The following is a 134,980-nucleotide window of genomic DNA, read 5'->3' on the forward strand; positions in this document are numbered from 1 at the left end:
GTAATGTCTTTCCTTTACACATTCATCAATAAGAGATGAGAACCACAATGCCAAAAGTCCAGATCAATAAGTAGATCTTGTTGGAGGTATCAAAGCATACATTTTAGATGGTCGAAGGATGCCACACCTTCCTTCCTTTTCTTCTTTCTCTTAAACTCTCCTGTTGCCCACGTGAGCCTCTTCCCCGTCTACCACATTAGAGAGAGAGAGAGAGAGAGAGAGAGAGAGAGAGAGAGAGACCAAGCCATTAATGGAGTTTGTGAAGAAGAACAGCAATGTCAACATGCATGTTTTTGTGCTTCAGTGATGCCAAGATAACATAGTATAAAAAAGGATATTTTCAAAAGCATACATGAACGTTTTCTTGGTTCATTAAAAAAATGTTGGGGTTTACATCCATTGAAGTCTCTATTAAATATATGTTGCAATGAACAAAAGTTAGGTGTACTTCTTTATTATTGCTAAAACTTTGTGTATTTTTGGAAAAAATTTTTTTTTTAAAGGGAAATCTCTAAGTCTTATGTTTTTAGCTCAACTTGTGTTAATAATAAGCAAATTTAAATTAACGAAAATGTATTTTTAATTAATGAAGAATAAGGTTGTGTTTGGGAGCAAGACGTTAGGTTTGCAGGTGTGGATTCCACATATGAAGTGGAAAACATGGATTTGGCACTTCTCATAGCATTTGTTTGGGATGGTTTAATCATTGTGTTCCAATTTTCATTGAAAGATGTTTGGGAAAAGAGACAGTCAATCAATGCACCTTTAAAACTGAACTAGGCGGTAGTTGGAAGCACCATGGGAATGGATGTTGGAGGGTGATGCATTTGCAATTTGCCACCTGGTAGTTGATTTAGGGCAAGTTTGGAAGCGAGAAAAACTCTCACAAGAAAAGAAAGTTTTGTGTATGAGAAAATTTGATTTGATAAGTTTTCCAAAAGATTTTTTTTTTGTTATTTGTGTAGCATAAGAAAAACGGGCTGAAAACAAAAAAGAAATTTTTTGGCTTGTTTGTTTGTGCAACAAAAAAATTTCTCATGCTACACAAAAAACTGGTTATTCCACAGTTGGAGCTTAGTAACAACTGAACAAAACAGTTGGTCGACTTGAACTTCAGACACCTTAACAAAGAATTCTTCCTCACTGATGCCAAAGACCGAAAGTAACCGATCACTATTTATCTAGACTGATTCATTTATCTAGAAAAGGTAACAACTTACAAGACTTTACTTGGAAAAGTTGCATTACAATTTTCACATTTTATCATACTTTTTAGGATATATTTATCATAATTCAAAAAACAAGAATCATCATAGTTTCGTTATCAAGGAAAAAATATCCCAATTTTATCTTTTGGGATAAATAGAACAAACATAAAAAAATGCAACAAGAAAACAAGCACAATATCCTTCTTTTTTTTAAGGTAATAGGGTGCATCCATAAAACATGTCAGATGAACCTTCATAAACTCTCATGCTAAAGGGACAACAGTTTGGTTTGAAAAATTACCAATAATTACAATAATACAAGATCAATGAGACAACTAAGAAAATCTCATGTTCAACATAAACACAAAAAACCAAAAGCCAAACAAAATAAACAAAAAAATTTACAAAATCTCAAAAAGAGAAGATCTGAATTTGTACGAACTACAATGCAAAAACCATATATTATACACCAAAACAAACACACACAAAAACAACCAAAATCCCAAAACCTAAGAAGAATACAAAATGTAGTTAAATCAAGCAAACTCCCATCACCAGAAGAAAGAATCAGGGGGCCCCCCACCAATCAGACTCACCGGAGAACCATCTGCTGCATCGATGCTCGAAAATCATTGTAGGGGTCCGACGAGTAGGTTAGGACAACAACGCCACCATCGATGCCGTCATAGAGGAGAGAGTTGGAGCGGCCAGGGGAGAAGAAAAAACACCGGGAGTAGAGGGCGCTGGCGAGGTAGAGGGGCGTGATAGGAAAGCCCCCCTGAGGAGTCTTTCCTATCAAAATGTGTACCTTTTTCAAAATGTTTCTCAAAGAAACAATTTTCTCGTTTAGAAAGGTCGTAAACCGTACGGATTTCTGATCTCGGTTCACTTTTCTTAGATGTTTTTTGCTTCCAAACATGACCTTTAGGATCTGGACGTGGCATTTCCTATGCCAACACCCTTAAATACCATTTCTCCATGCTCCCAAACAAACTCTGAAGGTATGGATTCCACACTTCCATTCTGATGGTGCTCTCACGGTAGGCTCCCAAACATAGCATAAATTTAGTTGTGCTTTTAACAGTATAAAAAAGTTAGGTTATATTTTATTATTGCTAAAACTTTTGGCATGCATGTGGAAATTTTGCAATATAAAACACTCAATGAAGTAGATAATTGGCAAATAAAGGTAACACTAGAAACGACATGACATGTATATTTCTAGACACAGCCAAACTAATGTTGTGTTTTGGTTGCTACTTGCTGATCTTTTTCATGAAGGAAAATAAAGTTCATTATAAAAGAAAAAAAAACTAATTGCTGATTTATCTTTCTAATTAGGATGCATGCTTGAGGAGAAGTATTGGTGCTTAAGAACTGTGGCCATGTTTTTTAGGAATACAAAACATATTCTCGAGCAAAGTTTATGAGAAATCAAGGCTGTGTTTGGAAAGTGATCACTGAAGGTCACCAGAGTGGTAAGTCTGGAATCCCGACTAAGGGCGAAGCTAGGAATCTAAACAAGGGTGGGCACAAACATACAGTAAAGGGCTGCACAGTGAACAAGCTTCTTGCTCCCTCTGCAGAATACATGCACAAGACAACTGCCAGGCTGAGAGCAAAGAGTACCTTAGCAAGCTTCTTTTTCATGAGGAGACCGGGTGAGAAAGATAAGAGTGTGGAAATATAGGGTACCCTACAACCCTTTTATAGTTAAGTTCTTGCATGTTAATCCAAAGGTTTGTTAGGACATGCATCTCAACAATTGCCTTCTTTACCTAATAAATAAAGAAATTTTACATGAGAAAGTGTGGAAATGATTCTCTATAACAAATAAATGAATAATAAAAATAGCCAGCAAGAAGCACTCCAAAATTGCCGAAAGAGGCATTTTACTCTTACCATTGCAGCCAGCAAGAAGCACTCCTAAATTGCCAAAAGAGACATTTTACTCTTTACCATTGCAGGGGAATGATGTGATAGTGGTTCCAGTCCGGATCAGGTGCAATCACATAGCACAAAATTTGCGCATTAAGCACCTGATTGCCCTCCATCAGGCCTTGGGCCCTACAACTGACAGGCACTGTCCCCAAGATGAAGGGTGATCAGGTGCTTAATGCATAAATATTTGTTTAGGTTTCAGTAGGATGCAAATGATGGTATCTGCTTCTGATGTAATAGTACTACTTTGGGATACAAATGAATAGTAATATGTTTGCACTGGGCACAACTTGGCCGTTAAATACTTATATTACCAATCCCCTGATCCACAACCCTACGTTCAATCCACTAGCAAAATAAGAGTTTTTCTAGATCAAATTTGGATAAGGACTTAAAGTCCAACAATCCAGATTTGGCTCTGCCCATCGTTGAGAGTTCAGATTCACAAAGGGTCTTACATCATTTTTTGCCATTATCGTAGAAAAAATGGTGCAAGTAGCATCTTCTAATTGGTATTGGAAATATGAACACATATTATATGAGGCAGGTCGAAATACAAAAATGATATTGAAATTAAGCATATTTTTAGGCTATTTCTTTGGATGAGAGGGCTGATGAAAATTCTGCAGTGCCCAAATCCGAGTACTGCTCACCTTGGCCTGAACTCCTCTGTTGTTGTTTTTTAACGGTCAGTGAGGGCATTGGTGTTTTTCAATTTTTTTTTTCTTCAATACATTTATTAAGTTAGATTCTGCGGGTGATTTTTCCGTGTAAATATAAAAAGCAGGATAGCTCCGTCGTAGCGGAAAAGAAAGAAAGAAGGGTGGGAGAGTTCCAAAGAATACAGGGTTTATTCCGTCATAACGTGTTTTGATGCTTGAAATTTGGGAGCCCCTACTCAAACACAGTAGTCCCTCCTTTAGGCGCACGCACGCGAGCGAAAGCGTTTTACCCAAAACACCACAGAACCTTCGTCTCCCCCCCCCTCCACATAAAACAACAACCGAAGAGAAAGAAAAAGAAGTCGGAAGAGGGAAAAGGAGGAAGGGGAGATCTAGGGCTGGCGATGGATCTGGATCTCTGGGTTCACAAGGTGAAGGAGGGTCAGCACCTCATGGAGGATGAGCTCCAGCTCCTCTGCGAATACGTACGTCTCTTTTTTCGTTTCTCCTCCTGCATTATTTTAGGGCATGCAATATTTTTTCGCGTTTTGGTTCCGTGGAGTACTGGGAAACGCGCCTCTTTTTTGACCTAATCTGAGTCTGGATTCCCTTTTTTGATGAACAAGCCCATGGTAGGATTCGAATATGGTATCATTCGGTTAAGGCACTGCAGCTCTATCGATTGACTGGAAATTTCTTCTCCTTGGATGGCTGCTGCTGATGTAATTTTTTTTTCTGGCTTTTTGTTGTCTTCAGATATGCTCAGCATGATAATACGCTGATTACTATGTTATGATGCTTAGTTTTTGTATTTAAGTTCGCTGCGCTGTTTTTGGTGGGTAAAAATGGGTTCTGCTTTATAGTTTTTTCGGACGATCACCTTTTTTTTTCTTTTTCCCCTTCTTTTGGAGGTTATGGGAAGTTTCGCTTTCGTGTTTCATGGAGGGGCTGTTGGTTTTGTGTGTTAGCTGTCAAGAATTCCTTCTTGCAGTGAACTGTTTTATCTTTCTAGGGGACCTGGGAAATTTATTTTGGGTTGCGCCTCAGGTGAGGGGGGAATGGTTTTTTTACTTTTTTATGTATTATCTGTTTGCGGTCGAGGCCTTTTCAGTGGCATGGTTGTGGTTGCTTTTTGCGTGCATAGTAGTATTGTTTCCTTATTTTATCCTAAGTTGCATAACATTTTTTTTTTCGAAATTGCATATGAATAGGGGACAGGTTCTTCTTCTTTCGTCTTTGGTATCACAGAAGTGATACTTTGGCTGTTTTCTTCAAGTACCATGTGCGAGTGAGATGTTTGATATCATTTGATTTGAGCAATTATGTCTGCAGAATGGAAAATTGTAGTTTTCAATGCTAGTTTTAAAGCCCCTGTAGATGATTATCCGTTTATGCAGTTTCTGTTTTCTGCTGTAAATAGATGATTGGTTAGTGCTGAATTTGAAGGTTACTAGAGCATTTCCTACTTGTTTAAATTAATGTAACCTCCTTCTCGAGGGACTCTTTCCAACAAGGTCTTTGAGAAGCTGAAATGGGACAGTGAATGACTTGCGTGGATAGTTCCATCAACTTAGTAGTAGTTTCTAATTCATTGAAATGAGAATAACAAAGAATTTGCTGGATTTTTCTATGAACAAAAATATAGTTCGCCCTAAAAAAAAGTCAAAACAAGACATGAACGTTCATTGTGATGAATATGAGCTTTTTCTGCAGCAACTTCCTTGTTTGCTACATTGCTGCATACAAAACAGCCACATTGTTTTCAAGTCAATTTATCTATCTGTACTTTAGTACTGTTAACAGATGATCATGCTATATATTTTGTGTGGGTATGTGTCTGTGCATGTGCACGTGTGATGATTATGTGATGCATTGCATGCACGCATGTATAGGAGCAAAACAGCATCCATGACAGATGGAATAACAAATAAAATATGAAAAAGCCCATGCTATTTTTGAAGATAGTTGCTAGTTATTGCAATTGCTCACATATTTGCTCTGTGGTATATGTTCTTGTGCTGCTCATTATTTTATTACTAGGGGTTGGATATACTTAGAAATTAAATAACTGAGATTTTATTTTATTTTATCTTGCTTCTTTTTGGTTTGCGCTTCGTCAACATAGGCAAGTGATAATTATTGGAGAAGGGTTCGTTATGTGGTGGACATTGACGAGGAATGGTAAATATTGAAGGGCTTGGGCATACATGGGCATGAGTAGTAGGGTCTTGCTGAATTAATTTGCATCATACCAATGTTATGCAACACCGAATTTTGTAGGGCCTGTGGCCATGGGATATGATGTCCTGGGCTTGGTGATAAATTCTAATAAATATGGTTTGGATGAAGAAGGGAATTTCCATAGTTTCCTTTGCACCATTGACTGGGAATGGATATGCCAATCATTCCCATGCTTATGTATTTTTAAATTTTGATGACTTCAGATGGGTTGCATTTGTTTTCTTCCGCCAGAATTTTGGATGCTTATTGCAATTTTTACTAATGTATTGGAAATGATTTTTTTTGTTGCATACGTGAATCAGTTATTTTCTTTATGAGACACCTATATTATCTTTTCATTTTTTTAATCTTTTTTTTGGGTACTTTACTGTCCAGGTGAAGGAGATTCTGATCGAGGAATCAAATGTGCAGCCTGTTAATAGTCCAGTAACCGTCTGTGGTGACATCCATGGGCAGTTTCATGATCTTATGAAGCTTTTTCAAACAGGAGGCCATGTACCAGAGACCAATTATATCTTTATGGTAAAAGTCATAATGTACTAGTTTTTGTCTAACAATCTAAGAGACAAAATCTTGTTTTTCTAGCACTGTAACCTCCATCCCTCCTATGCATCTTCCATTCAAATAATAATGTCAGGGGCTTTACAAAATAAACAGGGGGATTTTGTTGATCGTGGGTACAACAGTCTTGAGGTCTTCACTATTCTTTTGCTTCTTAAAGCAAGGTATGCTCCATACTTTGGATTGGTAATTACTTGAATTTCTTGACTGTCTTTCTTTTGATTACTTCATTGTTTTATTATGTGAAGCTTAAGAGATTTGAAGGACATTAGATTTGAACAAGCCTGTACTTCCAGTTTTCTGTCTTATTTTTATCAGTTAAAGTGCTTTAAAACTTTGCTCATGTCAGGATGATGTTATGAATGCTGACGTGCATCTCTTCATAGTATTTTATCAATTACTATTATGTGCTTTCAATTGTCTATCAGTTTGATATTCGTTTTCTTCCGGCTATAGGAGTCATGGTATTATCATGTGTTTTTTAATATGTTTAGTTTAGTTGGTAGACTCATTATCTTGGTAGGAAAAAAGATATTATCAAACTCTTTACACTGCTATATTTTGATCTTTTGGGCTACCCATAACATTTGAGGATGTGTTTACCAGCTTGAGCTGCTTGCATTGTTTCCAGGTCACTCACTTTTGCCATAGTTTTATATTGGATGTGTACAAGTTCTTCATTCTGATTCTGTTAGTTGTTGACTGATTCTGTAAAATTTGTCACTTTTCAATCTCAATTTCGTTACTTTCAACCAATTTTTTATTCAAGCATTTGATATTAGATAGTTAAACATTACATCATACTTATGTTTTGTATAAGCACATTTTAGCATTCCATTTTAGCTGCTTAAGAAAAATATTTGGTCATTTGTCATTAAATAATAATTTCATACATAAACTTGTTTAATAGAATATAAAATTTTAAATTTAATCAGGTTGATCAGTTTTTAATTGCATCAATGTTGATTACAAAGCAGTCTGCAGTTTGATCTGATCAATTATGGTTTTGTGAAATGTACTACTTTATCCGGCAAATGGATGCAAAAAAAATGTATTGGTTTTCTAGTTTTAAATATCCTATGCACTTCAGATTTAATGGCAGATGTTATAATTATAATCTTGTTTTGTGAGGTTTTTCACCTCTCACCTGAAAGAGAAGCCAAAATTTCATACTCTTCAACTCAATCAGTTACTATTATCAAGTTCATGAGACCTGTATAATTTGACCAAATTTGATGCAAGCTGTGTCATGAGATGGAAGACGAAGCTTTATGACAGCACATGCGTTCACCACATGTAGACATTTATCAATTTTGGGATGAAGTGCTTTTGACATATTGGACAAAAGTGTTTCTTCCTATTAGCTCTATGATACTGGAGAATATTAACAGAAGATTGGACTGAGTGTCGTCCATTAGAGCTGATAAAATTCAACACTCAGAACCAGCACCAGTCCAGTGGTTACTTGCTTTTGGGAGATCCACTAAGTTGTCCAAACTAGGCCTCCAAAAAAAGGAAAAGCTCTGCTGAATCTGAATTTTGTTTTGCTAGAATATAACCATTTGGATAGAAACTTTGCGAAGTTTATTACATCCTATGTTACCTTGAGACATCAAGGGCCTGGTGTGTTGGCATTGGACACAGTGGCTATTGATAACCTATGTCACATGGACACTTCACTTAGCATGTGTATCCCGTACTGACACGGCCTGACACTCGAACACTTCAACAACTTAGTCAAACCAGTTTCATGCACAGTCAACATTGTGCCATTTACTTTCTCTATTTTCTTTTATAATCTTATTTACTTATTTCATATTTACTTGAGTTATTTTTCTTTCAAAATTTGTCATCAGTTACATTACATTTCAATTTCAGCTTAGTTTCATTTTTTGATGTTCCTAATTGTAGTGATTTAAAATTGTTGTTTTATACACCCACACACATATTTACATCTATGCATGTGTACGACCGTGTCCCCATGTCCTAATTTTTTGAAAATTATTGTATCAGAGCGTATTCGCATCATGTCTTGCACCCGCATCTGCATCCATGTGACATAGTTGATAGCAACCACGAAGGGTCTACAAATGTCATTTACCATTTTTCTAACACAAACAGTTGGATACCATGGATGCTCCATGTCTTCGACACTTTGATTTGAAGTGTAACCCGATGACTTGATAATACTTTATTATATTGTCGAACCTGTTGTGTTTTTGTTTTCGTGTGTTCGAATGGGTTGGAGAAAAGTAGTGGTTGAGGGAGTTGTTAACATCATGGTTTTTATAGACATCGACAAATTCACCACAAATTTGTACCACTAATAATTCAAACATGGCATGGTGATGTCCTGGCCACTTCAATCTTTTTGTGAAAACCCACATTAAAAGAGATTTATGTTCCCAAAGTAAAACTATTAAACGTATTATTATTGTTATTATTGCTTTTATTATTCTTATTAATTTGATAATGGCAATGTTGTGAAAAGCATTGAGGCGTAGCGAAGTGCTCCACCAAAAGTTGAGGTGAGGCGTAAAGCGCAAGCCTCAATTTTTTTTGAAAACTTAAAAAAAAATTTAAAAAATATCTAAAAATATAAATAAATAAAAAATGCTTTATTGATGAAGCAAAAACCAATAAGAAATAGAAAATCTCAAATAAATACCAAAAAATATGAGCTTAACATGTAAAAGTAACATTGATGCAACAACTTGATCTATGTAAGTATCTAAGAAACAAAATACAAACATTCAATAAAAAATTAAGTAACAAAATCTCTAATAATCAAATTTCTCAACATCATATCATCATCAGAAAATACATATTAGCTTTAACGACCAAATGCTAATGTATTTATCCAAAACTCTCCAAAATGAGAGTGGTACAACATTCACAAGTGCAAATAAAGAACCTATGATATGAATTTGGGCCTAGGCTTTTCTTGTGTCTCGTCATCATCAATATCCAAGCCTTCAATGTCATCATCTAAGAAATCCATATAAATAGGTTGTCCTTCATCCTCTTTCTCTGCCTCTTCATCATCTGCACATTCTTTCTTCATATCCTCAGTCACTTCTTTTGCTTTTCTTTTTCTTTCAATAAAAAATCATATATTAAATACTTATTGTATATGATTTAAAAAATATTTATATTCATAGTAAGGTAAATGGAATATAACTTTACTTAGAGCTCTTGAAGACCTATCTTGCCTATAACCACTTTGTGAATCATGATGTTTAGTGACTTTTCAATAGGCACATACTCAATGGTGTTTATGTCGGAATTCGGGTCCAACCATGAATCTTCTAACCAATTGGGATCATTAGGCAACATTGAATCTTCCTTCTCCACAATCCACTCATCATTTGAGTTTATGTGATCTGGACATATAGGGTCTTTGGTAGTCTTCCTCGTATTTCTCTCCCTTAACTTCATATTGTACTTGACAAAAACCAATTTATTCATCTTCTCTTGTTCAAGTCTATTCTTCCGTTTTGTATGCACCTATAATTCCAAATAATTGATATCAATTATAAAATAATTAAACTCATACAAATGTATTTCAAAAACAAAATACAAAGACACAGACCAATGATAAGGTACTCCAATTCCTCCGATGTACTACACGTTAAACTTAAAACTCGAATTGCAAAATTCATCAATTCAGGATTTTCGTGCCCAAATGAACTCCACCGATCAACTGGATTCGAATAAAACAATAAAAAAACGATAAAAACATTAAGAATGTTACAATTAACAAAAAAATAAAACATAAATATAATATTAACAAATAACAACATAAGTGCAAACTTACCAGGACTTTTTATTTTCCTTGTTGTAACGACTCCCTCTCCACCAAACAACCTCTTTGCCTTTTTAAATGCATCGATTTGTGTTGTAATTTTCAATTGAACATTTGCATCAGAAGCCAAATTTTCAACACAATCATAAAAAACACTCGTAACTTTTTCATTCGGGTTAAAGTTGTCAACATAATGAAATTAATGATTTAAATAATAGGCAGTTGCTGCATGCAAAGGCTTATGGAGTTGCAAGTCTAATCGTATGTCAATGATGTCCTAAATATGTTTATATTTTCTTTCAACATTATCAAGATTCCAAGCAATTTTCTCTTTTGCCCTATCCATTGTCTCGTACAAAAATTTCATAGCAGACTCATCCACATCTACTAATCGCAACACTTTCACGAGAAGCAACATAACTTTAATTGCATATGATATGACATTTCAAAACTTATGATCGTTCAAAACGATATAAGCAATGTTTTTAGCATCAATTTTTTTTATAATAATTAGATTTAAAATTTGAAAACAAAAATATCGACTTCAATTCTTTCTTGTAACATCGAATGCTATGAAGCGTGAGATATGATGTGGCAAACCGGGTGACAGCTAAACGTAAAAGTTTTCTTTGTGAACTTTCTTATCAAATTTAATATCCATGCATGACTATAGATATATCTTATAAATTTTTTTGTCTTTACTACTGTATCTTTAAAAATTGATATATTTTTAATATCTTCTAACATCAGATCCAAGCAATGCGCTGATGGTGTCCCAAAACAATATTTTTTCTGTTGTTAACATATTCTCAACTGTCACATAATTTAGTGCATTATCAGTAATGAATTGCACAAACTTCTTTAACAACTTACACAAATTTGCAACAGTTTTTTTTATGTCGTTGATGTCAACAGACTTAAAAAATATTGTCCCTGATGGGTTGTTTACATGAAAATTAATTAAGTTTCTTCTCTTTTCATTTATCCAACCATCCATCATAATGGTGCAACCAACTTCTGGCTATTCCTTTTTGAACTCTCTTAAAATTTTGTAAGTACAGTCTACCTCATCATTCAAAATCCATGTTCTGATCTTGTAATAAGAAGGTGATTTGAACTCTCGCTCATAATTTGCAATAGCTTCTACCATTGGATCAAAATATGAAATGTTTGTAAAGATTAAATGATGGGGCATTAGAATAAAAAAAGCTCACAATGGCATGACATACATTTTTTCCCTCATCTCTTTTGAATTCTGTGTTTATTGTGGTTTGTCGTGCTTCTTTGTTCACAAATTGGTCCATGGGACCAGTTGAGCTTGTTTTTGCAACACTACTTGATCCATTGACAATCACATTATCCCTTGCTGATGATACAAAATAAACACTCCTCTCAACTTTGTTCGTCTTATTTCCTTTCCTTCTGATCTTTTAGATGATTCTGAAAAAACCTTTTCACATCAAGTAAAATCACTTGGCACAAGCTTACACCATGTTTTGTACCAGTTAAGTGATGTTTCATATTGTAAAAGTCTCAAATAGTCTCTTTATGACAATAATTGCAAATTACATGTCCTATGAGTTTGATATCTTTAGTGAGATTTGAAACTTTAGTTCAATGATTCCATTATACATCTCTTCTCATTGTTCAATTGCAAAAATGCATATAAGAAAAAATATATATTAACACAAGAATTTATAAAAATTCAAAGAGTTAAAAAAGCGAGTCAATGCTTTATATAATCCAATGAATTCATATTCATGTTCAATAAGAATCAACATATATTACACAAGAATTCCAATTAAACATCCACCAAAAATTCCATGTTGAAACAAATTATATAACTGAGAAAATAATTATATAATTAAGAAACTAATTGTACAATTGAGAAACTAATTATATAACTTAGAAACAAATTATATAACTGTGAAAAAAAGTATACAAAATAATAGGATTGACAACAAAATATAACGTCCTAACGTATATGTATATTTGTTTTCTACACAAATACACTCAAATTTATATAATTAATTAAATATATAACATATATATAACCTATGTCACATGGGTGCGGGTGCGGGGATGCGGCACTTCCAAAAAACCTGGGTGCGGGGGTGCGGCAAAAATATATATATATATATATATATATATATATATTCTAAAAATTGGACATAAATGACCTTGGGTGCTTTGACTGCACCCAGGGCCAGGTTGACCGCATCGGGTGCGGCACCTAGTTGGAGAATCCCTGTGACATATATTAAAAAAAAAATTCTTGGCAATTTTTTTTAAGTTCGAAAAATTGGACCAAAATTACCTTGGGTGCATTGACCGCACCCAGGGTTGGGTTGACCACACACGTGTCGCATCACGTCGACGCGGGTGCGGCACCCTGCTAGCCGAATCCCTGTGACATAGTATATAACTGAGAAACTGATTATATAAGAAACTGATTATATAACTAAGAAACTAATTATATAATTGAGAAACTAATTATATAACTTATAAACACATTATATAGTTGTGAAAAAAACTACACATAACAGGATTGACAATAAAATATAACGTCCTACCATGTATGTATATCTGTTTTCATACAAATACACACAAATTTATATAATTAGTTAAATATATAACATATTTATAACAAAAAAACTGATTATATAACTGAAAAACTGATTATATGATAGAGAAACTAATTATATGACTTAGAAGCAAATTATATAGTTGTGAAAAAAGCTACACATCATAACATGATTGACAACAAAATATAACGTCTTAACGTGTATGCATATCTGTTTTCCACACAAATATATACATATTTATATAATTAATTAAATATATAACATATATTACTGAGAAATTGATCATATGATTGAGAAACTAATTATATGACTTAGAAACAAATTATATAGATGTGAAAAAAACTACATAGCATAATAGGATTAAAAGAAAAAAATGAATTATATAATATATATGTAATATACACCTGTCCAAACACAATATATATATATATATATATATATATATATGTAAAACTGAAAATAGAAAAAAGAAAAAAGGAAGGAAAACAAAGAAGAAAAACAAAGGGAGTGGTGGGAGAGAGCTCAGAAGAGGAGAAAAAATAACCGAAAAAAAAGAAAAGGGAAAGAGAAAGATGCGTACTTCGGGTTGGCGGGGTCCTTCTCGCAGTGAGAGAGGGAGAGACGAGAGAGGCGATGACTCAACTCTGGTCCTCCTTTTCCCTTTCGGCAGAGAGAGAGAGAGAGAGAGAGAGAGAGAGAGAGAGAGAGAGAGAGAGAGAGAGAGAGAGAGAGAGAAGCCCCATTTGACCCATTAATTAAAGGAGCACACCTCGCCATGAGGCGTACGCCTCAAGGTGTATGAGGCGCATGCCTCAGGAGATATACGCTTTTTGGCTGCGCCTCAAGGCACAAGGGCCCTCGCCTTGAGGCATGTTTTTAACACTGGATAATGGGGAGAAACACCACATTTTGGTTTGGATGTCCCATTATAGGTTGAGAGGTGCCACGGGATTGTGGTTTTGTTTTGGCGAGTGTAGAACTTCAAGAGTACTCTCCCCCTCCCACTGGAGTTAGTTTCCCATTGGCTTTAGCCTGGTGGCAAGGGACACATGCCTGGATATCGAACTCTCAATATTCTTCAACTTGAACACCTTAAGCCAACACACCTAGCAGGTGTGTAGAGCCCTTGTGGCGAGTAAGTGTATTATTTATTCCATAAATTTATTAGAGTGCCCATGGTGGTGCTTATTAATGAATGAAACCACTGTGTTATTTCTGAATTTGTTAGGATATGTTTGTGGTGAACTTGTATGTCCACAAAAGGCCATGGAACTTGAAAGTTCCCTCTCTCATGCCCTTCTTTTTTTCTTCATATTGTGGCTTTTATAATGCTCTATATGTGCTTAGAGGCCCTTGACACTTCAAAGTAGGAACATAAACAGGTCGGATTCTGTTCATATGTAATCATTATTGAATCCCACCTGATCTAATATTGCCTAATCGAGTTCAAATTTGGATGAAGAAAAGCTAATGTCGAATCTGGATCCTAGTGCTTAAGTGTCTTGGTATGTCTTTTATATGCAATTGTATTTAAACATTTGATAACATGTGTTCTTATACATCATTCACTTTTTCTGAAGGATCAATTATTAGTATATTATGGATGTTATTGTTGTAGCATAATCTATGTAAAAAGAAACTTGATTTATTGTTGGTTCACTGTCGTCAACAAAAATATGTTTGTGGCATCATAGATTAAGGCAGTATTTTTTATCAGTAAATAAATAAGTTATATAAAAGCAGATGCACTTAAACGACCCTAACTGACCCTCATAAAAATAGTGGATTTTTTTTTAAAACAATTGCAGAAACACTCCCAAGGATCTGGGGCACATCACAAATTTAATATTACGAAACCACAAACCATACCGTGCATTGAATCAATCGAAGAATAAATCAAACTTTATTAGTTTATCAAAAAGTTAAATATCCAAGACATAAAAATCATCTATATCAATTCAAGTGATCCTATCAGAACCCAAACACCATACACCGGTCACAAGTTTCGCACTCTCCAGCCAACTAGTCTAAGGCATCATTGAGCATCTGTGTCTCTAAAACAATTTTAAGAAAATGGGTAAGAATCAAAGTCCTTATACGAATTCCTTTAAAAATTCAAACATTAAAGGAAATAACATAAACAAATTCATGCATAAATTTTAGAGGAATATCACAAATAATATCTTACCACAATCAACTTACCATTCAAGCATTCAACCACTTATCATGTAAAATCAAATATCGTGCAAAACCAAATATGCATAAATGCATGAACTAATACTGAACAGTAAAAGTTGTATGATTCAATACACATGCATGAATAATTTATTAAGTTATTTATTAGTTTCTTTTGCATGCATGTTTCTATTAAATGCACACAAGTTTAATTTTCATTTTTTCTTAAACCTTTGGATACTCGAAACAGGCACAAATTTCCGAAGTTCAAATTAGGTTCTCTGTTATAGCTTAATACATAATTTATATTTTATTTACTGGATTCCACACTTATTCCTTAGGAATCAACACCATCTTATCAGAACATTAGAAATCAACATCTAATGTCGTGACATCAAACCTCTAATGATACCACTTTCTTGTTATACCAATAGCTACAATCGAGTCAACAACACCACCCTTAGACAAAGTGACTGAATCTCTCTAAAACCATTGCCGATAAGTGAAGCATTATTTCGTGTTCAAGGGTACAATCACACACAGAGTTTTAGTATCTTCACGGTCCCCATGACCGTCATCCAAGATTCTCACACTGTGAAAGGGACATCAATGAAAAGATTAATTACACAGTTTGCTCTTAAGTTTTTTACACAAGAACCGTTTTGCAAATCAATATGCAAAGTCAACAAATTTTGGGCCCTGACCCTCACAATTTGACAATGTAATTAAATTTGGAAAACCAATAATTTTCAGAAATAAATTTCGCAATGTATAAATAAAATCAACCACAGTTGGTGCAACACATGCTCTTGGCCTACACGTCCCGCAGTGGTTCACATCTTACCACCAATATATCTCAAATAAGATTCACACAGTTTCCAAATAAGTTCACAATGCACATTCAAAATACAAAAAATTAATGCACATCTAGCCAAGTACATACGCATGCAAATAGATGTTTGCAGACCATACTATTCATGATCAATTCAATGTATATAATCAACCAAACATGCATATATCATAGTCATGCAAACAAATTATTTTCAGATTCATGCGTATGATATGCACAATTACAAACTAATCAGTTTAGGATCAAATTTATGTATCAACTCATAAAATACATATTTTAATCATAAATATGTACATGACCATCTTCATGTACTCAAATTTGCTATGCAGGAAATTTTCAAGAGCCAATCAGGTTTATGTACATACTCAAATCATGTACACCAATCGGCAAAACAAAACATATCGTTGTGCTGGTCCGATTCATAGATAAGCATAACACCAATTAGACTGTTCATGTACATGGATCGATCACTCAGAAAATTAACTTATTATGACTGGTCATAAATTATCAAGCCAATAGTTGGGTTGTTCAATGTGCATGTCATATACATGGGCCAGCCAAGCTGAAATATACGTGTTAACAACATGTTGGCTGATCCATGTATATGATCACATTCATGTACATTGGTCGGCTATACCTGAAATAAATCTGTATTAAACATGCTGGATGATTTATGTACATGGGTCAACCAGATATAAAATAATTAGGTAATCAACATGTTGGTTGATCCATGTACATGATTATAATCATGTATATGGGTTGGCCAGACCTGAAATAATCAGGTAATCAGCATGCTGGTTGATCCATGTACATGATCATAATCATGTACATGTGTCGACCAGACCATAAATAACCATCTGATCCATGTACATGAATAAAACCATGTACATGAGTTGGCCAGACCTATACACACATGGACAACATGCTCGCTGAAATCATGAACATGGGTCGGCCAAACAAAAAAGAATCATATTATCAGCATGCTGAAAATACCATAATTTGAAACTGAATATTCATAAGCATATTTCACAAACAATAACATGGGAAAAATAAAAAACACTTATGAATATGAAATCGATAATTTGAAAACGCATACAATTTTTTTTAAATAATTGCGGAAACATTTTCAGAGACACGGGGCCTTTACAGTTTCACTCACATTGAATAACCCAACCAACCACAAGGGATCTTACATTTATCATCTATACCAAACCAAACCAAACCAAACTTTTATTGAATAATTAATGATAGTTCTCGAGACAATTGCATAAGAAAATTCAGAGTGCATAAACAATTGAATGTAAAGTAAAAGTAAAGAAAAAACTGAGCCATGTTGTTCCTCTATGAACTGTCCAGTAAAAGTGTGACACTCGTAGCGCTATCAGAAGCTAGTCGCTTCACTGATCTTCTGCGGCTGCGAAAACCATAAAAAGTGGGTCTCAGAAATCTAAAGAATTTTGCGTACGAATCTCTCTAATGAAATAAATGAGCATAAACAATACATATAAGATTTCATGCAATAATTCAGAGGAATGCAATTATGACAATTACATAATTCAAGTAAGCATTCATGCAACATGGAGCATTTATTAAGCATGAAAGAACATTTAAGCAATATCAAAGATCACAATTTAACTAAGTAAGACATTTAACATGCTTTAGGGAACAAATTATACATTCACCAATATTTAACAGTTAAGGGAATAAGTAAATCTACATGATCTAATGCATAGCAGAAATATGCATGATTTATGTGCAATGCATGAACACTTTATTATCTTTTCTTAAAGTTTTCATTTTTCATATACATCCTTATTAAATGCATACAATTTAAGTTCCTTTTTTAATTACCGTTGCCCGCGGATACACCAAACGGGTAAAATCTTCGAGGCCAAGGTAGGTTTTCAGGGTAGCTTAGCACACAATTTGTATTTTATTACTGAGTTTTAAACTTAGCCCTCGATCGAAACAACCTTCGGAATATTAGACCACCCATCTAATGTCGGGGACACCAGAGACCACCTATCCACAAGTGTCACTTTTCTTGGTATACCAAAACAACAGTTGTGTCTAATACACCACCTCCATGCAAAGTGACGGATTCTCCCTAAAACCGTGGACAGGAGAAGAACCTTAATATCGAGTTCATGGGCAACAACAACACACACGGAGTTTTTGTATCCTCACGGTTTCCCCAAAACTGCAGCTCCAAGAGTCCGGTACTCTCGCCGAGACATCTTAAAAAGTGTATTACACAATTCTTTTATTTTTATTAGATTATTATTATCCCATTTCTTTAATATGCAAATTCAGCATGCAACAAAGGCAACAACTCACATCTACTCCTGCGAGGGCCATCACGTGACTCCCACCCGTGAAAACACGTAAAACAGTGCAATGCATTGCAAAAAATATTAATGTGATTTTTGCGATGCATTTAGAATAAATAAAAGAACAAACTACAGCTCGAGGCCCACCGGCCCATAATGATCCATTTCGATCATCGATGCACCATAAGCAAAAACCATAACCACATGCCACATATGAAATAAGGTCACATGTTTTTCAAATGTACATTCATATATACTAATTTAACCAATTAAAATGTGCATGGAATATAACATCCATATGCATGTATATGCTATCCCATGTGTATATTAAGTGTGGTCATTTATGCATATGCTTTTATGCAATTCATACACTTATGACAAGTGCACGTGATGCAATCTCCCACATGTGAACAATCATGCAACTGCCTACACGCAAACCCACATAAATTTCACGTGTGCAGGTGCATTGCAAACAACTAGAACTAACATAATACTAAAACATTGTCATGTCAAGCTAGACATATGAACAAGGCAGTCCTATTTTCGGCATGTGTTCCACTGAAAATGCATACACTTAGTAACTCCCAAACACTTCAACAACCTTCAGTATTTGCCTAGCATTTTCAATTATGGAACGGAGCTTTAATTCCGATAACAGGAAGCTGCCAATGCTTCCTGGTGCTGTGACCTTTTTCTCACTCAGTTTGGCAACCACAGTTGGGTCAAAACCAGCAAACACTTCCCAAAATATATGCCTTTTTCAAAGGATAGCTGGCCATGTAAGTTCAGCCAGTGCTCCTAACAGGGATAGCAATTCAAGTAACTTCTTATCATCATGGACCGACACTCCCCATTCTTCATCATGAAAGATAACATAACATGGTTCTGAGTATTCAGAACAAGCAGACATCATGATCAGTAACTGAAACCAATTTACAAGGTGCACTCTTCACACACACACACACACACACACACACACCACACACACTTTGCTGCACCTCTCTCTCTCATGACAAAGGAACATGAAACTTTTTAAATATCAAAATACCTTAGTGTAGCAGTAAACTGTACCATAGGTTAACCTGTTTGCGATGCTTATAAAAAGTTGCAATTTGTAAATGTTCTTTTCATAATTTAGCAAATTGAGAGCCAAAATAGCATGGGAAAAGTACAACAATGTATAGGCATCAATTACAAGTAGGCTTCTTCAATGTAATGTCGTATTCAGCTAGCGCTACTCTTAATATGCTACGGCATATTGAACAACATATTAAACAGCATATTGCAATATCAACCATGCATAGGCCAATGAATATGCACAGGACCTAATCATGCATTTCCATCAGATAATCAAAAACTATCATTAGACAAAAAAACAGGAACTCAAACATTGCAATATGTTCTATTTGGATTTATCCGAACCCTATGAAGAGACAGAGGTTGGTTAATTGATTTGATTGAGTCCGGTTATACTCTCATAAAGGGTGTAAATTTGCCCAATTGCGCAAGGTGAAGTGTACAATTACATGTGCACAAACAGGCATACATATCAACAACTCTTTTGCATGAAATTTCCAGAAATATACAGCAGGCAACCCATTCATCGTCATTCATCTACCGGAACTAATCAGACAGGCTGCGTATCAAAGAACATATACAGATACTAAAAAATCGAAGTTCTGAACATTCTAATTCGATTACGCATAACATAGGTGTTCCCACACCTCCCCCCACCCGCCTTTTTTTTTTTCAATCGATCCTTGGCAGTTGGAATCCCCAAATCGAGCGATTTGAGGTTTCCGCCAGCCCTCACAGCCTCTCCTTAAATAAAAATCGAAAGCCCCCTTTTAGCCGAAATCGAAAACCCTCTTCAATGCAGAAATCCGACCCCCCCCCCCCCTTCTGCTACTGTCACGAGAACCCTGTTATGTTTTCTAGAGTAGACCTAGAGATCTACCCCTTTTCCAATGGATTTCCATCTAAAACATACATGGAAATCCCACCTATACGCGATTTCTCATTTGAAATCAAGAGAGGAGACTCGTACCTCAAATTGACGCTTGGGGGTTGTTGTCATTGCGGGAAGGGGATTTGCCGGCCACCGATCTTTTGTCGTGAAGGGGCGATCAAGAGGGAGAGCGAGAAAACGAGGGAGAAAGAGAGAGGCCGGCGTGGGAGGGAGTGTAAGGAAACAACTTTGAATATATTAGGTTCAATAATGAACCAATACACATGCACATGAAGTGCGAATATACCCACTAAAGGGGAAAACACAAGCACATAATGTGCTAACACATAAACCCACAAAGGGGCAAAAATGCCTATAAGGCATAAGTTGATATTATTGAAAAGAGGAAGGGTGTAACACCCATTACATGGAGCAAAGGCTCCTTCAAAGGAGTAGTAAATACAAAGGGGAGAGCCCCTATTTATACACTCTCAAAGGGACCACCTTGGGGGCTCCCAAAGGAGACGTTGGAGAGCCCCCAACGGTCACATTTGTGACCGTTGGGGGCTCCCAACGTCTCTATTGGGAGGCCCCCAATATGGTACGAAAAACAGAAAATAAAAAACAGAAAATAAAAGAAATATTACAATGTATATTCCAATTGGAATATGCGTAAAATGACAAATTACAATAATACCCTTTAGGGTATTTTAGGAAGAGAAAATATATATATTTATATATATACAAATAGAGATACGTATACATATATATGTATACGTATCTTTATATATATATATATATAAATATATATGTACATTTAAGGATTATATTTCAACATACATATATGTGTACGAGTACACATATTTTAACATGGAGAGAGAGAGAGGTGTCGTCGCCCAGAGGTCACCGGTGCGATCGTCGGCCTCCCTGGTACGCCTGTGGCTGCGATTGCTTGAGGTCGGGGTCGCCGACAGAGACAGGAGCGGGATGGGCAGAGAGGAGGAGCTTTGTGCGTCGCATGAGAGGCAGAGAGAGGGGAAGGAGAATGAGAAAGGGAGAAAGGGGTTCGGGAGAGCCCCCCTAAATAGCATGGTGGCCCCCAAAAAGGAAGGAGGGGATGGGTTCCCCCCCCCCCCCCTTTCACTCTGGTGGCCTCGCACTCCCCCTGATAGCGTTAGGGTTTTGAACCCTAACGCCTTCCCTCATCCTCCCATTATCGGGTTCAGCCCTGTAGCGACTGAACCTTATAACCCCCTTTTTTTTGTTCGTTTCACAGGGCACGGGCCGGATCTAAGATCTGGGATCCAGGCGCGGTCTAGATCCGCAACATCTTTGCGAAATGGATCCGCAGGTCGGATCCAAATGGATCCAACTGTGGGTCCTCATGCAGTTTCATTTATTTTATAGAAAATTTTCTTTTCTTATATATATACATATAATCTTATATGTATATGTATATATAGTTCCATTGTAGATCTTGGATCCTAAACACGGATCTCAGGCCCAAATCAAACAAATTACGCATTATAAAAAAATCAAATAATTATCGAAAAATAAGGTTATTACATCCCTACCCCCTTAAAAAAATTTTGTCCTTGAAATTAGAACGTACCGAATAAGTGAGTAGCCCCAATCATCAAATATCAAACGCTAATGATCGGTAACTAAGACGATACCTTCGATCAGATTAGTCTGATCTCCCTGTGTGGTAGTCGTAACAGCATAGACTCTCCCGTTGGTCATTCGCTGACCCTGCTGCTTTTGATGCCTCCACTGTTGTTGTTGTGGTTGTTGTTGCTGTTGTTCTCTCTGAACCGCTGACTTGTTCGGACAGTAAGGAGCAATGTGTCCGGGTTGCTGGCATTGGAAAAAAAAACCTTGAACATCGAGCAAAAACCTGGACGATGGCTTTTGTTGCACCTACAACACATTGATTGAGCCTTCCCTTGCTGAGGTCCCTTCTGGGTCTGCTGCCTCTTGCCTCCCTGCTCCTTTCCACCTGCGGGTGGGTTCTTCCTCGCACCACTAGCCGAACTACCTCCATTGTTGCCTTTCTTCTGCGAGTCGCCCCTGAACCTCTCCCATTCCTCGTTCAGGACTGTCGCAGTCTCAATCGCCTCCGCCAATGTAGTGGGTCGACCTCCCAACACCCGTACTTGGAGTCCGTCCTTCAGCCCGCGTACATACTTCATCGCCCTCTCCTTCTCATTCTTGAAGAGGTTCAGACAGTACCTCTCGAGACTCCGGAATCTAGTGGTGTAGTCCACTAGACTCATGTTACCCTCAGTCAAGTCGAGGAACCTCTGCTTCATCTGCTCATCGGCGTAAGAGGGAAAATAAGCGTCCAAAAACTCCTCCATGAACACCTCTCAGGGAATCACGTCCATGTCGGCGAACTTCACTCTTCGTAGGGTGTCCCACCACTTCTTGGCATCGCCCTTCAGACGGTATATGCCAAAAGCGGTCTTTCTATCCTTGAGGACTGGTAGGACGTCAATCGTACACTCAGTCTCCTCGACCCAGCTCTCGGCTGCCTCTGGGTTGACCTTTCCTGAAAAAGTTGGCGGATCCAACTTCAGGAACCTCTCGAAGGAAACATCGTTTGTGTTTGAAACAACCTCAACAGGAGGGTCACGCGCAGTTGCCTACGCAGCCTGTGCCGTCTGCATGGCCTGTGCTGTTTGCGTCGCTTGTGCCATCATGGTCTCGGTCAAGGTGTGAATAACTTTCATCATGAAATCCCTCTACTCCTGCCAGTTCGCGGGAGCACCAGTGGAGGACGAAGCACCTCTGCGTGAATACGACATCTACAATGCACATATTTTTCGCACAAAATTAGACCCTTACCGATTTTATCCCCTTGGGGTTGATCCCGAAAAAAATCTTTTATACAATTACATCAAGATTCTTAATGCACACTATAAGAGAATTAATCATGAGAACAAACATGCCTATGATATTCAATGCTTAATTAAAAGTATTAAATAGCCTTACCAGTGAAGGAGATTGCTATGGAGTACGAGGCACGACTTGCTGACACTTCAGGACAAAGCTCACTTACCAAAACTAAAACTTAATGCAAAAAAAGATGATAAAAATGTAAGATTTTGTAGTGGCTCTGATATCAAACGAGTTTCAAAAGAATAAGATTTTCTCTGAATACAAACATAGATCCAACATAAGATATTGATCGGAATCTAAATATAATCTAATTAAGAAAATCCAAATCCATTTCAAATGTATATTCGAACTTAATGGATTCATATCCAGGGATATGATTCCAATCCCAACATATATTTGAGCCTTAATGGATCCATATCTAGAAATAAAGTGTCACATTTGGATAGACATCTAGCCAAACTCTAATCCTTTTGCACTCGTAGGTAGAGGGCCAAGTCATGGCATTTATCTTCTTGGAAGGTGCCATGGCATAGTGAAGCCATGAAGAAACAGTGCTTGTTCAAAAGACTTATCTATGCACATCTTTTGAGTTTTCTCTTCCTTGGGAAGGTGTCCAACTTGACCTGGAGTGGGTAACATTGACCTGATAGGTATGTACCAGCAGGTTGTGTTTTACCTCTATTGGATAGAAATAAAGGGCATAAATATGAGTACTTTTCGAAATGGTGGGGACCACTTGCTTAGGAAAAAAAATAAGAGGGATTTTGAGGACTTGGAAAGAGTTACAGTAAGATTCATTAGGGCATAGCAAAAGGGATCCTGTTTAGTGAAAGAGAGAAATGGGGGAATTTGGACTTGGAATGGATTGGGGATGAGGAGAATTTGGACAACTATGAGACCCTTGCACTGGAATTCTCTTTATTGTTTGTCATAGTGCGGTATTTTACTTTCTTCCCTTTCTTTTCTTTGCTCCATAGTATGGTGACTTCTTGTTGCCTTGCTTTTCTCTATTAAAGCTTACTTTCCTTTCAGAAAAGGAAAATTCTCTTGCCGTTGAAGTTATAAATGAAGCAGAATTTAAGTGTTTTTCGAGGAAAACATCAAAACTATCAATTTATGAGAAATTTCCATTTTGGTCATGCCATCATGGACATTGTGGAATGCTCCCTCCCTTCTCTCTCTCTCCCTCTCCTTCTTTCTTCCTCTTAAACCTAGATTCATGGTTGGGTAGCTTAGACTTTATAATTTGAAGTGATGAGATTTTTGATCTACATGGTTTGTTTAGTAGGAAATGAGCTTTTAATCATGTGATTTGTGACATATCAAAAAAATCTTTTTAAGGGTTTCAAAAATCAACCGCCCAAAATTTACCAAAACTTCATGACTCAAAAATCATGTTCATACGCCAGAAAAACATGACCCATGGTTTTATCCTTGACAAACAAACCATGTTGAACTTATCTATGTGGTCAGATCAAGTTGATGCAGCTGGTACCTACACTTTCCAGCTCAACAGTTCCATGCCTTTGTTAGTACCAAATATTAACCCTGTATAATATGCTCAATTGCATGCTTCTAATACTGTTGCTTCTTTTAAAATACCATACACTTTGCCTTGTTGATTGGCTGAAATTGTCATCAGATATCCTGCAAACATTACCCTTTTACGTGGGAATCACGAAAGCAGGCAACTGACTCAGGTATTATCAATATCACCATGGTACCTCCTAGTTCTGATCTTATTAGATTGTAGCTTATAATATTTATGGTTTAAAGAGCATATTCTTTATGTTAATGCTGTTTGCTATGAGGTTACTGCCCCTCGTTTTCTGTTCTCTTTCTTAGGCATGCATGTTTCTCATATTGTTTCCTTTGTCTTTTGCATCTTAAATCGTCTTTGTTCGTGCAAATTACATGTTTGGTGAAACTAATATGTTACAATGTTAGGACAAAGTATAAATGTGTTTAAGGCAGGGAATCCTGCTTTTACGCATAATTGATGAAGATGCTTCCTTGAAATGCCTCTTTTCCTTCTAGACCAATTTAGAATCCTTGTGTATGAAAATTCTTGCCTTGAATGATAATGCATTAAGTTCTCCTCAGTTGTAAATGTCACAAAAAGCTTGATTTCACCAAGTTTGTCAAAGATTCTCTTTTTTTACAATAGAAGCAAGATGCATGGAAATCAACTGTATGCAACTAGAATAAAGTACTGCAGTAACTTTTTGAAGGCATTTCAACTGAGCATGGCCGTCATACATTATAATGAATAAAAGATTAAGGGACTAGTGGCATCACAGACTAAGGGCAGGATGGAAGCTGCATCTTCTTGAAGAAACAAAAATGCGCAGCAGAAGAGGTTGTCTCTGATGATTCTTACTCTTTTTGTGATTAGGCTTCTTAATTCTATGGTACTGTAATAAGTAGTCTAGACATTGGAATAGATAGAAAAGCAAGGGGAGGTCTTGTGAAATATTTTTGATGAGAAAAGGTGAATAAGGCGTTTGGAGGAAATTCACTACCACATTACAACATTAGGCCCCATTTTCACATTTACTTTGGCACTATAGATTTGAGTAATGCATGGAAATAATGAGATAAATGAAAGTCTTTCATTGTTTGTGTCACACTTGATGGTGGCTGAATATGTAACTTTATGGTCACTTGTATGGTCTGACAAATGCTCATCTGGATAAGCTTGTGATCTAAGTTGAGGTTGATTCCTCAACTATTTTTAATTATAAAAACTCGAATAAAATGTTTATGACAGAACTCTCTCCTTTGATAAAGACGGTTGTATTGAATGCTCCAAGCCTCCAAATAAGGACCAAAATAATAGTACACTAAAAAATTCTTCATAAATCGATGATAAACCCAAAGAGAAAGTTTTTGGTGCACTGATGTTTGGAAAACTGCGTGTGTTTGTTTCTTAAGCTTTGATTGAATTGGTTCTAGCATTCTACAGTGGTATAGAAGTTGTACCTGGGGGTCCTTTATTTGATAAAATGTACCAAAGCTTGTCCACATGCTCTTAATATGCTGCAAATTTACATCTACTAGTTTTTCCTAATATGTTTTCTCTTGTGTCATGTCATTAGGTCTATGGTTTTTATGATGAGTGCCAGAGGAAATATGGCAATGCAAATGCATGGCGGTATTGCACAGATGTCTTTGATTACCTGACCTTATCAGCAATTATTGATGGAACTGTAATTCCTTTCACCCATGCATATCTTAGCAGTTCAGGAAGTTAGCTTCTTTGAAGATAGCAGCTTTGTTTGAGCTCGCTTGTTATTCATTTATAATTTTTTTACCATTTTAGGTTCTTTGTGTGCATGGCGGTCTCTCTCCAGACATTCGAACAATAGATCAGGTTATTCTTTGTTCCATCTTTCATAGTCCAAGTAAATTGATGACTTGTTTTAGTGGTGTAGTGCCATCACATTGGGATGATTAATGTGTTACTGAGATTATGTTATAACTGATCTACTTGAAATTCCCTTGCTTTTTAGCATCTAAAGTCTAAACAGATTTTACATATGTGCTAGTGTAAAATCAGTGTTGAAAAAATCAGCACATGTTTGTATTAGACTTAGTTGTCAAAAGCAGTGCCCAGGCAGGTGGACTGAGCGCAGGGCTACCATTTAGGCTTATGGGTGTAGGCGGTAAGGCCTTGTTTTCCTGCTTAGGCTTCCCCTAGGCTGTCCCCGCCTAAGCCATGGGGACATGGTTGTCATTATCTTTTTTCCTTTTATTTTTTTTCTTCCTCCTGCCCCAAACTCTTTTTTTTCTCTGATCTTTTTCTTGTTCTTTCTTTCTTTCTTTTCTTCTTTCCTATATGTGTGTGTGTGTGTGTTGGGGGGGGGGGAGGGGTGTGTGTGTGTGTGTGTATATATATATATTGTACGATATAGATATGCTTTATGTTTAATGCTATGCAATTTTATGAATTTTACGATATTTTACACTGAATTACACACATATGCTTAATTCATAATTACAATCATATCTTTGTTACTAAATTTAACTATTTATTGTAATGTTTATGCTTTTCTTGATGTTTTTGTTTTCTTGGTCCCACCTAGGTCGACTAGTCCTGCCTAGGCCCTGACTTATCCTTTTTGGGGTCATCTGCCTAGGCGCCGACTAGCACTTTTGTCATCTAAGGTATTAGACAATTTGAAACCTTGGAATTACTTTTGATTTTGTATCTGTTTCATTCACCCTGTCCTTATGGACATCTTTTTTATGTTGTATGGGTGTTTTTTTTTTTTGGAGTTATTTGTTGGGATTTCCTTGGATATAATGATTTGAAAAATCTTAAAATGCCTTTTTCAGATTAGGGTCATTGAAAGAAATTGTGAAATCCCACATGAAGGACCCTTCTGTGATCTGATGTGGAGTGACCCGGAAGAGATTGAAACTTGGGCTGTTAGTCCACGGGGTGCAGGGTGGCTTTTTGGGTCGAGGGTTACATCAGAGGTATCTATGAGCATTTGTTTGGTCAATGAGATTAATGTTGATGTTTATTCTAAGAGCTAAAGCTGTATGAACATTGCTTTGTTTTGGTAGTTTAATCATATAAACAATCTGGATCTGGTATGTCGGGCACACCAACTGGTCCAGGAGGGTCTCAAGTACATGTTTCAAGACAAGGGCCTGGTAACGGTGAGTAATCCTTGGAATTCAATATCCTAGTCTTGGGACTGGCTTGGCCTGTCATTATTCTGAGCTCACCTTGGTTTTGCAGGTGTGGTCCGCTCCAAATTACTGTTACCGCTGTGGAAATGTAGCCTCGATCTTGAGCTTTAACGAAAACATGGTATTCTTTACCTTCAAAACCCTAGTTTAACTTTGCTCATAGTTTCTACTACAGGACCGTTGGATTTTGGTGGCTTAAATGAGGCACTGAATTTTGTAACAGGTGTGTGTGTGTGTGTGTGTGTGTGTGTGTGTGTGTGTGTGTGTGTGTGTGTGTGTGAACTAATGCGTGAACTGCGATTTTTATGGATTTTTTGTTATTTTCTCTTGAATATAACCGTACGGATATGATCTACATGCTTGGTTTTATAAGAACCTGCTCGTGAATCATCCAATTTTGATGCATAAACTAGATTTTTTTTAAGGCTTTAAAATCAATATCTCATAATCTTCATAAATATTCAAGTATTCAAAAATTGCATCTTTTTCATCGAAAGCACACGATCCAATGGTTGATTCCTAGAAAATTCACCATGCCAAGCACATCCACATGGTTGGATTTGCAAAAAAAAGTGTTAGAAATGCTCATATTTCTAGTTCTCATATTCTAGTGACTATATATATATATATATATATATATATATATATATATATATATATATATATATATAGAGAGAGAGAGAGAGAGAGAGAGAGAGAGGCTGCCTACGCCCTTAAGATGCAAACAGCCATCAAATGGGGGTTTTCAGCTTTTTTTCTTTTCTTTTCTTTGGAAATCTGATCATGGGGATGTATCTACATGTTTGATTTTATGGGAATTGTTCTTGGATCATCCGATTCTGACATGTAGGCAGGTTTTTATAGTCTTTAAAAATGAATTCTCCAAAAATTTTCAGAAATATTTGAGGCTTGATAAAACATAATTTTTTGTTCAATAAACATTTTCCAATTATGGATTCCTAGCAAATCAACCATCTGAACATATCTATGGGGTGAGATTTGTGAAAACACCCACATAGCCCTGTTCGTTTTTTTCTTGTCTTTCATAATCTTTTCTCATCTGCACCAATGTTAAAATCGGTCCGAATCGCCGAATTCAGATTGAATCAGTCCAATGGTGATTCAAAAGGGGCCGATTCAATTCATTTTTTAAATGTTTTTTAAGGGGGTTAAAAAATTGTTTAATATTTTCTATTGTTGAATGACATGAGTCATCTGATGGTAAAAAGTTAATTTACAATCGATTTGATTTGATTCTTAGGTTTTTTTTTTTTCAAGAAATTGATTCACTTAGCGAACTGATTTTAACATTGATTCAGACATAATTTCTTTAATCACTTCTGTCTCTCATATATATAGTGATTCCCTTTTGGTTCGGACTAGACCTCACTTGGCTGAATACAATATGGACACATGGGTATAATGATATGGAAGCTATGTCAGACAGGGACATGGCTGCAATGTTTAATTGTGTATGTTCAAATTTAGAGTATAATGCTATAAAAGCATGATAATCATCTTAAAATTTTGGCATTTGTTTTTATCAATTTCTAAAATTTCTATCATTGTACTTTTCTTTTTTAATTTGTGCTTTATTTTGGAATATCCAGGAGAGAGAGGTAAAGTTCTTCACAGAGACAGAAGAAAACAATGCAATGAAAGGGCCAAGGACAGGGGTACCCTATTTTTTGTGAGAAAGATCGATTCTTTGCCTCTGAGTTTCCATGTCCTGTAAATTAGTCTGACCTAAGGTGATTCATTGTGCTACGGAAGGCGGATGTAATAAAAGCCTCAGAGATCGTCAATTGTCCAGTACATTTCTTATTTGTTAGTCCAAAGTCTGTTATGTGCTTCTTCCAGCGGTTTTGGAAATCTCTCTTTTGTATATCTGTGCTTCTATTTATCAACTATCCTGTTGTTTCTTGTACGTTGAGTGGTTTGTATGTTAATTTCAGTTTTAGAAGTTCAAACAAGCAAATGCAGTCTTCACAGATTGTTGTGATTGTCATGGCTATCAGGTGGAATTCAGATTTCTGCAACCAATTAGGTTTGCTGATTTCAGCTCAGTCTAGCTTTTTCTCTGTATATTTTTCAGGATCTGATATTCATAGTTCTCGACTTTAATGTTTAGAGTTTTAGATGCATAAATTAGTGCTAGTTTAACATTCTTTCACCATCTATTCGGTTTGATCGTTTAAAGGTTGGAGTCTATTCATGATTCGCACTGTTGAAGACCTATATATGTAAATGTTATTGCTGCGACAAAGAAAACACTAGTACCAAAACCCCCTGTGGGTTTTGAACTCGTGTCATTCACAGTTGCTCATGAGCAAAGACCAGTAAATTTGTGATAGTGACAACTCTTATTTTGTGTTCAACTTTTAATACTGGAGTGTTGTATCACAGCTCTCTGTCGAAAATGCAGGTCTTTTTACTGCTTTCCTTTCCCTGGTTGCACAGCATGCACCATTAACAGGCTGCTCTCTAGCCAAGAAACGATTAAAAGGAAATGAAAAGATGGCACAAGTGTCTTATAAGAAAAAGATCTTTTATATGTATGCAACAACAACAAAAAAATCCAGCGTATTCATAAAAATTGTTATTGTCCAAAAATTATAGTGGAAGAAACAAATGCAATCCGTTGGAAGTCATCAAACTTTTTGTTTTTCGATAGGCAATAATGCTGGGGTTAGGCTGGACCCCTACCTATGTATTGCAAAAAAATTATGTGCAAGGCGTGTAACATATACACCTAAGAATCGTTTTGAATAGCATGCGAATTAGGTAGCTTATCCTTCCAAATATGGTCCAAGTCCTGAACTGCTATTCGGGGGCCAAACAAAAAGCCATTTCATTGCTAGGCTTTGGGCAACAATGAAATCTAGTGCACTGAGAAGAAAGGAGCTTGTAGGTGATGAAAGAAGGCACCTGATTCGGCGACTCCCTGCCCTCCACACCTTAGGAAAGCAGCCTGATCTGGTCTTTCCCAGAGGGTTGTACAATTCTTCAAGAATAAGGGGAAGGAATTTTCCCCAGCAAAAGTTCCCCAATGAATATAGCAAGGCAAATCCTATCCTCCACTGCTGAGAAGTCATCAAACTTTATGAGCATGGAAACGACTACCAAATTATTGAAAATCTTAGCCGATTCCAGACAAGTCAATGGTGTAAACGTATCCATGGCGGTATCCTTTTCCCATCCATACCATATTTAGTTGCCACCTGCCAAAGTCCATGGAGCAAAAACAAAAGGAGCAAAATGAAATAAAATCAATCTCAGGTATTCAATCTCTCAAGTATATTGAACCCCTAGCAATAAAGTAATGAGCAGTACAAGCAAATATGTGAAGAATGGTCCTAGCAACTATTTTCATGACAACAGTGGCATTTTCACGTGTTTTGTTGTTTGATGCTGTCTTTCTTCCATGGATGCATGCAATACATCACATGATAATCATGAGCACACATGCACACGCGTACCCACAAAAAATACATCAGGCGATCATCTGGTAACAGTACTGAAGTACAGTGATATGCCGAAGCACAATTTTTTGGCGCTTTAAAACCACCACGGCTTCTCGCCTCCATCTTTGTGAAATGATGAGTTGCAGTCCTGGTATGTCATTCCCTCACCTCGACGAGGGCCTCACTCTGCTATGGATGAGGAGACTACAACTTGGCCCCTAACTATGGCCCTTGCAACATTTTGAGTGCATCAATAAGCGCACACAAGAGAAGAACTTGAAAATGGGAAGATGGTAAGGAAAATGAAAAGTGACAACTTTTCTATTGGTTCCAAACTAAAGAAAAATTTTGAAAAGAAAAAATTTCTAACAATTTTCGATATCAAGAGATGGAGAAAATGTTCCCTATAACCAAAGCATTCTAGCATTTTTCCAACCTGGTTTTCTCATACACACGAGAAGAATTTCATAAAGAAAAGTTCTCATGTCAAAACTTTTCAAGGCAAAATTTTCTTCTCCTATGAGAGTATTTCTTGCTTCCCAAGTGCCCAAAGAAAAGTACTCATGTCAAAACTTCTCATAGACAAAATTTCCTTTTCTTATGAGATTGTGACTAAGGCTGATAAACAAGCCTAGCAATCTGAGCTTGAGGTATTCAACCTTGGTGGATTCTTGTGACTAGTCAAGTTGAGCTCAAGCTCATGGTAAGCCCGAGCTAAATGAGCTTTGCTCGAACTAGCTTGTTTGCAAAAAAACATTTTGTTTTTTTAAAGTTGGATGTAATGGAAATTTGCATTCTGAATTTATTGAGGGGAGCTCATGCTGGCCTGCTTATAGAAAAAATTTAAAAATAACCATATTGTTCTTGTAAAATAGCGCATTTTTTGAAATGCCTCACAATTTACCAAAATTCTCTCCATGTCCAAAATTTATTATTCTCAACTTTTCTAGGACATTTTTAACCTTCGCATAGGCGAACTTGCTGATGTTTGAACCATAGATGCGTATGTTGGTCGAAGCTTGCAACATCTCAATAAAAAGAAAATTTGCATAAATTATTTGCAAACATGGCTAACTTGAACACAAGAACTTCATATAAAAAATGTACGAATCTTCTGAGATTCTCAAGCCCGATGCAAACCTTCTAGAATTTAAAAGTTTTAGCTCGACAGGTTCGCTCAATATATTTGCAGTAGTCTTGACATTCACGCAGATGTTATGCAAACCTCCTTTAACTAAAAACTCACTTAAAATCAAGATATACATCCACAAATGTATGTCTCACCTTCACAAATATGTATTGCAAATGTCCCTAACTTTGCATGTTTTCTAATTCGAGCTTGGTAGGTTCGTGTCACACATTTGAGAATGTCACGACCTTCGTGCAAATACCAAGCAAACCTCATTTAACTAAAAACTCATAAAGTTTGGATGCACGTTCACAAATATGTGCTTGACATTTGCAAATACGTGTTATGAATGTCCTTGTCTTCGCATGTTTTTTTATTCGAGCTCGGCAGGTTCGCGTCACACATTTGCAGATGTCACGACATTTACATTCTTTCTCCTGACATTCGTGCAGATGACTCGCAAAGCTCCTTCATATATGTGAAACTTCTAACCTCAATTGCAGAGCTATTGAATATTTGCATATTCAGCATGCAAAGTTGTCAGGTTCACAAATATTCTTATGACCATCATGTGAATCTCCTAACCCCTGCACGTAATGTTTGTGAACCTCCATACGGGCATTAAATATGACTCTTCATGCTCTGTTTTGCATTTGAAGACCCATTTCGCATAACATTAGGGTTTCATATCATGGCTTTTATTGTCCCCAACTTGTGTGCCCCCCAACCTATTTTCTTCAGCAAGTATTTTCAATGAGGTGTTATTGCTCTTGCATGATCTTCATCGGTGGTGGGACATCATCAATGAGTTTTTTAACATCTAACACATCATCAGTGATGAGATTTTTTGATAAGCACAAGTTTTGCTCCTTATAAAGGTTGAATAAATTATTTTGACATGAATAAGTTATTTTGTGAAACAATAGCAAGATTCTCAAGTTATTTTTGCATATTCAATAACTTATTCTATTTTTTTATTTAATTCAATTTTATGTGTCTCATTTTTTCAGTTTTTTTTTCTTAACGTGGCATGTCTCTATTCTCTAATTTGGTTGTTTATTTTTTGTTTATCTTGTATTATAAAGATGATGAGGGAATAATGGCATGATTCTCAAGTTTTTGCATTTTTAATATCTTATTCCAGTTTTTTGTAATTCAATTTCATGTTAGTTTCTTTTGCCTACATGTGTAACTCTATGATCAAACTTGGTTATGTAGAAAATTGTTTATCTTGCATTATAAAAATGACAAGTGAAGAAAGTATAATGGAAGAGCCAACACCTATTGGTCGATCAAAAAACATAAAGAATATGTACATGCTACAAATAGGCCAATTGAAATTGCTCTCTATCATAAACCTTACATAATATATATGCATTTCTCACTCTTGAATACTGATTTTTTTAGACAAAATATACAGTGGTTGATGGTTTATATACTGTTGTATGACAAAAGAATGATACATGCATAGACAGGAAACCTGCGCCATGGCCAAGTGCATGGGTTTTTGATGTAATTCACAACAAATACAACATTAGTAAGATAAGGTTGAGATTGAAAATATAAAATAAGAAGCTTCTAAAACTTAAGGCTTCTATAAGAAACAATATTGCAAAAAAAAAATTGAGTTTTTGTCCAGTATCATGTCTCCCATCTAGAAAGCATTTAAATAGGGGGGTGTTTGTGAGCAACTTAGTGGGTAAGAAGTGTAAGGAGCCCATGACTTTTGATTTTTCTATCATTGCTAACTTGCAGGTCCAACTCAAATAAGCATACGATAGCTACTTGCAATGACAATAATGAGATAAAGAGGGACAAGGTGGACACTGTGAGGCTAAAGGAGGAACCTCAACAAAAAGAGGAGGCCAAGGCTAAGGTGGAGAGGAGGGTGGAGAAAGGAGAAGTTTTGCCTCAAGAAAAATAAAGAATTAAATGTTGATGTAAAGAGTCAAAGTATGAGTGGTGAGAGGGAAAAGAAGAAACCTCAGCAACGAGAGGAAGCCAATGTTGAGGTGGAGAGCCAGAGTATGGGTGGTGAAAAGGAAGAGCAAGATCCTCAACAAAGAAAGGAGGTTGAGGTGGAGAGGAAGGATAATCCAATTGAGGTAGAGGATGATAGTGATAAGAGGATTGAGAAGGGAGAGGGAGAAGATCATCTGATGGAGAAGGGAGTACATGCTTTCATGAAGAGGTTGTAGTGGGTCACAAGGTCCAATACATATAGACATATACTTTCTAAATTTGTTGATGTATATGCAATAGTGAATCAATTATTTGCTAATGTGTATAATTGCAACTAGTATACTATAATGAATTAAGTTTAATATTATATTTAATAATTAAATTGTTATATGTGACTATGCATGAAGCATGTTTGTAAGAGAACCAATTATATATTGTAATTCATGATCATGTTTTTAATCTGTTGTTGTGTATGTAATAGTAGATCAATTATTTATTGATGTGTATAGTTGTAACTAGTATACTATAATGAATTAATTTTGATGTTATATTCAATCATTATGTGAGTTTGTATAAAGCATATTTGTAAGATAACCAATTATGTATTACAATTAATGATCATGTATTCAATTATTGATGTGTTTGCAATATTGAATCAATTATTTATTGATGTGTGTAGTTGTAACTAGTATACTACAATGAATCATTTTAATGTTATATTTAATAATTAAATTATGATATGTGAGTTTGTATAAATCATGTTTGTAAGATAAACAATTATATATTGTAATTTATGATCATGTATTCAATTATTGATGTGTATACAATAGTGAATAAGTTATTTATTGATGTGTGTAGTTATAACTAGTATACTATAATGAATCAATTTTAATGTTATATTAAATTATTAAATTGTGATATATGACTGATTCCATGTAAATTCTATTATCATTGCAGGATCCACAACCACAAATAATAAATGATCCAAAGTCATTGACACATCGATTCTATTGCTTCCAAGCATACAAGTGATTTATAATGTTGTCGGAGGACTAAAATGGTCGACTGGATCAAATGCACTTTTGACGATTCCTAGAGGTTGCACCATGAACTATTGGTCATAGTCTTGTAGATTCCATGATATAATTTTAGAATATACTACCAACACTTTTCACTTTTCTATATTTGAGTTCACCATCACCTTCAAAGATGTGGCATGTATCACAAGATTAAAGTGCCACGAAGAGCCATTAAACGCACCAAGGTTTGGTAACTTTAAGTACCAATGTCAAGTTTTATTGAAAGCAACCAACGATGCATTCGAAAGTGATAGGCTCAAGTTGTCATAGTTGAAGATGACATATGACAATAGCAAAATGAGAAGACTTATGAAAAAGATACCATGTGTGGTAGGGAAGACCCATCACATACAAGACAAGAAGTTGAGGGCATTCATGTTTTTTTTCTGCATTTGTGGGTTCATTGACACTGGTGGGAGGAGCATCCATGCATCTTATGTGCAACTTGTGTAAGATTTGGATTATGTCGATCACTCTGTATGAGCGCAAGTTAACTTGCATATCTATATGCAAGTCTGACTCAAGTAAAGCAGGGCAAAAAAAAACTTATATGGCATGCTTGTTTTATTGGAGGTACAAAAATGATATCTTAATTTGATTTGATTTATATAAAAACATGAATTTGTAATCCTTGATGTAATCATGTAATATGTGTAGCACACCTTATCCACTTTTCAAGATTAAATATGGGAGCACGCAAACAATAGAAGGCACTTTAGACATGACCTAATGCATGAGTTTCCATGTATGGAAATGTAAAGCATGCCACTTAAGGGAGAGAACAAAGACGAAGAGAAAGAGGGGAAGAAAATAATGGAAGAGGGAAGGGTCATACCGTAGGAAGAACCCTTTGGTATGCAAAATTGTGCATGCTAACTGAAGCTCAAGTGATTATACATGAAGCAAGGAATTCTTGATTTTATAAGTAATACAATATATTTATTAATAAATGAAGTTTCATTATGTAGGTAATATATTGCTCTTACAAAGAAAATAAATATAATGATGTGGATATGGTTATCCATGTGATTAAACTTGGCAAAAAAGATATATGGATGCACAACATGAATGAAGTCAAATGACAAATGATGAGTCGAGTAGTGTGGCAATTTGACTATGGTGAACCACCACCTAGTCACTCATCCTCTATGAGCAAAACCATTTCATGTTATATGAAGGATCGACTGAATGAATACCCCTACATATTCTTTAAGGAAATGCAAAATTTACATGATAATGAAGATGAAATTGCATACTTCTCTGATGTAGGTGTTCTCTCAGGGTATGTAGATGCTCACAACCAACAATTGCCTGGCAATTCCAGAATCTAGAGAGGCAGTGAGATGATAATGCAAATTATATACTTTGATTACCGCATAAACATTGTCATGGAGTATGATATTCATAATTTTAGTATCAAACTTACATACATACTTTGTTTACAAATACAAGCGAGCCGATCAAATTAGGATTAGGAGTACGAAGCATATAAAGACTTCAAGTGAAGTGGGAGTTGCAACTAATTAGATTACTGCAAATACAAAATTAGAAGTTGCAAATGATGAATTCTCTCAACTACATGCAACTTTAATGGGCTTGAATCAATTACTTGCGATAAAGGAGAAGCTTCTACAAGCCTAGGAAGAGGTGTTTGTTATGAATGAGAAGTTTCTATAGGCCCAAAAAGAGGTGCTCGCTATGAAGAAAAAGTGTCTACATGCCCAAAAAGAGTTGCTCTCTATGAAGGATGATCATGGACAATTTTTGCATTTTAGATATCCTTTTTATACATGATCTATAAAAAAAAATGCATCAAAAACCCATTTTGTCAACATTTTTTGAGGAAATGTTTTAAAATCAAAATAAAGAAACAAAATGTCATTTCAAACCTTCTCTGCGTGTTTTACAATGTTTTAACTATTTTAGGAGTTTTAATTAGTGTTCTAATTAGTTTAGGATTGATTATTTTTGAAAATATATTTTAGAAGTGTAGTTTTAAAAAGTTTTGAAAATTAGTTGGTGTGTTTTAGAAAAATCATTTTCACCCTAGATTTGTAGTATAAATAATAATTTTCAAGAGAGAGAGAGAGAGGAGTGTCTTTCCTCTAGGGATTCATGCCCAGCCTCTTCCTTCCTCTCTCTCTTCTCCTTTCTTCTCCCTTTTCAGTCCCAGCTAGTTCTCCGTCTTTTCTTCTTCTTCTTCTTCCTCTCCTTTTGCTTTTCTAGCTTTCTCGTCCCATCTGTCGATGGCTTCTTCTTGTCCCCATCGTCGGAGGCACGTGCAACTCGGAGAAAGGTCGTTCTTCTTCTCATCCCTTCCCTCGAAGGCAAATTGTGATGTTTGCTTCTTCTCCCCCATCTCTTTATTTGAGTCATAGGTAGCTTAGATCTAGTTTTTGTAAATTGCATATGTAAGAATATATTTTAGCATTGCATAGCATGTAGTTTATTTTCAGCAACATCGTATCATCTAGATTAGTGATTTTTTATTTGCATTTTTTGCGTAGTAGATTAGAATACATTGTGGCGTAAGGTGGTTTTTTTATTTTGTTTTTTTTAGAAAATCCAATGGCATTCGTTTCTAGTTTGGCCAACAAACAGACCTGTGTGATATCTCATTCACGAAGGCTGGTTTGATTTGCGAATATTAAATGGCCAGTGTGACATTTTGGTTTCATGCAGTTTTTGATCTGCATTAATTTCTTTGAAAGAAAATGGCATATACCAACCCACACTGATCTGCGTGATTTGCAGACTGTGCGTCTGATCAAATCATGCACATCTTTAGCATGAATATGTTGTTCATTTGAATCAGTTTAATGTGATTTTTAATCACAAAATTCTTTTTAGTTGTCCAGCATTTCTTTATTCAGTTCACGTATATTACCAGCGTGAACCAGATAATGCAGATCCAGTGTTGTCGTTAATCACGTAAACCAATGTGGTTAACGTTGCTCAATTCTTTTTTGACCTACATAGTTTATTCTTAGTTGTGTTAATTAATCATATTTGTTTTAAAATTTTGAGTTAGTTGGATTTCTTTTAATCCCTTTTGTATAGTAGTTAGATTGATTTCAGATTTGCTTATTAGTTTGGATCAGAATTTTTATCTTTGCTTCAGGTCATTAATTAGTTAGACTAGTTTAACGTTTTGTAGTTAGTTTGATAAATTAATATTTTTAGAGTTAATTAGTTAAGTTTGTTTTGTTTTTTTTTTGTAGTAAGGTAGCTAGAATCTTGATTTTATTACATTGCAGTTAGTTAGATCATGTTGTGTAGTTAGTTTAGACTCAGTTGACTTTTACTCTTTTGTTTTGTTGACGTAACTAACCTTCATGTTTAGAAAATCATGTTTTGCGCTCTCTTTTCTTTTGTTTCATTTTTGTCTTTTTATGTTTTGCTGGAAAGCGGTTGCATGTGCGGAAAAGGCCCTTCGAGTCCTTGAAGGTCCCTAAAAGGCCCCTCAAGAGAGCCTTTATCAAGTGAGCAAATAGTACAAGAGCCTACAGATCAAATACTAGTCACTCTTTGATTCGAAAGGACGCAACGGTATATCAAGGAACTAGAACTCAAGCAACAAAAGACCATTTTTTTTATTTATTCTTGTTCTTTTCTTTTAATATAGGGTTATTTACTTTTAAGTTGGGTTTGTAATAAGGCCTGTTATTATTTTTGAGCTATCTGCAAAATGGTAACTCACTTTGATTAGTTATTTTTATTTTAAGGCAACAAAGACTGCATTTCTATAGAATACAAAGTTGCTCATCCTGTTCTTTGAGTTTGACCTAGATCTTACCTTAGTGTGAGTCGATTTTTATTATTTGGTGCTTGGCTTTCACAAAACGTTTTATAAAAAATTATCTTTAAAATTTTATTTTATAAAAAATTCACACCGAATGATACAAAGCTCCATGACCTTAGAGCATGTGTGGAGGATATGCGACATCCATAGCAGTCACAACCCATAGATTTCTAGGCTATATGATCCTTAATTTTAAAGAAACATAAAATGTCTTATAAATAACATACATTTTTTATATTGTGATTGATATGTACGAATGTATTGGCAGTCACTTATTACATACATTTTATATGTTGGAATTCTTTTTTATTTTTTATAGAAACATGAGATGTTATGTAAATAACAGTTTTTTATATTGTGTTTGAATGCATGGATGTATTGGCAGAGCTTGAATGAATGAATGTATTTGCAGGATTTAAATGTATTAATATATTGGCAGGATTTTAAGAAATAAATGTATTGGCAAAGTTTTAATGTATTTTTACATAAACATGAGATATATAAATAACAGGATTTTTATATTGTGTTTGAATGAACTAATATATTGAAGTGTTTGAATAAATGAATGCATTGGTAGGGTTTGAATGTATGAATGTGTTCACAAGATTTAAATGAATGAATGAATGTAATGGCAGGACTTTAATGTATTTTTACATAAACATGAAATGTTATGTAAATAATTGGTATATATATATATATATATATATATATATATATATATATATATATATATATATATATATATAGGGTTTGAATGTGTGGATGTATTGACAAGGTTTGTATGAATGAGTATATTGGCAAGTTTAAATATTGTATTGACAAGATTTTAATGGATGTTTTACATAAAAATGAAATGTTATGTAAATAAGATATTTTTTATATTGTGTTTGAATATATGGATGTATTCTCAAGGTTTGAATGAATAAATATAATTTAACCTCTTGTTTCGATGATGTTCGCATATTAGAGTGTGCTAACATCAGGACATCATGCATTAACTTAATCACCCAATTCGATGGTATTCACATATCAGAGTATGTGAACATTAAGACATTCATGCAATTACTTAACCACCTAATTCGATAGTTTTCGCATATTTGAGTGTGCGAACATCAAGACATTCATGTAGTTACTTAACCCCCAAATTGATGATGTTCGCATATCAGAATGTGTGAATATTAAGACATTCATGTGGTTACTTAACCTACAAATCCGATGATGTTTACATATTAGAGTATGTGAACAACATGACATTTGCAATGTAATATAACCTCTCATTTTGATGATATTCCCATATTCGAGTGTGTGAACATCTTGACATTCACATAATAACTTAACCACAAAATTTGATGATGTTTGCATATCAAAGTGTGCAAACACCATGACATTCACTTCATAACTTAATATTTTAATTCGATAATGTTCGCTTATCAGAATGTGCAAATGTCAAGACTTCACAAAGTTACTTAACCTCCAAATTTGATGATGTTCGTATATTAGAGTGTGTGAATATCAAGACATTCATGCAGTAACTCAACATCCCAATTTAATTATGTTTGCATATTAGAGTGTGTGTATGTTTTGATGTCCGCATACTATGATATGAGAACATCATCGAATTGGGAGGTTAAGTAACAACATGAATGTCTTAATGTTCTCACACTCTAATATACGAACATCATCAAATTGAAGAGTTAAGTAACCACTTGAATGTCTTGATGTTCGCACACTCAGATATGCAAAAACTATTAAATTGGTGGGTTAAGTTACTACGTGAATATATTGATGTTTACACACTTTAATGTGCGAACATCATCAAATTGAGATGATAAGTAACTATGTGAATATCTTGATGTTCACACACTCTGATATATGAACATCATTGAATTTTAAAGTTAAATTATATTTATTCATTCAAACCCAACCAATATATCTATACATTCAAACAATATAAAAAATATATTATTTACATAACATCTTATGTTTCTATAAAAAATACATTAATTTTTTTTTGCCAATACATTCATTTCTTTAAATTTTGCCAACATATTCATATATTTAAACACTGCAAATATATCCATAAAAAAATCTATTATTTATATAACATCTCGTGCTTTTATAAAAAATTATAAAGAATTATAATAATATAAAAGGTATGTTATAAGTAACGACCAATACATTCATACATATCAATCATAGTATAAAATCTATGTTATTTAAGAAACATTTCATGTTTCTTTATAAATTAAACTACATAATAATTCATTTCAAATCTTTTTACATTTCTTAAGAGCATCATTTTCACCATACACCTCTGGCTTTACCTCACTAGTTGTCTCGATCATTGTTATGGTTGCCTTCATATTTTTTTGCCCAATTCTTGCTTCACCTTCTTCTTCCTTAGCTCCTCGTAGTATTTGACCATTGACATCATTCAATATTTTACGTCATCCTAAAAAGGTTATTAGTAAATAACAAATTAGCTTACATTTCAAAGAAAACTATACAAGATAGTGTACAAATGGATATCATAAGTTATATTTTTTCAAGAAAGCTCAAGCCCTAAATCACTCATCGGGTTTGCTAATCATTTGAGCATTAAGTAATTACTTTATGTAAGTTAGGAGAAAAAATAGGATTACAATTTCAAAACTCACCGAGAGTCACTAGTAAAAGTAAATAGTTTTGGTAACCCCTTTCATTGTAAGATCCATAAATTTTCAGTAAACTGCTGAATAAAAATATGAGGTATTTTTACATAATTTCATCGTATTGACTTAAATGCAAAATAAAGAGATTTTGCTGAACCAATTATACTTAGGACACATATATCCTTAGGGATATACACTCAAAACATTCAGGAAGTCATATCATGCTCATTTGACAAAATAAAAGAATTTCACATGAAACTTTGCTTTGTTTTATCAAAATTCAAGAAAAATATAAGCAAAACCGTGAAAATATGTGGATCCCACAAAATAATCACAGACCCTACAAAAATATCTCATGGATCTCATATAAATTTCTCATAAATATCAAGGTGAACTTCATAGGAGACATGTTTGTCTTTATTTGAAAGGGTAGGGGAAATCTGGAAAAGTAGGGGATACTTATCCTTTAGGGTGGGGCTCACACCCAAAATCTTCTATAAATAGGACCCCCTACCCCTTTAGAAAATTGCCACCCCTTCTCTCTAGCTTTCTCTCTTCTCTCTCTAGTTTTGTTCTCTTTAGAAAATAACACTCTCTAGAAAAGATTTCTCTCTTTAGATTTTTACTCTATCTCTAGAAAAAGCACTCCTTCTAGAAAAAAGCTTTCTCACCCTAGTTTTTTTTATGTTTCTTCACGCTGACGGGTTCTACACAAGATGCTTTTAGTTGTTACCATACTGGACGTAAGGACGTGTCAACCAAGACCTAGGAGCGCCTTTTTGCTTGCGCTAAGCCACCTCTACTGGATTTTTAGTAGGTTTGCATGTCATTCTTTATTTCAAGTTATATTTGTTTAAATTACTGTCATGTATGATAGAATTTTTCTTACCGAACGTCTTTCTAAATGATATCGGGTCCTAGTTCTTGGTTCACACCATTTACGCCACAACAAGCTTGCTTTTGCATCCATGCTCATATTCTTGCATCTACTTCTTGATATTTACGGTGAATTACATGTCATAGGGTCATAGTCTTTGGTTCACGCCCTCTAGGTCACTGCAAGCTTGCTTCAATGTTCACACATGTATCCTTACGACTACTTTCTTATTTACTATATATATGTTCTTTTACGTAATTTACTAAGATAGATAAGTGGTTTCATGCACCAGGTATTGTTTTATGCACTTTACTTTACTGTCACACTGTTATGTACACAAGTTTATGCTTTATGCTATTTACTTTGCCATCACGTTATTATGTGCACATGTTCTTGTTTTTAATAATTATAATTGTGCTGTTATAAGCATACAAATGGTGACTGATCCCTATCACTCAAAGTGATTCAAAAGACTTGTCACATTTAAAACATTGTTTGGCGAAAAAAACCTTATTAAAATGGTTTTAAATTTGGGCAAAACAGCATTTACGTAAACATTTAAGTCACTAGCATAAGGCTTAACTAAGGCCTAGGTTTTTGATAAACCATGGGAGATGCAATGTATGCACAATGGTGCACATCTATCAAAAAATGAAGATAACATTTTTCTCATTAAAACATGAAAGATACTGCCAAATTTTTTGACAAGATGCTCTTCAAGCTAAAAAGAACATATCATTTTCTCCGTTAAACAGAAGAGATGTTAAAATTTCTAGCAAATGATTACTTGAATCCTAAATGATATATTTGTGCCGTAGAACAAACGAGCATTTTCTCCATTAAATGTGAGAGATGTTGCAAAAAATTATGGCAAAATACTCACCTAAGCTAGTGTGGATGACACGATGATGCCCTCGTTGTTGGAACCCTGCCAGGATGACTCATTCTATTTTTGCCTTTAAAGGCATCATACTCATAAGGGTCGCTACGCCAGAGTAGCTATTGCACCTTGTTAGGTCGGTGCTCATTGTGGCTAAATACACCTGAGTTGTCGATCAAAAGTAATTATTGATTATGCATGCCTCTATAAACTACTATTATAAGAATAATACTTGTAAGTGTCATTGTGCTAGAGTTGGTTATCCACCCACAATGGGGGTGAAACACTTGTAAAGATCATAGGTGCTAAGAGCGATGTCTGCATGCATGCAAACATAACGATAGTCTTTGTCCACATGAGAATTGGCTCGTGCTTCGAAAAACTGGTTGGGTTGAGTTTATATTCCCTTTGTGCATAATGCACTGGTTCGATGCTCTAATAATAAAGATTATGTCGTTAAACTCCTTCAGGACTTATGCTCATTGAGGAAGATGATGATGGTACCACCTCGAGTAACATACTTTATCTTATGAACCAAAGAGTTCACATAGTCTTTCAGTCACTCAGAGGTTCAGAGGCAAGGTTGTCCCTAAGACCTAAGAGTTGACCCTACTACTGCATTAGTAGGATGCATCCAAACTAGCCTGACACAGTTATTCTAAAAAAAATCAGTCGCACCGCTATAGACAGTGACATTAAGGCATTTGGGTATAAAAATGCATAACATAAAAAACACCTAGATGGCTTCATTTGATGCAGAAGTTTGGTTTTCCTCCGTACCAGGGGGTAAACTTGTAATTATCAAAACAACGCATTTGTCATAGGTATACTAACAAATGAATGTACTTTAGTACTATTCATGCATCACCTTATGTAAGGTACTGATCTCGATGTACTATTAGACCGATCAGTGAATGACCCAAATTATATCTTTATGCCTAAGCTAGGTTCGAAAAGCTCCTTTTTTGGTCCATGAAATACCTATATGCTAAGTCGTGAAGACTTGAGCTATGATGTTTTTAACTATGGCTCTAAAGTGGTTGTTTATGTCTTCAACATATTATACTTATTATAATTGAAATGCTTTTTTACCAGACCAGGAATGGTTTTGACTCCATTTTATAGAAGATACAGGTATTGAACCTGCAGTATGTGATGGAGAGCAGGGTGACATCAAGATTCAGGGTTTCTTTAGACTTCATTAGATATTTCGTTTAGCAATTCCGTTTATCTAATATTGTTTTACTAAGCTGTACTGTTTGTAATAAATAATATATTTTGGTGAACAATGAGATTGACGACATACCTATAACCCTAAAACTGATGACTAACTATCATCTATTTCTATTGCTAGTCTTTTCTAAATTCTACTGCAAATAAAATAATATATGAAAATTGGAGAAAATGTTGTTTTGAAAATCTAGGGCGTTACATTCATGATGACTACTTCCGTGTATGAATGTGTCCAATTTGGTTATGAACCTTCCAAGATTCTATATAAAAAAACATTTGTTGTATATTCATGTTATATTCAAATCAATGTATATATACAAACAAATATGCAAACCTAACAATTACATCAGTGGTCATTAATGTCTCTATGTCAAATGCAAACTCATGCTTCAATTCGTCTGGTTGTTGCATTGTCTAGTTCTTATCCACTTATTTTCATAACAAATTATAATTGAATATAAACACATACATGCATTACAAATAAATGTATAAACACACAACTTGTTTCCTTAAACATCTTACAAAAATTGGTTGTTTGTCTAAAGGTAGTTGTTTGATTGCATCCTTTCTTCTACCATATTCTCCTTTAGGCGCTTTATCCATGTCTTGTTCATTGAGCGCTCCTTAAAACATAGGAGTAGTAAATTCATTAACTCTAAAAATACGTTGGAGCCGTTTATTAAAAAGCTCTCAATAAATACATAGAAGCAATTTATTCAATATTTCTTTACAAATATACACACAAGAACACACAAATATACATATATTTTGTAACAAAAAGTACTCAAACATACTGTTATGCATGCTTCTGCATGTTGTAGTCAATCTCATAATGTATACTATACTTGTATGGCATATCCTTTGATGTTTTACATCATTTCAGTTTATGTCTGCTTGGTTTATGGGTTAGAATTATTAGATATACTAAAATAAGAGTCAATGAAAGGTTATGTGAGACATTATCAATTATTTAAAAAAAATACGATTATATGATATATAGCAATATATGAATCATCTTTGAAGTATTTCATGTAGTAATATTTTAGTAGCATGTCATTATATATAATGCATGCAATTGCATGTTCACATATAATCTCGCTCACCTTACACTCATTACAAGAGCATTCATATTCTTAAGATCAACATTACAACTGCGACATCGGTCATCGACCTCATAACAATGTCAGTAATAATGTATGACAAGCACACATAGTTGTCATGCTTTTTTTAGTACCTCTACATTTTCTTTTACCTTAGGTACAACAATACCTAATATTTTATGCATGATATTCTTTATTTTCTTAAACAATATTATTAACTTCATATAAAACCTCAAGAAGAAGCACTAGGGGCTTCTCATGTATGGATAGAATTCACAAATTAAAGTTTTCCGCTATATTAGATGTTAAATACTCATATTTTGTTATGAAAAGTGAAATGTAGACCAAACTTTGGTTGCACATCAGTGACAACATAATCATACGCAACATGATTTGCTCTCAAAAATTTCAGGAAAATATATGCACTATTGTAGCGTGGTTGCTTGAGTGACATTCCACCAAAATGCACACTGTAGTCCACCAAATTTTCTAGCAAAGTTCTCTATTAAGTACTTTATGCAATAACTAATATGACAATTATGCTATGTGTAAGGAATAACATACAAGATACCCTGGTGCCTATATGAGATAACTGTCAATTGTCTTTTCTCTCTCTACTCATCGTAGTGTATTAGTTCTTGCTTCAGACACTTGAGAAACTATGCTCTTTTAGCTTCTTCAACTCATTATCTACAATTGAAAATGCTATATGAAATATCTCACTAGAAGGACCAATACTATGCACTGACAATAATATACTCATGTATTTTTTTTAGAATTATACAATCTAATATAAGAATTGCAGGACACCCTTTTAAAAAGCCATCAAAGCAAGAACAAAATGCTAAAAAAATATACTTAAATCGATAATTATTATTAGTCTCAATGAGCCAGAGTGTTCCTATGTTTGTCTTCATTAAATGATCCAAATAGAAAGAAAACATCTCAAAGGACTCTTCATATGTACCATATAACACTTCTTTTGTATGTTTTTGTCTACACCATGCTTGTTCGTAACTAATCTTTATACTTTTTTTGCAACTGATATCATTGATGATTTATCTTGGAGTCATCTTTGAGTTATCATGCAGGAATTTTAGGTAACACTTGCAATCCACTTGGAAGGTACTTTTTTTGTCCAAAGGATGATCAATGAACCACAACATATATGCTCCCTTGCATACTTTTTCACTTAAACGAGCATTGCTCTGCATGCCTTTGTACAATGGATCTTCTAAGGGCAATCAACTATAATTTGTGGGTTTTTCTGGTGCATGCAACAATCACTCTATAAATGCAATTCTTCAAGGATTTTTTTATAGTTAGACTTGATCATATGATCGTTCAAAAATTCATGATAATACTTTAGATCATTAAACTTTTGGCTGACAATAATGTCTTTTTCATTTGAGTACATTGTTAGCTACCAAAAAGATTTTCGATCATTAAGTTTTTCATTATGCAACTCGTCAATCATTTTAGATGTCTATACTTCAATGATTTTCAATTATTCTTCATTGTATGAGAATTCATTAAATGATGACCTATTCAACATCATCTCATTAGCAGAAAAAATCAATTCTACTAACCAATAAATGTTCATATCGCTTACACAACATACCAATTATTCTAGTTTCAATTGCCATTTTTTAATCATTTGCATTTGCCATTAATTTTCCCATGCCACATTCATCTTGGTCACCTCCTATTGTTTGAGAGTTACTCCCATCTGACACAATATAGTCTTTATCATCATTCGATTCTCTACTGTCTACATGATCATTGCTATCAGTAATAGGTTCTTCAATGCACAAATTAAATTACAAAACATTATATTTATCGTTTTATTTGTTTGCATGGATGTACCATTCCTGCATTTTCAAATTTCATGCTTAATCATAAAAATAACACCTACATCTAAAACGTAGACTATGTGGTCCAACAACATATTAGCCATTGTCATTCACCTTGAAAGGTTGGATGTTATCCACATGATTGTAGTAAACATCAATAGCATTGGTTTGCTGATGCAGTTGCACACATCCTCTTATTATATACAACAATAATTGTTTATGCAACTTTTTCATTTCATGCATATACAACATCTATATCCTTAATTGGTTAGGGCAACTGCATGCCCACTACGTGCATGGTAAAATCTGTGCTTTTTTTAGAAAAAAAAATCTTAAAAAAAAACACACGGACTCGTAACCTGGTAGGGTTTTAAAATTCGGACCCGGGCTGCACTTTATAAAACAAAGAGAAACAAGAATCATGCTTAAGGCACGATTCTTGCAAATATTGAAGGGGAGGAGGGGGCGGTTACAGAAGGTGTAACCGACCCCGCGTTTCTCGAAAAGAAAGGAAGGGGTTTGGTGCGATAAAAGGGGATTGGAGAGGGTCTCGCCCCCTTCACTCGGCCTTTTTTTCATCTCTCATCCCTCGTTCTCTCGTTCCCTCCCTGTTTCCCCCATCGTTCTCTCTCTCTCTCTCTCTCTCTCTCTCTCTCTCTCTCTCTCTCTCTCTCGCACGCGACGTGAAGAGGTGACACTAGGGACGCGACCCGCCCTAGCTCGGCAGTGGAGAAAGCGACATCAGCCGATCCTTCTCTTGCGGCGGTTGTCTCTGATTGTCGAAAAACCAACAAATAAAAGGTACGGTGCTTCTCTTATATCTAGGCGAGGGATCAAATGTGGTTTCGATCTCGTGTAATCCTTTGAGATGAGGGTCCATGGGAACCCTTTTGAGTAATACAGGAACTACCTGTATTCTTTGTATTTTTTTGTGTTTTTATTGTTTGCCAACAAGAAAAATACGTGTTGGGCCATTTAGGTTTCATGGGTATTGGCTGATGGACCAACCGAACTCAGTTTGGTTGGCCGATCAGGCCTCAGCCTTGATAGCAGGACCAGTGAAGCGATTGGCTGGGCATGAAATAAAATAAAATAAAATAAAAATACTACGCATTAGGGGGTGACAGGCCCAGTCGACCCAGTCAGTTGGGTGCTGTGTTCGCAGGGCCCCAGCCGACCCAGTTCGCTGGGTGTTGTTCTCTTTTGGGTCGAGCCATAGCAGGCTTGGGTGCTGGCCTGTGACTTGTTTCATTAAAAAAAAATATGGGTATATAATAAAATGAGTAAACAGCCTTTTTGTCCTTATTGTTGTTGTTCCCTGACAGCATACACAGGCCCAAACTGGGCCTGTGTAAACGCTTTTGGACCCAGCCGACAAGGTCGGCTAAGCTGGGCATGTGCCTTTAAAAAACAAAAACATTTATTCATAATTTTTTTTTTTGATTTATGTACTCATGCTGTTTTGGTTGACAGTATACACAGACCCGGAGCGGGCCTGTGTAAACATTGTCACACCCAGCTGACAGGGGTCGACTGGGTATGGGAGTGAATGAAAAAAAAGAGAGGGGGTTTTACTACTAGGTTCAATACCCTTCAATTTGTTATTTGGTATTGATAAACACATTGACAGCACACCGACCCATGTATTAGTCCAATTAAGAGAATCATCTCATATTGGAATCATATTATGTTAATGACATAATGCTTTTAGCTTATGTAAACAGTGTCTGGTTATGTGATTAGTGAAATCTGGAATTCAAATCTCTCGATGCAGGATAAATTTTGAGGATGAGTTATGTACATGCACTTTGATTTCCCTATATGCTAGGATTTGAAGTTGTTTATATGTTTGTTAGGACATGCTTAAACATTATTCCATGATAAAGTTTATTTCAAGAGCTTGCACATAGATGAAATTGACGTGTGTTGTTGCATATACATAAATGCATGAATGACCGCTTATCCAATCCAAGGCGATTCATGGATAGGATCATGTTGGCAATGGGTCACATAAAGATGCATGCATGTGCATACCAAGCATATGCACATGAAAAGGGTATAACATGCGCATGTCAAATTGCATATGGGAATGTCATATTTCATGCTCATAGTTAATGGGTTAATTTGGTATATATATGACTGGGCGTTGGAGTCATGTTGACATCATTGCATACATTACACATGGTTATGATTTTTGCATATGGTGCTTCGGTGATCGAAATGAATCATCGAGGGATTGGTAAGCTCGAGCTGTGGGATTGCTTTTCCTTATTCATTTCAATGCATCACAAAAATCACATTTTATTAATACTTCATTTTATTGCACTGTTTTATTTGTTTCCACAAGCCGGAGTCCTGTGATGGCTCTCGCGGGGTATGTGCGAGCTTTTATCTTTACTTATGCATATGGTGTTGCAAAACTTAAGAAATTAAATTTTTAATAAAATATAATAATAAAGAGCATTGTAATATACGTTCTGAGATCTCCCATTTGGAGAATGGGGATCATAGAGATCCGGTCTTGGAGAGACTGTGAGGATGCAAAAACTCTGTGGGATTTGTTCTTGTCCTTTGGACCCGATATTGAGATTCCTTCTCCTTACCACGGTTTTAGGGAAAGTCTGTCACTTTACCTAGATGTAGTGTGTTTTGACACAACTGTTGTTTTTGGTACCAAGAAAGTGGCACTTGTCGGCGTGGGGTGTCCTTTGTGTCCCCGACATTAAATGTAGAGGTCTAATGTTCCGAAGGTGATTCGATCGAGGGCTAAGTTTGAAACCCAGTAATAAATTATAAATTATGTGATAAGCTACTCTGAGAACCTAACTTGACCTCGGGGATTGTACCCATTTGGTGTATCCACGGGCAACAATAATTAAAAAAAGGAACTTAAAGTTGTATGCATTTAATAAGGCATGCATATGAAAAAATGAAAACTTAAATAAAAGATAACAAAATGAATCATGCATTGCACAAAAATTATGCATTTTCCTGTTATGCACTAGATCATGCATATTTGAATTGTTTTCTAAATCATGATATGATGGTGGGTGTATATTATTTACTTCCTAAATGCATGTTGAAAGACTTGGTTACTTAGTTCATACTATATGTCACTGCTTTACTGTTCCTTCCTATTGTGTATATGAAACCTGTTGCATGTGTGATTACTTAAACACTGCAAATTGTTATATCTGCACTCACTCAAATTATTACATGAAATCTTATCTATATTCTTTGTCTCACCTGGTTTCACTAGAAGTAGTTGTGCAGAGAATTTCAGTTCTAACACCCTACTTTATTGTTTTTTCACAGGGACAGGTGATCAGTGAGTTTGATAGCTACTAGGAAGGCACGAGAGTCACACTTGGTTCTTGACGGCTTCACTTGTGGACAGAGTGGTATTTTTTTTTGTCGTTTAGTTCTACTATTCTTTTCAGTTCCTTACTTCAGTCAGTCGTTATGTTACTTTTTATTGAGTAGAACACTGTCTTTGAGATTTATTTTTTATTCATAAATAAAGATGTTGTTTGGTTCTTATAGATGATGATTATAAGTTCCTTTGTGGCTTTTGACTATCCAGTTGAAATTGAAACTGTGAGGACTACGGGTCTCTGAGAAGTTTTTTGCATTGTTTAAAAAAAAAACTGTAATTTGCAAGGGGTATGAGTTGGGGTCGTTACAGGTTTGGTATCAGAGCCACCACAAAGACTTGCAAATTTATCATCTTTGAATATTAAATTTTTATTTTTTGTATGTGAGATCTGTCCTGAAGCGTTGACTAGTTGTGACTCGTCCTCCAGAGTAGTCTTCTTCACTGGTAAGACTATTTAATACTTTTATATAAAGTATGTGAACTATGTATGATTGATTGCATTTATAGTTCAATTGGTATTGGTGTGAAATTAAAAGTCTTAGTATGTGTGTATAAACGATTATTATTTGTGATCAACCCCAAGGGGGTAGGATCGACAAGGGTCTAATTTGTGAAAGAAATATGCACATTGTAGATATCGTACTCTCGGAGAGGTGCTTCATCTTCCACTGATGCTCCCGCAAACTGGCATGAGCAAAGGAACTTTATGATGGAAGTCATCTACACATTGACCGAGACCATGATAGTGAAGCAACACAAACTGCTCAGGTTTTGCAGGCGGCACATGCCATGCAGGCAACACATGCTGCTCAGGCAGCAGAGGTGGCACAGGCAGTCGCGTGTGACCCTCCTATTGACGTTGGCGCGAATATGGGTGGTGTTTCCTTCGAAAGGTTCTTGAAGTTGGATTTGCCTTCCTTTTCAGGGAAGGCAGACCCAGAGGCTACCGAGAGCTGGGTCGAGGAGATGGAGCGAGCGTTTGACGTCTTATCTGTCATCGAGGACAGAAAGACACCTTTTGGTATGTACCGGCTGAAAGGCGATGCCAAGAAGTGGTGGGACACCCTGCGAAGAATGAAGTTCGTCGATTTTGATGTGATTCCCTGAGAGACGTTCAGATAGGAGTTTTTGGATGCATACTTTCTCTCTTACGTCGAGGAACAGATGCAACAGAAGTTCCTCAATTTGACCCAGAAGACCATGAGTATGGTGGACTACACTTCCAGGTTCTGGAGCTTCGAGAGGTATTGCCCAAACCTCTTCAAGAATGAGAAGGCGAGGACGACGAAGTTTGTGCGCGGCTTGAAGGATGGATTGCGAACTCGCGTCCTGACGAGTCGGCCTACTGCTTTGGCTGATGCAATCGATTCGGCTACCATTTTGACTGAGGATTGGGAGAGATCAAAGGGTGGATTTCAGAAGGGCGACAACAGAGGGGGTTCTTCAAGCGGGACGAGGAAGAACCCACCAATAGGAGGGAAGGTGCAGAGCTACAAGAAGCAGCGAACCCGTGATGGGCGACAGCAGGGAGGGCAACGGGGTCGACCTCAACCGCAGAGACAACGAAGGAAGGCCCAACCGGCATGTCGCAGGTGTGGCAAGAACCATCCACCAGGTTTTTGTCCATCTTTCAAGGGGGTTTGCTACAAGTGTCAGTAGTCAGAGCACATTGCCCCCTTCTGCCCGAACAAGCCTGCGGTTCCGGGAGGGAAGCAACAACCACCACAATAGCAGAGGCCTCAGCAGCAGCAAGGTCAGCGCAAGAGCAATGGGCGGGTCTATGCGGCGACAACAACCTCCCAGGGTGATCAGGCTGATCTGATCGAAGGTATATTCTTAGTTGCCGAACACTTTGCACGTGTGATGTTTTATTCGGGTGCAACACACAACTTTATTTCTTCTTCGTTTGCAAAGTTGCTTGATTTGGTTCCATCTAGCCTCGAGAGGGCTCTTGATGTGATATCACTTATGGGTGCATTCTTTTCATGCGGGAAGTAATTTCCAGCAGTATGCGTGGTGATTGAAGGTCATAAGTTGTCCGTCGATTTGGTTATTTTGCATATGACATTTTTATGATCTCATTCTGAGTATGGACTGGTTGTCCAAGCATAATGCGCCCCTCCAGTATCAGGGCAGGAAGGTTATCTTGGAGCATCCCAAATTGTCTACATTGTTGTGTCATTCGACGAGACCGACCGATGGGGTGAGGATCGTCTCAGCTTTGAAGGTCTCCAAGTACCATAAGCAAAGTTGCATGGTGTTTCTGGCCGGTGTGTTCGCTCAAGATAATCAGGCGACACCCTTTGGATCAATTGGATGTTGTCCGCGAATTCCCAAATGTCTTTCCCGAGGATTTGCCAGGTTTGCCACCGCATCGAGAAATTGAGTTCTCGATCGAGCTAGTGCCTGATATGACACCAATCTCTCGCGCTCAATATCGCATGACGCCTGTTGAGTTAGGGGAACTGAAGAAGCAATTGTAGGAGCTTCTTGACAAAGGATTTATTAGACCGAGTGTATCTCCTTGGGGTGCACCGATCCTCTTTGTTAAGAAGAAAGATGGTTCAATGCAGCTTTGTATTGACTACCACATGCTGAATCATGTGAAAGTGAAGAACAAGTACCCTCTGCCTAGGATCAATGATTTGTTCAATTAGTTGAGAAAGGCAAAGGTGTTCTAAAAAATCGATTTTTGTTCAGCATATCATCAGCTGAGGATTAAAACTGAGGATATTCTTAAGACTGTATTCAGGTCCAGATATAAGCATTATGAGTTTTTGGTAGTGTTCTTTGGACTTACTAATGCCCCTGCGACATTTATGGATTTGATGAATATCGTGTTCAAGTTGTGACTGATTTTTTTTGTCATTGTGTTCATAGATGACATTCTGATTTACTCGGAGAGTGTGAAAGATCAGTGAGGGCATCTGCGAGTTGTGCTGCAAACACTAAGAGAACATCAACTTTACGCAAAGTTCTCAAAGTGCGAATTTTGGATTGATAGGGTGATGTTTCTCGGTCACGTGATATTCGAAAAAGGAGTTGAGGTTGATCCAGCCAAGGTAGATGTCGTTTTGTCATGGGAACAACCGAAGACGGTGACAAACATTAGAAGTTTCTTGGGATTGGCAGGTTACTACCGTCGATTCATTCAAGATTTTTCACGAATAGTTGCTCCGATGACTCAGTTGTTGCAGAAAGGAGTGAAGTTCGAGTGGTCTCCTCAATGCGAAGACAATTTTCAAGAGTTAAAAAAGAGGTTGACCACGACATCGGTTTTGACATTACCTTCTGGTACGAGTGGTTTTGTGATATATAGTGATGCATCAGAGACTAGACTGGGTTGTGTTCTGATGTAGCACAAAAAGGTCATAACATATGCTTCCTGACAACTGAAGGTGCATGAGAAGAATTGCCCCGCACATGACTTGGAGTTAGCGGGAGTAATCTTCATGTTGAAGATTGGCACCACTACCTTTACGGAGAACAATTTGAGGTCATGTCCGACCACAAGAGCCTCAAATATATCTTCACTCAGAGGGATTTGAATTTGAGGCAACATAGGTGGTTGGAGTTCCTGAAAGACTATCACTTCTCCATCACTTACTATCCAGATAAGACGAATGCGGTGACAGACACACTTAGTAGAAAGCCATCAGTCACAACAGCTAGCTTGATTGGATGCAGTTAGGATCTGGTCGAGGAGTTTGTCAGGTGACAGCCTTTTGCTGATGACTCCAGAAGCATTCTTTGTACTTGGATGTAGGCACGACCAGAGATCATAGATCGGATCGAAGAACTTTAGTTAGTAGATCCAGACTTTGAGAAGTTATGTGAAAGTGCCAAGAAGCCAGAAGCGCAATTTCGTCGAGAGGAGGACAAAACCATCATGTTTGGAGACAGATGGTGAGTTCTGAAAGCATTACGGGAGGAGCTAATGAGTGAAGCTCACAGATCTAGATATTTCATTCACCCTGGTTCCACCAAGATGTTTAAAGATCTTCAGAGAACTTACTGGTGGAATGGGATGAAGCGTGACATCGCGGAGTGAAAACCTGTTAGTAGGTGAAAATTGAACATCAGAGACCGGGTGGACTTCTGCAGCCACTCAAGATTCTGGAATGGAAGTGGGATGATATCTCAATGGATTTCATCGTAGGGTTGCCTAAAACTCGACGACAGCGAGATGCCATTTGAGTGATTGTGGACCATTTGACCAAGAGTGCCCACTTTCTTCCAATCAGGATTAGTCAAAGCTTGGAAAGCCTATCCGATCTCTACGTGAATGAGATTTTTAGACTTCATAGAGTGCCTCATTCGATAGTGACAAATCGAGATCTGAGGTTCACATCTCGATTTTGGCTCCAGTTTCAGAAGGCCCTTGGCACTACCTTGAAGTTCAGTACTGCTTTCCATCCACAGACAGACGGGCAGTCAGAACGAACGATTTAGATGCTCGAGGATATGTTGAGAGCGTGTGCTTTGGATTGGACAGGTGATTGAGACAAGCATGTGAAGCTTGCAGAGTTTTCTTATAACAATAGCTTTCATTCTAGTATTGGTAGGGCCCCGTATGAAGCACTATATGGCCAACCTTGTAGATCTCCTATATGTTGGGATGAGGTTAGAGTGAGAGCAGTGGAGTCTCCAGAAATCATCCAACACTATACAGATCAGGTGCGTTTAATACGACAAAGGTTGATTGTAGCTCAAAGTAGGCAGGAGAGTTATGCCGATCAGCAATGTAGAGAACTCAATTTTGAGGTAGGCGACCACGTGTTTGTTCAAATCTTGCTGACAAAAAGTATCTTTCGGTTTGGAAAGAAAGAAAAGTTGAGTCCAAGGTATGTTGGCCCATTCGAAGTCCTTGAAAGGGTCGGAGAGACTGCATACCGAGTAGCACTTCCTCCTCAGTTTTTACAGATTCATGATGTGTTTCATGTCTCAATGTTAAGAAAGTATGTACTGGACCCCTCACACATGATTCACTATGAGGCAATCGAGGTACAACCTGACTTAACTACTAACAAAAAGCCGATAGAGGTTGTGGAATGCCAGTAAAAGGTGTTACACAATAGGACAATTCTGTTCATGAATGTGCGTTGGCAGCATCATGGGCTAGATGAATGCACTTGGGAGCCTGAGGCAGACATGCGTCAACACTACCCACACTTGTTTGGTACGTTCTAATTTCGTGAACGAATTTTTTTCAATGAGGGAAGGATGTAAAACCCGTGCTTTTTTTTTAGAAAAAAAAAATCTTTTAAAAAAAACACAGGAACCCGGGTCGGACCCGTAACCTGGTAGGGTTTTAAAACCCGAACCTGGGCTGCACTTTATAAAACAAAGAGAAACAAGAATCGTGCCTAGGGCACAATTCTTGCAAATATCGAAGGGGAGGAGGGAGGCAGTTACAGAAGATGTAACCGACCCCGCGTTTCTTGGAAAGAGGGGAAGGGGTTCAGTGCGATAAAAGGGGAGTGGAGAGGGTCTCGCCCTCTTCACTCGGCCTTCTTTTTCATCCCTCATCCCTCGTTCTCCCGTTCCCTCTCCATTTCCCCATCGTTCTCTCTCTCTCTCTCTCTCTCTCTCTCTCCATTTCCCCATCGTTCTCTCTCTCTCTCTCTCTCTCTCTCTCTCTCTTGCACGCGGTGTGAAGAGGTGACACTAGGGACGTAACCCCCCTAGCTCAGCAACAAAGAAAGCAACATCAGTCGACCCTTCTCTCGCGATGGCTGTCTCTGATCGCCAAAAAACTAATAAAAAAAAGGTACGGTGCTTCTCTTGAATCTAGGCGAGAAATCGAATGTGGTTTCGATCTCATGTAATCCTTTGAGATGAGGGTTCATGAGAACCCTTTTGAGTAATACAGGAACTACCTGTATTCTTTGTATTTTTCTGTGTTTTTATTGTTTCCCAACAAGAAAAATACGTGTTGGGCCATTTAGGTTTCGTGGGTATTGGCTGATGGATGAACCAAACTCAGTTCGGTTGGCCGATCAGGCCTCAGCCTTGATAGCAGGCCCAGTCGAGTGATCGTCTGGGCATGAAATCAAAAAACAAAAAAGAATGCTATGCATTAGAGGGCGATAGGCCCAGCTGACCCAGTCGGCTGGGTGCTGGCCTGTGACTCGTTTCATTCAAAAAAAATATGGGTATATAATAAAATGAGTAAATAACCTTTTGGTCCTTATTGTTATTGTTCCCTGACAACATACATAGGGCCAAATTGAGCATGTGTAAATGCTTTTGGATCCAGCCGACAGGGTCGGCTGGGCTGGGCTGAGCATGTGCCTTTCAAAAAAAAAAGATTTATTCATAAAATTTTTTTTTGTACTCATGATGTTTCGGTAGGCAGCATACACAGGCCCGAAGCAGGCTTGTGCAAACGTTGTCAGACCCAGCTGACAGGGGTCGGCTGGGTATGAGTGTGAATAAAAAAAAGGGGGTTTTACTACTAGGTTCAATACTTTGCAATTTGTTATTTGGTATTGATAAACACATTGACAACACACTGACCCTTGTATTAGTCCAATTAAGAGAATCGTCTCATATTGGAATCATATTATGTTAATGACATAATGCTTTTAGCTTATGTAAACAGTGTCTGGTTATGTGATTAGTGAAATCTGGAATTCAAATCTCTCGATGCAGGATAAATTTCGAGCATGAGTTATCTACCTGCACTTTGATTTCCCTATATGCTAGGATTTGAAGTTGTTTATATGTTTGTTGGGACATGCTTAAACATTATTCCATGATAAAGTTTATTTCAAGAGCTTGCACATAGATGAAATTGACGTGTGTTGTTGCATATACATAAATGCATGAATGTTCTCTTGTCCAATCCAAGGCGATTCATGGATAGGAGCATGTTGGCAATGGGTCGCATAAAGATGTGTGCATGTGCATACCAAGCATATGCACATGAAAAGGGTATAACATGCGCATGTCAAATTGCATATGGGAATGCCATATTTCATGCTCATTGTTAATGGGTTAATTTGGTACATATATGATTGGGCGTTAGAGGCATGTTGACATCATTGCATACATTACACGTGGTTATGATTTTTGCATATGGTGCTTCGGTGATCGAAATGAATCATCGAGGGCTTGGTAAGCCCGAGCTGTGGGATTGCTTTTTCTTATTCATTTCAATGCTTCGCAAAAATCATATTTTATTAATATTTCATTTTATTGCACTGTTCTATTTGTTTTTACAGGCCGAGGTCCTGTGATGGCTCTCACGGGGTATATGCGAGCTTTTACCTTTAGTTTTGCATATGGTGTTGCAAAACTTAAGGAATTGATTTTTTAATAAAATATAATAATAAATAACAATGTAATATACGTTCTGAGATCTCCCATTTGAAGAATGGGGATCTTAGAGATCCGGTCTTGGGGAGACTGTGAGGATGCAAAAACTTTGTATGCTTTATTCTTATCCTTTGGACCCGATATTGAGGTTCCTTCTCCTTACCATGATTTTAGGGAGAGTCTGTCACTTTACCTGGGGGTTTTTTGTTTGACACAACTGTTGTTTTTGGTACCAAGAAAGTAACACTTGTGGGCATGGGGTGTCCCTTGTGTCCCCGACATTAGATGTGGAAGTCTAATATTCCGACGGTGATTCGGTCGAGGGCTAAGTTTGAAACCCAGTAATAAATTATAAATTGTGTGCTATGCTAATCTAAAAACCTAACTTGACCTCAGAGATTGTACCTGTTTGGTGTATCTGCGTGCAACGGTAATTAAAAAAAGGAACTTAAAGTTGTATGCATTTAATAGGGCATGCATATAGAAAAAGAGAAACTTAAATGAAAGATATCAAAAGAAATCATGTATTGCACAAAATTCATGCATTTTTGTATTATGCACTAGATCATGCATATTTGAATTATTCTTTAAATCATGATATGATGGTGGGTGTATGTTATTTACTTCCTAAATGCATGCTGAAAGACTTTGTTACTTAGTTCATACTATATGTCACTGCTTTACTGTTCCTTTCTAGTGAGTATACAAAACCTGTTGCATGTGTGATTACTTAGACATTGCAAATTGTTATATATGCACTCACTCAAATTATTACATGAAATCTTATCTATATTTTTTATCTCACCTGGTTTTACTAGAAGTAGTTGTGCCCAAAATTTCGATTCTGACACCCTACTTTATTGGTTTTTCACATGAACATGTGATCAGTGAGATTGACAGCTACTGGGAGAGCACGAGAGTCACACTTGATTCTTGACGGCTTCACTTGTAGACAGAGTGACTCTTTTTTTTTGTCGTTTAGTTTACTGTTCTTTTCAGTTCCTTGCTTCAATCAATCATTACGTTATTTTTTATTGAGTAGAACACTGACTTGAAGATTGATTTTTGATTCATAAATTAAGAGGTTGTTTGGTTCTTATAAATAATGATTGTAAGTTTCTTTGTGGTGTTTGGCTATCCAGTTGGTATTGAAACTGTGAGGGTCCCGGGTCTCTAGGAAGTTTTCTGCACTGTTTAAAAAATAAAAAATAAAAAATAAAAAATAAAAAATAAAAAAAAAACGTAATTTGCAAGGGGTATGAGTTGGGGTTGTTACATGCATGTTATGAACATTTGTATTGCGAACAATTTAGGAGAGTTGGATATTTGCCCTCAACCGATATTGCCTAATATAAATGCATATTATTGATATGTTTCACAACATCGTTTGATGCACAACTTCTTTGGTGGTTATTTCGCTCATCAAGTGCTTCTTAAAAATCATTTTCAACTACTTCTTATTTAACTTTGTTATGTAGTATGATGTAAACAATTAAGTAAACATCACTACTATATAACATAGAGTCTACATCACCATCAATTAGAATGATTATAATTATTTTCTAGCTATCTATGTCTGCAAAATAACTATATTGGATGCTCATATACTCTTTGACATATTAAGTTTACGAGACATTAAAGTCATAAATTGCTTAAAGCTACTATTTTTTAATACTATTATAGAACTCTTTTTTCAATAAAAGAATAATGTACTTTAACCCTTTCTGAGGTCATCATTAACCGCCTACACCAACCACACATCATGCAACAAATGAAAATAACATGTAACAACATGCCATTCATATAACCTTCAGATATTCAATTGACACATCTGCCTATATTAACCACGATTGTTGTCTCACACTGAAAATAGTTAGTTTAACCCTAACCCCATTACCAAAATTAAATGTTTGTATAGAGTCAACTCTAACCCTATTATCCCAAAATAGAATAACCATAAACGTATAATCTGGTACCGAATATTATATAAAATACAAGCAAACAAATATAAATTATTCATGACAACAACCAAACACAAATACTACGAGTCCAACATATATATATATATATAACTTAATCCAGTAAAAAAACATTTTTATCCTAAGTTTTTATGGGTCATAAGACATGGAAGGTTGACCAAAAAGTTGTTGCAACTTCACTAGAATGGTAGAAGATGAAATGCCGGGAATTGTCGTAAGGAGAGAGAAAAAACTGTTAGGGTTCTAAAGAGAAACAAAAAAATAAAACAATAACTGCTAATGACTTTATATATGAATAAGAAAGCATGCAAATATAATAACATTCATACATTAAAATAGATTGACATTGCATTAATAAGAAGTTCACATATAGTATTTACGAAATTCATGTCATACATTTATGGATATCATGACTTTATGCGATTTTAGTTAAAGGAAGTTCACATGTAAAAATGTTAGGATGTTCGCAAATGTGATACCGACTTACTGAGCTCGAATAAAAAAACATGCAAAGGTAAGGACATTAAAGATACATATTTGCAAATGTCAGACACACATTTACAAACATACACTCAGTTTTTATGAGAGCTTTTAGTTAAAAGAGCTTTGCATAATATTTTCGCAAAGGTCATGATATCTACAAATTTGTTATGCGAACTTGTCGAGCTCGAATAAAAAAACATACAAAGGGATATTTGCAACACACATTTGTGACTGGGATATACATTTATGTATGTATGTCATGGCTTTAAGTGATTTTTTAGTTAAAGGAGGTTCACATAACGTCTGCGTGAGCATCAAGATTGTCGTAAATATATAGAGCGAACCTGTCAAGATGATATTTTTAAATTCTAGACGGTTCACATCAGCTTTGCGAATCTCAAAAAATCTGTGCATTTTAGATGTAAATCTCTTGCGTTAACCATGTTCACAAATAATTTATGTGAATTTCATGAGTTCAACAAAATGTTCATGCAAATCTTCTTTTTATTGAGACGTGACCTTTGGACAATATACATATCTATCACACAAATATCAACATGTTTACTTGTGCGAACGGTAAAAATATCCTAAGAAAATCGAAAATAAGACATTTTGGACATAAAAGGATTTCCGTAAATTGTGAGACATTTATGAAATCACAACATTTTACAAGGCCAATATAGTCATTTTTCATTAAAAAATACATTGTTTCACAGCTGGAAGTAATAATGTTTGAACTCTAAACTTAGTCATTGCAAGCTGAAAACTTCAATTACTATTTTTTTTAGAAAGAACTTCAATTACTAATTAAGCATCACATTATATGATATAAATTGCATTTACTATATATTTATTTTTACTTTACAAGCCTATACAAACCGAAATGAGGCAAACACGTTGTTCATGTTTGGCTCAGCTAGTCTATTTTACGAGTTCAAATGAACTTTTAGGGGGGCATTCAATTCGCGAACAACGCTGAACAAGTGCACCATGTCCAATCTTATCCAGGACAGTTACAAGGTGTCTTTGCCTAGTGTTTGCATGGACTACATTAGAACATAAGCACGAGCTAAACCATAAGCATTTCGTCTCATTTTTCAGCTCTAATTGTGTCGGTAAAATTCGAAACAAATAGTACAACCTTCAAATTGGATCCAATTGAAAGTCTTCCAAATATGATTCGGGACTAATTGTGGGTGAAATATGCCACAGTCTCCGATATAGGCTGAATTGCAATAAATTCACGAGTTGCTCTTCATCATCTCTTTATCTTGGATTTATTTATATTTTTTATTTTTATTTGTTCACAAAGATTTTTCAATATCTTTCCAAAAGCAAACTGAGCTCAGGTAGGATTAGGATGTCAACGGGTTGGATGTAATCCGACAACAAACTCGAATCCAAATTCACTTTGTTGGTTTTGGCAACCAAATTCGGCTGTGATTAATAATCGGATCTGGACTCCATACTGGGTTTTAAATATGAATCCGAATAAGATCCAAGCCAGTTAATGGGTTTATCTGATCCCATTCTAATCTGATTAGGTCGGACTCTGTAATGCGTAGATTCAATCCGGGTTGGCCCTCAAGAAACATTTACTGGTTTTGGAGTTCGGACCACATTCAACATAATTCAGCATGGAGTGGGTTTCACCCAAAAATAGACCTGAGAAGGAACTTATTAAGTAAAACCACTGTATCAGTTGATCAGAGGCCCGATTTGGATCCATGCTACGAAATCAAAATTACATGATTAGGCCTAACTGGGATTCTAAACCCACAAGCCCCAATCCCATAAATCTATTGGACCCACGATAGATGGGTCAGGACCTACTTCCATGTCTGGCTAGATCAGGGGTAAGCATATAAACGGGTCGGATCTAGGCAACACCGAGTCCGACATAACCAGATTCGGAGTCGGATAGGATCAGCTTAAACTGAATCCAGATATAAGTAACTTAAAATCCCGATGTTTCCATATATTCAGACTCGGATTCTAGTCAGATTCGGATCTTAATCAGACATGGATGCAAAATCCAATACCGATTCCAGTTACGATTATTAATAGGGTTAGGGATGCAAATGGTTCGGAATCGTATCACACGTGGCCAATACGATATTGGACTAATTGGATGTTGGCTAAATGAATTTGAATTCAGGTTTGGATTTGGATGGTAAAAATCTTATACTAGATAGGCTTTTTTACATGTAAACGGATTCAGATATCCATCAAATTCAGATGTTTGTCGATGGCGAAAACTCAAAACCATATCTGCATCCTATTAGAATTGGATATGGTTTTGGCTTCCGGTCAGATATCGGGTAAAATCTGATTCATTGACTTCCATAAATAGGGTCCTACTTTAGCAACGAGATCTGACTTATCGGATTCGGATTTGGGTTGGATATCTGATAAATATCCGATCCGTTAGCATCAGTTGAACAAGCTTATTGGGTGGGTCTTGCGACAATCCCAGTCTTTGTAAACAATGGATGGGTGCGCGGATGTATAATAATTACTTGAACCAACGAGCTCCATAATCCATGCTTGAAACAATAAGTAAAGAAAGAGTACCAACATCTGGAATCACCTTACCCTCTTGTTTGTTTTGTGTCTCTACGTTTGGGAGCAGGAAAATGGTAGGAAAGTTTTTTCTCTTCTGATTAGGGCAGCCCTTACCCTCAAAACAGGGCATCCCCTCTTCCCTGAACGTCTTCATCTTCCTCCCGCGAACTGAGGCGGTGTTCCTCCTTTCTCAGGTACTCTCTCTCTCTCTCTCTCTCTCTCTCTCTGTAGCCTTGGCAGGAAGGGATCGCCAGAAAACCCCTCCCTCGTCCACCGTCCGGTGGAACTTCTCTCTCTCTCTCTGCAACTTTAGCAGGAGGGGTTCGCTGGACCCCCCTCCCTTGTCCATCGTTGATCGATTCGTTTTGAAGAGGATTGTTGCATGGTTTCTTGGGTATTGCTCGTTTCTAGAGATTTTGGTGTTTCTTTTTGTGGAAAATGTAACCCGAGAAATGTTTGATTGGTTTGTGTGGGATTCTTCTTATTCTTCCTTCTCTCTCTTTTTTAAAAAACTTTTTGGGTTGTTGACACTGAGTAGAACTTGTCAAAAAAAAAAGACGTTGACCAGAAATTACAATCCCCAATTTGTTTCCTTTGCGGGCCTTGATTGTTGATTGAGTTCTTCTGGTTTCTTGATATATAATTTGATATGAGGATTGTTTGCTTGAATTCGTAAATCGGTTCTTTTTTGTTGTCTTTTGTAAAGATTTCTTGGTAGATCTGAATGAATCCAGGTTGTATTAGGTTATTGGTCGAATCTGGTTTTAACTTGGTCATTATTGTCTATATCTTCATATTGTGTATAACTAGTTAAATCTGTGGAGAGAGCTTTCCAACATCAAATTTCTTAGTGTAACACAACAAGTATTTTCCTCACATTTTCTCATGTCACACGAACAAGAGAAAAATTTTCATTGAGAGAAGTTCTCATATGCAAAATTTTCTTTTCTTTTGTGATTTTTTTACTTCCAAACATGGTCTAAATTCTAAAACTAATGTTGTAACGCCCCCAAAAAAGGAAAAAATATTTCATTTTTCAGTGGACACCTAAATCACCATGTACCACCATCTCCTATTATTGCTTTCCCTATCCTCATCTCCATCACCTTCCTATGTGAATTTGAATGCTTCCATAACAGTAAAGTCAAGCTTACTCCTGGATGATATTTTGGAAACAACCTGTTGGTTTTGTAACCCACATGCATTACACAAGGTCTTGGATTCCATTGGACCCATTCCATTGTGCTGTCTTATCTATAAAGCAAAGCATATACTTCCACTTTCGAGCCACTTACTCTTCCTCGGTAACTTCTCCACGAACCCTCTGATGGCTTCTCAGAGATGATGGGAACATGAGAACGTCAAAGTGCATGGCCGTCCAGAGTGTCGGTTCACCATTGGAGACAACTTCAGGCAGGTTGGGCATGAGGTTTGAGGAAAAATATAGGGCTGGATAGAAAGTCAATGGGTTTCGGATTCGGAAGTAGTATTCCCACCCCTGAGAGGGAGCTTTGAAGACTACCATGAAAAAAACGACCTCATGGAAAGTCATTCTGGCTATGTTGCCTTTTTCTCTCGAACAATTTACAAAAAGTGCTTAACATTTGGTGTATTTCCAAAGACACAATGTTTTATATATTCTGTTCAACTACCCAAGTTAATAAAATAACTCTCAAACAGCTGCTCCAGTGGCTGTGGAAGTTAAGATGTTGAAGTTATTGTTTTGCTCATGCATGTTGAAATGCTCATGTCTAGTGGCGGTTGATTGTTGAGATGCCAATTTCCAGAAAATCTCCCTCCCTCTCCTCTCCCCTCCCTTTTTAGTTCCCTCGAAACTTCGAATGCCCAACCCCACATGTTCTCTTCTGTATTCGGAAAGAGATACATTAGTTTCACTAAAAGCTACTAAAGTTACTCTTTTATCATCCTTATTTTATTCTTTTTAAAATGTTTATATAGGGCTTCGTTGACAGGGGAGGGGCCGAGCCCCCTCCCTGCGTGCCTATGTCACACGGACTCGACTCCAAGGTCGGCGCACCCGCGTCGACACGCACGGACACGGGTGCGGACATGGGTGCGGCTCGGACTCGGTCAACCCGACCCTGGGTGCGGTCAACGCATCCAGGGTCATTTTGGTCCATTTTTTGATTTTTTTTAAAATTTTCTGGGCTACAGAATTTAAGGAAAAAAACCCTGAATCAGGCTTCACAACTCATCACCTGTGCCCTAATGGGCACAACTTTGATCGAGTATTTATATATATATATATATATATATATATATATATATATATATATATATATATATATATATATATATATATATATAGCCAAGTCCTCGTGACCAAATTTTTTGAAATTGCGCCGCACCCGCACCCATGTGACATAGCTGCGCGCCCTCTTTGTGCAGGGGAGGGGCTGAGCCCCCTCCCTACACTCTCTGTTGGCATGGGAGGGGCCGAGCCCCCTCCCTGCGCCCTTTTTGTGCAGGGGAGGGGCCAAGCCCCTCCCTGCGCTCCCTGTTGGCAGGGGAGGGGCCGAGCCCCCTCTTTGCGCTCTTTGTGTGCAGGGGAGGGTCCGAGCCCCCTCCCTGTCCTCCCTCTTTGTGCAGGGGAGGGGCCGAGCCCCCTCCCTACACTCTCTGTTGGCAGGGGGAGGGGTCGGGCCCCCTCCCTGCGGCCTCTTTGTGCAGGGGAGGGGTCTAGCCCCCTCCATGCACCCTCTTTGTGCAGGGGAGAGGTCGAAGAGGAGAGGAGGAGAGCAGAGGGAGTCAGAGAGGAGAGGAGGAGAGCAACGGGAGTCAGAGAGGAGAGTGCGTACCTGAGGAGGGGAGGTCCGGCGGAGCTGTCGGCGTCGAGGTTCGGCGGAGGCTTCAGGAGGAGAGGTCTGGAGGAGAGGAAGGGAGGATTAGGGCAAAAATTTGCCCTAATCCTCCCCTCGGCAGCACATTTATCGGGCAATTTTTTTTAAAGTTAAAAAAAAGACACAAATGACCCTGGGTGCGTTGACTGCACCCAGGGTTGAGTTGATCGCACCGGGTGCCTCACGCGCATGTGCAACCACGTCGCGTCGACGCGGGTGCGGCACCCATTTTGCCGAGTCCCTGTGATATAGATTGACATGTTTGCTGGGACCAAGTATATTTGTAGTAAGAAATACATCAAAGAGCTAACAATGAGATAATGTTCAAACCCAGTTTCCTTGTGTCAAGGTTAAGAAGATTGCCAATATTAGCAGAATTTCCAACTCCATAGGGTGCCATTGTTTAAAAAGGTAAAAGAAAAAGTTTCTTGTTATCAGTGTGAGAGAGAGCGGTTCTTACAAATGGCTACAGGAAACCACACCGGAGTGCGCTAGAAGGTAGGAGGTGGAGGGAAATGGGAGAAAAAAAGGAGTAAGGGGAGTCTTGGGATTTATCACGACTATCAACCCTTAAAGAAGTATTTTTTGGAGAAGTTTTCACTTGTTTAATGATGGAAGAATTTAGTTGGTGTATGTTTATTGACATGGCTTGTGGGCATGCCCAAATGCTAAGTGCAACCTATGTAGTCAAAAGCTCTGTTTAGGTGTCGCCTAGTCGGCCTAGGTGTAAGTAAAATGCCTAGGCTTTACAATTCCTAGGTGTGCACATTAAAAGATACCAATTTTGCTGACTAGGCATCGACTAAGGCGCTGAGTCAATAACGAAGCTGCTCTCGCCTAGGAGCACAAGCATTTTAGTCATTTATTATTATATATATTTTTAAAGACTATACGAAGGGAGAGGGGTTTAATTCTAAATGATTATGTTTTTATATATATGTGTGTTAATTTGTTTCTGATGAATTTTTCTGTTAAATGCTGAAAGTGATATATATATGTGTGATCGTATATATGTGTGAGTTTTTGTTTCTGATGATTTTTTTTTGTTAAATGCTGAAAGTGATATATATATATATATATATATATATATATATATATGTGTGTGTGTGTGTGTGTGTGTGTGTGTGTGTGTAATCGTATATATGTGTGAGTTTTCGTTTCTGATGATTTTTTTTTGTTAAATGCTGAAAGTGATATATATATATATATATATATATATATATGTGTGTGTGTGTGTGTGTGTGTGTGTGTGTGTGTGTGTGTGTGTGTGTGTGTGATTTGTGTTTGTAATCATATATATGTGTGAGCTTTTATGAATTTTTGTATAAAAACTTGAAAGCATGTTTTTAGTATTACTGATTATGTAATATGTTAATTATATATGTACGTGTTACTGTGCTTCTGTGAAAGGCTGAAAGTATGATTTTTTGTATATATATATATATATATATATATATATATATATATATATATATATATAATCATAGTCACCAGTATTGTTAAAGGTAATTTCTTGGCGAGGGTATTTCTTGGAGAGATTTTCAAAAGTTGATAAATTTTGGGAATAGCTGGGGAGTTTAAAAACTTGAAAAAATATAAATAACAAGAAAAGGCTAAGAAAATAATAAGTTTTTCATGATTTTTCTTCCAAAAATATAAAGAAACATGTTTTAAAGTTTTTAAAATATAAAGAATCATGTCTTGTTGATTATACTGTATATGTTATGAATTATTGCCTTTCTTTTAAAAAAAAAGAATGTGTTATCAATTATTGAATATACATGTATATATATTATATATTCTGGTTATATATATATTTTCTGAAAGCATGTGTAAATTGTGTACTTGTTTGATGAAAATATTACAAAAAGAATCAAACATATTTTTATATATTTTGTATATATATATAATTGGGGTACTGACTAGTCTGACTAGTACCGGGTAGTCCTTGATTAGTCTTTTTAGAGGTCTACCGACTAGGCCCCACCTAGTGCTTTTGACTACACATGCATCTTCACTCTTGTCACATTGTGTCAATACACCTGTGTTAAATCGGTGAAGAGTAGTAATCAAAGCACCATTTGGATTCCTTAAATACGGTAGTGAGATCTAAGAACATCTTGGAGAAAGAATTTGTAGAAGACTATTGCAATTGTTTATAGGATTTGAATTCTAGGTATTTTTCTCTTTGATTATTTGGGACAGTGAAAGGAAAGTGAGATAGAGGGGAGTTACCCTCTAGGAGTGGAGAAGAGGGAATGTGGTTGTAAAGCATGAGAGGAAGCAACCTAATTCTTAACCTCAAGGTTGCCAATCGGTAACTCCACCAGATTCCATCCTCCACATGGACATGGGCTTGTATATGAAATTCAATTTAGCAACTTTGTGAAAATTATGAAGCATGTGCACGTTTAAATTGCATATAGCTGTATAAGTAATGTAATATTAGAACAGTTGAGTGTAAAACTCCAAATTCCTATTGAACAATTACAGATTGCCATGACTCAAGATCAATAAAAAAAATGTCATTGAAGAACAATTAGCAACAAATCAGGACTCGTGATCATAAAAGAAGCATAAAGTCATGGACATTGTGATGCTTTTCAAGAACTGCTTTTATTGATCCAATTCCATGTTTAGTATATGCTTGACCATATTGTGCAGTCATGACCTGATTAAGATACTGAATGTCACACTTAAGATTGAATAATGTTCTTTGTTAAATGTTCCCAGAATCTTATGTCCATAACTTTTGCACCTTTTGTGAGTGTCCTTGTTTTATGTGTGTGGGCACACGCATATGCACACATTGGCATGTGTGTTCACGTTAGTGTGCGTGGGCCTGCATGCATGCGCATGTTATGTTCTACATTCAGTGGATATCTGTGTTTCCCTTATTTTCTAGATCTGAGTGGATATCTGTGTGCACCTCATTTTGTTGATTGAGTGGATATATTAGTCTTACAGAGAAGAACAAGCTGCTTTTTTTAAGATTCACTATTGAAGCGGTTATTGTTTAAGACAATCGATTGATAAAGTATGCTTTATCTGAACTTTAAAATTTCAAATGTAGATATTAGGAAGCTCGTAAGGTCTACAGTATATTTTTTGGCGCATCCATTTAGCCTCCAAAAATTTCACTTCCCAAGCAACAACTTTTGATATGGGGAATATAGGTGCTTCTAAAGCTTAGCAGGAAAAGTAGGTAAAATTTTGGATGCACACTTTCTTGGGTTGAGAATTGCAATTCTCCTATTTTTTTTATGAAATTTAAATAAAGTTATTTCTGTAAGCATGCTAATTAATGGAATTTCCTTTTGTGCACTTGAAGACACCATACTCCAACTGAATCTCATGGTTGCGGATGCTGTCTGACTATTGGTCAGACCTTGCTTTGTTTAAGCTTGTTTGCTCAGTAAGAAACATGCTTTGAATCAAATTATTTTGATCTTAAAGTTTTCCTTTGTTTTGAAGTTTTGGTTCACTGTAAGCTTTGTTTTTAGGTTCTTGTGAAGAACCTGTACAGATCATAAATCTCCTGATCTTATGCATGTACTGCACTAAAAGTATTATAGAGATCCCATCTGTAAGGTCGGATCCAAAGTGTTCAATGTGAACATTTGATGAAAATCAAGGAGATCACTGGAGAGTATGCACCCTTGTGGGGACCAAAGTAAAACCCAAAATAAAATATGTTTTTGTCATTTTGTAAAATTGAAAGGGCCTTTTAGATGTAATTTTGCTTTGAAAGGCAAAGTTAGGAAAATGATGGTTGGCCACCTCTTCCCATCATACCAAGTTACTAACACATTGTATGCTATTACACATTCAGTTGCATATCATTGTTATATTGTTACTGTAGTTCATTTAGTGCCTACCACACTTTTATTTGCAGATCAATGATTCGTAGGTATTGGGTAAGCTTCACTTTTTCTGTGTAACAACACACTTTTATAATTGTATGGTAGAAAAAGTTTGAAAAGTGCTTATAGATATTGATCAATTATATGAAGGTTTTTTTTAGTAGATTAAGAATTTTATCCTGATAATAAGTGTACTATGATAGAATTCTCATCACAAGTGGATAAGAAAGGGCAGCTGACAAAAAACACTGGATATTCAAGTTTGCAGTACATCTTCAACACTTAGAATGCTTAGAGATAACTTCATCGTTAGCACCATATGTTTAATTTAATCCAAGACTGAAGTTGTGGTAGAAAACGGAACCTTTCCATTAAAATTCATGCTATCATTCAATGTTGGAACTGGTGTTACGGAGAAAAGCTATTTGGAGATGTGGTCCCTCTCCTAGAACCCATCTTTGCTTGGTGATCATGTATTCTGCATCTCTAACAGGAAATAACTGTTCACCCATTCACACATTGTGCTTGCATGGCTTGGGGGAGGATGCATTTTGACAACCACCATCATTTCTTGCTTGTTAGTGTAACACTCCAAAATTTCAACTTGTAAACTGTGGAAAATATGTAGACAAACCTTTCAAAATTCAGAGTTTTTGATTTCCAAAGTCAGCGGAAACAGATTTTTTTCTTTTGAAAGAGGAACAAGTTGACGATTCTGGGCACGTTAGCACGAAAACCAGAAAAATCAACTTAGCAAAACTAGTTAGCGAGCAAAAAAGTATATTTCACCGATAAAATTTTAGTCTGTACAAAATTAATGGGTTTTTTTCCCTTGAGCCAAAATTCAAGCCAAAACACGTAGCCAGGATGCCAGTAAGAAGAGTGAGGTCTCAAGCCATGCTGCATCGCACCATCGACTGTCTGGAGAACCAAACTGCCACCTGCACCCATAAAATGGGTCACTTTCGCAAAAAAAAAAATGGTAGGTGCGCAAAACACAATAAAGTACAACAGCTACTGCAAAGCATGTTCACCATGGCTGCCAGAAGAGGAAGCGGGAGCAGGAAGCGATATGGGAAGCGAGGCACTTTCAAAAATTTAGGAAGCGAGAAGCGTGGGACTACTTAGAAGCGAATCACAAACCATCTCGGAAGCAACCTAGGAAGCGAACCGGAAGCGACCTAGGAAGCGAACCAGAAGCGAAAAAAATAAAATGGAAAAAAGAGGAAAGCGAGGGGGAAGTGCGTTCCCATAAATGAGAAGCGCGCTTCTCAAAAAAAGGGTATGCTTCCCCATGCATTTCGGAAGCGCGTATCGGGGAAGTGCGCTTCCCCTACTATAGGGGCGCTTTCAGTAACTCTGATGTTCACCGACTAAACAATTATAGAAATTCATGGCAAACTAACTACGCATGCAAATATTCATGACCAATTGATTCCATAGGCGGAGAGCAAGCTAAATCAACATAACTAACACCCAATAAAATTAAGCACGGTGAGCAATTAGGAATCTTGAGGTGTGTAACTAAACAATAGTGTGAACAAGATGTTTTTAGTTTCGATATTAACTGGCCTGTGGGTATGCATGCATAGATGTGAAACGTAAAAACAACCGATACCGATCCGGGGTTTATTATGCCATGTATTTTATGATGCCCTGAATAGCTGACTGAGTCTGCTCCTAAGGGGACGGCCAGTGACCGAGAGAGAATTCCTCAAAGGCATTCGTGGCCTATGGATGCATCTAAATTCTACAGAAGTGCCTGCCAACTACCACCTAGGATAATTATGGTAGTCCATTTTTCCTAACTTCGATGACTGGGGAAGCTGAGTCATTTGCCCATCGGTGTTTTTGTACCATCCATCCTCTCTTGATGAACCGTGGCGAACGGGCATGACAGATGTTTCTTAACTGCCACCCCGTTCTGCATGCTCTAGTCCATTAGACCCACTCGAGCATCTTGCCTGTGAAAGCATAGTCACCCTTTTGTGAATTTCAACATTTTGCCCATTTCATGCTATGAGGTTTCCTTGACCTCACGGGCTATTCATCACAGTGCAACACATCTTTCCTATCCAAAGGTACAACTACGATGATAGATAAGGGTTACTCGAAAGTAACCCACCACAGAGATTGTAAGTCTATGCATGCCTGTATTTTTAAAGAAAACCAAAATCCCCATAGGAAAACATTTTCTCAAGTTTGAAACACCAGTGCTCAATTTTGCATATTTGTCGAAAAGAGCGAATATTTCTGCATGCGCTCACACGCCCTGCTGGGTTTGCTCTGAAAGAATCGCAAGGGCAAAATCCTCGCATCAAGCTCAACAGTTCAAAAAAGTAATAATAAAACACATAACATAATAGCATCATCTAACGAATATCATACAACGAGAACAAAAGGTAAGTAAAAAAGTGGAAGCCTTGCCATATGAAGCGCGACGACAACCAGAAAAGAAAAGTGCAGGAAAGTAAAAAGACAGGAAAGTAAAAGCCTGGGCATATAAAGCGCGACTGCAACAGAAAAAGAAAGTGCAAGAAAGTAAAAAGGCAGGAAAGTAAAAGACTGGGCACATAAAGCGCGGGGCAACAAAAAAAGGAAAGTGCAGGAAAGTAAAAAGACAGAAAAATAAAAGCCTGAGCATATAAAGCGTGTCGGCAAAAAGGAAAGTGCAGGAAAGTAAAGAGGACAAGGATCACGAAACCGTGTCCTTGAGTAAAAAAGCATACATATATATTATTATACATATACTTATATAATTGTCTTTTGCTTTCCGTTTTAATTATCTTTTCTTATTTTAGTTTTTGTCTGTTCATGGTCTTTTCACGCAACTTTTCCTTACCTTGGGGGTTGCGGGTTCTCGTACGTCTGCGGGCGTAGGTACGTATGAGCTCAAGCCACAGGGCGCGAGCGTGTTCCGTCGTGCAATCTGCAAAAAGATAAATCGTTAGCAAAGAAACGATAAAATTGGAGGGGCAGGGTTTCACCCTTGATGGCATGTCGAAAATGCAGAGGGCGGCAGGGGTTTGGCCCCTGCTGACCTGCCAGAAATACTAAAGGTGGCAGGGGCCCAGCCCCTGCTGTCCCGCCGGGAAAATATAGAAGGCGACAGGGGTAGGGTGCTTGGCCCCTGCCGACCAGTCAGAGGGCCTCAGGAGTCTTGCTCCTGCCGGCCTGCTGCGAGACAAAAAACGTAGCCCTTGCCGGCCGTCCACGACCACACGGAGGTAGGGGGCTCCGCCTCTGCTTGCCGAGAAAAGAAATGAACGAGGTCCACCCCCTGTCTGCCGAAAATGAACGAGGCAGGGGGTAAGCCCCCTGTATGCCGAAAGCTGAACGAGGCAAGGGGCTCAACCCCCCCTGTCTGCCGAAAGATGAACAAGGCAGTGGGCTTTCCCCCCTGTCTGCCGAAAAATGAACGAGGCAGGGGGTTGGGCCCCCTTGCCTGACGTAAATGCACAAAGGCAGGGGGCAGACTGTCGGAAGATTCGAGCGGCGGGGCCGAGGTTCCTGCTAGACGAGAGGAGGCAGGGCGAGGCCCTGCCTGCCAGAAGGCCCGGGTGGCAGGGGCCAAGACCCCTGCCAGACGGGAGAGAGAGAGAGAGAGAGAGAGAGACCTGGGAACCACCGGCATTGGGGTTCTGGCGAGGAGTGCCGAGAAGAATTCTGGCAAGGTAGCGCCGACAAACGCACAGAGAGAGGCTCTTGATGGTCGGAGGTACAAAGAAGAAGAAAGGGAAGGCCGACGGCTGCAATCGTCGAACGCGGTGGTCACCGACGTTAGCAGAGAGGGGGAAAAAGAGGGTTCGGGAGACAAAAAGGGGAGAAAAAGAATGGGGGGTCACCGACGGGAGGGTCGCCAGTGCTCGATGGTCGCCGGCGGCTTCGGTCGCCGGTGGTAGCCGAGAAGGGGACGAAGACGGGCGGGTGAGAGGAGAGAGAAAGGGGTGAGGGGTTTTGCCCCTCGCCTTTTCAGCCTGCGTCTTTTTAAAGACACAAGCCGAACATTTTAGAGCCCGGGTTGTGTCCGGGTCTGGGTTGGGCCTGGATCCGAGCCCGACACGGCGGACCGGACTCGACACGTGTCCGACACGGGTTTTTTTAACGGGCCTTACAGTTAGAGGTTGACATATGAGGCTTAAAGGGATGAAATGGACTTGCATTGAGATGCTGAGTGTTCACCTCTTGGCGGTTAATTGGAAAGAGTGGAAGAACACATTTTTGACATTACCCAAGAAAACTGCCAAGTCAGACATGCCCACACTCAGAGGGCAATTTGGGCTTGGGTTAAATATCAAATGGACTCCAAAGAACCACTCTTGGAACTACTTCCTCTTCATCATTGTTTTTGTTCAAGGGAAAGCCACTTCACTTAGTATCTTGTGTTTGTGACTGAAACTTTGTCGAAAGTTAGAATAGCAAACCCCTTTCTGGTCTATATCCAATTTGGCAGCTGTAAGATATTATTAGAAATAAATTGTCAAATGTTCAAAAGTGGCATGATATGGATAGGGACCATATTTCCAATCTAAACTTGTATCCAACATTTATTCACTTTTTTTTTTCTGAAAGATTGTTTCACCCTATTATGGTTTGAGCTAGGCTCTGTGTGTTCAAAACTTCACTTGGATATACATGAACTGAACCTGGAAATGACACATTTGCCAAAATTTTATCCAATACCATAAAAGTATTATCATTTACAATTGAATTTAATAATTACATATTAATAGTTGGTGATTTAAATCACTTGCATTTAAAGTATTCAACTCCAAGTACTTTTCTGTCTTCATAAATCTATCACCTTCTTTTCATAAAGTAAGCGTCTCATACTCATATTTCCATCCAGTACTTGCATGTGTGCTTCTATTATGCATTATCTCCTTTAATTACACTTAAATTCCTATAACATGACTTTGTGTAGTTTTTTCCCCCTTATTTTTGTGCTTGATGATGTTCTTCCCTTGGGTAACATTTGGCATAACTTCAAACTCCAATAGAATACATGGGATAGCGCCTGGAATTTGATAACTGCCATTGTTTACTGCTGTTTTCAGGTCACTTGCACTGTTTTGATGAATATTTTTGCATATGAAGTCCTAGTTTATTTATGTTGGTCTCCCATAATTGTTATTATTTGAGATCTTTAGGTGAGATAATTGTGGGAGGATTTGGCTATATAGGATCCAGTGAAAGGTGGCTGAATCATGAACATTGATTCTTGATTGTCAGTGGTGTAACCATATCTGTTTGTGCATCCATTACAGGATAGGTTTCATACAACCTGTAGCTGAAACTTCTAAAAGATAGATCATTGAAGGGGGTAATTGAAGGAAATCAATCGGAAAAAATGGATCCTGGTCGCTATGTTCTTCAGCAAGGATGGGATACTAACAGTGTAATTGTGGTTTCCTCCTTAATAACCTATCCGGGATGATATTCACCATTTATGGCTCATGTGATTGTTCTCAATATTTAGTGGCATCACCATAAAGAACAATCAAGAAACCCTTGTCCATTGAGGATGTGGAATGGATTTGTACCCCACTATAATTTTTCATTGCTGACTTGACTTGTTCTGTGAATCCACAGGCATTGGAAGGGTATGGTTCAGTACTTGAGCCAGACTTTAGGTGAGAACATGCACATGCTGCTCTATATGAAAGTTTGGTATGTATGTCGAGGATTTTACCTCTTGGTAGGTGGGTCTGGTTTATCATCATTTCCTATCCAGGCATGTAAATCTTGTTATGATATTCATATTTGCTCTTGTCCGCATAATTGTCTGCAACGTATTTGTATCTTGTGCTTAGTGTTTAATGATCATATTCCTCTGATGCTAATTGTGTTTTACATTATTCTGTGATTGATTTTAGTAGCACATGATTTTCATGCATGCTAAATGCTTTCCTTAAAAAATATTGTTAGGAATAAATGCGGTATCACTTGCTTTTGTATGCTTTCAATCATTACAACGTTTTATATTTGCTTCTTTTTGCTTGTTTTATCTATCTTAGCAGGGTTGGCAGTTCATATGGTGAAAGAAGATATCTGGATGGGGGTTTATCAAGGGAAAGTGCCTATCGAAGAGATGACTTCCATCGTGACATGCTTGACAGGGAGAATTATCCTTCCACATCACCAGTTCCTGGCATTTGGCCTCAACAGAGAAGAGACAATTTTGAGGAAGAAATGTCTCTTATCAGAGAAAGTAGAAGACATGAGAAAGAACCCTACCTTGACTCTTTCCATGAAGTTGATAATTTACGCAATATTGACAAGTACCATGGAATCAATTCCTTTCGTGAAGATAATTTTCGTGACATGGATGAATATAGGGAGGCTGAGAGTTACCGTGATTATGGGTTTGACAGGCCCATTAGGCTTGGCATGCGTGATCGTGACAATGTTGCAAGTGATGATTATGATTATCACCACCGTATTTCTCACCAGAACAGGGAGGATAGTCGTGAGAGAGATTCTAACTTTTCTCGACATTACTATGACTCTGACCATGAAAAGAGTAGAAGAGATGGGGGATGGCGTAGGCGTGAGCGTGACAGAGATAAGAGATGTTCAAGTCGGGAAAGAGATCAGAGTCCACAACGAAGGCAGCGTGAACATTCTCGATCTCGTGGGCATGATGACCGACAAAGATCTAGATCTCCTCGAGGTTACAGCCATGGACGAAGCCACAAAGAGGGCAGCTATGAGGACAATCGTTATGATAGGAGTGAGAAAAGGAGAGAGAGGGATGATAAGCATCATCAAGATAATTTAACAGTGGTATTCTGGGTGGTCTTTTTTTTTTTAATTTCTCTTGCTTTCTTTGTCTGAATTTTTTTTCATTTTGATGATATTCCTGGCAGGCTCCTTCAGCAACACTTGTGGTGAAGGGTTTGTCGCAGAAGACCACTGAGGAAGATCTTTATCAGATTCTTGTAACACATGTTTCCTTGCTTTCCATATTATCAATCATTGTCACAGATATCACTTATATTTTGAAAATATTGTCTTTGTCTTCTTATATGTAAAAAATGTTTTCTATCTTCTCTTTGCATTTATGCATAAAAATATTACTAGAACAAATTTTCTTCTTTATCATTTACATAATTTTTTATTTTTTACGTGCTCAGATTTTCCCAGAATTTTGTTTAAAAACCCTGCGATATATCTGACCTAATATGGACACATACACACAGAGTACGTTTATTGTGGTACTGAACCACCACAACTCATAGTGGTATACTTTTGATTTACATAAATGTAATTTCCAAAAGCAAATACTTACCATTGGAATCATGTTTAGCATGGTCTGTTTCCTATTTTCACGTGTTAAAGTCTACTCCATAATATTTTGGGCCACTTTTAAACTATGCTCATCTTCATGAATTGTGGGCTGTTTTTCATTATCTTGAAAATTAAATCTTGTGATGGATTGGAGATGATTAAACCTACTAACATTTTAAATGATAAACATGTTCCTACGGTTATATTATCTGACATTTGTCCGTTAGATCCAAGCAAACAAAATTGTGTACCATAGAAGGGTATTGTGGTATATTTTCTCTCACAGACACATTGTCACATCCATTTCAGTGTATTATCTTACACGGTGCTAATCATGATAGGCTGAATGGGGCCCACTTCGCCATGTTCGTGTTATAAAAGAGCGGAGTACGGGCATCTCACGTGGATTTGCTTTCATTGATTTCCCTTCTGTGGTAAGATTCAGTGTGACCTTTTGATCATTCTTGTTGACATGTGAGTACTAGCATGCAACTGGTATTGTTACACAGGAAGCTGCACGTGGCATGATGGATGGGATTGGTGATGAGGGCCTGGTTGTTGATGGAAGGAAGCTTTTCTTCGAGTATAGGTAATTTTATTGAACATTAGCAGTTAGTTTTTTTTTTGTAGTTGAAATTATAAATAGTATTTGCTTAAAATTATGAAAGAGAGTGTTTCATTTCTCTTGATTGTTATTCTGAGCTGATTTAGATGTTCTTAGTTACTGTAACTAGCTTGTGGTATGTGCAATTTGGGTTTCTTGGTGCTCATCTACCGTGCAGCCCTTGTGACCAACCAGCAATCAGCTACCTTGCATCCTCCGTTGTGTCTAGCAATGTTTTATATGAAGGGAGAAGGAAATTGGTCCTGGCGGAGCGTCTGATACGAAGTCCATATTTACACCATTGACAACTTGGTGATTATTCTTTCTTTAGATGTCTTCAATGGTATTGTCGTCTTTTCCAAAATCCTGAACCTGATATCCAAGCAATAGTAGTGCCAACAGCAAAGTCCAGCCCCTCAACTTGTATTTTTCTGTCATCTTTACTCACTAGCTATCTTTCGTAGAAATAAACCACCGTCCTTTAGATGCAAAAGCATCATGTAGCAGTCCAGGTTGGTGAATCTTTAGTGCAATAGGTTTGGAAACTAATCTCCATGAAACTAGTGCATCTGGTTTGCCATTTCCTTTCCAATGAAAACAATTGAACATCTTTGTTGTCCTTTTTTACTTTTTTTCTTACCGTTTTCCTGGGAACCATGAGAACTGCTAGCAAATGGAACGGCATGCTAGAGAGCCCGTGCTTGATATGCATTAATCTTTCCCCCAAAGATGAGTATTTTGCAGTTGATGTTTGAAATTTGAATTTCTTATCCAGATGTCACCAAATGGACGTTACTTCCACCTCCTTTTAGTAGTGGGAAATGAAGGGATCTTGTAGGGGGTGTATCCTCACAGCAACCACATATACGCTTTAAGACTGTGAACACATCATCTACTACATTGAAAACTAAGACCTATGTTACATATGTGCAAATGCGGGTGCAGGTGCGACACAGCAATTTCAAAAAACTTGCAAATGCGGGTGCAGGTGCGACACAGCAATTTCAAAAAACTTGCGGTGTTGTGTGTGTGTGTGTCTCTCTCTCTATATATGTGTGTGCATTGGTTAGGACCTATTTTCTTCAGTTTTTGTGTTAGACCCCTGAAAAACATGGTTGCAGGTGTTTTCCTTCGGATTTGAACCTCTAGATGTGTGTCATTGTTCATTTATTATATGGATCAAATTGAGTTAACGAAAAAACTAGTCTTTTATCGTTGAGTTTTAGCACAACTTGCACTGTTGATTTTTCATCCCCCTAAAAGATGCATATGTGCATAAAAAGACCTAATCTAATACTTGTCCTACTAAGTAAAGTATGATAAAAACATCTATCGGTTCAGATCAAGCTGAAAGCACCTGCAATTCCGATTTTTGCTGAGGCTTTAACAAAAATTTGTCCTGATCAATGCATTCCCTTATATATGTATCCCTGGCTGTTTCTTAACGTCCTTTGTGATCACTATTGGTCTCAATACAAGCTTTGGTGAGAGAGACGAATGACCTGCTGGAGTTTATTCATTCTTTATGCCTATTTGGGATTAGCTTTCTGTGGTTTAGATGACTGTGAGATGTCAAATGACTCACGTTAAGAAGGCCCAAGCTTATACGCATCGGCCCACAGGGTGCCATTTTAAAGAAGGCCTGCATGAAAGACCCAAGCCTATATACAAGGGTCCATCCCGCAAAGTCCTACAAATGATTGAGCCTTTTAAGTTGAGTTGGGTTTGACTTCTCTTTTCATGCTGAAAGACTCGGTAGTTCCCTGCTCCCCTGCAAAATAAAAAGGTTTTTTGACCTCTCAGAACCAAAGTTGCCAAACTAGGAAACGAAAGCGAGAAACGATACGGGAAGCGAGAAGCGAGACATTTTAAAGTTTATACGAAGCAGGAAGCGAAGTTTCAATTTAAAAGCGAAATATGAATAAAAAATGAAGCAATATGGAATCAAACAAGAAACAAATAAAAACTACAATAAAATTGATCATTCTTATATTTCATGATTTTTCAGTAAAAGAGTTAAATTTTTGTTAAATCTAACAATGATGGTTACCAATTTAAAGAAAGTACATGGAAAGTGAGTGAAAGCGTGAGAGAAAATACATGAAAAAGATGAAAAAAAACGTGAGAAATATATAGTATGCATAGACCATGTCTATGAGAAGCATAGAAGAAGCATGGGGGAATCGAGCTTCCCATGAAGTTTCGGAAGTGAGGAGTATCGTGCTTCCGATGCGAGTTTCCGAAAAGCGAGCTTCCCATCTACCTAAGAAGCGTTTCGGTAACTCTGCTCAGAACATCGTCAATGCATCTCTCCTTAGGAGGCGAGCCACTGGTCGAAAGCTTTCTTTGCAACAAACCAGACTTTCCAATGTTTCCTTCAGTAGGGGAAGAAAGTTGCCTTCATGCACCCAAAAGTAGCCAATCAGATCAATTATTTAGATGAATGCGCCTGATAGCCTCTTTTAAAAGAGGGAATTGGCTACAATTTTCTGCATTAAGAAGAAAAAGTGTGCCAAAATCCTTTGACATTGCCTCAAATATTTTGAGGCCTGCGGGTTGGAGCACTTGAGGCTGTGAATTTGGCTTTTGATACAAGAGAGGTTCATAAAAGGAGAAAAGGTTAGTTTTGGTGGGAAATTTTCAAAGAAAGAGGAAGGGAAAGAGGCTGCCTAAGGAAGGTCAGAGGACTATTCATCCAGGAAAGGTTTGGGGTGCAGGGCTTGTAATGAAATATGCGAAAATAAGAACAATGTCCTATAATGGACATTCACACATAGAAGGCAAAGAACAAGTCCAAAATGGACATACACAAAAGCCAACAATGGCTTGCAAACAAAAAATCTTTATAAATGCAAGAAGTGGCTTCAAGAAGCCATACTTTACAAAGGGGGAGACCCCACTTATTTATAGGCAAAGGAGAGTGAGAGAGAGGGAGAAAAGAAGGAGAGAGAGACCACATTGGGAGGCCCAACAAGGTGTCGTTGGGCTCCCAACGGTCACAATTGTGACCGTTGGGGGCCCAACGACTCTTAGTTGGGACCCCCAATGTGAATGCATTAAATGCATTTCATAAAAATAAAAACAAAAAATAAAAGAAAGAAAAAGGAAAAATAAGAAAAGAAGAAAAAATATAAAAAGACTACAATGCCCCTATTGGGCAGAATTACAGGAATACCCTCATCGGGTATGATGGATATACATATATATATATATTTATATATATATTGATTACATGTATTTTAACACCCTCCCTCAAGCTTTACGGGGATATAACCGAAAGCTTGTTGAGAAGGAACATAAAACGATGAGCAACAAGAGCTTTAGTGAAGAAGTCCACCACCTGGTACTCTGATGTAAGGTAAGGCAGTGCTATGGTTCCACTTAGTTATTCATCACGAACATAGTGGCACCCCATCTCAATGTGTTTAGTACGCTCATGGAAGGTGTGATTGCTTGCGATATAAATTGCACTTTTGTTGTCGCAACACATCCTCGAAGGAGTAGAGATGACTATGCCCATATCACTGAGGAGACTTCTAAGCCACACAAGCTCTATGGTTGTAGTGGCCATCGCACGATACTCCGCTTCAGTTAAGGACAATGATACTATGTGCTGTTTCATGCATCTCCAGGAAATCATAGTCACCTAAGAAAACACAAAAACTAGTAGGTTAGACTTTATCATTGGGATTTCCTCCCCAATCAGCATCAATATAAGCAATTAAATTAAGTGATGACAAAGAGGAAAGAAAAACTTTCTTAGTTATAGTTTAATGTATCTGACTATTCTCAACACTGCACTCATGTGCAGAGTTGTAGGTGCATGTTGAAATTGACTGACTGAGTGAACAACATGAGCTATGTCTGGCTGAGTGATGGATAAGTATGTCAGAGACCCAACAAGTTGGCGGTAGGGAGTAGGATTTGTATGATTAACTGGGTGCACGAGTGTTACTATTAATGGTGAGTGTGCATGTTCCAATGTTTGTCCCTCGACCAAGGGATGTGGAAGGGAGTGAGACCCTTCGGAACTAATGGGATCATTGGGTGAAGATAAGTGGAATGCATAATTACTTGGACAACTTTTCTTGTCTTATGAAAATAAGATAAAGAAACAAGTCAATAGATCCTTCTTCTATTGAAAGGAAAAAGGAGGTCGACTAGCAGTAAGTAGTTCATCCACTGCTCATAAAGAAGGGAAGGATAGGGGTCTTATGTAGAGCTTGACCTTGCACCCGTGAATATGGGAGGTGGGACAAAAACAGATAAAGATAGGGATTGTGTAGTGTACCCCACAAGACAAAACTCTTCTTTGTATACAATATACAAAGGGGCGAAGCTATATACCGAATATGGCTGTTAATCCCAACCTCTGAGAGAACTCTTAAATGTAGAGATCTTTTGGTTGATGTTGTGTGCTTTCACATAATGCCGCATTGAGGGATGGGTCTAATCCCCGGAGTCAGTTTGTCTGCATTCAGGCTGCGAGTGAAAAAACTGCGATTACATTAGGAGGAGAAAGGAATTGGTAAATCAATAAGTAGAGTGTTACCCAAACCCACTCATTGAACTATTTGCCGGTAGTTATGGGTAGGACTTATTCCAAAGGCTCCCATGGAGAAACAAGAGTTTCACTAGACTGATAGTAGTAAGAGAGTTCTCCGTGGCTTAAACAACTTTTATTTTCGACTTGCAGGTCAAAGAGTGCGGAGATTGACGACTCAATTGGTCACTAAAGCAGCCCTTATATTTGGCTAAAAGGTTGCAGTCACACAAAAGGGGGCCTTGAACAGGAATTTGCTTGGTTGTCTTGTAGCTAATGCCACTACTGGTTCACATTTTGGATCCATGACTATGGGTGTCACCGCTGGAGCTAGATCTATATCCTTCAGGGGACGATCCTTTCAGTTAGATAATTGAAGTCCACACCGAACGATTTTGAGCATAAATAGAAATCTTTTCACATGGCGAGGAAGGGATATGACTGAAAGACTTTCTTCTTTTAATTCCCACAGATCTGCTGGAGGAATCCAGGGAGATTTAGCATCCAACTATGTCACATAGGTGCGGGTGCGGATGCGGTGATGTGGCACTTTAAAAAAACTTGGGTGCGGGGGTGCAGGGAGGATATATATATTAATATATATATATAATTTTTAACAGTTTTAAGTTAACACTACACGTATTTGTGTGCATTTATGTATTTATATATATATATATATATATATATATATATAATATAGATAAAAATGAACTTGATTAGGGTTAACTGAATCTACTTTTGAATAGAAATGGACCGTAGTATGGTTGACTTCACCTAACACAAAGGAAGCTGTGTCCAAGTGTCGCACCCACCCGGGTGCGAGTGCGATGCGGGTGCAGTGCCATGTTAGAAGAGTCCGTGTGACATAGGCATCCAATTATTACCATATACTATTTCTGGGAGGTGTGCATGAAGAGGAATTCCATGTAAGGCAGCTTATAGCCTTCTTTCCTTGTTTTGTTGCACTCATTCACTCCGAAATTCCCTAGAAGCGAAAGAAAAGAAGGGTGGAGGAAACGGTTTTGCTTCTTCTGAAACTTCTGCAGATGGTGTGGCAGGGGCTACAGTATACTCCATATATTACATTTACAATTATACAACTAAAAGTTTTTTTTAAGTTTTTAAGTTTTTAAGTCTTTTAAAACTTGGACAATTTTGGACCTATGTCATATAGGTGTGGATGTGGGTATGATACAGGTGCTTTGAGGGTGCAGAAGCTCTCATGTTACATAGAATCAGACAGAGAGGATATTGAGTCCTCTAGCTATATAGTTAGTGTGATGAGAGATAAAGGGTCTGTTAGGAAGATACCATATCAAATGATCTTGTTATTTCAATGTTTCAAGTTATAAAAAAGTGAGGAATCTGTAAATATAATTGGCTGTAATATTATAGTGGTCACCCCTCATAGTGTATAAGTTGTAATGTCGAGGGAAAATGATGCCCTAATGATGAAAACCTAATTAGTGTTATGTAAAGTCATTATAAATATAAGAATAGAGTTCTGGCTTTCTTATGGCCAATTCTAGGTTGAGTTCATTGTCGTTTTCTCTTCCCTCGGCTATTCTTCTCTTACATTTGCTGTGTTGCGTGCCAGACCCAAAGTATTTTCATGGAATCAGAACCATGACAAGGGTTTGATAGGTTGCTTTTGATGCTGGTTTCAGTGCTAAATCACTTCTAAATGTTGGAGATTTATGTTCCATAGTTTTCTTAGTTGAAGGCCTTTTTGCATTTTGGTTTATTACTTTTTTTATTCATGATTTTTTTTTAATTCTTAAAGGAATGATATTTAATTTCTATGGAAAAATAGCTTAATGCGATTTCTAAATTTTGATGGTGTACAATCCCATATGCAATTGTTTCTTCATTATGATACAGTAGCAAGCCAACTGGTGGCATGAGTTCAACTGCAACTGGTCAGGAGAATGCTGTGAAGACAGTTGGCCAGGGAAGTAGCAGAATCACGGGTGCAGCTTATGATTGGATGTGCACTATGTGCAGTTGTGTTAATTTTGCGCGTCGGACTTCCTGTTTTCAGGTTTTCAGTTTGAACCTTTGTTTTCAGTTTCCAATTGTGCATGATTCCATTTTTTTCTATCTAGATGTACCACATTCCACGTCATAACACTGGTTTGCATAACTACGCTCTTCACATGACGGCTGAGTAATCACCTGATTCTTCTTTAAGCGTGGTGATTGATAATGGAAAACAAAAGTTATTTACAAAATTATACCCAAATAAATGATAATTCAGATCCATGCTTGGAAAATTTGGTAATTCATTCGTTTTTGTTATGGATCTGAAAATTTGAGTAATTCAAATGCATGTTAAATTTAAGTGAAATTAGGAAAAGCCTTTCCTATTTTTTATTTTCTGGATATCCATACCCTTAACATAAATGAGGCTTGCATTTGAATTATCAATTGTTCAGATCCGTAACATAAATGAATCATGCATTTGAATTACCAAATTTTCTGACAGAAAATAAAAATAAGTTGGCCTGTCCTATTTTCATTTAAATTTATGATTTTATCCTTGTAAAACACAAGGGAGGAAGGGAAACAGATACATCTTTAGTGAAACTATTAATTATGATTAAAAGAAGAATAGCTACGAGGGGTCTGAATTTGAATAGCTGAGCATAAAGGTAGGTATGATTTTAAATGACAAGTAGCTTTAGGCATCAATTTCAATTATAGAAAACAGTTGTGTTTGCAAATGACCCATATAACTGTGGTCCATCTGTTATTCTTTGACTGTAGTATCGGTTTCTACATAATTCAGTTAATTGATTTTGGTAATAAACTACCTTTGATGACTTTTACAACTTTTAGATTTCTATTTTATCTGACTTTTGCTTAAGATAACATACAACTACGAAGTTCCCATTGCAGGGTTTATGTTACAGTCTTTTGCATTCTCTTCTCAAATAGAAATATTAATTAAAGCTTTTTTTATTGTAAAAGAAAGAAAATGAAGAAGAAAATTTTGTGGAGAAAAGAAGAAACTTTTGTGGAGAAAAGAAGAAAAGTGATTGAAATCAATATGTTTTTTTTTTCTGTATCTCTCTTTATATGTTTATTTGATGATTTATTTTTAAATTGTCAGCTATTTAGTTTGTATGTCAGGGCTGTTATGAGAATTCTTATTTTTCCAACACTTTCATCTGCATCTGTCACATGGATGTAGGGGCAATACGTGATACAGCATGGTACAGCTATTATCTGACAGAGTTTTCATAACAAAAGGATGCAATGTTACAACTATACGTGTTCGCGTCTACTCGCATGCACAAACATGTATCATTGTCATAAGGCAACATTAGAGATATTGCGACGTAAAGGACAATTAAAAAGGAAAATTTTCATGATATTTTAAAAGATTGACTAAAAAATGCCACGGCATTATCAAAATATATTCAATATCTTTTTTCTTGTTGTTCTGTAATTAAAAAAATCTTCAGCATTTTTAAATTTGTCCAAAAAGATTGCTGAAACCTACTCTTTACTTATTTTTATATTTTTTTGTTTTTTCAAAATGTCAAGATTTTCCCAAGATTTATCATAAAACCTATAATAAAAATATTTAATGGTTTTTCCTTTTTAGATATAGCTGAGATTGATATCTATGATAACGGTCAATGTTGTGAAAAGGGTTGATGAGGACTCCACTGGAATATGAAGCATAGTCACAAATATCGGTATTGGCTATACCTCGGTGAGGCTATTTTTCGCGATATTATAGGTTTAGTGATAAATCTCGAAAAAATCTTAAGGCTTGAAAAAATAAAAACATATAAAAATAACAAAAATAAGTAAGAAAATAACATGTTTAGATAATATATATATATATAAAATAAAAATAAGTAAAAAATGCAAAATAAATAAAACACACATTTAAGATGTAGAACATAAAAAAACAGTAACAATAATTGATATTATCACGATATTCTCGTGATAATATCACAATATTCTCGTGATATTATCATGCTATTATCAAACTGTTCTGTGACTATGATATGAAGTGAGGCGGAAGCCTCACAAGCACATTGAAAAACCTTTTAAAAGACTTAAATACAAATAAATAAAAGATTGCTTTATTGATGAATCAAAAACCAATAAAACTGTAAGGAATTATATATACTGATATAGTCAACATATCACATTTTAAATGAAATTAAGATCAATTAATGAATTTATCGTGAAAAATCATACTGAACTCAAAATATTACACTCATTTGTTGACTATGGTATCACACACATATTTATGCATGTATGTGTGCAATCTTGCATGTTATGTGATCAACATATTGCTTAGGAGCTTATGACTAGTGGACTGTTGCAAAATTTCATTGTCTAGCTAGTCTAATGAAAGAGCTGAAATATAGAAACATTGTGAAAAAATGAGGCAATATAGGTTTCTGTGATTTGTATTATGTTATATATCTATATTACATAAACATGCTAACTTAAAAATATTCTTAGTGTAGCTTTAACCAAAAATTTATGCAAAAAACCGTCAAGAACTGTTATGACCCAAATTTTTAGGCACACAGTTTCGATTCCGGTACGCAAACAACGCTCAATCAGTGGGTGTGGTTTTGTCCAATCGGGTGGACTTGGGTTGTAGGGCGGTTCAACAAGGTTCCCAAGGTTGTGACGGGTTAAGGATATTAAGACTGACTGGATCGTTGTATCATTGTACCTATTATGGGTTTGGATTTGGACCCGAAATCCATGTATTTATTCTATTGTTTGTATTGGGTCTGGATCTAATGTAACATAATGTAATATTCAGACCCAATCTAATTTTAATATAAGTATAACATATAGGGCACAATCCTGTTGTTGAGAATCGTACCACTCATTGCCGCAGCCTCCCTCTCTCTCACAGGCGTCTTCTCCCTTCTTTGCACCAACCCAATGACAGTGGGCACAATCTTACATGGTATCAGAGCGGGATCACATCTGATTTCAATTCAAGGGCGTGAATCCGATTCCAGAAAGTAACTCGAGAGATTCATCTTCTGTTCCAGGTTAGTAAAACCACACAAATTTTTTTATCGATTCTTTATTCAATCTTTGGGTTTTCAGATCTGTGTTCGTTCCAGATCTGATTTCGTTCCAGATCTGTTCTCATCCCAAATCTGAGTTCATCTCTTCCTATTGCAAAAAAAAATAAATTTTTTATCGATTCTTACATCTGATTTTTCAGATCTGCCTCTCTTCTCATCGATTCTTTATTTCCATTCCATCTTCTATTGTTCCAGACCTGATTTTGTTCCAGATCTGATTTTGTTCCAGATCTGAGTTCGTGTCTTCCTATTGCACACACACACACAAAAAAAAATTCTTTTACCCCTTCATCATTGCTTCTGGATCTGATTGGTGCATCTACCTTGCATTAACATCAGTTCTGACTCTTCACGTCAAAACTCTCATCTTACAACATCTATTGGGTTTCAAACTCGTATACCCAATTTTGTCAAACCTGACGTTACATTTTGGAGTTTGCGATAATCTGTGGAGCTTCTAACCAGTACTAATTGTGCAGTCCACTAAAGGTATTCGAGAAGCAGTGACTCGTTTCTAAAAAAAAAAGGGTCGTGAACACCGATTGTTTCTCTAACTTGTGGGACTATCTTGTTGATATATTTCCCGTTCTTCAATTCCATTTATTCTTATTCCCTTCATGGATTCTCCTTCTCTTCCATCTAGCTTCCTTGGTCAACTTATTTCCGAGAAACTCACCCACTCGAATTACTTGGAAGAGGCAAATATTGCCTTTTATTAGGAGTTTGGATCTCTCTGGATATCTTGATGGATCTGTCCCTACACCACCAGAGTTTGTTTTGCAAGAGGAGAGAGATGATAAAGGGGAGGTTTCCAACAAATCGGTTCGTAATTTAGAATTCACAGTATGTAGGAGAAAGGATCAGACGGTTGTGGCATATATTACTTCTACTCTTTCCCAAGAGGTATTAGTGGGCATTCCCGACGAATGTTCCGCTATGGAGCTATGACAGAGGTTGGCGCAAACCTATTCACAGATTTCCGAGGCCAGAATCCTACATTTGAAGAAAGAATTTCAGCTCTTAAAGAAGGAAAACTTGTCAGTCACAGAGTACATGAATAAAGTCAAGACCATCACTGATCAACTCGCCATGGTGGGCTGTGAAATTCCTGACAAAGAGAAAGTTCAACATGCACTAAATGGTCTTGGATCTGATTACCACATGCTGGTCACATCCCTCCTATGCCTTCCTTCTTTACCAAGTTTTGAGGATCTTCGCGCGAAGCTATTACAATATGAAGTTACTATTCGAGGAGAAGAGATGCACTCCAGCCACCATGATGTATTGGTTACATGGATGATGTCAGGACGAGGACGTGGAGGCTTTCGAAGTGGATCTGGACAGGGAAGGAATAGTCAAGGAGGACGAGGATTGTTGCCCACGCCCAACGTGTCACCTAATTCTTTTCCAGGGAATCAAAGCTCTAGAAACATACCGACATGTTTTCAATGCAACAAAAGGGGGCACATCAAAGCTAATTGTTGGTTCAATCCACAAAACAAAGACAAATTCAATGGTGCAGGATCCTCTCATAGAGGAAGAATAGGAGAAGACTCGAAGGATGATGAAAAGGATAATCTGAAGAATCTTCTGATATTTGATCTTTCAAGTTTAAGCTTCAAGCAGAATGAGCAAGGAGCCTGGTACATTGATTCTGGGGTTGCAACGCAAGTGACAGGTGATGTTGGTAAGATTTTAAAACCTGTTCCTTATCGCGGAAAATTTCATATTAAAACTGGAGATGATACTCTTCACTCTATATCTTACATTGGAAATGTTAACCTTTCCCTCCCTAATTCTTCTCTAAATTTGTCCAATGTCTATCATTCTCCAAGTATTGTCAAGAATATTGTGTCTGTCTCTAAACTTGTTGATGATACTAATTCTTCTGTTGAATTCACTCATTCTTCTGGATATGTCATGGATCTTCTCACGAAGAAGACACTCGTTGAAGGAGAACGACAAGGAAACATGTATATCCTCAATGAACTTTCTTCTTCTTCTGTTCGTGGTGCTTCATCAAATTCATCCGTCGTTCAGCCAGTCCAGCCAGTGTCGTCTAAAGATTGTTTTAATTTATCTCAGTGTAATAAGCCAGAGATTTGGCATCGTCGTTTGGGTCATTGTAATGGTTCTTTCATTAAGAAACTTGTGTTGAGTGGACTTGTTCCAGAGTCTAGTCTGAGTGTTTAGTCTGATACTTCACTTTGTTCCAGTTGTCAAATATGCAAGAGTCATGTTCTTCCTTTTAATTCAATAAATCAAAGAGCTTCAGTATCTTTTGAAATTGTGTATTCTGATGTTTGGGGTCCTGCCCCACAATCTTTTTTATCCGGTAGTCGCTATTACGTAACCTTTATTGATAGCTACTCCAGATATACTTGGATTTATTTTATGAAACATAAATCTGAAGTGTTCAAACTCTTTCGTTCATTTTTGCTTCAGTCTGTAATCAATTCTCGTCTAAAATTCAACATTTTCAATGTGATGGAGAAGGTGAGTATCTATCAAAGGAATTTACTGAATTTCTTCAAGATAATGGAATAAGTCGTCATATATCTTGCCCACATACACCACAAAAAAATCGTGTGGCGGAAAGAAAACATCGGCACATTGTAGAAAGTGCCTTGAGTATGTTGCATGACACTCACATTCTTGTGAGTTTGTGGACTGGGGCCTTTCACTCAACTGTGTATATCATAAATCGTCTACCCATGACATTGCTAAAGAACCAATCCCCTTATTTTGCTCTTTTTGGGATTCAACCCGATTATAATGAGTTGCGAGTGTTTGGCTGTATATGTTACATTCATATTGATAGCTCTCAACGAAATAAGTTTAAGGACAAGGCATGTGTGTGCAAGTTTGTGGGATATGCTGACCAATACAAAGGGTATCGATGCTATGAGCCCATCACTCATCGCATCAGAGTCTCACGAAATGTTGTGTTTGATGAAACCATTGTTCGCCACTCAGGAAGTGTAGATGGACATAACGAGGCCATTGAGTGGTACCAACCGTGGCTTGCCACTGAGTTGCTTAACCAGATAGAGACATATGATGCTTCATCATGTCACACGCCACCTGTTGAACCGAGTGAGACCGGTATTGAACCTCAGATCACACCACCTGTTGAACCGAGTGAGACCGGTATTGAACCTCAGATGGAAGAATTGAGAAATGCACAGGTTCCTAGCATATCTACTTCAGATGCCACAAAATTTCAAGGAATCGTCTATGTACGACGAAACAAGAATAATGATCAGCCAATTGATGTGCAGCCCAGACGAACTGGAAGAATTTTCCATCCTATTGAGAGATGGGTCAGTTATAACAACTTCTCTACAGATATGCAATTACTTGTTTCTCAGATTGAAAAGCAAGATGAACCTGTCAGCTTCTCGGATGCATACATGTCAACCAAGTGGATTGAAGCCATGAATGAGGAGATGAAAGCCTTGCATGAATGTGGAACTTGAGAGATTGTCCCTAGACCCTCAAACAAAAATGTTGTAGGTTCTAAATGGGTGTATAAGATCAAGTACAAACCTGATGGATCCATTGAACGCTACAAGGCGAGACTTGTAGCCAAAGGCTTTACTCAAGAATATGGGCAAGACTATGATGAGACCTTTAGCCTAGTGGTCAAGATGGGAACAATTTGATTAATTTTATCTTTGTCGGTTCAGTATGGTTGGACTCTCAGTCAGCTCAATGTCAAAAATGCATTTTTGCATGGCAGTTTGAAAGAAGAAGTGTATATGGAGCAACCCCCTGGTTATGCAGAATGCAGTCCCAACACTCATGTTTGTAAATTACGAAGAGCCATCTATGGGCTAAAGCAGGCCTCTCATTCTTGGTTCGATAGCTTCTCTGTCGAAGTTTAACGACATGGATTCATTCGATCTTATCTCGATCATTTCTTATTCATTTTTCGAGATCGTCAGGTCAGTACTTTACTTCTCATATATGTAGATGATATTATTATCACTGAGAATTCTGATGAACATATAGAAGTTACAAAGACTCTCTTGAGTCGAAAGTTTAAGATGAAAGATTTGGGGGTTCTGCGTTATTTCTTGGGGGTTGAAGTAGATCGTCGGGATAGATATCTTTCGCTAACTCAACACAAATATACCTTGGATTTACTGGATAAGGCAGGTATGAAGGATTGTAAACCTCTATCCACTCCTTGTGTATTGAATCATTAACTCAGTGCTCTAGATGGGGAGGCATATGGAGATCCCAGACAATATCGCATCCTCGTGGGTATGCTTCAATATCTCACCTGATATTGTGTATGCAGTGAATCAAGTTTCACAATTCATGCATGATCCACGCACAGAACATATGAATGTTGTCAAGAGAATTCTTCGGTACTTAAAGGGAACACTTCGGGATGACTTAGTTTATCATCAATCTAAGACCAAAGGAGAGCAAGACGAATTGTGTATGCAGATGCTGATTGGGCTGGAGATCCAGATGACAGAAGGTCAGTGTCGGGCTATTGTGTTTTTATTGATGGAAACTTAATAGCATGAAGTAGCAAGAAACAGCGTGCAGTTGCACGATCCAGTACAGAGGCTGAGTATATGTCTATGGCAGCACCTACAACAGAGGTTACATGGCTGAGACATCTTTTAGTAGAATTAGGAAAAACCATTCTACCCACTACTCTTTTGTGTGATAATCAGAGTGCCATCCAGATTTCTTTCAATCCCATTCATTACAGCCGTACAAAGCATATAGAGATTGATCAACATTTTATTCTGCAAAAAGTAGAAGACAGGGAAGTTAAACTTGCTTATATTTGGACGGCTGATCAGGTGGCGGATTTGTTCACTAAAGGTCTTACCAACATACAATTTTGGTTCTTGAAGAGCAAGTTGTCCATGGTGCATGACCATGCACAACTTGAGGGAGGATATTAAGACTGACTAGATCGTTGTATCATTGTACCTATTATGGGTTTGGATCTGGACCCGAAATCCATGTATTTATTCTATTGTTTGTATTGGGTCTGGATCTAATGTAACATAATGTAATATTCAGACCCAATCTAATTTTAATATAAGTATAACATATAGGAAACAATCCTATTGTTGAGGATCGTACCACTCATTGCCGCAACCTCCCTCTCTCTCACAGGCGTCTTCTCCCTTCTTTGCACCATCCCAACGACGGTGGGCACAATCTTACAAGGATACCTCTGATAAGCCTCTAGGAATACCAACAAGGGGTTGGACCAGCAGAACCATGACCGGAGGGCAACACCACATCGGATCCCCAGAGCAAGCATAACCTCCGGTTAGCACCTAGGGGTTAGAAGGGCTTGGGCCCTTTCACCGATTCGACCAGCCTTCCTTGAGTGGTTGGACTCATGGCCAGGTAAAAGATAGAAGAGAGCAGAGAAATGTGTGTGTGTGTGTGTGAGAGAGAGAGAGAGAGAGAGAGAGAGAGAGAGAGAGAGAGAGAGAGAGAGAGAGAGAGAGAGCTAGCTGAATCTTGGCCCCCATAGTCCCAACTCAATTCTTCAAAAATGAAGGAATCTAACATCCCATCCCAAAGACCCGCTGCACTCGCTCTAATGGAACAAAAACGAAAGCATCAAATCCTATTGAAATCAAAAGAACACCAAAATAAATTGGGGCGGATTTCATACCGTAATGACACATAATCATGCATATCTGCAGATAATTACACAAACAAAGAATCACAAATTGGCATGCACAATCCTTGTATACACGTCCATGCATGAGAGTCAATTACCCACACATACACAATGACATATACTTGTAACCACACATACACAGACAGAAAACAGAGAGAGAGAGCCTAGTGTTAAAATGTGTGTGTGTGTGTATATATATACTTTTGTAATTTGTCCAGGGGCATTTTTGTCTTAGAAGTTAGAACGGTCCACTAGGGACTATTTTGTATTTTTTTCTCCTTTTATTTTTTATTTTCTTTTTATTATTTGACTAAGGGTTCTATTGTCTTTAGCCGTAGAGTCGTTGGGACTCGTCCCAATGGTCATAAATGTGACCGTTGGGGAGCTCCCAACGACTCTATAGGAGCCCCCCCTTTGGTTTTCCCCCTCTCCTCTTTAATGCTTTTGAAGCATATTATTAATACATTATTGATTATTTTTATATGTTCTTGTTTGTGAACATTATGCGTAGCCCTTTGTGGCTCTTTGTATCTTGCCCATTAGTGGCTTCTCACTTGAGTGGTTGTGCATTATAAGTAGCCTCTTGTGGCGTCTCTCTTGTGCACTTGGATTTCATTACACCTAGGTGGTGGTGGGGTCCTCCTCTCCTTCTTCCTTTCCATTGAGAGAGAGAGAGTCGCTACCACCGGTGATGGCTGCTGGAAAGAAAAGGCCGGAAGGAAAGAAATCGGGGAGGTGCTTTAACTATCAGGCCCTTCCCCCTACCCTCCTTTTCACTATTTTTTGAGATTAGATCAAATGGGGGATTTGATCCCTATTTAACTAAGGTGCGCGCCTCACCTTGAGGCACACCTTGTAGCGAGGAGAAAGCCTCAAGGCGCATGAGGCATGCCATTTACGCATTGGGCTTGCACCTCAAGGCACACTTTTTATAACATTGATACACAATAAATAGGTGCATAATGCATATATATATATATCACCTTAAGTACCGGGGTCATCTGCTGTGTATTTTGGAATAACCATATTACATTAATTTGTATGGATGGTAATTTGCCAGGGTCACTAGAAACTCTACTTGCATGTGGGAAACTCATTTCCTAGGAAACCATTTCCGAAACCAGAAGCCTAGCGTTTCCAAAACTTATGGGAAACTTCTAAAAATGCATGGGAAGTCCGTTTCCTATCGAGTGAGATCGGTTCACATCACATCAGAAACCTACTTTACATCGTCCTTTTCCCTTATTTAGGGTATATATATATATATTTTGCATACTTTTTTCCATGTTTCCCTTAAATAAAATTTTCTTTTCTCAATAAATGTTGAAATACACATGTTATTCAAAATTTCTAATTATTTATTTGAAAAACTATTTTTTCTGTATATTTTTAATATTAAGAACATAATGTATCAAATGAATTGAGATATTTCAAAATTTAATTTAACTGCATTATTTTTCTTATTGACTGATTCTATCTAAACATATGTTGCATTTAAATACTTTATTTACGAGAGTTAAGTTTGCGTAAACTTACCTGCACTTGCTCCACAACACACACACGTATACATTTCCTGTTTCACATGAATTTTAAAAAGTCTCGTTTCCTGTTTCCGTTTCTCAATGTGTTTCCCATCCTAGCAACCTTGTAATTTGTTATACTTCTCTTTGCCCCCATTCTTTGTGTATCTTGCAGAATATATTTTCAGAAAAGGCGACATGTTTGGAAAACATACTGCCTTCTCAAGCCAGGGTGTGCATTTGGTTGCATATCTCTCATGTGGCTATTGAGGTGCAGAATGATTAGAAATGAAAGAATTTTGTAAAGTTGATTTTTAAACCAGGAAGCTTGATGACATATTACGTTACTGAATTCACTTCTAATGTAGTATGACTTTATTTGGAAGACCACATACATATTTTATAGATTGGAATCAAATTTGACCTTTTTGGGTTTGTCTGATACTGTGTTATGACCATGTATCTATGTTGTTTTTTCTTGTATCATTTGAGTAGTGCAATGAGGGACGGACTGATGATGCTCCAGCAGCTGATATAGCTACATCGAATCCAATGCCTGCGGGAAGGAGGGGAGATGCTGGTTGGATGCTCTCTGATGACCTTTGCATTTGTCATCATAATGCATGCAAAACTCACGGATTGCTATTGTATTTTAAGGTCCTACTCATGTTTTGGTTGTTCGTGGCTTGGACGAGAATGCTGATGAGGAGATGCTTCGTTACGAGTTCTCCAAGCATGCCCCAATTAAGGTACCATGTTACTTGTATTGCTTGTAACATTCATGAAAATTTATCAGCCCTAAAATTTTGAGTTGCTGACTTCTTTGGTATGCTGATTTTATGGTTGCGTATACAGGATCTAAGGCTTGTTCGTGACAAATTCACCCATGTTTCCAGGGGTTTTGCTTTTGTGCATTTTCATGCAGTAGGCACTCTAGTCTTCATAAGTTCGTTAATCTTTCAATTTTGCTTATTTCTCTTATCCATTATCCACAATTCTGTATATAGGTGGAAGATGCTACAAAAGCACTCGAGGCAACAAATGGTACAGCACTTGAGAAGAATGGTCAGATTTTACGTGTAGCATATGCAAAAAGCATTCACGGACCAGGGCCTGGAACATCTGGCGGTTCTCAGTCAAGTAGCCTAGCAGCTGCTGCAATCGAAGCAGCTGCATTTTCACAGCAGGTTCTCTTCCCTTCTTTCATTCTTTCCTTTGTTCTTGCTTTTCTCTTTTTTCATTTCTTCTTTCTTATTCAGTATCAGAGAGTTCATTTTGGTTGAGGTGGATGGCTTGCAAAGAGTGGTTTGGGGTTTAAGTCCTATTATACAACATAAAATCAAATAAATCTTTTGTCTGTAGTTAGTACAAGTTTAGATAGTGACAGTTATTTATATTGGAAGTTTGTATAATATAACTGTGTCAAGTGACTCAAGTCTCTTGTTAGGGGGAAGATCATTGATTGAATGTAAGGCTTGTTTTTAAGTTGCTCTTGGAAAACTCTCTAGACCATGTAGATACCCAATTTTTGACATGGTCATGAGTAATCTACGCCGGCGGGACCCCAGTTTTTTCAATTTGTCAGATCCAGGCACAAGTTGGACCCAATAAGACCAAACCCTTCTGTCCCAAAAAGCTTCCAACATGAGCTGCTGGATCTTATCCAAATTCAGAAAGATATACAACGTTCTCAGAAGCTGTGATTTGACCAGTTGATAGTCATACAACTTGAATTTGTGGATGGATCAATTTCATCGGAATCATTTGCCTCAAATGGCTGATGGTATATTAAAATGGGCAGGAATGCCAACCCTCCTTTCAGTTTTTCTGCGTTTTGGGTTCTGTCTCACTGATGCAGTTCACATGGTTGTCTGGGATGTATTCATCAGTTTTAGTAGGTTGTTGTAACTGCTGATCATTTCTTCTGTGCTCAAAGTATTTCTGCTTACAATGAGCATTTCCTTTAGAGTTTGAAGATCATTATTTATACCTTCATACCTTATTCATCATGATATTTTTTTATAGTATGATGCTGCTGGTTGGGCACCAAAAGAATACAATCCAGATGAAAAGCAACCTGCTGGTGGGAGTGAACAAGGCATTGGGCAGAAATCAGAGACTCAACTAGCTAAAGGCCCGTCATCCCTCCAATCAGGCTTCGTCTGGGATGAAGCTTCTGGCTATTACTATGATGCAACTTCTGGATTCTACTATGATGGCAACACTGGTTAGTGCTTGAATATTGGCTACTTAAATTGAATGTGTGATATTACTTCTCAATTGTAGTCTTTACTTTCTTTTGGGGTGATGATACTTTCTGAATATAAAAGTGAGTGTTCCTTTCTGCACTTTGGTGCATTTGGTTTGGTTGCATGAGATTCTACTTCACTCCATGTTGTGGAAAATGTGCAATTTTTGTAGGAAAGTATCTGTTCTTTTAGTGGGTGAAAGAAAAGCTATTAAAACAATTTTGTGTTGTCAATCAGAAATGTACTTGTTATGCAACATTTGATGAGAAAATGTTTACAGGAATTCTAATGTATGTAATTTGAAGGCATAACCATCTCCTTCTTCATGAATGGCCAAGTATGTTATTATGTTTTGCCTGCATATTTTACTTTTGTTTTACTCTTTTGATGGGTGTAGGACTTTATTATGACAGTAAGAGTGCAACTTGGTATTCTTATGATCATCAAAATCAGCAATATGTACCCTGTGTTGGTCAAGCTGACAAGGCATCTGAAAAATCAGCCACTGAACCTTCAAAGACTGATGGTTCTAGCAACAAAAAGATAGTAATATCTGCACCTGCATCTACAATAGCAACAAATCAATCATCAGACAAGAAAGCCTCATTGCCAGATGCTGTCCAGGCTGCTGCTAGTGCTGCGTTGGCTGCAGAAAAGAAAGAGAAAGAGAAACTGAAGGAGATCAAATTAGCTTCTAAGAGCAATATTCTAGCTAGCAAGAAGAAGATTAGTAACGTTTTAAGCATGTGGAAACAAAGGAATCATGAGGGTCAGGCAGCTCGTGTTGTTTTGGATGATGATCACTCTACAAGGCCTTCAGATGATAGGCCTGCCATTTCTTCCAGTGTGAATAAATTCAAATATGACACATCATCTGTAAAAGAGGGTTTTAGCTCTGCCACTGTTTCGGCATCCCTGAATCATGGAGCTAGTGGCAGTATTACATCAGTTGCTGATCAATCTACTGTGGATGTTGTTGCTAAGCCGCGTCCTGTGAGCAATAGCTTGGGAGGCACACTAATGGGGGTAATCAGAGGTTCCGGAAGAGGAGTTGTAAAGTCTGACACCATTTACTCAGGCTCATCATCATCAGGACTAGGTACTGACAGTAGTCCAAATTCAGCAGCCGCTACCCTGCCACAAACCAGTGTTACATCTCCAGAGGCACCAACCCTTGTGACCCCATTTAGAACAGATGCTTCAGCTTTAGGTTCATATGCACCTGCTACTGGAGGCACCACCAAGCGGCGCTTCTCAGAGGCACCAGTGCAGCGTTACAAGGAGCAGCCTCCGACCACGTACAGGGACCGTGCAGCAGAGAGAAGAAGCCTTTATGGATCATCTGCTGGGAACAGTTTATCAGATGTGGAGCTTGAGGAAGGAAGTAGGTACTTCAATATTAGTTGGTAACATTTAAACTAGCTAGTATTTTTTGCAAGTAATGCTAAATAAATTGAGTTGAACTTAATAGCTATGTTGGTAAAATAGGAGTACCTTAGCACCTTAGCTGGGGGTTTCAATTTTGAATCTACATGGGGTTCCCACCAGTTGTATGATGGAAGTCATTTGGTCAATTAGCGGTCTCTCTCTCTCTCTCTCTATATATATATATATATATATATATATATATATATATATATATATATATATATAACCAATGCTATGGTGCTTTGGGGGAGCACCTACATGTTAAAATGTAATCCTTAATCTCGTTGTGTATATATATATATATCCGAAAAGGGTATTTCTGTAATTTCCTATTTTACTCATATTCCATTTGGAATATGATTGTATTTTTTTCTTCTTTTATTTTTCTTTTCTTTTCTTATTTATTTTTTATTTTCTTTTTGTGGTTTGTGCCACCTAGGGAAGGGTCCCCAAAAGAGTCGTTGGGGGCTCCCAACGACTCCTTTCGGAGCCCCCTATGTGGTTCCTCTTGTGATGGATAAATAGGGGTGTTTCCCCTTGTAAATGTCAAGCTTGTGAGCTCAAGCTCTTGTTCCATTTTGAATATATATTTCATTTTCATGCCTTTGTGCATGTTTATATTATTTTACGCCTTTGTGCGTATTTGTTTAAGTGTTATTTGAGTGCCTTTGTGCACATCTCTTATGAGGTATTAGTGCTTGTATGCGTATTGTCTCTTCGTAGACATTTTTACATGGTATCAGAGCTTGATTAAAAATTGAAGATCGTGTGATTCTTTGTTTTTTGAGTGCCTCGAAAAATGTGCCTTTGGCTTCTTAGAGATTGGAGTGGGGGCTTCTCTTCCTTCAATATTTTAGAAGGGCCTTACGACAAATAAGACTTAAAAGTCTTATTGTGGTACGCATTTCTTCAATCTTTCCTCTCTAATGGGTGAAAAAAAGTCTCATTTCTCTCTTGTATTTAAACTCAATGGCTCCAACTATCACGTTTAGGCCGGAAACATGAAGGCTCACATAAAAGAGAAAGGTCTTTGGGGTTATGTGCAAGGCACAATCCTGGAACCAAAAATCACTTTGATTGAGAAAGGTGAAATTAAGATCCTTGAAGGGGAGGAAAGAATCAAAGCCCTTGAGGAATATTCGAAGCAGCATGATGAATGGGAAATGAAGAATTTCAAAAAATTGTTTTGGATTTTTTCTTCCGTTGAGACAAAAATCAACGCTAATATTATCAAATTCAAAAAGGTTTTTCAAGCACGAGAGTATCTTGAAAAAATGTATACATCAAGGGACTTGTCCCATAAATATTACCTTCAAAAGAAGACTCTAACTCTTCTTAAAGGCGAAATGACCATTAGAGAATATTTCGCCGAACTTTCTTCCATTTGGGATCGAGCTTGCTATGCTTGCCACAAACAATTAGAAGAAGATCGATTCTTCAATTTTTTGAATGGGCTAAGGCCTGAATTTGAGCAAATAAGGTCTTCTCTTTTGTCCTCTTTCACTCTCCCTTCTCTTGAGGATGTTCTCACCAAATTATGTGGGGAAGAAACCCACCCGTATGGGTATAAGTAAGCAAGGGTCAAATGTGCTTGCGGTTCCATCCAATTTCGAAGAGAATGATGGGGTCAATGCAGTGTCTAGGCTCAAAAATAATTTAAGAACCTATCGCCCCCCTCGTTTTAAAAATCAAAATCAAGGAGAAAATGGTGGACAAGGTGAAAAAAAATTTTTATAGCAAAATTGTTTGCCATTTTTGTAAAGAACCGAGACATATCAAACCCGTTTGTCCCAAGTGGAAGAAGTTGTTAGCCATGACCACCATCTCTCAACCACAAAAGGAGGATACTTCTTCAAGTGGATCTCTTTCACTAAACCAAATTGTGGAGGCACTTCAACCTCTCCTCAAGGGAGCCATCTTGGGAGTTGCCGTGTCTACTTTCTCTCCAGGTAAAACTTTTTGGCTTTTGGATTCAGGTGCATCTTTTCATGTCCCCAAACATGTATTCTCTTTCCGACTATTCAAAAAATATTTTCCTATCTTTTGTTTATACTGCGGATGGGACTTCTCTTGAAATTAAAGGTGTTGGCAATTTTGAAACTCAAAACTTTTTTATTCCCAAAATTAGATTTATACCAAAATTAAACTTGAACCTTCTCTCTATTTCTTAATTCTCAGACCATGGATGTTATATTAAATTTTCCTTTGATAAATGTTTAATACAAGATTCCCGGTTCGGGAAATTGATTGGGGAAGGCTCTAGGAAGAGAAACTTATATTATATGGACTCTCTTCAAGTTCCTAAAAAATCTTTTTTAATGTTGCCCAACATAAGGATATAAATGTTTGGTACGAAAGACTTGGTCATCTCAATATCACCAAGTTATCTTATTTGCGTTTTGCTAAAAATATTTGTAAAAATACATTCTCTTGTAATGACTGTATTCTTGGAAAAATGAGAAGTATGCCTTTTGAACAAAGATCCATGTTTACTTCTAAACCTTTCGAAATTGTTCTTTCGGATGTTTAGGACCGACACGTATTGTTTCAAAAGGAGAGTTTGCCTATTATATGATCTTTGTGGATGATTTTTCTAGGTACTCTTGGATATATTTTCTTAGACATAAGCATGAAGTTTTTTCATGCTTTAAATCATATCATGTGATGATTAAAAATCAATTTAATAGTGACTTAAAGATATTTAGAACCGATTCCGGAGGAGAGTATCTCTCAAATGAATTCAAGAATCTTGAAAATAGTGGTATTGTTAATTAAAGGTCATGCCTTAAAACCCCTCAACAAAATGGGTTGGCCAAAAGAAAACATAGGCATATCATTGAAACCACTTGAACTCTTCTCATATCTCAAAATATTCCAATTTTTTTTGGGCCGAAGCGGCTCTTGCATCTGTCTACCTTATCAATTGTTTACCATCTAGAAATTTGGGTAAAATCTCTCCTTTTGAAACACTATATAAAAGGAAACCTGATTACAACAGATTGTGAATTTTTGGTTGCAAATGCTTTGTTCTTACTGATAAGAATGACAAACTTTCACCTAAAGCTATTCCCCGTCTTTTTGGATATTTCGAGACTCAAAAAGGATTTCGTTATGATTTTAAAAATGATAAGTTATATGTTTCAAAAAATGTGACGTTTTTGGAAGATGAGTGTGATTTTGAAAAAAATGATTCTCATCACGAAAATGTTGACTATTCTTTCTTATTTGACCTATTATCTAGTAATGATAAAATATCATCAAACCATGATAGTGATAATGAAGTAGACATTAATGACTTCAACTCACCCAGTACTCAATAAGATAGAACATCAAATGACCCAATAACCTATTCTTGTAGAGATAGAAATACCTTCAAAAGTGCATTTGAGCAATATAGTGATTCTATTCCCACACATGATCCTAGACAATATGAAAGAAATAGGAAGCCTCTAACAAGCTATGTCTCTTTTGACTCATTTTCACCTAAGTATAGAGCCTCTTTTAGTGCCATTCATTCTTATTTTGAACCAAGAAATTTTAAGGAAGCCAAAAAATGTGTAGAATAGCAAGAAGCTATGAAAAATGAACTCAAAGCTCTTAGGAAAGCCAACACATGTGAATTTTAAACTCTACCTTTTGGAAAGAAAACTATTGGTTGTCGTTGAGTGTTTAAAGTTAAGATTAAGAGTGATAGATCTCTGGAGAGGTATAAAGCTCGCTTAATCGCGAAAGGGTATGGTCAAGAATATGAAATTGACTATGAAGAGTCATTTGCACCCAGCACAGATGGTTACAGTCAAATGTTTCATCACTATTGCGTCTATTAAAAAATAGAACATTTTTCAAATGAATGTTAAAAATGTTTTTTTAAATTGTGATCTTAATGAAGAAGTTTATATGGATGCCCTACCAAGTATGAAAGTTCTTAAAAATAAAGTTATCCGTCTTCGAAAAGCTCTCTATGGTTTGAAATAAGCACCCAAAGCCTGATATGACAGATTTAACAATGTTATGTTAGAGAATGGATTCTCTTCCTCTTATACAGATACTGCATTATTTATCAGAAAATCTGATGCATGTATTGTGATATTATTATTATATGTTGATGATACAAATCCGTCTTGACTTCGAAATTTTAAATGTCAGACTTAGGGTTTCTGACATATTTCTTGGGAATTGAGGTTACTTACTCTCAACGTGATTATTTTTTTTTATCTCAAACTAAACTTGCTTGTGAGATTGTCTAGAATCTCAGATGACAAAATTTGCGAAACTCATGAAATAGTGGGCTCAAAAATGAAAATCGATGACGGGATTCCTCTAACCGTTCTTACTCCTTACAGACAACTGGTAGGCTCGCTAATGTATCTTAGCATCACTCAGCCTGATTTGTCACATGTGATCTATATTGCTAGTCAGTTCCAACATGCTCCCACAACGGTTCACATGAGTGACGTTCTTCACATCATCAGATATTTAAAAAGAACTGTAAATAAGAGAGTATTTTTTGTCTTCATCTTTTGAATTAAAGTTAATTGCCTTTACTGATTCTGATTGGGGAGGTGACCCCAATAACCGTCACTCCACCACTGGTTTCTGTGTTTTCTTAGGTGAATCGTTGGTCTCTTGGAGGTGCAAGAAGCAACAAAAGGTCTCTTTTTCTTCCATCAAAGCCGAATATTGTGCTATGGCATCCACAACCATGAAAATTGTATGGATTCGGCGTCTTCTAGAAGATATGGGAGTCTATATTAAAGAGCCAACAAAGTTATGTTGCGACGATAAATGTGCAATATATATTGCCAAGAATCTTACTTTTCATGAACGCACAAAGCATATATAGATGGATTGTCACTATGTCAGGGAAGAATACTTGAAGGTCATTGATCTCCCGTACGTGACGTCTGAGTACCAACTGGCTGATTTCTTCACTAAAACCCTTTGTTCGCCTAGATTTAATTTTCTTCTTGGCAAACTTGCGGTTATCGCACCGTAAGTTTGAGGGGGGTGTTAAAATGTAATCCTTAATCTCGTTGTATGTATATATATAATACCCGAAAAGGGTATTTCTGTAATTTCCTATTTTACGCATATTCCATTTGGAATATGGTTGTATTTTTTTCTTATTTCCTTTTTATTTTCTTTTTGTGGTTTGTGCCACCTAGGGAAGGCTCCCCAAAAGAGTCGTTGGGGGCTCCCAACAACTCCTTTGGGAGCGTGATGGATAAATAGGGGTGTTCCCCCTTGTAAATGTCAAGCTTGTAAACTCAAGCTTTTGTTCCATTTTCAGTATATATTTCATTTATTTTACGCCTTTGTGCGTATTTGTTCAAGTGTTATTTGAGTGCCTTTGTGCACATCTCTTGTGAGGTATTAGTGCTTGTATGCGTATTGTCTCTTCATAGACATTTTTACACTACACCCACCTAGTGGAGACCATGGGTGTGTTGCATCTTCTCACCCTCAACATGGTTTCTTTGATAGGATCCATACCTTGCATCATGATTTTCTGATGTAAAAATATGATTTTTCAAGTCATGAAGTTTTAATACATCATGGGCTGTTGAAACTTGAGGATCATAGAAAACCTACATGCACATCACAATCATATGATTGAAAACTTGTTTTAGTAGTAATGAATGTACGTACATCACATCTGTAGGGCTTGATCTACAAAAATTAATGGTTTCTAGGAGGTGGGCATAGGTACTCCAGGCGCACTCCAACATTGCTATGTGTGTGTTGCATTATTTAAATTGAATTATTCTGCTTTTTGTCATATGTAAAGGTGTCTGCTGAAATTCATTGTCACTGTTTGTGTTAAGTCTGGCAGAGCTCATCTAGCTCCTTATCCCTTTCCCCTTCTTTTTCTGGGGCTGCTTGGCCTGGTACTCAAGCTGGACTTGTCTATTTATCTATACCAGTTCGGAACGGGAAGGATAAATTAATTCAGAAAGGTCGTTTCTATTGGCCTTAAGTCTCTGATCCACTTGCATGTCATCTCATGGAATAGGAGGCAATACTCGTGGGACGGCTTTGTCAGACATGAAGATGCCTTTCCCTCCAGGAGTTGGGGTAGGACGGCCTGCTGCTCCAAGTGAGGAAGCTCAAAGTTATGAGGTTATTACGGCAGATCGAGCCATTGACGAGAGCAATGTTGGAAATCGTATGCTGAAAAACATGGGCTGGCAGGAAGGCTTGGTATTCTAGATTCTTTTACCATTGTTTAATCACATATTTATTCTTTTTTGTCTTTATAATATATTGTTTCTGTTATGATCAATCTTCTCTTCTCTCTCTCTCTCTTGTGTGGTGGCCAAATGTTTATTTCTTTTCTTTTTTATTTTTTTGACAGGCAGGGTTGGCGTTCCTGCCATCTCACCCTAGTTGACTGTTCCCGCTTTTAACTTGAGATTTCTGATGGGGAATCCTATTTTGGTTTTGATGTGCAGGGTCTTGGCAAAGATGGAAGTGGCATTGTTGAGCCGGTTCATGCACAGGCCACTGAAGAGAGGGCTGGTTTGGGTAGTCAGAGGAGATCTGATCATTGGTCGGAAGCTCAGTCAGGGGATAGCTACAGAAGCATATTACAGAAGAAAGCTCTAGCCAGGTTCCGTGAGATGTCATAAGAATTCTGAGTTGCATGCTTTCCCCCATGTGCATGATGATTGTGACTCCATCCATGCAGCTTCTCTCGTGTAAAGCTACGGTATATTGGGAGCTAATTGCTTTGGTGGCATCTTTTTCCGGTGATGTCTAATGTAAAAATGTTCTGTCAAAAAACTGTTCTGGAAAGGGCAGTAGTGCCTGTTCTTGTCGCATGTTACCTTCACTTGGAAATTTATCCCAAGTTTGACGTGTATACGGTAGCAACTGACTTAATCTGCCTATTTAAATTTTGATTTTAATGTGAAATAGCCCTCCTTAGATTTGGAGAAAAGCCTGGTAAGAATCAGTGTTCACTATTTTGCCATTACCCGATTCTGCCTTAAATGGCTAAATAAGTTACGAATTTTAGAACCTTTGATTCTTGGCGGTTTCAAAAAATTGTTCTGTTTAGAGTCCTAACTCTTAATTTAAGACACGAGGAAAGTAAAGGTACTGGTGCACTAAGTGTGAACTCTGTGCATATATCACTGCCTGCAATTTGTTTTAAACAAATTGGGAAGGCTTCACCAGTCCCAAAAGAAGGAATGAATACCTGTGGGGGGGCTCTGCTTGTCTCGTAGGAGCAGCTAGTGCAGGTCACCTTGTGTTGGGACGTTGCAGGTTCAAAACCCAATGGTACTGTTATATAACTGGTAGGGATCGTCTGGCTAACCTAACCATTGCTAAAGTCTCATTTTGGGCTGATTTTTCTTTTTCCGTTTACTCAACTTCTTACGTTTGTACCTATTCCATTCAACGATAATCTCAATCGTACTTATAGGGGTCATATTTGCTACAATTGTTTGTACAAATGACTTATGATCTGATTTGATGGTTCAAGTTTTGATTCAATCCAACTTGGTAGTTGAGTTGAGGATCTGATATGATGGTTCAAGTTTTGATTCAATCTAACTTGGTAGTTGAGCTTTGTAACAATCTCATCTCGTACCTCTTGAAAATTATTATTTTTTTTACAATTATGAAAACCAAACCTCAAGGCTTCATAGACTTTACAACTTTCAAACCACAAGTGAACTTTATATTGAACTAACAAATCAAATAGCTAACTTTATTAATCAATAAATTAATATCTAAGAACAAAATTAAAATAAATAATATAATCCAGAGCAAAATATCAAAATTAGTCACACGATCTCTTAGGCTCTTTGTGGCAGTCATTTTCTTCACTAAGCTCAAGGTCTTAAGAAAAACATATGAAGTACTGTGTAAAAATCAAAGTTTTTTTATATAAATTTCTCTAAAAATCTAAATAGTCAAGAAAAAGTATAAATCAAATTCATGCAAGTATTTAGAGAAAATATATCAACAACAATCTCCTAAACCATTTACTATTCAAGCATTTGAAAGCAGTTACCATGCAATAACACATTTTCATATGAAACAGAAACAAGAATGTATGAACTAATGCAAAACAATAAAGATGCATGATTTCAATGCATATGCCTGAACAATTTATTAAGTTATTATCAAAGTTATTTTTTGCATGCATGTCCCTATTAAATGTACAAGTTTAGTTTCACTTTTCATTAAACCTACAGATATTAAAAATGAGCACAACAATTCTCAAAGTCTAAGTTAGGTTCTTAGTTATATTTTAACACACAATTTGTATTTAATTACTGAGTTTCACACTTGTTCCTAGACCGATATCATGAATAAAAACTATCCATCGAAATATTATAAATCAATATCTAATGTCGGAACACTAGAAAAATTAACATTCACTGATGCCACTTTTTTGGTATACCAATAACAACAGCTAATTCACAACACCACATCAAGAAAAAGTTTTTGAAAACTCTCTAAAGCTGTGGCTGGGAGGTAAAACACCCTATCGGGTTCAGGAGCACAAATGCATACGGAGTTTTAGTATCCTTACGATTTTCTGAAAATTGCCATCCAAGATTTTCACATTATGGAAGGGACATCCAGGAATAAAAGTATTAATTACACTGTTTATTTCTTTTATCTTTTTAATAAAAGTTAAATTCTTTACAAAAGAATCATTTTGCAAATTAACATGTAAAATACAACACGAGACCTGACCCGCTACAATTTAAACAATGCAATTAAATTAGAAAGCTAATAGTTTCAAAAGTGAATTTCGCAATTCATAAACACAAATCTTGGAGTAGCGTATGCTCCTGGCCTACATGGCCTAGAGTGGTTCACATCTGACCACCGATGCATCTTATGCAAAATTCTCAGTGAACATGCAAACACGCAATTATTCAAATATGTCCATAATGTACATTCATTCACACACAACAAGAATGTACATATAAAATAAATTGCATATGCATACGAAAAAATGCTTACAACATGAATTTTTCTTTCATGATTCATCTTATGCATAACATCCAAACATGCACTTGATCATGTTAATGCAATATCAAAATAACTTCAGAAATTTTGTATTCATGATACACACATTTATGCGACCATGATATTCAATTACATAAGCATTACATAATCAATAAACACTTTTGCTATTCATGTAACAAATTTGGGCATTCTCGGGATGTAGAACATAACCATTGAGTCATATGTAGGCAGACAAAATGCATATGACAACATTAGCATGGTGTTGGCAACATGTTTCTCATGCAGAGAACATGCATCCCAAAGGCGGTGAACAACGAACAATGCAACACATAAGAGTATGTTTGATGGCTTGTCCAGGGTTGGACAAAATGAACAAAATAGAACATTGGTTCTGTTCATTCTGTAATGCTTGTTTCAAGTCCAATGTTTGTTTGTACCGTACTCAAATGCTATGTTTCAATTGTCCATTATTTGATGATGATGTGCAAACAACTTGGACAATCATGGATAATGAGTCGAATTACTTCGTTTTGGATCGTATGACCCAATCCATCCACCATTTTACATGTTTTAACAAATTTATTATGGTTTTTGCTCAAATATGGATCCAATTATGAAATTATATCTAAAATCATGAATTTCTGCCCCCAAATATGGATCTTGAATTAGTTTTTTACCCAGAATATGGATTTTTGCTCCAAATAAGGATCTCAAATAGGATTTTTGCCACGAACATGGATCTTGAATTGAATTTTTGCCCCAAATATGGTTTTTTTGCCTCGAATATGGATCTCGAATTGGATATTTGCCCTGAATATATATTTTGCCCCGAATATATGTTATTCTCTCTCTCTCTCTCTCTTTTTGGAGAATGGGCTGCTATAATGTACTATAATCCGATCTGGACAAGTTCAGTTTTAGATCTGATGATGACCAGAAATTCCTTTAAGAGTTTAAAACAAAAGCTTATCAAAGAAAGTTAAAGAAGACATAATTTGCTTTGCTTTTCAGTATTTCAACAAACAAATAAGGATTATTCATAACAAGACCTTTATTCATTTGCAAAAATTCCACTAGATACAAAAGAGTATGAAAGATATACCAATAACTTTTTAAAACAAAGAAGTTACAAGGGCCGCTGCTTCACATTTCAGAAGTTATGCATGTAAGCCATCTGCAGCCAGTAATTCATCATGCCTACCCATTTCAACAAGTTACCCCTCTTCCATTAGAGCAATAAAATCAACATTTCTTATAAGACTAAGCCATCAGGCTATGATGATGGTTGACCGGCCCAACATGAGGATATCTAGAGCTTCTTAAACTGCCCTTTCTGCCTCAAAATCAAGACCAATAACTTCATCTAGTAGCATGATGCATGGGTTTGAAAGAATTGCTCTAGCAATAGAGAGCTTTATCTTCTGTTCTTCAGTGAAAGCCAACCCACCTGAGGTAAAAAGTCATTAACATATTTGCAAATGTCATAACATAAATCAATGAATAATTGATTATGATCCCCTTACCTGGGTATCATATCCTTTGAAAATTGAGCTGATAAAAGTATGTGCATGTGCTATCTTTGCTGCCTCTTCTATCTGATCAATGGTAACATCCGACCTTCCATAAGCAATATTGTCCTTAATGCTCAAACTCAAATGGGCAGGCTCTTGAGTAACCAATCCTCTCTGACTCCTCAACCACTCTAATTTGAGGCCCTTGATATTTTCCCCATCCAAAGGAACAACTTCTAAACCAAAAATAAAACCTGAACTATTAAATAAAACATGGCAAATATTATATGTTTTGTTTGTTTTTTAATAGAGCTTGGCTTGAAATTGTTAGATTGTTGCTCCATCTATTACTGATGATGGTCTCATCTTAGAAGTTTAGGCACACTTAGCTCTTTAAAATTGATTTTTCTATCTCACTAGATGGATGAGTGGAAATTGAACAAGATGCTTGGGTTCACCATACTAAATAGATATGCATGTATAATACAATGTTAAAAATCTTCATATGTAGTTCAATTATCAGTAAGTTTAGCTAACCGAGAAACCAAATTTTAACAGAGGTTAGAACTTCAAAGGAATGACAAATACAAGACCTGCACAGTTAGCCTTCTGCGAACCATGTCCATGAGATAAGTTGCAGACATTAGAATAATGCCTACACATGTTTCATCTTCAAGACACAAAACTGGAGTTAGTTGTGCATCATCTGCAAAAGCAGATGAAGGCAAAATAGTATCATGACATCCATGCCCACCACCAATAAATATATCATATATAAGCTTAGCATGATCTCATTTATAAAAATCATTGACTTTTAAGGAAAAAAGTGCACCAGCATACCAAATATTCAAATTTTAACAGTGCATAAGCTAAAATAACAAGAATGTATTCTTAAAAAAATTATTCTTATTTTATGTGTTTTTAATTGGTAGCTAGTGGTAAATACATAGAAATAGGATCATTAATGATGATAGTATTAGGATCAAGTTTATATAGTTGCTTGGCTTGTGTTTGTCTTATGTGTTTGCACTGCCAAGTCTTCTAATTTGCATAGTTGCATCTTGTACTATTTTATTTCATATTTCATAGAATAGGTATGCAAATGAATGCATTTCCTGTTCAATTGAGAAAGAAAGAGGTCTTTGATGGTAGTTAGTTAATGCTTCTTTTGGAGACATGTGAATGATTGTTCAATCCTTATCATAAAAAGGACCTTGATAAAGAGGATATAAAAACACACACAGTGTATGTATATGAAGGTATTTATGTAATGATTTTTTTCTCTTCTTCATATGGTAACTTGTTCACTTACACAGTTATTTATGCTTACTGGCTTCCTCTTTTTGATAAGCCTCATTTCATGGGACTGATTTATTTATAAAAGAGCACATTCCGTGCGTGAATAATGGCACTGCAGAAGTAGAATTGTATTGGAGGGATATGCTCTCTCCCACGACAGAATGCAAGCTAAAACCACAAGGAAAAAGGAAAGATCCCATGTTTGTCTTCAGACTTGACAAATGAGGCCATTAACACTAGAATTTTATAAACAAATATGCAACCAATGTTGATCTATAAAAAAAACTATAAATGCATGAAAAAGCTTGGTACATCTTAACAATTGATAATGTTCGGAACAAGTAAATTTTTTATTTCCAGAGAGGAGATTCACACACCTTCAATATTTGTAGGGACAAGCTGCTAGGACCTTTTGAAGAAACCATAGCTTCATCACTCAACAAGCCCATAAAATCCCATGAGTGAGTTGTATGAAGCTTCCTCTTCTGATTAGGAAAGACAGAGACTACGCTAGGCATCACTGTAACAATCAAGGAGAAAAAAGGCATACGTGACAGTAAAGAAGCTTGGGCATCTGTTAATTTGGCTGCAAACCCATTGAAACCATGCTCATAGCTATAACCATGTGAAGCGCTAGCCCTCTCCAAGCTAAAATCAGAAAACACAAACACCAACATAACCTTACTAAATACAAAGGAAGATACTTCATTATTAGGACCTATATTTAGAAAAAGAAGAAGAGAAATATTCAATTTGGATGACAAAACAAAACAAACTATTGTAGGAAAAAGGAAAAAGGGGTTTAAGAAAAAAAAAGTCGAGTTGCTCATGAAGAATAAGTGGTAAAAGGATGAAAGTTTAGCTACCAAAATGTTACAAACAAGAAAACAAATACAGAGAACACATTAAAGAGCAAAACCAGACAAAATGAAATTGTTTGCAACTACATGATATAATCAGTCTTAATATTCGAAGATCATGAATTCTCACAATCATATTCACTAAAAACAACCCAAATGACAGTCAATTAAAATCTCCAAACAAGTATGGAAAATAAATATACATAAAAACAAATCATCATGAAGGATGACACACTATATTACAATTATTAATTGTTTATATGAAAACTCCAAAAAAACATAAATCACGCGAGCACACATTAACAACATGCCATGAACATGCAATGCTAACAAGAACAAGATAAAATTAGCCAGAATAAAATGGCAATCGATCAAATTACTTAAGAAAAATTGAAAACAAACATAACATGAAACTGGGCAAAAGTGCTGAGATGAAGTAAACGTATAAAATTGCAAAATCATTGATACCCACACTGACATCAGAACAGAAAAAGCAACATCAAACAAAACAACTCCAAACCACTAAACATAAGCTCAAAGAGTAAGTAATGTAAACAAGGACAACTATCCTTGACAACAAAGAAAGGAAGAAACCATATTGGATCGTTCTTCCTGCACTATAACAACAGAAAGCAATGACATAAAACAAAACTAAGAATGAAATAAAACAAAACAACTGCAGTATGCAAGATTATGTGTAACCCCTAAAAAATGCCTCACTAACAAACCCTAAAAAACCGTCACCTACAGTTCAACGGAGAGAGGCAAGAGGGAGGTTCCCAAAGGTGAGGTGTCGAGGGTGAGAGCGTCGAGGTGAGAGGAGAGAGTGAGAGAGTTGGGGTGAGAGAGAGGAGATAGCATCTAGGCGAGAGTTGACGACCAGAAGGTGGAGGCGATGGTCGATCACTCTGCCTCTTTCAGCAGAGACCCATCAGCCAGAGCAAATGATGCCTGAAGGGGACCGCTACTATTGCGCAAGGAGGTCAGTGACAAGATCGGCATCAGATTCAAGTGAAATTTCGCAGTGGCAGATCGAAATTAGGAAAACGAAGAAGAGGATGATGATGGGCCGAGCCATTTTTCACTGAGCGAGAGAGACGCATCAACGGGCGCGGTGAGCTCGTCGATGCATTTTCTTTTTGTCCCCTCAATTCCTGTTCATTTTGCAATAGGAGGGGGAGGTGGATTGAAAATTATTATGGACGTGATGGACACGCATAAGGTCGTCCACCGCATCTATGTTTATTGAAAATCGTTGTTCTCAGCGAGATTTTCGTCCGAATCCTGCTGAAAACAGTGCATCAAACATGCCCTAAAAGTGCAGCATTGGTTTGCCCAAAAACAACCCTCAATAAGTTTTTGCACGACCAACCAAATATCATCATAATGATACGAAGGTCAATCGCTCAAACATAACTTTTCCATCAGTCAATCTAAAGAGATAACATGCTGGAAATGCACGGCTGATGCATACATGTATATCAACAATCAAATGTAGAAGATAAGATGCTGAAAATAAGTATTTGATATGATAATACTTAAGAACATATTCAACATAATATCTTAAAAATATATTCAAATTTGTTGTACATCAAGTAAACTCATATGTATATATATCTTCGATGACAATAACATAACGGCATAGGTTCACATGAATAGACGTGAACAGTAATGCAAAAACTATCTTTAATAAACATAAAACAAAACATACATTAACATTGTAGTTACTACTAGTTGGAATTAAGTATGCAACTGCATGTTTCCAAGTGTCAGCCAATAAAATCAGCCCATACATAGGCTAATTAAAACAGTATGTATATTGTGGATTCAAATCGATGAGGCTGTCCGCTAAGAATCAGATCTGATGTAGTCTGATTAGATCTAATTTCAGTCAATAACATGACAAGTACAACTATTCAATAGCTCACAACTCACGGTAGAGATAACAACCCGGATTTTTTTTCCAGGAAACAAAAAAGTTTATTGATAGCATAATGTGACCTGTAACAGGTCTGGTCATGCACACAACAAATCAGTCTGGACCAGATCTGCAAGCTTATATACTCTGCAGATCTGTCCAAATATGTCCACATGTACAGTCGGCATACCCATAGGCGGAGCTGTGTGTGTGTGTGGTGGGGGGGGGGGGGGCAGAACTGGGTTGTAGTCCAGTCCTGCCTCCCAGTCCAGTTATTTTTTTTTTTTAAAGCCCAGTCCTAGCCCGGCCCTGATTCCATATGAATATAGATTTTTATCCATTTTTGTAGCCCAGTTCTAGCCCAGCCCAGCCCTGACTGCAGCAAATAGTTTGATCTGTCTATATGAAATAGATTTTTATTAATAATTGTAATCATTTTTTATTTTATCTCAAAAAAAAATTGGGGGGCACTGCCCCCGAACCCCCGACTGTCACACCAACTTTTTTTTTGCACATGAATCCTAGCTATGCCACTGGGCATACCTGTCCAAATGTGCCCACATGTACACATGGCAGATCTGTCTACTTGTAAAAATAGCCAGATCTATCTAGATTTGAGAATAAATAAGAAGACGACAGAACTGAACATATGATTATATATATATATATATATATATATATATGTTTCATGGCATGAACAATAATAAGATCACTAAATCTGATTTTATTGTATTCATTTATATTTTTGCTATGCATATATAAAAAAACAAAAAATCGACATGATCACTCATCATATCTAAACATAAAATAGACTATATATGATCAATACATGAATTCAAGAGATCGCCAGGCATAAATCAAAATTTTGATACATAATGAAAATCGTTCTTTATAAAAGAGTAATTTTGCACATATATATATATATATATATTCAAAATTGTGTATTTCTATATATACATATACATAAAATCAAATCTCTTTTTTTTCACTAAAATATTACATAAACTTGATCTAGGCTATTTCTCTCTATTCGAATCAATAGAGGAACCCGTACCTTCAATCGAAGATGAAAAAAGAGCAGAGAAACTTTGTTGAATAATTGAAACAGAAATGGATCCTCCTCCTCCTTCTTCTTCTTCTCTCTTTCCTCTCTTTCTTTCTTTTTCCTTCTTCCTTCTCTCTCCCCTTCTCTTTCTAGAAAAAAATCCGGAGAGGGGCGAGTTAGACCCTTTTATAAATTATTATTATTATTTTTTTGGTCTTCTGAAGATAGGGTGATGTCCCTTCTAAAGTCCTTTTATAGAAAATGTAGAACTCTATTTTTTTCTAACCAAATCCTATTTATCCTCTTATTATCACTTATTTTATTTTTTAAAACTAATTTGGGATCTATCTAGAACTCTTATATAGGTAGAGTTCTATCAAATATGAAATCTTTCACTTATCCAAATAATTAAAATTTATAATTTATCAATTAATATAATTTATTAATTATTAAATAATAAAATTTTAAGAATGTTTTAACAGTTATCTCCCCCCTCTGAGAGTCTTTTTAACATAAAATTTCACTCAATTTAACTTCTATATATTGAATTTAAAATTTTAAATTGGTTAGACTTGGATTTCAGATCTTGATTTGGATCCAAGATCTAAATTCATATGGATCTCAACCTAAACCAGATCTTAATTAACATGGGTTTTGGACTTGGTCTAGATTCATATCAACTTAGATTAAACAAATTGGATCCGATCCTGAACTGATCACATCAAAGCAGGTCATTTTTGAAAAAATATGATTTTTGGGCCAACCGTATCTTGAATTCAGAAAAACAAAATATCAATGTTTCAGAATTTTGAGATGAATCTAATGATATATTATCTGAATTTTGCCTAAATTTAATCCAAATTTTGCTTGAATTTTGTTCGATTTTAAAGATAAAAAAAAAGTTTTACCAAATCTTATTTATCTCATTTAGGTCTTGTCAATGGGTCATGGGTTACGCCCAGACTCAGTTGACGTCACCTAAAACTCAAAGATTTCTATTGACTTTCAAAATACTTAGTTAATTTTTTAAAAACCTTAGAATTTAAAATGATAGAAAAACACCCGATATTACATGTTCAACATGGTTGGTTGATTTGTTAGAGATCAAACCGTAGATTATGTTTTTCTGATAAAATAATATGATTATTGTAAAAGTCCAAGTGTATTTACAGTCATTGATTTTTTACATCATCAGAAAATCATGTTTGGCTACCGAAGGTGGATTCACACTAGATGAACCATGTAGATCAGATCTTTAGACTTTAGGTACAAAAATCGTCAAAAAAACAAATAAAAAAAAAACGGATTGGTTAAGTTATTTGTTCCTATAAGTGATTGTAGCAAGTATACACATAAGCATACACCATTTTATTTCAGATTATGAAGATGCAAAACTGAGAGAGAGAGAGAGAGAGAGAGAGAGAGAGAGAGAGAGAGAGAGAGAGAGAGAGAGAGAGAGAGAGAGAGAGAGAGAGAGAGTTTCCCTAGTATGGACTCAAGTTCTGTGTAGAGGGATTTAGCATGTTCATTTAGGCGCTGTTTGGAGCCTTGAATTGGATTTATGTTGCTGTTTCTCCTGTGCTCTTATCCTTTGTGTTTGGAAGCAATGGTGTTGGCAAAACACTACACCAGAAATGGCAACTCCAAACCACATTTCAACACCATCCACAAAAATGGTGGTTTTCCACAACTCTGTCTTCAAAGCCACATTTTAGCAAAGCATTATTTCGGCAGCACATGGAAATGGTGTCTCCATCCTAATGCAAGGTTCTTAAACATAGTCTTAATATAAACTTCAAAGCCTTGATGTAAATCATGAGTTTCATGTAACCATTTGGATGTGAAGTCATTTTTGTGGTTTGTATTTTCATGCAATCTAGACGTTTCCTTTTTATTATGTTCAAATTGTAATGTCTAAATTTATTGGTTAATGTATGTCGAAAGTAAATGAAGCATGAGCATGGGCAATTGGATTCCACTAAATTTTTTTAAGACTAATGAGATATCTTTCTTTGATACCAAAATTACGGCAAGTAAATTTGCACGAAAAAGTATGCAAGTGGTGGCCCAACGGGTCCGACTCAAATCTTGGTCTGAGCCCAACCTAATTCAGCCTCAAGCTCAGAGTGGGCGTGGGCTAGTGCCCTTAGGCCCGACCCATTTAACAGGTCGGACTTGTCGGGCCCTGTGTATAGCTGGACCCAAGGTTTATGAAGCTGGAGCTGCATTTTGCAGACCGAGCCTTACTAGATACTGGCTGAGTACTAGACAGCTCCTCGGCCACTTCTTGCAGTGCCTTCGAACAAGGGCACTGGCTTTCCCACTGCAAACAAGCAGTTGGTTCAACCGATTCTCTTCTATCGCCATACTTCTTTTTGAGATGTCATCGATGCAAGTTGTTTTGCTAAAGTTGAACTCAGTAAATATAATCCGCAGGGGGGGGGGGGCTCAGCTTGGCTGGTAGGAGCTGTATGTGCATGCCTCCTTGTGGGAGGGTGGTGTATGTTCTCCCCTGATGATTCACTGAATCCCACGTCTGTGTTCGGGGGTCCGAATGAGCGCCACATATGTAAGCACATGGGACTCGTATTCCCGTGCATGTCTGCATCACTTAGCATCGTGCAAAGACTTAAGTACCATTTCTTGCTATTCTTGCCATGAAATGACGGTTCAAGAAAATGACAAAAATATCCTCCATTCAAAAGTTGGGAAACCACGGTTCGAGAAAAGGACAAAAAAGTCCTCCATGCAAAAGTTGGGAAACGACGTTTGAAAAAAAAGTCTTTCATCCAGAAAGTTTGATGTTAATTATTTATTAAACTCTTGCACCATTTGCTTTAACAGTAGCTCCCATTGACAACGCAAACTTTGCCGTCGTCTCCAGTCGATGTTCCCACCTTGTTTTTTATCCTGATCGACACCACATTGTCTCCTTCTCGTTCCTACCGTTAGGCATTATGAAAGAAAGCAACAACGCACAAACATTTCAACCAGTGCCATTAAGGCGTCATGAGTAGCTTTCCATCTCATCATGCTATCGATGAAGAACACATGTCGTCTTGTGTGCCATTAAGGCGTTGTTTTGTTATTGCAGGTAGATCTTGTCCTTACGATGGTTGGAAACTTATCGATATTTGTAAGACGCTGAGACTTGTTGACAAGAATGCTTGTTTACAAATGCTAGGAAGAGCCTCTACCCCATCAAGTATCCTCTATTCACTCAGTATATGCATTGTATCTCAAACCGCTGTATTAGTAACATACTACCGATTTGTGAGGTATTGTTTTGTTAGTTAATATCGATTTGTAATATATTTTGTGATATATTTATCAACTTTTAAGATATTATGGTTTTGTATAGTCGATTTGTAAGTTATTATGCTGAATTGCTGTATCGATTTGCAATATATTATTCGACATATATATCAATTTGTAAGATATTATATGTTTTGTAATATGTATTTATAAGATATTTGTAGACAAACTTCGAAAATGTGTGCGTGTAGAAACACATTTTTACATGCCTGCGGTGGCGATTTTCGTAATCAAATTGCTGCTCAGTTAGTGTTTTCTATTGAACTCGCTTCACAACCTCGTGGATATAATGAAAGCGTTGTCGTCAACAGACATGGACAACATGTCGTTTCTTTTATTGCCATGGTAAGTAACAACTCGATGCTCAGTATAAACAAATATCAGACCGCAGTTGCTTTTGTACTGTGATTCATTAAATCATTTTTTTAACTTTCTTAACCTTATCGGTATCCATTGTTATATGCATCCTGATTAAATCGTAGTAAACGTATGCACTTGCTAACACAAATTGATATCTTGCTTATAACAATGGTGAGCTTATCATCTGGTTGTAATGAAGATGATCTATCTCAATCATTTGAAAGATATGGAGAATTGAACATCTATACTAATGACGCACCTGAAGAAGTCAACATGTACACTAGTGATGCACATGATAAGGGTGCAGTCATTAGATTCACTCTTGACTTGAATGTTCTAGTAGAAGAAATGCAATTCAATAATGAAGTAGACGATCACAACATTATACTTAATAAAAGTGTAGGCGCTGGGAACGTACATGGAACTACACTTGACTATGTTCTACTAGAAGGAATGCAGTTTAATAATGAGGAAGCTGCATATAAATTTTACAATGATTATGCCTTAAAAGTTGGCTTCAGTGTTAGAAGGTTTTCTTGGTCAAAAAATGCATAGGGTGTCGTGGTGAGAAAAACGTATGTTTGTTCCAAGCAAGGTTGAAAGAAATCAATTGGAAATCCAATAAGGAGCACGCCAGAATCAAGATGTGGATGTCAAGCGAGAATGGTGTTGAGAAGACTTTCGAATGAGAAATTTGTATTTCGTACTTTAATCATTGAACATACTCATGATTTATCTGCATCATTTATGACTCATATGCTAAGGTCACATCATAAAGTAACTGTAGTGCATGCTGCAATGGCTGAAATAGCCGATAGTACCGATATTGCACCAAGAAAGACATACAATTTGTTTGCCCACATAGTTGGTGGTCGCGATAATGTGCCATTCACACCTTTGAATCTAAGAAACCACTTGAGAAGGAAGATGACAGATAACATGAAGAACGGAGAAATATGTTCTTTGGTTGATTACTTATAAAAGAAATCAAGCATTGACCCTTGTTTCTTTAGTGCAATGCAACTGGATGAAGATGGATATGCTATGAATATGTTTTTGGCAGATTCAAAGTCAAGAGTAGATTATGAATGTTTCAATGTTGTGCTTGTATTTGATACTGCAGTGAAGATTAATACTGAACAATGGTCATTTACGCAGTTTGTCGGAGTGAACCATCACTCACAGAGTTGTATATTAGGCGACACTTTTTTGTATGATCAGACCAAGGAAAGCTTTGAGTGGTTGTTCAAAGTATTTATACAAGCAATGAATGTGAAGCAACCTGAAGCTGTACTTACAGATGGTGATCACGCAATTGCGGCTGCAGTGCTTCATGTGTGGCTAGATGCACATCATCGCCTATGTTTGTGGTATATCTTTCAAAATGCAACAAAGAACATAGGACACATATTTAATCAGAAGACATGGTTTGACAAAAAGTTTACAAAGTGTGTACTTGAGAGCGTAGACGAGGTCACCTTTATGTCAGATTGGGAGGAAATGAATAAGATATACAACCTTAAAGACTGTCATTGGTTATAAAATTTATATGCAGAAAAAGAGAAGTAATCATTGACATATGGAAGACAATACTTTTGTGCAGGTATGGTAAGCACACAAAGAGCTGAATCTATGCATACCACGTTGAAGAAAACCCTGTATTCATGTTTAATAATGTTTCGCTTCATGAAACAATATGAATTATTTGTAGACGGTCTAAGACAGAATGAGCTTGAACAAGACGTGAAATGCTTCAATACATGACCTATAACTTTGGGCATGAAAATATTGATGTGACCTGCAGATCTATATACACTAACTGTATTTGAATGGATCAAGAAAGAGGTTATACATGTCATGAATTGCAATATAGAAGAACTCGTGCAAACTGAGAATATACACAAATACTATATTTTATGGGAGGACCAAGAGCATCAGAAAAGGCAAGAAGCACATGTCACGTACAATGTTGACAATAAAAAAGTTGAATGTTTGTGCAAAATGTATGAATTCAAAGGTATTTTATGTCGTCATGCATTAAAGGCACTTAATCAAGAGAAGATACAAGAAATACCCGAGTCTTATGTAATGCGAAGATGGAGGAGACAAACAAAGATTGAAATGTTAGATATGGACAATGTCAATAAATCTGGTGTTGACGAGAAGTGCCACATAGCCTCCCGTTACCAATAACTGTGTAGGTCATTTATGCATGTTGCTGATTTGGCATCGAAAAGTGAATAAGGCTATATATGCATGAGAAAAGTGTCAAAGGTGTTACTTGAAAACGTGCAGCTAATGAATACCAGTCAAAGATAATGGGATCGAACAACGTAGGTGAAAATCATGCTTCCCTTGACACTTCTGAGAAGTTGTGTTGAAACGTAAACATTATCTTCAACAAGTCAATAGTGAGTGTTGTTGATTATGATGGACATATTCATCAAGCGAAGGGTATCAAAAGAAAACCTGCCTCTGATCGAAGTCGTCAGAGGGCAAAGGGTGCACTAGAATTGGTTGACAAGAAAAGGTCTAAGAAATAACCAACCTGTAATCAAAAGCAACAAAGGCCTTCACATGAACAGGTATATAAGACATTATATTGCTTTCCATGTTATTTGCATTACGTGAAGCTTGTTAATATATAACTCGTGTAATGTCCAACATGCAGCAATACCCTAAAGACATAATATCCAACGTTGTAACCTTCATTCCTTCTCACCATATTTTCGAGAATGATAGCTTCAGTTTTACAAGTCTTTTGGTATGTAATCAATGTTGGGAGGAGGTTTGCATTTCTTGTAAAACTTAATGCAGTGTCTTATATTTCCTGTTTCATGACAGACTCAGATGAATTCGAAAACGAGCTATGGGACACAGGAATCTCGTGTGGAGTATTAATTTAGTTGTCATGCCTCTTTGCATGACCTGATTTCCACATTGTCGGATTTGTTAAGAGTTTAACAAAACAGCAATGCTCGTTTACTGAGAAATAGGGTACAATGGGATGCCATTACTACTGAGCTCCTTTACATTGGAGAGGATGTATCCTCAGTTGCTCATAGACATTGTAACCAACTATTAATAGTTTTTATATGCGAAAGTAGTTGTAACTCATGTAAATCATGTGGATTTATAGTTACGAATTTGCGGCGAGAAAGATTTGTCTTTGGGTTTTTTTTTCAAACGAAAACATGTCTATTCGAGAATCTAACTCGTTTTTTATTATTGAAGCAAAAAATTGAAATCCTTAAACCATCTTTCCCAATCACCAGTAAAAGCGAATAGGAAAAATCGTTGACGTAGACATTTGCCGTACTAGCAAATTGCTACAACATGTAGCCTTCATAGGTCGTGGTGTAAATCACGAATGTGGTTATCATTCATTTAGACAAACCTCTCTGTCCAGTTGGCAGACATCATTATGTAAAACACCATGGTATAACGATTTACAGATTCATTTCTACGTTGATCACAAGTGGATAACAATCGCGCTGTTCATGAGCACAAATCGTGGTAAAGGTGCACAGTGAGTGCTTGTGCAAATCAATTCCACCGTTTATTAATAATCTTGCAAATAATGTTTGTGCATTTATATAAAGACACGTTAAAAAAACTCATCATTTCCAGTTTACACAACCAGAATCGCTTGAACGATTATTAGTTGCGAGGGGCGAACATATCAGCGATTTGATTTTAAATCTATTTAACATCTCCTTCTCTTTCTTTACTGCGACATCACAACTTCTTCTTCGTCAGTTGCTTTTTTCTCGTCTGTCTTCTTCTTCTTCTTAATTAGTAAAATAAAATAGACCACAACGATAAGAGATGTTTGTCGTTCATAACTCGTTGTTTTGCTCACCCTCCATGAATGTAAATCACAAAAGAGACTCGTGATGCATGCGGTCAACAAGGGCTTGTAATATTCGCCTTTCGTAAATGAAAATATTCCATAGCTATAAGAGTTGTTTGTTGTTAAAAAATTGTGATCTTTCTCGCCCTCTGTGAATGAAAATCGCAATAATAGATTTGTGATTTATGCGTTCAACAAGCCTTATAATGTTCGCCTGTGAACACCCCAAAATTTTCAAAGATTTACAAAATGACCCTTTTGCCCCTAAACCCCATCTTCTGAGAAAATCAAAGCGATTTCAAAACAAAATTTTAGTCTTTCTTCAGATTTCTGGATTAAATTCCACATTGATATATTCAAATTCAACTTCGGGTCTGAACCCAGTGTTTTAAATCCAAATCTGAGCCCCGTTGTCCGATTTCCAAAATAAGATCACAAAAATACCAAAAAAAAATTTATTTTGAAAGACTCGGGCGGCTCATCCGGCACTCTGTTGGATCCTCGACCCTATATTTCTCAGTTCAAGGTTGTAAACCTCGAATATTTCTCAAAAATTCAGACATAAATCCACTTTTTGAAGAAATTTCCCCCAAAATAGCTTTTAATTCTAAAAAAAAACCCCTTTTTGTAAATTTTTTACAAAAACACCAAAAAAATTAGTTTTAATCTTTGATTTCTCGTAAAACTCTAGAATTTTATTCTAAAAATACAAAAAAAATGGAAAAATAACATAAAAACCCAAGAGATTGAGAAAAGCTACGCGAAAAATGAATGACTTTTAGCATCTTAAAGTTGGTTTTGCTGAAAACCTCGTTTTGGAAAACCATTTTATAAAAATTTCTTTTTTAAGGGGACCTCCTTTTTGAAATAGAAAAAATTTGCAACGGCTGCAGGCTCGCTCCTCCTCTCCGTCGTCCGATCTGCAACAGCCTACCTTCATCTCCACCCTCAATCCTTAACGGATTTTCCCCTCTCGAGGCTTCCATTTCCCCTTTAAGAAGAGGCCTCCAATCTTCTTCTCGATCATCCATTATCTTCCTTGAGATCGATTTTCCTTAGCCTTCAGATCCATCTCTTACAATCCATGAACTTCATCCAGCTTTTCATCGACTTTTCTTCTGAGGATTCACTCTTCCCATCATACCTATCCCTTTGAAGCAGGATCAAGTCTTCATCCTCCATCAATTCCCTCCATCGATCCATCCATTCTCTATTTTCTCGCATCCACAATCGCGCATCACCCAATCACCAAAGAAAAGATCATCCGCCACTGCAAACCCTGCATTGATTCTGTAACAGAGGCCAGAAGAAAGAGTCCTCTCTCGCATAGTTTCGTTGAGCCCCTGCAGTGACGAATTTGGAGAAAATACTACCAGATCTCCCTCTTCAAGCCCTGAAGTCCCCGTAAACAAGAGGAGACAACAGGTAGCCTATCTGATTCCATCAAAGGGATACCAGCTCCACCAAAGAGTATCACTCCTTTTTCTTGGTTAAAACCTAGCAATCTGGTAAGAACCCCCTGCTTCTCCTCATTGTTTAGATTCCATTTTTCTTATTTCTTAAGAAAGCACCTCTTGCAGTATCGAATTGCTCATGACAATTTCGATCTGTATGTGTGCGATATCAACGGAATATCCATGCATTCCAACAACTTTTCCATAGTTCATCTCTGAATTTCCTTAATATTTCCCTGTGTTCTATATAGAGTGTAATCCCTTTTCCCACCTTCGTGTGGCTTGCTTCCTGTTTTTCATCATTTATCTTGTTGAATTTCTTTAAATTACGTAGGTATAAATATCTCTTTATGCTGTTTTAGATCTGATAATTCTTTGTCTTCAGCATCTAGCTTCTGATATGTCATAGATCTGAATGTTTACTCTGATCTGGCGTATTTTTCTGATTTACTGCATCCGGATTGCTGTTAGAATTCCTATTTGATTCATTGAGAAATTCTCATCAACATTGCACATGATCTTCACAATAGACCAGATGTCATGTCTGATGGGAGGTTCTTCACTCACTTGGTGTATTACAAACAACCATTACATTATGATGTCTTACCATCTCATTTGTTTGCAACATCCATTAATTTCATTTTGCTCCATCATTGAGCAGTAACATCATTGCCTGCAACTTATTTCTGAACCATAAAATGGGAGTTTAAAACCTTATCATCTGTAGTTGTAAATATACTAACACATCTCTAGATCCTATATATTCCCACGTAATCCATTCAGAATATTGATGATAATAGTTTCCCTTTTGAGTTCATCTCAAATCCTATTGCAGCTCCCTCTTTCAGTCATCCTAATCTGTTAGGGACATATTTACTTTCTGTTACTCTGTATCGCTCTATGTGTCTCACATCATTCTAAAACATTTCTTTGCAGATTTGTTTTACGTTAGTGTTTCCTTTTGATTTTGTACTGCCATTTGCAGAATCGTTTTATGCTTTGCAAACTTACTGTATAATCCAACCAATATTCTGTTATTCTCTGCATACTTGGCCTATCATGTCCCATTCAGGCGTAATTACCATTCATGTATACATGTTTGCACAAATTCGTGCAAGTAGAAGTAGTAGTCACATATTCATTATGGTCTCTCTCAAACACTCCTTGAATAGAATCTGTTTGTATAGACATCTACTGAGTTCACAGACATTATTACACCCCCTGCTCGCTACCTGTAAAGTCTTCTCACATAGGAATAAATTGAATCTCAAATCTGGAGACACCCAAAATCTCATGGTAAAAGTTAGCTTCATCTTATTGATGAGCAATTACTTAATGCCAACAACAAAGTAGGAAATAAAAGTGATGAGTGTTTTGAAAACCAATCATAGAACATTGTAAATGTAATAGATCTTGTCTTTCCTTCTGCAAATGAGATAATTGGTATGACCACCACAACTGAATCTGAAGCTCTGTAAGAGCAGTAGCTACATAAGTGATTCCTGGCCTGCATTCAATTAAGGAAAGGTTAATATGACATGTAACCACCTCTTTGACTACTGTCATATGTCAAGATTCCAGTGATCGAGTCTAAATCACCCTGGAGGCACTTAGAGGGTCCTTTGTTTATGGGCGATTGGATGTCTTCCTAAATATGCATGTCATTCCACCTCTGTGTCAAGGATGGATGGATTTGAAAGTCATCATTTCACTGTTTCCAAATTTCATCATATGCGTGTTCTGTCTTGTAAAAAAAAAAAATTTTTAAGTTTACAGCCCAAGGTGATTAACCTATGTGCAGAATCTCAAGTTTGTTGTAAATCATCCCTCACAACATTCTACTTGTATAACAACACATGACATTTTCCACAGTGTTGCCGGGCCACCCTTATCATCTGTTATATATCAATATACATCCCCTGTACATCGATCTCCCCTATGATATCAAATCATCATATATGTCTCTTTCTTAACTTTCATTAATTTTTTTTTTTTACTTTCATTGTTGTTTGTGAATATTTTAGCAGACATGTTCATCATACCTTGTTCTGTTTCATGACCATTCTTTGCAAATTGGGATAAATTTCTTGAAATCCCAATGTCTTACAGTTTTTTTTTTCTCTTTTTTTCTTTCTTTACCCATCCCTCAGGCATTCATATGCTATCACAAAGAAGGGAGTTAATCTAGAGTTTGAGTGACTTGATGTTATGAAAACGGTGGGTATCGCCAGATTCCCTTCATTGATATTGTAGGAAGATGATTCATTACAACCATTTGCAGTCATCATCTGCAAATGGCACTGTTCACTTATCTTTTGGACCCATGTTTCCCATCTTCATGCTACCATTCATCATCTTAGGATACTTTCAGCCATATACACACCCACTGCACTTCCCTTTCAGCATGCGCACATCACTGCACACATATTCACTATTGTACATTTGTAACAACAGAATTCCATAGGTAAAACAGTATACATATTGGAACATTTCAGTAGGTTTTCTGTTTTACATCAGAGTCTTCGATGTTAACCATCCCACTTGCCTCAACAACATTTGATTAGTATAAGTTTTCACTTGGTGGATGCCACTTAAAGGTTTAGTCCTTTGGGACTATTGTGCATTATTGGAAGTTTAACCACATCCATTAGAATCAGCCCGAAACATTAGCTGAAATACCAAATTTCTCATGATCTACTGAACATCAGGGTTTGATCTGCTGCATTTTGAATTTTGGTCATAAGCAAGCAGTGTGAAAACATTGCTTGTATGTTGATTTGTTCCATCCATATTCAACATATTTCACTTGTATACTTATCCACTTCATCAACATCACTCTCATCCACCTATGTTGCTTGTATATCATATGTAATGTATATATGTGTATATATATATATATATGTATATATAAGTATGCATGTATATATATATGTATGTAAGTATGTATATATCATTTCTCACATCTTGAATCATAAAAATCATGGCATATGAGCATCTTGTTTTGCATCTTTGAAATCAAGGTGATACTTCTACTTTCATACTAAGCAAGTGTTTTTGTAGGAATCTCTGGAGAATGTTGATTTCTCTCTTAGATTAGGATTCTGTCATGTCTCATTGTAATAAGCTAGCTATTAGTGAGAATTCTTTACATTTCCAGTTTTAGGTAGAATGGATGAGCATTATGAACATCATGAATGGCTTGTTTTCATGCGTTTTTTTTTTATTTCTCAAATTCTCACAATGGTGAAACACGAATGGCACGTGCACCATTTCGTAAGAGGTAAATTAATTCTAAGTTGATGATTTACATCAACGGCCATAGTCGGGGTGTAAACAAGACTTAGTATTTTTATCTTTTATGAAATAATACTGGATCCACACAGGATCCTTTTCAAAAATCATCATATTCTTCAAATATTTCACCTTTTATCAGAGTTTAACTTAGAATTAATTCAATATATATACCAATGTCCATAGTCAGGGTATATTGAGAATTAATTTCATTTTAAATTCTATAAAAGTACCAAAAAGGTATTTTATCCTTCATTTGAATTTAGATATGACTATTATATAATACATTCAATGACCATAGTCAGGAGTGTATTATATCATTAATCTTATTTAAATTCATTTGAAGAATGAAATATGATTTTTTTCAAATCCAATTTCAAACTTATTCAAATTCATTCGTCATTTAGAGTAGAATTGCATCATATTTTCAAAAACTCCCTTTCAAAAACCCAAGTGATTATGAATATCCCTTCTTCAAATTTCTATTTCAAATTCCAAATCTATCTCAATTTCAAAGTCCAACTTGACTTTGGAATTTCAAAATCATTTCATATTCAAAACTCCAAAAATTCCAACCCAAAATTCAAGATCCAATTTCAAAGTTCAGATTAAACTTTGAAATTTCTGATTCATTCTCAAAATCAAAACCAAGTTTATCTTCATATCTTCAATCACAGTTTGAGATTGATTTTTTGAATCTCAAAATCTAAATCTTCCTAAAGTTTTAAAATTCTATCCGGGTTTCCAAAACCCATATCCATCTTCAAAAGCCCCATTTGGGTTTTCAGAAATCCAAATCCAAGGTTAGATTCTAATCCCAGCTTGGATCCAGATTTCCAAGTATGAATCCAACTTCCCCTTTGGATCTTATACCTCAGATCCACATTTCATCTTGGATTCCAAATCTTGGATCAAATCCATTCTAGGATCCAGAACCCAATTCTACTTTGGATCTTAGATTTCAGATTCAAAATCCATTTTAGGTTCCAGGATTCAAACATTCATATCGGATCTCAGACTTCAGATCCAATTCCTTCCTAGAGTCCACGGTCCAATTCTATATCTTGGATCTCAGACTTCAGATCCAAAAACCATTTAGGATCCAGAATCCAATTCTACTTTGGATCTCAGACTTCAGATCCAAAAACCATTTAGGATCCAGAATCAAATTCTACTTTGGATCTCAGACTTCAGATCCAAAATCCATTTTAGGATCTAGAACCCAATTCTACTTTGGATCTTAGACTTCAGATCCAAAATTCATCTTGGATTCTGATTCTTAAATCCAATTCCATTCAAAATCTCAGATCCAAATCCTATCTTGATTCCGATTCTTAAAATCCAATTCCATTTTCATTTCAGATTTCAAATCTAATTTCTATTTTCAGGTTCTAAAATCAGAATTCAATTTTGAACTTTATTTAGGATTCAAACTTTGGGTTCAAATTCCATCTTGAATTCCAACTTTTCAAATCAATCCCATTTCTCAATTCCTTCAGAAATTCCCACATTTTATTATGATTTCAAACTTCAAAGTTAGAATTCAATTCCATTTCATCTCTATTCTGATTCAAATTCCATTTATGACTTTGAAATTTCCTTTCTTCTCCTTTTATCTCAATTTCAGAAATCATCTCTTTCAAAGTTCAGATTTATTTCCCAAGCTTTGATTATTCTAAAAACTTAGAACTTTAAATCTTAAGTTCTGAGTTAAACACCATTTCTTCACTCTATCATCAGATTTATCTCAGAAACACTTGGGAATTCTTCAAAACACTTTCAAAAAGAGCATACATCTTTGCATTTGCACAAGCATGATTCTTTGTGCATTTAGACTTGGAATAATTTCTTAGCAAAAAAAAAGGCATAAATTCGACCCTTGGTTTGATTACCCCTGGTAAAGGTGTCAGGAACGGTCAAACCTCGTGCCGACGAGAGGATCCCGTCTCCCAGTTTTCCCGCAAACATTTCAAAAACGGAGGCGAGTTATTTCAAATATTTTCAAATTAAGGTCAAGTGAGACCCGCAAAAGAGTTCTTCTTCTCCTCCTTTTCTTTTCTTTTCTCTTCTCTCTTTCTTTCCGTCTTTTATCTTCTCCCTTCAAAAAGGAGGAAATAGAGGTTGGAAAGGAAAAGAGAAGGAAGAGAGAGAATATTACGAGAGGAAAATTTTTGCGATGATCACAGTTTTGGCGACCGTGATGGGACTCATCTCCGTCCGATCGAATTTAATGCTTTTTTTTTGCTTTGATATTTTCTAAGTCTTTATTCTAAACATATGTCAGCTTCATTTCCATGCAAACCTTAGGAAGCCTAGATTTTGTCCTAAGCTGACATCATTGCATATAAGATTTAAGTATGGTTTGGTAGGACCATATTGAGGAGATTATTCCATGCTCACATTAGACTTAGGTCTGAAATACAACTCTCCTCAATTTTTAGGGATTGAATGCAGACAATGTATGCAAGTGTATGCTTCTCTTCATTTTAATCTATCTCTTTAGGACTTGCATTAGAGCCATCTGATTTCTTGTATGTTGCACATATTTTTGAAAACCTCCTTACCTATATTGTCTCGGTCTTCATGTTGCTGGGCTGTCTCACTGAACCATAGTTCGGGAGAGAGCCTCACAACTGGACCACTTATTTGGGTTCGCGTCCCCCTACCACGTACCTAAGGGCCATAGTCCGAGGTATATCAGTAGGTGCTCAAGGATGTTGGGAAGCCATTACCTTAGAACCAGAGAAATATTTCTATGCCATGTACTTCGAGCTTCGGCTTGGGTATATCGGCGTATCTTGATTGGAATCAGATGATCTGAACCCTAGAGTTAGGATTAAGGTCATACAAGCCATTTCAACTATTGCATTTAGAGTCAGCCTTTAGGGAGTGCTGTGTACGCATCCTTGTTTGTGCAGCTTTAGTTGTATGATAATTCTCTTATTCTTTCATATATATATGTATCAAACCCTTTTCAAAAAAAACCCTGGGTGTATTATTCAAAACTTACCCTTATTTTTCAAAAACCCCATGTGTATATTTCTCTCTACCTATATTTCTTTTCTCTTTTAAATCAAATTTTTCTTCAAAAACCCTGGAAAATTCCTTTAAAATTTCATCAACCTTTTTCAAAATTTCCAGGTTTGATTCTTTAAAAGAGTCTATTCGTAAGTCCTGCATTCTATCTAACTCTCCTTATTTCTTCTTGTGCCCTAGTACCATTTCAATGGCATCTGATTCTCTCAATGCTGTCTTTCTCCGAGATCATGTCTTCTATCAGATTCAGGATGGATCCCCGGATCAGCGGGTCATCCAGTCTCGTCCTTTCTTCCCTCGGTGGTATTATTCTTGGTTCGCCACCTTCTCACGTATGTTCTCAGACCACTTGGATGACTGTGGTTGGAGATGGCATCAACGGTAGGCAAGCGAACCATCAATGGAGCTTTGATTCAAGCTATGGCAGAGCGGTGGAATCCACGTACCTGCACATTCTGGTTTCCTTGGGGAGAAATGACTCTACTAATGGATGAGTTCAACGATATCATGGGATTGCCCGAACCAGCCGGTCAGCCAGATGATCCTGTCGAGCAACAGTTTTTGATCAACATCAAAGGGGTGGATGTTCGAGAAGCCTTGGCCAGAGCAATAGGGAGCAGATCCTGGCCTCTCACTGAGATTGGTGGGAATCAGTTCATTGACCTATTCGAACTATATCACAAGTATGGGGCCTACAAGAAGGTTGACACTTTGTCTCGAGCAGCGAAGGACAAAATTCAGCATGCCATGATCTTGTGCACAGTGGGGTTAGCTTTCTTCCAAGATGGCCAGAATTTCATAGATATCAGAGTCGCCCAGCTCTTTCGAAGATGGGGAAGTAAGCAGACTCGTCAGCTTTCAGTCTCCATGGCCGCATTAGCCTTTCTCTACAGAGGCTTGGCTCGATTTGCTCTTGGAGAGACCATTCTGGTAGGAGGATGCACTTACGCCCTGCAGTCGTGGTTTCTGTGCCACGTTCCTTCGAAGGCTAGTTCTTTCAGATTCAACAGTAAGCAGCCGAAGTCAGCCATCCAATGCCGAGCTCTGATCGAGAAACTGCATCAGGAGGAGATTACTTGGGACTTCTTTGACAGAAGGAAGACCATTCCTCGATACATCTATGCTCGCGACAAGTGCTACAGGTTGATGGGCCCTTTCTTTTGTGTTGATTATCAACCAGAATGATGTATCAGACAGTTTTCGCAGCGACAGATTCGTGCCAACACCCATTTCCCGACAGACAACATGCCAGAATTCAACCTACAGTCGGATAAGTGGTCTGGGGCATACTATGTCACAAAATATACCTAGGACTCCTTTATTTCTCTGTCTATATTTCCTGGGCCAAATGTTTCATCTAAATATCAAGAGTGGTGGCAAACTGTCTGCCACCCTCTCTTTGTCTTTGAATGTTAATATCAATAAAAATTACTTTTTGGCCAAAATTTTATTTCTTGTATTTTGTTTATGGCACAAATAGTCACAATTTTGGCGACGACCTCATCCCGGGTAAAAGGGGCATTCCTCTCACATTGATCTTCAATATATTATCATGGTTGATGACCTCGCCTAGGTAACAAGGCACATTTCTCTGTTATCATCAAATGGTAACACAATTATCACAAATCATGTGATGATCTAATCCCAGGTAATGGGATAATCTCTTGAAATTGTCTGCCGAAATCCTTCATTCTTTTTCCTCAAAAAGTTATAATTTTCAAAAAAGCTTCTCCATACTCTAACCATTCCCATTATTCTGCAGGAAAACTTTGGCATCTGAAAATGGTTCAGACAAGGGCTGGTAAGCAGGCTGCTCAACGGCACAGTGACAGCGAACCAGAGGAAATGAATTCTCCTAGAGTATCCAAGAAGCATGACTCAGGGGATGAAAGCGACGTTGATCCGGTCACGTACCGAGTCTTTTAAAAAATGATGACCAAGATGATGGCCGAGCAGACTAAAGATGGTCCCAAGAAGGTAGCTTCTAAGAGCAAAGCTAAAAGAAGCCTATAAAGAAGCCGATCAAGATCAGTAAGCAGAAGATCCAGCGTGACAGCACCTCAGAAAATTCAGAATCGGCAGAAGAGAACTCCGAAGAAGAGCAGCTGATCTACATTCCGAAGCATCTGCGGCAGTCCAAGAGGCCAGTGGAAGAGCCAGTGTCAGTAAACAAGCCCAAGTATGGGGCCCCCGCAGAGGATTCGATTCAAGCTTTGACCAAGATAGTCAAGGACCCGCAAATCCGTGACAAAGGAAAGAGGTCATACACCAGGCAGGACTTCTATCTCGGCTTAGAAGGGGACAAGGATCTGGAGAACCTCCCCCGGAAATTCATTAAGTTTGACGGAACCGGCGATCCAAAAGCTCATTTGGCAATGTTCTTCGCAGAATGTGCCCGGTTCAGTGAAGATAACCGCGCCCTTTTTCTCTGCTTTCCCCGCAGCCTGGATGGGGTAGCGGTCAAGTGGTACGCCGAACATGTCAATCCCATCGAATTGAGGGATTTTGACAAAGTTGTTAATATGTTTGTTGAACGCTTCCTGTTCAACACGGAAGCCCTACCTACCCTAAACCACTTATGCAACCTCAAACAAGAGCCCAATGAGAAGGCCAGGGATTTCATCCATAAGTGGAGGAGAATTTGCAATAAGATGAGGAATTCCATTTCTGAAGAGCATGCCCTTCAAGTCATTCTAAACAATTTTTGTCAACCTCTAAAAAGTCTCCTTTTCCCATATCCCTCCAAATCCTTCATCGAACTAACAGGGCGAGCAGAATGACTCGAAATGGGGGTAGAGAATGGGATGCATGAAGGTGTCGCTCTGGCCAAGAACATCCTGGACCCAAAGAAGAAAGCCCATTTACCTACTCAGTTGATGTTCCCGAAGATAATCAGGGCAGTAGCAGCAGAAATGACAATGGCAGTGGGTCGAAGCCTGAGCAGAATAGAGGTAGAAAGGGGAAATTCTTTAAAAACAATGACAAGTCTCTCCCAACCGGTCCTCAACAAAAAGGGGACTTTCAAGAAAAACCTAAACACATCAATTGGAGCAGGGATAGGAAATTCACTCGTTTGAACCAACCTCTGGAGAAAGAACTGGAATACCTGCTGTCCCACGGGATGGTGAAATTGCCCAAAATTGCAGATCCTTCAGTATTCATGGGGAAGTACAGAGAGCAATACTGCAAATTCCATAGAGCGATGGGACATGATACAGAACACTGCTTTGTCTTGAAGCATTTGGTTCAGGACTGTATCGACAAAAGCATCCTCATAGAAGATAAAGAGGAGGGCAAAATGGAAATTTTATCTGCTCCATTTCCAAAGCATTCAGCATCAACCATCTCAGAACATTCATTCCTTCCGCAAAGCCATATACATCCATGCTCTAGTGAAGAGCTAAAACTCCAGCATCAGGTAATGGTTCTACATCAGGATCAGCCTGTATCTCAGAAAATGGATATCTTCTCGCTTCTTGACCAAGTAAGTGTGCCAGTCGAGAATGAAAGAACTAAAATTTTCCCAAGAAGTTTCCTTAAGAAAGAAGCCTGCACAGAGAAGGCAGAAACCTCTAAGGCAGCAGAAGAGCGGGCCAATGATTTTCAAAAGCCAATTACAGCGCTCTTCAACATTTCCATCTTTGAGTTAACTCATGATTCTCCCAAGCATCAGGAAAAGTTGGATGATCTATTAAGAAAGATCAAGGTGAAGCCGAACACCACTCCCGAAGATTTGGCACAAATAGTAAATCAGGCGATGACAAATGCGCCTATTACCTTCTCTGATGAGGACTTGCCAAAACCTCATTCATTCCACAATAATGCATTATATATTGTGGTAAGAACCCGAGGCATGACTGTCCCGCATGTACTTGTTGATGGGGGCAGCAATTTGAATATTTGCCTAGAGATGACGGCAAAGGCACTGAGATTGAAAGAAGAAGAATATGTGCCTGATCCCATTACCATCTACGACTTCGACAATCACGGGCAGACCGCAAAGGGCAAGATCTTCCTAGAAATTTTTATCAACTATTCAGTGCACACCGTCTTATTCCATATCGTCAACGTGCCGCCAACTTACAATCTGTTATTGGGACGAACATGGATCCACAACGCCAATGCAGTTCCATCAACCCTCCACCAATGCATAAAGTGGTCCAAGGGTGAAATGATCACTACCATTCTGGGCAAAGACCCTGAAGAAAGGCTGCCACAACCTATGATTCCCCATCCAACATTTACAACAGATATTTCCAGCATCCGGGAGGCAGAGGAAATCAATCTCAGTGACAACCTAGAGATGCTGAAATTAAAAGATATCATGAAAGAAGAGAACGTGGCAGGCACGGTCCAATGGCAGGGACCTTGTTTCTTCAAATTAGGAGGACACATCAATTACACCTCCTTCAAAGATCATCCTTTATTCCCTTAGTTCTCCAAAGCAAGAAAGGGATTCGATCTTCTGATAAAACATGGATACCAGCCGTTCCGAGGCATGGGGAAAGATGAAGATGGCATAATAGAGCCCATCATTCCAGTTTAGCATGCAGACAGTTCAGGGTTGGGGTTCACCGGTCAGGATTCCAGCAAGAAGACAGTTTTTGTCAGAGGAAGCCAATGAAGGGATGATGCCTTAGTTTTTCCTGCTTTTCTATTCTCATTTCTTTGTTTAAATCTTGTAGGGACAACACAGTCCCATCTTTTGTCAGTATCCTGTAAATACTATGCTTCAATCAATGAAAGATCAAGCTTTTTTTTCTTCATATTCGGGCATCTATCATTCCTTCTTATATTTTGTCTATGTCATTGTTCTTTACTTTATACAAAAATTTGATTTGGCTCATACTTTCTCTTAAAAAAACCATTCTTACATTTTTAGGACTATTAACTCCTGAATCAATGACGAAATTCGTTATCAATCACAAGTATCTAAAATTGGCAAGGTTTTCTGAGATGAAAGACAGAGCAGAGGTCAGTCAGGCAGCAGAGCAGACCGAAGAGCCGGCCGAATTTGATTCCACCATTCAGAAATTGCCAGAATTTGCTCATATTCAGAAGCAGGATGAGCCATCATCTTTAGTTCAAGATCCAACTGAAGATATCAACATTGGGTCGGAAGATGATCCGAAAATTCTCAAAATCGGGTCGAGTCTAAGCGAAATTGAAAAAGCTAGACTCATCCAATTCCTCAAAAAGCATCAGGAAGTATTTGCCTGGACTTACGAAGATATGTCAGGATTGGATATCAAGCTGGTTGAGCATCGACTCAAGTT

General features: G+C 37.1%; 2 protein-coding genes and 1 long non-coding RNA gene across 11 annotated transcripts; 2 read left to right on the forward strand and 1 right to left on the reverse strand.

Annotated features, from left to right (window-relative positions):
* The first annotated feature begins 4,105 nt into the window (after window positions 1-4,105).
* LOC149837606 (phytochrome-associated serine/threonine-protein phosphatase) lies at window positions 4,106-29,886 on the forward strand. 2 transcript variants are annotated; one of them, XR_016431913.1, is made up of 10 exons: window positions 4,106-4,296; window positions 6,428-6,574; window positions 6,710-6,777; window positions 24,850-24,907; window positions 26,306-26,416; window positions 26,530-26,580; window positions 27,546-27,689; window positions 27,780-27,875; window positions 27,958-28,131; window positions 29,519-29,654. XR_016431913.1 is itself a non-coding variant. In XM_090006143.1 (10 exons), the coding sequence occupies exons 1-10, from the start codon at window positions 4,216-4,218 to the stop codon at window positions 29,600-29,602; spliced, it is 912 nt and encodes a 303-aa protein (XP_089862269.1). In that variant the 5' UTR covers window positions 4,106-4,215; the 3' UTR covers window positions 29,603-29,886. The 2 variants fall into 2 exon arrangements, 1 of the variants encoding a protein (XP_089862269.1); XM_090006143.1 differs by having other exon boundaries at window positions 27,958-28,029; window positions 29,519-29,886.
* A 33,753-nt stretch (window positions 29,887-63,639) lies between these two features.
* On the forward strand, window positions 63,640-105,717 carry LOC149837607 (SUPPRESSOR OF ABI3-5-like). Of its 8 annotated transcripts, none has more exons than XR_016431910.1 (16): window positions 63,640-63,855; window positions 75,653-75,783; window positions 75,978-76,018; window positions 76,403-77,171; window positions 77,255-77,326; window positions 78,017-78,109; window positions 78,185-78,264; window positions 84,704-84,863; window positions 95,587-95,671; window positions 95,749-95,840; window positions 95,947-96,015; window positions 96,099-96,278; window positions 97,117-97,318; window positions 97,738-98,728; window positions 104,782-104,969; window positions 105,221-105,717. XR_016431910.1 is itself a non-coding variant. In XM_090006138.1 (16 exons), exons 2-16 carry the CDS (start codon window positions 75,736-75,738, stop codon window positions 105,395-105,397), a joined length of 3,243 nt encoding a protein of 1,080 aa, XP_089862264.1. In that variant the 5' UTR covers window positions 63,640-63,855; window positions 75,653-75,735; the 3' UTR covers window positions 105,398-105,717. The 8 variants fall into 8 exon arrangements, 5 of the variants coding, with proteins under 5 accessions (XP_089862264.1, XP_089862266.1, XP_089862265.1 ...); XR_016431912.1 differs by having other exon boundaries at window positions 97,738-98,724; window positions 104,693-104,969; XR_016431911.1 differs by having other exon boundaries at window positions 76,406-77,171.
* Window positions 105,718-108,796: 3,079 nt separating this feature from the next.
* On the reverse strand, window positions 108,797-112,622 carry LOC149837608 (uncharacterized). Its single transcript, XR_016432121.1, has 2 exons — window positions 109,286-112,622; window positions 108,797-109,209 (listed from the first exon to the last, which is right to left on the reverse strand). It is a non-coding gene; the product is annotated as an uncharacterized LOC149837608 (long non-coding RNA).
* Window positions 112,623-134,980: the final 22,358 nt, after the last annotated feature.

Source organism: Nuphar pumila, chromosome 5 (assembly GCF_984573655.1).
Source record: "Nuphar pumila chromosome 5, dmNupPumi1.hap1.1, whole genome shotgun sequence".
NCBI classification, from domain to species: domain Eukaryota; kingdom Viridiplantae; phylum Streptophyta; class Magnoliopsida; order Nymphaeales; family Nymphaeaceae; genus Nuphar; species Nuphar pumila.

Excerpts from the sequence above, each read along its gene's own strand:
- LOC149837606 (XM_090006143.1), top strand. The coding sequence starts at position 4,216 with ATGGATCTGGATCTCTGGGTTCACAAGGTGAAGGAGGGTCAGCACCTC. Across the intron at positions 26,581-27,545 it reads ACATTCGAACAATAGATCAG|ATTAGGGTCATTGAAAGAAA; the intron begins GTTATTCTTTGT and ends TGCCTTTTTCAG. Across the intron at positions 27,690-27,779 it reads GGTCGAGGGTTACATCAGAG|TTTAATCATATAAACAATCT; the intron begins GTATCTATGAGC and ends TTGTTTTGGTAG.
- LOC149837607 (XM_090006138.1), top strand. The coding sequence starts at position 75,736 with ATGGATCCTGGTCGCTATGTTCTTCAGCAAGGATGGGATACTAACAGT. Across the intron at positions 75,784-75,977 it reads AAGGATGGGATACTAACAGT|GCATTGGAAGGGTATGGTTC; the intron begins GTAATTGTGGTT and ends GTGAATCCACAG. Across the intron at positions 97,319-97,737 it reads CTACTATGATGGCAACACTG|GACTTTATTATGACAGTAAG; the intron begins GTTAGTGCTTGA and ends TGATGGGTGTAG.